This window comes from Pipistrellus hanaki (assembly GCF_964339955.1).
Source record: "Pipistrellus hanaki genome assembly, chromosome: 14".
NCBI classification, from domain to species: Eukaryota; Metazoa; Chordata; class Mammalia; order Chiroptera; family Vespertilionidae; genus Pipistrellus; species Pipistrellus hanaki.
Window position 1 is genome coordinate 32,061,054 of NC_140516.1, and position 144,179 is coordinate 32,205,232.

At 41.8% G+C, this 144,179-nt stretch overlaps 3 protein-coding genes across 4 annotated transcripts; 1 reads left to right on the forward strand and 2 right to left on the reverse strand.

The window, feature by feature from the left end:
* Window positions 1–5,763: 5,763 nt before the first annotated feature.
* On the reverse strand, window positions 5,764–67,102 carry HTR7 (5-hydroxytryptamine receptor 7). 2 transcript variants are annotated; one of them, XM_084904341.1, is made up of 3 exons: window positions 66,215–67,102; window positions 13,213–13,971; window positions 5,764–6,192 (listed from the first exon to the last, which is right to left on the reverse strand). In XM_084904341.1, exons 1-3 carry the CDS (start codon window positions 66,763–66,765, stop codon window positions 6,150–6,152), a joined length of 1,353 nt encoding a protein of 450 aa, XP_084760467.1. In that variant the 5' UTR covers window positions 66,766–67,102; the 3' UTR covers window positions 5,764–6,149. The 2 variants fall into 2 exon arrangements, with proteins under 2 accessions (XP_084760467.1, XP_084760468.1); XM_084904342.1 differs by having other exon boundaries at window positions 6,061–6,192; window positions 13,208–13,971.
* Window positions 67,103–73,090: 5,988 nt separating this feature from the next.
* RPP30 (ribonuclease P/MRP subunit p30) lies at window positions 73,091–97,398 on the forward strand. Its single transcript, XM_084904820.1, has 11 exons — window positions 73,091–73,210; window positions 75,942–75,997; window positions 76,627–76,683; window positions 77,088–77,162; window positions 78,572–78,643; window positions 83,026–83,115; window positions 92,105–92,221; window positions 92,776–92,805; window positions 93,215–93,252; window positions 93,647–93,726; window positions 95,821–97,398. The coding sequence occupies exons 1-11, from the start codon at window positions 73,129–73,131 to the stop codon at window positions 95,928–95,930; spliced, it is 807 nt and encodes a 268-aa protein (XP_084760946.1). The 5' UTR covers window positions 73,091–73,128; the 3' UTR covers window positions 95,931–97,398.
* Window positions 97,399–98,321: 923 nt separating this feature from the next.
* ANKRD1 (ankyrin repeat domain 1) lies at window positions 98,322–111,173 on the reverse strand. The gene is made up of 9 exons (XM_084904819.1): window positions 110,810–111,173; window positions 109,976–110,155; window positions 108,936–109,073; window positions 108,701–108,808; window positions 105,418–105,516; window positions 103,828–103,926; window positions 103,506–103,604; window positions 103,293–103,391; window positions 98,322–100,909 (listed from the first exon to the last, which is right to left on the reverse strand). Exons 1-9 carry the CDS (start codon window positions 110,834–110,836, stop codon window positions 100,799–100,801), a joined length of 960 nt encoding a protein of 319 aa, XP_084760945.1. The 5' UTR covers window positions 110,837–111,173; the 3' UTR covers window positions 98,322–100,798.
* Window positions 111,174–144,179: the final 33,006 nt, after the last annotated feature.

A 144,179-nucleotide genomic window follows, 5' to 3' on the forward strand; every position in this document is an offset into this window, starting at 1 on the left:
TCCTGGATAGAATATCACAACCTTTCATCTTCAAACTCTGACATTTTGTCAAAACTTAGTCTCATTGCCTTAAGGAGGATTTAGTTAATACAGTCATTCCAACAGTGAAGTACCTTTCAGTGCCTTTGGGTCAGCAGTCTGGACTCCATTGTAGATCATTGAAAAGCAGAGACATGGGGTAAAGCCCACTGGTTTAAAAGCTCTGCTCCATGACTTGGGGTTCAGAACTATGCGGCACCATTACTATTCCACGTGTACCCGTAGCTCTCAGAGACAAGCTGTTCCTTCCAGTCCTCATCCTCCCTAGTACTACCCGCCCCACACCCTGCTCCCCACAGCACGGGCCTTGCACACTTAGTGCCCTGCACATGTAATGATTATGTCAAAGTCCCTTCTCAGTGGGGAACTGCAAGGTTAGCCCTAATTAAGTCACAGTGCTCTTTCGCTAGACAATGATCATGCTTCTCTCCTTTTTCTACACGTTCGTGGTCAGAATGTGGTCAGAATGTGGTCAATTCCATGTACTGAAATGCAATTTTGAACCGAATAAGAAAACAAAAACAAAAACTGGGCTTATATTTGTATAGTTTACACTTTTCCTGTAATTCGTTTGTTTTATTTTATTTTTCAAATACATAGCTACGGGACAGACTTTTAAAAATTCTTCGCCAAAGGTAGTTTGCAAAGGGCTGCTTGCTACCATTCTCCTATAAACAAATTCAAGCAGAACGTGGTTCTAATTTAGCCTCTTTTTCACCTGCTAAATAAAGGGGGTTGTATTACTAGGTCACCTATGAGATGCTCTAGCTCTGTACTTCTCCATGGATACAGTTATAACTCACTTTTTTACAGGTGGATTGTTTGCTTTGTAAATTATCCAGGACAAGATTTTATATTTATAGCTGACTTTCTGCTGCCTCTCACTGTTGCTCTGTATCATCTCTCCCACTGTGAGACTGTGTGAGCTTGAAGAATAACGAGCATTTTAATAATAGCCTAATCAAGATGTAATTAAGGAAAGTAATTTGGCACCAAAATATTACATAACACACATCAAAGATTATACTCTTGATATTTCTTGCCATGTGCTATTTTGGATTATCACTCTCTCCTCCACTGCTATTTAAATATTTATGTTCATATCAGTATACTGAAGTATGCATTTCTTTATGAATCTCCTTGTGCCTGCCTTAGCATAATGCACGTGGCATTTTATTATAATAATTTGTGCAATATTCAGATTCCTTGCTAAACTTTTAGCTTCATGAGAATGGAGATCATTCCTGTCTTAACGCTGGATTCTAGTGTTTTACAGTCTCTGGTATATTAATAGATATCTGTTTGAACGCATGAGTGAATGGAGAATCAAAGGAATTCTTAGAGGAAGAATCATGTCACCTGATACTCCAGTCTCAAGGCTTTCATTTCTTTACAGTGTTTTAAATATTTCTTGCTCCATGATCTCTGAGCATAAATTCTATAGTTTGAACAGAATCTAAGATTTCATGTGTCTCTGGCCCGGGCGCCCTAGTTACAAAATATCTCTTTTGTTAACCTTTATTGTTGAAAATATTACATAGGTCCCCTTTTTCCACCCATTGACCCCTTCTAGCCTGCCCCCACTTCCCACCCCAGGCCTTCGCCACCCTATTGTCTGTGTCCATGGGTTATGCACATATGCACAGAAGTTCTTTGGTTGATCTCACTCACCCATCCCTGCCTTCCCTCTGAGATTTAACATCTGTTCCACGTTTCTGTATTTCTGGAACAATTTTCTTCAACAGTTTATTTTGTTCATTATATTCTACATATGAGTGAGATCATGTGATACTTGCCACAAGATGTCTTAATTCCTGCAACTTGGCTTCTTCTAAAAATGCCAAATATCCAACATAACTTTTACCTGCAAGTCTGTTTCTGATCATTTTCAGCCTCTCTCCTCTTCTGCCTCCCTGAGGCAGTAAATATCGCTTTTACATTTTTACTGATGATCACATCGTAGCTCTGCTGCTTGCTCTGCCTAAGCAGGGCTCTTTTTTGATTTTCATTTAGCCAGCAGGAGCTTGAGACACAAAGGACTTACATTAAGAAATTACTTTTCCTTCTCCAGAGAAAGTGCAGACAAGCAAGTTTCAAGAAAGATCCAATTAAAGAAGCCTCTGTCTCAGGAACTAGATCCCGCGAGTTGGCGCCCAAGGTCTGCATGCTTCACACATGTTCCCTAGCAAGGTCTCCCTTTCTGGATTACAGCGTTTGCCATAAGTAAGGGATGACATCACAATCTGCATCACTCCCGGGGCTTTCAAAACGCACTGACCCTCTGAACGTTTCCAAATGGCTTGTGTGTGTGTGCTGCTAGGGACCATCTGGCTAGCTCTAGATAAACAAGTTTCAACATATGGGCCATAACGCATCCATGGCTCTGCTCCACTAGTGCAGGAAATTACGAAGGGGCTGCTCTCTTGATATGAGAAACTCATGCAAAAGCAGCAGCACCGCGGAGGGGAAGGCCTGTCCCCTGTGCACACAGGAGAGCGTAAGCCCATCAGCTCCTCTCTCCCGCTCACTGCGCAGGTCTCCGGATCACTCCAGGCTCAAGTTCCTCACCTGAAATTTTAAAAAGGGTGCCAAGTCATGCCGAAGCTGGTTTGGCTCAGCGGTAGAGCGTCGGTCTGCGGACTGAAGGGTCCCAGGTCAGGGGCATGTACAATGGTTGCGGGCACATCCCCGGTAGGGGGTGTGCAAGAGGCAGCTGGTCGATGTTTCTCTCTCATCGATGTTTCTAGCTCTCTATCTCTTTCCCTTCCTCTCTGTAAAAAAAAAAAATCAATAAAATATATTTTTAAAAAAAAAAGGGTGCCAAGTCAACTCTGACTTCCCTCCTTCCCTGTCCTTCCTTCCTCCCCTTCCTTTTTTTCTTCCTCCCTTTCTGTTAAAAAAGTAGTTATTATATGCCTTCTATACATGTTCCAAGCATGGTGCTAGGTGCTGGGCATATTGGTGAGGAGACAGACATGGTCCCTGCCCCTGAAGAATTACTAATCGGAGATGAAGACAAGCATTACATACATAACTGAGAATAGGAAGGGAAAGCATGTGTGAAGGTCCTGAGATGGGAAGGGGCGTGGACTGTTTAAAATGCGGGACTTGTAAACATTTATATCCATTAAATTGTGAACTCACTTGACAATCAAAATCCCCACCATCTACAGATGGCAATTCAGACAATTATTATGCTAGCATAAACAATTTGAAAAGCTGCCTGCATTGCCTATTCTGATGGTTGGTCTCGTGCCTGCAAACAATGAAGCTTAATAAAATTGCATGAAAATATCAAAAACATGTACAGGCATCTCAAGCACGTGACACCGCGGTAAATGCTTTAAGGATTACAAGAGTTTCAGGAAGCCTAGAAACTCTGTGAGCTCTTCCTGTTTAATGTTTACAAACATTAGTAAGGCCACCGTCAGGAAGTTATCTCTTACAGTCCCAAGCATGGTTTCCCAATACTCCCTTTCCAGAAGATGGCAGCTGATACCCTAGAGTAGGGGTGTCGAACTCAATCAGAGAAGGGGCCAAAATCTAAAATCCAGCCTAAATCGCGGGCCGAATGGTTTACTGAACAGTCATAAACTGACAATGTCATAAACTGACAGCGGAGTGCAGTGATGACAGCGCGGTGCGGGCCACATTGCAAGGCCTGGCGGGCTAGATTTGGCCCGCGGGCCTTGTGTTTGACACATGTGCCCTAGAGTGAGACCGACATTTGTCGCAACAGTCATTCTTGCCAAACAGTCGTAACATATATGTAACATGTTTATTTCAATGATTCCCCCACCCTCCAATGTTTAGTGAAAACAAAAGCAGGACCTTTAGCAAAACCTAGGCCTTGGGTGAAATAGTATAAACCGTTCGATATTTTTCTCATTCTCTCTTTCTACCTTTCCTGTGGCGGCCACCCACAGAAAGCAGAGCGGACAGTGCCAGCCCCCGTCACCAGAACGAGGCAGAGTTCCATAATCAGGTTTTCAAGTCAGGCGGGATAAAGAGCCCTGTTTCATAACTAATTAAACACATCAAGCAAAAGCACTTGAAAACCTAAATCAATCCAATTAACCATAATGCTGTCTCATGGACAGGAAAAACACGTCAGTCTCTGCAGCCTGCTACGGAGCTTACCATACAACATGTGACAACCTGAGAAAGGCCTGCCTTCTCTCTGCTCACGCCTCTCTGTGCCCTCCCTGCCCACAGTGCAGAGGGTAGCAAAAGCCCAATAAACGCTCATTAATCAAATCTACAAATGAACAATCTCACACACACACACACACACACACACACAAAAAAAAAAAAAAAAAAAACCCACAACTTACGACATGGATGAATCCTCACAGTGAAATGCAATTAACTACAGAACTGCCTTCATTACCTGAGAGGATTTAGCAAGTATCAGAAGCTTGCCCTTCTGCTGTTTGATACAGAGCGACATTTATGACATCAGACCTTCCATTAAAAATCATTACTTACATGGCTTTATTACAGCTACAAATAAACTTTATTGGATGTAACGTAATAAAACATCTTCAAAGGTAACATTTACCTGACCGGAATTAATCGTTTAAATTACGAATATAAGTATATACAGTCACGTGAGCGAATGTGCAGTTCGGGGATTTGTACAGCTGGGTCTGCAAGGGAAGGCAGGCCGCCCCTGTGCCTGGCAAGAAGCAATGTCAATGACAGTTGGAAGAAATCCATAATCCACGCTGGAATTCCCCATTATTCTGGAAGGAAACAGCTACATTTATGGTAGGAAAATAATATTTCTCTTGCAGTTCTCTTTTTACCAAACAAAGGTCTATATTTATTTCTTCTCCTTCGAGGGACGCTTCTATATCCCTACCGTCTTCCTATCTCCTCCGCTCCCAATACGGCAGTCCCGTTACAAAAACACGCTACCGCAAACGGACCTTTTCTGTTCCGAGGTCTGCCCATCATGCTTAGCACGGTAGGGAGGGAAACAGAACCGGCCAGGCACACATTCGATTTAAGATACAGAGAACACAAAACAAACAGGAGCGTGTGCCCATAGGGAGTGTCCCGGGTGACCCGACTCACACCGTTCAGTTTTAACACAAGGCCGCTCGACGAGAATGAACATGTGGACAGTCCATTTCCAGGTGCATCACAACTTTTCATGGAAGCCCCATTCTTCCCTCACGTCCGCCCCAGAAGCACAGCTATGGGCCCGCCTTGGGCTCATGGCACCAGTGTGTTAATGCGAGTCCAAAGTCCAGGTTCAGTGCCAACACCCACGTTAACATCCAGTGCGGATAGGTAACAAGTCCTCACGGAAGGAGTCCCCTCACCCCTCAGGACCCCTCGGAGGAAGGGTGAGCACAAGAAGAAGCTTTATTCGGGTTTGCCGACGCCCTCCATCCTGAGATCAGTTCCTGAGTTATACCGTAACAGTAAGCCAGTTAACAAAGAAAGTGCATTGTGGGCAAGTCACGGGGACCCTGCAGAAAAGCCAAACGGGTTGACAGAAGCTTAAAACAGACACTGCTGCTCTGGGAAATCATTTGTATGAGCTGATGACGGGATTCTGTTGTCTAACATGGGACATGCAACATAGTCAACACTATGCTTACTGCAGTTAGCTTGGAAAAACACCCATCTGTCCTACAACAAAATTAACTCTCTCTCTCTCTCTCTCTCTCTCTCTCTCTCTCTCTCTCTCTCTCTCTCTCTCTCTCTCTCTCTCTCTCGTGAACGGATTCCTGAATATCCTCCGCAGTGCCTAGGCTCGGACTTGCATGGACTGGGACAACTAGTAAAGCACCAGAAACGTGTTTCCTTTCTGGAGCTCAGCTCAGCTCAGCTCGGGAGCTTATGGCTGAGCTGGTCTGGCCGTCTTAAACGGAGAACTATTTTCATGTGCACACAGCAGCACTGATCCGCAGGGGAAAAACAAGGAGAGGTCACCAGCTCCCTCATAATACACATGTACAACAGATCGCCCTGCTGGTCACGTGTGAACCATCCCGAGAAAAACCGGAAGCAGCATTTCAGAGTCTCAGCACAGGATTTCGTTCTGTTTCCACCTCTGTCTGGCCTTGTTTTGTTCGTCTCCATGATTTTGCTTTTGATCATGCGTCATGGCTTTTTTTTCTACAGTAGTCAGACTTTTGTCTATAAGGGAAGATAGAGAGAGAGAGAGAGAAGACAAGAAAATGATTTAGCAGAACCATAAATGTTTTCCTCTTGCGGTGGGTGGATTTAATTTTCACAGCACTCAGTAATTGGAAGCATTTGTGGCTTCTAAGGGGTGCTGAGCGTCTCGAAAGGGAAGATGTGCTGTGGCTCTTTTAATAAATTTCATTACTGTTATAAGTTGAAGGGGCTTAATATAGTTGCAAAACAGCCCCAGATAACCCATTTAGAAATCCACTTTATAGTACAGCCGTAGCCAAAAATGGCTCTACTCGAAAAAGTCCTTGCAAAATATGACTGCACTTGCCCAACTTGAAAGGAATAATGATGACTACTAAGAAGTACTCACGACAGGAGGGTGGGGTATAGTAAGCCATACCTGCAGAGACCAGGGAACCCCACCTCGCCTCCCTCATTGCCTTCCCCCCAGATTCACAGACGTGGATTGAGTCGTGGCCAAGGAAAAGTCCAGGGCCAAGGCCAAGTCTCCTCCTTGGTGTAGTGCCACCTTCCATCGAGATCCACACCCACCTCAGTCTGCACCTTCACAGGACTCGCTTTACCAAGCTATGTCCTTGTACTTGAGAGCCGGGTCTATGAGCTTGCAGGCAGCAGTGTGCTCCCAGCCTCTGCCTCCCTATCCCATTGAAAGTGCCCCCTCCCTTGGCTCCCAGGATTCCAAATGGGTTTTCCCAGGGACAGGATCCATTTCTCCACCAGACACCATTCCTCGCTTTGCCCCTCACTTCACACAGCGGCGCCTGAGGACAAGAGTGAGGCCACACTTCCGCTCAGACCCTGGCTCTGGGCTCCTGAGTACCTTGGAGCAGGCACAGGGCACAGGCCGTGTCCCTGCTGGTCCTCCACAGGTATGGGGAGCTGCCTCTTCTCAGCAGGAAGGGAGACTGCACTTCCTCTGCAGCTCTCAGCCCCTCAGGAACTGTCCCTCGGGGCCTCCAGCCGCAGGGCCACCTCGGAATCTCCTCTCCCACCCACCTGCTAGTCAACGTCCAACTGTCCACACATCCTTGGCCTCTTTCTAGTCTCAAGACCACCTTCTCTTCACCCTTTGTCCTGACAAAGACCTCCTTCTCCCACTGTGAACTGTTTACACCACAGTCCTGCTCTCACTACTACCAAAAACCTCCATCCACCCTCCCATCCTGCCCATCTGGCCCTCCATGCTGACCCAGTCTACCCAGCTTCCAGGTACCACTGAAGACATGCCCCACCCACATCTGTGCACCTCAGCCCATGATCTCCCCTCTGCTTCCAACAGCCCCGACCCACCTCTACCTCCACCTCCACCCCTGCCGTCACTTCTTGTTAAAATCTTACTCTCTATTCAAAACCCACCTTTACAATTCCCACCATGGGTATTTTCGTCTAAGACATTCCGGCCTCCCCCAAGGCTTATTTCTCTTCTATACCCACAGCCTGATTTTACTTGGTGCTATGGGTATACACTATCTATTAAAAAGTCATTGTAGAAAAAGCAAGAGAAGTCAATTGCTTGCCTTTCCTACTTCAAAGAGTTAAAATGTAGGCAACTGCAAAGCGTGAGGCAAAGAAGCTATTATTACTACTAACTGATGATTTCATAAAAATAAAGTGCTGAATTCCAGCTAGTTAATGGCAAGGAAAACACTATTGGGGGGGGGGGGGATTTTCAGGAAATAGCAACCTTTTTGGTTTGGTTTGTCCTTAAAGTAGTGTCCCACTACAGATATCCAGGGTGTCTGGGTCCTTGGTGCTTCTTCCCAGTTTCCACTGGGCCCCATTTCACTTTACATTTCTAATCACGGGTGGGGTCACCCTGAGCTCAAAAGCTTGAGCACAACCCCTGGCACAGTGCAGTGAACTCACTGCAGGATCCCAGGGTCACTCCACTATGACCAGCCACTGCCATTGACAGGGACTAGAAGGGTCTCTGGAGAGAAAGACAATAATTATATCACCAAGCAGAAGAAGGGAGACAGAAAGGAAGAGCTACTTCAAAAACAACCTCATTAAATTCTTTTCTATGGAAGTACTTTAGAAACTGCTTTTCAGTATCACTCACGATAACAGTGTCAAAGAACGAAAGCCATCAAGAGGTGATATTTATAGGAATTCAAAAAAATCCAGTCAACAAATTAAAGCGGGGGGGAAAAAATTCTCTCCTTATATCACATTTGATTCTATAGTACCAGGATTGGAATACCTGTGAAAAGGGCACAGAATGATAGAAGAGCAAATGAAAATGACCAGGGAAGTGTCCATGCCTTTTCCCTCTCTTCCCTCCCTACCCCTAGGAAGATTCCCGAGTGTCTCATGGACTCCTGAGCCTCTTCATATGCTGATTGAGAAAATGTGGAAGAATGGGTAAACATTTGAAAGTAATAATACACAGGCTAGTGGACTGTTTACAAAGGAAAAGAAAATTATTGTGTAGGAGGAAAAATAGAGCCAAGAAGGAAAAATTAGGGGGAAAAGTAAAAGAGCCTTAGAACCCAATCAGCCAGAGAGAGAGAAAAGGCTGGAGAGACCAGCAGGAGGAGCTCTGAGTCTCTAGGCTGGCCCGAGAAGTGTGAGCGCCAATGAGATTGGTAGGAAAACAAAGGGTCCTAACAAAGGTTTGCTGTGAGCTATGAATTGTACACCTCTTTGTCCTTCCAGAGACTCAAGTAGAGTTAGTTACTAGTTATCTGCCTGGCGTTTACTTGAATGCAATGGTGCAGACCATGGATTGTGTGGGGTATTCTGGTCACCAGTCTTTGAATCTACCACCACACCATATCCCACTCACTGAACCATGGCATTCTAGAGGCAAGAACTGTCACTTATTCATCTTTCCATCCCCTGCCATGCCTGGCACCGGGCCTTGTACATGGTAGGCCCTCAGATATTTCTAGAGAAAACAAGCCATTGAAAAGACTCTTTCCTGCCAGCTTCTACCCTCTGATTCATCCCATATGGTGTCACCGAATTGGTCTTCACTGCTTTGATGATTCTGGTCTCCTGCGTGCCGAGATCCCGTCAATGGATGACTACTGTCCACACTAAGACTTCTCAACTTCAGCACTGCAGACATTTGGGACTGAGTAAGTCTTTGTAGGAGGGCTGCCTTCATATTACAGGATGATGAGCAGCATCGTTGGCATCTTCCCACTAGACAGATGTCAGTAGGTACTCCCCTTATCTCCGGAAATTTTCAAACATCCCCTGGGGGCAAAATTACCCCTGGTTGAGAATCACTTGTCAATAATAAAATCCAAAGTTCTTCAGACCGGAATGGAAGACACTTCAGGATTTAATTTTATTCTAAGCTTTCCATTGTGATCTCCACATCTTTCCCTACACTAATACTTAACTTCAGCCAGACCATCCTTTGCATAAGGTCCCATACTGGTGCCTCTAGACTAAATGTCCCCTTTACCTGGAAAGCCATTTCTACTCTCCTTGAGTTATCAATGCTTTGACACCTGCACAGACATACTCCAGGCCATAGCCTTCATCAAGTCTTCCCAGATAAGGGTTGGGTCAACTCTGAGTTATTATCTTCTTCTTTGAATCCTGTAGCTTTTCCTGTCTCCATCATTCCTTTGTTCTTATTACAAAAACATGTGTGTGTGTGTGTGTGTGTGTGTGTGTGTGTTTATGTACAGTCTGTCCAAGAGAAATATATGTACTAAGACAGGAACAACAGCATAGATTTCCCGTGTCCTCAGTGCATGGCACGATTATAAATAAGAATTTAAAAAGGAGCATGCTCCCATGGGGACAGATGAAAAAGCTGCCTGCTATCGAAATTTTAACATACTTTTTTTTAAAAAAAAAAGTTTTTATTTATTTTAGATGAAGCAGAAGGAAGAGGAAGAGAGAAATAGAAACATTTATAAGAGAAATTGACATGGTTTTGTCATCTGCAGAACAGAGATGAAGAAAACCAACCTCATAAAGTTTTAAGGATTAAGTTTTATAATTCACATAGTCTTAGCATCATGCCTGAGAGTGAGTTTTCAATAAATGTGGGTTACTGTTATTTTAAACTGGAAAACCTATTGTGTGACATTTGAAAAATTAGCATTTTGTGGGCTGAGTTATGTGGGAATCATTAGCTAAAATCATCGCTATTCCCAAGTTCTTTGGCTGTGTAGGAGGCATACAAACACAGTGGTGTTTTCTAGTTTAGGACTGCCTTTATTTTTTTTCCTAGTTTCTACACCAGCTGCTTACCTGGACCCTCTGCCACCAGCCTTTTGCACTGCTGCCATAGACTTTCCTCAAACACACGTCTCAGCATTTACTCCTGAGAACGGAAATCAACAGCCTTCCCTATACCTGTGATAAACAACCCTGGGGGGAGCAAAACACCCAGCTACTTGTCCCAGAAAGGAGTTGCTTCCAAAAGATAAGGCTTCCTATTAATCTATACAGCTTACTGATCAAAACCAACAGTTTGCTCATTAGTACTGGCTTCAAGGCCTTGGCTTAGCTGCACCCACCAATCCAAAGCTATTATGTCATAAGCTCTGTCCAGTCCTCACCAGTTCCCCACCTTAACTTCCCCTAGCCCAAGCCCTAAGACTCTATCCTATCCTTACTTTCTCCATCTGAGAAACTACAAAAACTCTGTTAAGAAAGTATCCTTCCAACTTGGCTTACTTTTATTAACAGGTTTTCCCAACGGTCTTCTTAGAGAGGTGATGGCTACAATCCCCAGCTCAAAAATACTCAGCAGCTCTTCACTGACTGCAGACTGAAATCATTTGTCAAATAGTGTTGCATAATAGCTAACAGCACATGCACTGGGCTGATTCAGACCATATCTACCATTTAGGAGGTATGTGACCTTTGGTGAGAGTTACTTTGTGTCTTTGAGCCTCAGTTATTCTTCTAAAAATTGGGGGTGCTAGAAGCACCTACTTTACAGGTAGAATGGCGGATAGCATGTGATAGATGTTCAATAATTGTTAGCCATTATTACTTTTATTGATTATGTATTATGTGTCAGGTGCTATACTAGATCTGACTATGGCATAGCTTCTTCCCTGAAGGAATTTGGAATCTGGTGAGCAGACATTTGTGGTCAATTTGGCAAGAATCTTAGAGTCCTAGAGAGATTCCTGGGGATATAGGTTTCTCATATTCTAGAAAATTGCTTTCTTTAAAAAAAAAAAAAAGTGTTTAATTTTTTTTATTGTGAACAATTTCAGAAGTACAAAGAAATATATATAATAGATGTGAAAATAAATACCTGTGAAGCTATACCCAGGTTCAAGAATTAGCATATTTGTAGGCTTATACCTTTTAGTTCCTAGGACAAGAAATTATGATATCTGGTTTCCCTCATCTCTATTAGGGGATTTTCTGTCTGCTGCATTCTAGTGAAGATAACAGGATGACTTCCTAGATAGAAGTTTTCAGTCATCTGGGAGAGCATCTCAGGTTTGGAGTCTCTGGTTTCTATTGTAATCAGTGAGGGCACCTCGAGCAGGCTGCTCCCCTGAGATAAACACCCTTATTGCACATAAAAGAGTCTAATACATGAAAAGTAGATAGAAGTAAGATTCAGATGATGTGGGTTACACCTGGTGGAGCTACAAGCTCACTGTGGGGCATCCGTCACCTGTTCTGTCATGAACAAGATGACTGGGAAGGTCCCTCTTAGCTCCAGTGGCCCATAGTTCTCTGGTCTATTCCTTCTTCCCAGTTAGTGAGGAACAACACTTCCTCCTCTCACAGGATCAACAAATCCCCTTTCTCTGTCACCAATATCTTCCATCTCCTCACTCCAGTGTCTTCCCCCTCAATTCTCCAACATGAATATGTCTCCTCTACCTCTAATTTAAAGCAAAATCTTCATTGGGCCTGCTGACAACTTTCATTACAACACTGTCTCCTACCTTCTTTACAGTGACAAATTCATTAACATGTGGGTTACATGGGAAAGGTCCATTTGCTTACCACCACTGGCCCTTTGCAATCCTTTTCAGATCCCAACTCCCTATGCAATTGCTTCCTGCAAAGTCACTAACGCCTCCTAGACCAGCCGTCACCAACTTGAGGTCCATGAGGTCCGAAAGGTTGGTGAGCACTGGTTTAAGGAAACTTTTGGAGCATGGTTGCCAATCGGTGATCCACAGATCACTGGTGTTCCGTGAGGTCTGAAAGGTTGGCGACCGCTGCCCTAGACAAACTCAACCACCCTCTGTCAGTTCTCAATTCTTAAGATAGGCCACGCTTCCTAAAAACAAGCTCTTAGCCTGTGTGACTCTGCTTCCTTTATTCATCAGTGAAGGATGAGGTCATCAAAAAAGTTGTACTGGATGTAAGAGTAAGAGCAAGGAAAATGATAATGTTATAATTCCTGAAGACGTAAGGACATAATTTGGATGGTATTAATGGAGACAGGAAGAGAAACAGCACCGTTCTCGTCATCAAGCATATCAATTTCAGTTCACCAGCAAATTGGTCTCATCTTCCAAGCCAACTAAGTACCTATCTTTGACTTTCAGCATTCTGTTGGTAGAGCACTGGAATTCATAGAATTCTGAATTCCAATTTGATTTGCTTAGCTTAGAAAATAAGCTAGCTACTGATTCAGGAAGCCTTCTGAGCTATGCTTCCAGAAGCTTCAGCATGGATGGATCTGGAAAATATCAGGCTAAGTGAAATAAGCTAAGCAGAGCAAGGCCAGTATCACATGATCTCACTCATCTGTGGAATCTAATGAACAAAATGAATTGACCGACAAAAATAAGACCCGGAGCATGGAGGCATGGAACAGATTGACATACCTCGATGTGGGGTTGAGGAGAGGAGAAGAGATAAACCAAAGAACTTATATACTCACATGTTTAGCAATAGGGTGGCAAAGATCTGGGTGTGGTAAATGGGGGTGGGGGAAAAGGGGAAAAAATGGGAGATATCTGTCATACTACCAACTATCTATATATAAAGAAGCTCCATCAAAGGGCTGGGGAGACAAAGGAAAGCAGTGATAAATGACCTTACAGCACAAACTCGGCTCTGTCGGGCCTCTCGGCGAGCTTCAGGGCCTCGTGCATGCCCGCGGCCGAGAGCTTGCGGTTGATGTTGCGGTACTGGCACTGGAGCAAGCTGCGGTAGGTGGTCCGCAGGTCCCGGTTGAAGAAGGCATATATAAAAGGGTTAATGAGGGAGTTCGCGTAGCCCAGCCACAGGAATGTCCTCTCCACCCACAGCGGGATGCAGCTGCAGGAGGTGCCGCAGATGAAGGGCCTGGCGGTGGAGAGGAGGAAGAAGGGCAGCCAGCACACGGTGAAGGCACCGACGATGATGCCCAGGGTGGTGGCCGCCTTCTGCTCCCTCTTGAAGATGGAGATGTTTTTCCTCTCGTGCTTGAGGAGTCTCGAGAGGTTGGCGCACTCCTCCACCTCCTTCTGCAGCTTCACCATGCCGTTGAGGGAGATGATGCTGTCGGGCTCCGGGTGGCGCGGGAAGCCAGGGAACTTGTGTTTGGCGGCGCTCTTGCGGGCCGCCTTGTAGATCTGGTAGTACATGAAGAGCATGACGGACATGGGGATGTAGAACGCCACCGCAGTGGAGTAGATGGTGTAGCCGAAGTCCTGGCTGATGAGGCACACCTTGTCGTCGTTGACGTTCTGGGCCCAGCCGAAGAGCGGGGGCAACGTGATGGAGGCGGAGAGGAGCCACACGGAGAGGATCATCTTGGCCATGCACTTCCCATTCTGCCGCACAGGGTACGTGAGCGGCCTGGTGATCCCCAGGTACCTAGGAACGAAGCGGAGAGAGAGAGAGACCGGGTGACCACAGGGACCAGGTGTCCTGGACAAGGAAGCACCACGAGCTGGATGCCAGGCTGTAGACCCTAAGCAGCTCCATTCCTCACGACAGCCCTCCTAGCTGAGCATCATTGTTCCCATTCTGCAGAAGGGTAAACTAAGGCTCTGAGAAGTCAGAGATGGTACCTAGTTTATTCCAGGCCACGCAAATTAGCAACAGGCATGGACAGTCTAAGATCCCTCTGCCTGTCATTGCTACCCCATGCTCCTTTCATCCGTCGTAGCTTCTTGTCCTCCCTGTAGTCAATGAACCGAATGTTAAACATCCCCCCTTCCCCCATGACCACTCCCACCAAAATCTGCCAGGAACAAAATGTCAAGCCTGATGTAGGATGTTGTGACACATCCTGGCGAATTAAACAAGGTCTACCACACTCTGACGTTTCACACCCACTGCTCGGCTGTCTTATTTCAGGCGAGCTTTTAACTCATTTTAACTGCTCCTTTGCACCATAGCGAAAGAAATTCTTTAAGATGACAGAGATGTGTGAGATCTTTGTAAAATCCTAAGGTTTCGGAATGCAAAGTAGCAGGTGATCACTCTTCTACCCCCAGAAAATTCTCACCTAAGAGTCATGTCGGAGGAACGATCTATAAAATAAAAACAGCCTGCCTTGTCTCTCTTCTCTTGAGAAGGCTCGTGAGAAAGAGCACAATTCTGAAAAAATATGAGGTAAACCCAACATTTTTTCTGGGCTTATGTCTACACAGAGAATAAATATATTTCTCTGTCTCTGTTATCAAGGATTTATTGGCAAACAGAAAACATATACAGTGAGACATTTGGCAAATGCTTAGTCATGTTCATCTTTCTGAATCTGTTTCCTCCGCTGTATTTAGCAGTCTCGGCTTCTATTTTGGGAAAGATGCAAAGAGCACTTAAGAAGTCAAGACAGGTGAAAGCTGGTCATTTTGCCCATTTGTTTTTTTTCGCTTCATCTATGTATGTAAAAGATCCACTCTTGAAACATGAGAACAAAAGGTACAGAGAGTCCAAAGCTTCCCAACAGGTTATTTTCGGGATGTCTGTCAGTTGGTAGGCTGAAATTTAAAAAATAATTATATTTGTGCTAGAAATATCCTCCATGTTACATAAGTTTAACTCTCTTACAAAAGTCAAAAATCATCCTCTCACAATGAAACTGAGCATCCCTGCAACACTTACAGGGAAAAATGGAAATATATAGTAAAAAGAAATGAAACCAGACTGTCTTATCCATTCCTTCAATAAGTATTCATAGAGGCTCCTTCTCTATGCCAGGTGCTGTTTTAAAGGCAGGGGGATACAGCAGTGAACAACACACACACACAAAATTTGGAAAGCAGGCCCATGGCACCTGGGAAACCCATGGAGGGTTGAACAGAGAACCGAGTCTGGTGGTGATGTGGAAGGAACCCTCATCCCTTCCAAAGATCCAGGTGTTAGTAGCACCTGTTCTTCATTTCACAACCTCTGCTTCCTGTTTCCTTGGTAAAGCTGACCCACACGCATCATCCCCAGGTTTATCATCTGTAATTAAGATTATGTTTTGGCTCTCAAATGGAATGATGGGAAAGGGAGAGGTTTTCCTGAAGTGCGAGAATAGGAGCTGAAAAGGAAGGGGAAAGGGAAAAGGGAGTAGCAGGGAGGTGGGGGAGGGAAAAGAGAGAGAAAGAGAAGGAAGATGTGAAGTAGACTGTGCCTCCTGTGGAATTATCTGATATTACTTGAGTTTTAAACAATGGAGATATTTTTAAGAAAACAGTAATTTTTTAAAAAAGAGTAAATGAGGAAAGCCCTAAAGAAAAGTGTTAGAAATGACTGGAAATCCACAATTAAGCTGATCTCTGCCCAAAGACTGAATGCAGATAATCCATTAAAGGAGAGATGGAAAAAATAAAAGGTTCCCTTTCTTTGCTTTGGTTCTGGAGCTCTCTCTCTCCAGTGGGAAATCCTTTGCAGATGTCTCTCTTTGGACCTGGTCCTCGCTGCCTATCAGCTGCTGGGAACACAGTCTTTCTAGCTCCTTCCTCATTTCCCAGCTTCCGCAGGTAGCCTTTGCCAGGACTTAGACTCCTGCTATCTTCTCGCTTTGCCTGTTGCTTCAGGCAGAAACTGCTTGTTCCCAAGCCTGGATCTGGCTTCCTGGATACCAATCCCCACTGGAGGTTCACCAGATTAATTTATACAGTTCCCCAGGTAGCCACAAGATGGCATTGTCCGACCAGACCGTCTATAGGGGATTAGGATGGTGGTAAATTAGAGCAATAGGCGCATTTTAGAAAGAGGAAGTATGATTAAGCACAAGGAGAAAATAAGTTAGATTTCATTTGTGAGGTTATACAAAATAAATAAATAAATAAATAATGAGCAAGCCCAGAAATCACAACCTGGTAACTAGTTTTCCTTTCCATCCTCCACTTACTCAAAACAGGAACCAGTATCTACAGATTTAATTAAATCCAGCCTTTCTGCAGTCACATAAATTATACAGAATTCATAGAGATTAATTCTGAGAGATTGAGTACCCAAGACATCTAAGAATACTAAATAACCTAACAAGGACAGCAAACTTATTCATTCCAATATGTTTAGTCTGACATATTATTTCAATGATATAAATTGGCCCATGTTTGGTCTTTCCTAAATGTACAAATTATATTCTATAAACTCTCCTATTTTATGCCCACTCTCTAGTGGTCTCAGGTCATGCCCTATAGGAAAGAAGTTATATTTACTTCATTTGCTTCCTGGGTACCACTTGAGGAGAGTTTTGAAAGCTAAAATCAACCAAAAGATGATTGGAGAGAGAAAAGTGCTCATTAAATTATCTGGAAATAAAGTCAGTAGTTTTTCTAACTAACAATTTACAAATATTATAGAAGGAAATCATTCCATTCACATCAAAATGGCCATGGCCTAAATAAGCGAATAGAAAATGCTACCAAAAAACCTGATAGAATGATTGAATCTGGGGGAGAGGAGGAGATGGGGGGGAGTGGGAGGGTGACTTTTTTAAAATAAGAAAACCCAGTATTATAAAAGGTGCTAATTTCTCCTCAATTAATCTAATAATATTATACAACTTGGTTGAAAAGCCTAACAGGGCTTTTGTTACTTGGCCAAATTATTTTTAAGATCATCAAATATGCAAAAATAGAAAATATAAAAATGAATTGAAGTGAAAGAACATTTATTCTATAAATAGTATATAACCACAGAAATAAAATCTCAAAAATTACTCAAAAACAGACAGATAGATCAGTGGAACAGAATAGATTCCAGAAAAAGATTCAAATATCTAAAGAAATTTATTATAAGTAGACTAGAGGCCCAATTCATGGCATTCATGCACTGGGGAAGTGGAGGGGGGGGGTCTCTCTCAGCCCAGCCTGCACTCTTTTGCAACGGAGTGGGCCTAAGCCAGCAAGTGGACATCCCCCAAGGGGTCCTTAGTGCTGCCACCCCAACCCAACTTCTGGCTGAGGGATACTCCCCCTGTGGAAACTCACTGACCACCAGGAGGCAGCTCCTGAGTTGAGTGTCTGCCCCTGGTGGTCAATGTGCAAAACAACAACCAGTCATTCTGCCATTTGGTCAATTTGCATATTAGCCTTTTATTATATAGGATGAGTCATTGAATTAGTAGTAAAAGACTGTATATTCATGAAATCTCATAACTCTATGTATACACACACACACATATATATGCACATACAGACATATATATGTATATTTATACATACATAACTTGGTTATTGCAAGCAATGCTTAGATGAACATAGGAGAGCATATGTCTTTTCAAATTATTTTTTTGTGTGTGTGTGTGTATATTTTTTCAGATGAATACCCAGAAGTGAAATTCTTGCTTCATATGGTAGTTCTATTTTTTATTTTTTGAAGAATCACCATACTGTTTCCTGTAGTGGCTACACTAGTTTATAATCCCACCAAAAGTGCATGAGGGTTCATTTTTCTTTACTTCCTTGCCAATGCTTATTATTTATTGTCTTTTTGATAATAGCCATTTTGACTATTGTGAGATAATATCTCATTGTGGTTTGGATTTGCATTTTTCTGATGATTACTAATGTTGAGCATCTTTTCATTTGTCTGTTGGCCATCTGTATGTCTTCTTTGGAGAAATGTCTATTCAGCTCTTCTGCCTATTTGTTAATGGTTTTTTTTTTAATTTTTATTATTTTTTATTGAATTCAGAAAGGAAGGGAGAGAGAGAGAAGCATCAGTGATGAGAGAGAATCATTGACTACGACTGCCTCCTGCACACCCCACACTGGGGATTGAGTCTGCAACCCAGGCATGTGGCCTGACTGGGAATCAAACCCAGGACTCTTCATTCCACAGGCTGAGTTCTATTCACTGAGCCAAACCAGCTAGGGCAATGGGATTATTTTTTTATGTTAAGTTGTATGAGTTCTTTATTATTTTTTATATGAGTTCTTTATATTTTATAGATATTAACCTCTGATTAGATATCATTTGCAAAAATCTTCTGCCTTCATACTGTTGCCTTTTTGTCTTATTAATGGTTTCCTTCAGTGTGCAAAATTTTTTTAGTTTGATTTAGTCCCATTTGTTTATTTTTTATTTTGTTGCCTTTTCTTAAGGAGATATAGCCAAAAAATATTGCTAAGACTAATATCAAAGAGTTTACTGCCTATGTTTTCTTTTAGGTGTTTTATGGTTTTGGGTCTTATATTTAAGTCTTTAATCCATTTTGAGTTTATTTTTGTATCTGTTGAAAGAAAGTAGTCTAGATTTTTTTTTTTTTTTGCATGTATCTGTCCAGTTTTCCCAACACCATTTACTGAAGAGACTGTCTTTTCCCCATTGTATATTTTTGCCTTCTTTGTCATGATTAATTGACCATATAAGTGTGTGCTTATTTCTGGGCTCACTATTGTGTTTCTGTGTGTCTGTTTCTGTGCCAGTACCATGTTGTTTTGATTACTGCCACTTTGTAGTATAGTTTGAAATCAGAGAGCATGATTCCTCCAACTTGATTCCTCTTTTTAAGATTGCTGTGGCTATTTGGGGTCTTTGTAGTTTCATTCAATTTTGGAATTATCTGCCCTAGTTCTGTGAAAAATGCCGTTAATATTTTAATAGGGATTGCATTAAATCTGTAGATTGCTTTGGGTAGTATAGACATTTTAACAATCTTAAATCTTCCAATCCACTTATTCATCTCTTCTTTAATTTCTTTAATCAATATCTTATAGTTTTTACAGTGCAAGTATTTCATTTCCTTGGTTAAATTTAGTTATAGGTATTTTATTCCTTTTGATGAAATTTTAAATGAGATTGTTTTATTAATCTATCTGATAGTTTGGGATTTATATTTGAATAAGGAGAAAAATAAGCCAGTTTTATTTTTACCTCAATTGCTACCCAGTTGTGAGATTTCATAAATATATGGCATGTAATCTATGGCCTACATATCTACTTACTGATGTGAAAACAACAAAAAAGTGGATAGGAAACAATGTCTAGCACAAGAATACAAATAATAGTTTCATATATTCATCTTTTTATGCAATTGTCTGACGGGGGGGCAGTATCATGAGATGTCTAGAAAAATATCTAGCAAAATATTAATAGCTGCCAAAACCAGTTTGGTTCAGTGGATAGAGCATCGGCCTGTGGACTGAAAGGTCCCAGGTTCGATTCCGGTCAAGGGCATGTACCTTGGTTGTGGGCACATCCCCGGTAGGGGTGTAAAAGAGGCAGCTGATCTATGATTCTCTTCATCAATGTTTCTAACTCTCTACCCCTCTCTCTTTCTCTCTGTAAAAAAAAATCAATAAAAATATATTTTTTAAAAATATATATTAATAGCAATTTTATCTGAGCTGTAGAGATTTGAATACTTCTAAATTTTTTCTTTTTACTTTATTTAATAGTTTATTTTCTTTACAATGAGCATGTAAAGTGTAAAAATAATAATAGTAACACCACTTTCATTCTAAAAGCAAAATAAAAGATTTAATAGGATTCTGTGATTCCTAAGTCACTTAAGGGTTTTTAGTAACGGAGATGATCTGGTTCATAAAATCTATAAAAAGCTGATAATTAAAAAGTAGATTGTTGCCGGGACCAGTTTGGTTCAATGGATAGAGAGTCGGCTTGGGGACTGAAGGGTCCCGGGTTCGATTCCGGTCAAGGGCATGTACTTTGGTTGCGGGCATATCCCCAGTAGGGGGTGTGCAAGAGGCAGCTGATGGATGACTCTCTCTCATCGATGTTTCTAACTCTCTATCTCTCTCCCTTACTCTCTGTATAAAAATCAATAAAATATATATTTTTTTAAAGTAGATTGTTTTATTTGATTAGCTTTCTGAAAGTGTTTTATTACATGCATAAATTCACACAAAGGAAACAGAACTCACTGGCATTTAAAATCCCATAATTACTACTCTAGTATAAAGTAATACTGGTATTCAGGGAAGTGATGTCCAAATTATACATTCATTCTCCCAAGTCTTGTACAGCATAAATCTTACCTTTAAGGGAGAGGTAGGGGAAGAAACCTACATTGAATATGAATATCCCCTGTTATGCATGGTTAATATTTGTCACATTAACATTTTATGTTCCCTGTTAATTAAAAAGTGGGGTGTCTATCAAGCCTTAAGCGTTTAACTTTAAAAAATGCATACAAATGCTAAATTACAGTAAATCTCACAGACAAAGGTATTATATACTAAAGTATTATATAATTGAGGAATGTATGTAACTCACAATAGGAGTTCCATTAAAGTAGGGGTTTGGAGGGGGGGGAAAAAGAGTAAAAAGGGAGTTATAATCTATAGAGAGAGGGATTAGAGAGCAATTACTCTGCTGCCTGTCTTCCTTTCTAACTGCATAGAAATGACAGGAAGTGGTTCTTAATTAAATGACTTCTCTTGAATTTTGTTGCTATGTAATAATCATTTAGGGGGTAAAAAAAAGGGGGGGGTAGAATTGTTCTGAAATACAATGGTGTTTAAAGTGTTAGGTTTCAAAAATGTTTTGCACATTAAAATATCTCCCCCAGGAGATCTCCTCCCTCACGGTAGGTGAATCTCCAGCCTCTACCGGTGCCTCCCTGAGCTGTCAGATTATAGGAATTACGAAGAAGCTTGGGAAACGTACAGAGTCCTGGGCCACCATCCATAATTTTCTTTTGAGGAAGTTTGGAGACCTACGGCTTTGGATTTAGGATGGATTGTTTAGTTCTGTATCCCACATACTGCCGTCAGAGCAGCCCTCCTCATCCAGTTACAAAGACTTTACACTTTTTGTACAAGGACTTGACTTATACTCGATATATTTCATCTTCATAATGTGCTTCCAGTTTTGCCTAAATAAAATCATCACGGCTGAGACCGGTTTGGCTCAATGGATAGAGCGTTGGCTTGGGGACTGAAGGGTCCCGGGTTCGATTCCAGTCAAGGGCATGTACCTTGGTTGCGGGCATATCCCCAGTAGGGGGTGTGCAAGAGGCAGCTGATCGATGACTCTCTCTCATCGATGTTTCTAACTCTCTATCTCTCTCCCTTCCTCTCTGTACAAAACCAATAAAATATATTTTAAAATCATCATGATTTATGTTTACATTATCTCAGATATCAGTTCTGTCTCCCAGGACTGTGCTAAATACAAATGAAATGAGCATGGTTTTCATGTCTTAATCAAGCTGAAGATTTTTTTTTAGATGCATAAAATACAACAGGGCTTTACAAACCTTTCTGACAATAAGAATAAATATTTCTCGTTATAAAAAATATATTTCCATAGTTACTCAGTACAAATAGTTGTATGCATGTATATAAAGAAATGAAGGCATACATATATGTGTGTACATATATGTAGGTATAAGAATATAGATATGCATATATTTATATATGAGATTGAAACAAAAGTTCCACAATGCCATCCTATCTGAGCTGTCAGATTATAGGAATTATAATTAATAAAAGAGCAATATGCAGATTGACCATCACTCCAACACACAATATGGCTGCCCCCATGCGGTCAAAGATCCTGCCCCTATGTAGACACAAGATGGCCAGCAGGAAAGGGCAGTTAGGAGGGACCAGGCCTGCAAGGGAGGGCAGTTGTGGGCAATCAGGCAATCAGGGGAAGGTAGTTGGGAGGCACCAGACCTGCAAGGGATGGCAGTTGAGAGGGACCAGACCTGCAAGGGAGGGCAGTTGGGGGAGATCAAGCCTTCAGGGGAAGGCAGTTAGGGGTGACCAGGCCGGCAGGTGAGGGAAGTTGGAGGCAAACAGGCTGACAGGGGAGCAGTTAGATATCAATCAGGCTGGCATGGGAGTGGTTAGGGGGTGATCAGGCTAGCAGGAAGAAGTGGTTAGGGGCAATAAGGAAGGCAGACAGGCGAGCAGTTGGGAGCCAGCAGTCCTGGATTGTGAGAGGGATATCTGACTGCCCATATAGGCCTGATCCTGGTGGGCAGTCAGACATCCCTTGAGGGGTCCCAGATTGGAGAGGGTGCAGGCTGGGCTGAGAGACACACACACTCCCATGCCCTCGTGCACAAATTTTGTGCACTGGGCTTCTAGTACCATTATAACTTGCAATTTACACTCTTCTATTGTATGCTATTATACTTCAGATTTTTAAAAATATTTTATTAATTTGAGAGAGAGAGAAAGGGAGAAGGAGAGAAACATTAATGTGAGAGTGAAGCATCTATACACTGTCTCCTGCATGCCCTGTATCATGGATTGAACTGGCAATCTGGCAACCTGGCAACTCGGGCATGTGCCCTGATCTGGAATTGAACCAGCAACCTCTTGATGCATTGACCTGATTGATATCTGACTGCTCCCCTCTTGTGTGTTGGAGCGATGGTCAATTTGCATATTACCTCTTTATTATATAGGATACAAATGTGCCTTTTTGTATATTCCTTTCCACTAACCTGTGACAACTATTTACACTGACATTTATGATCATTTCACATCTTCCATTCAATTAGGTAGTTTCCACCGGAGATGACACATGCCTGAGCTCCAACAAGAGTAAGCAAAAGGCAAATGTAATATTATGTGAATAAAAAAATTGAGGTTATGCTTCAGGAATGCTTTGATCCAGGGGCTCAAATGATGTCAGCAGAATCTAGGTTCCCTCCAACTCTCATCTCTATATTCATCCACATGGCTTCATTATCAAGTTCTGTGTATGGCAATAAGGCTGCCTACAGCTCCAGAGATATTTTGCAAAGTTCAATCTGATTCAAACATGTTTGCTCTCTCTCAACAGACCCAGAAAAAATTCTTATTGAATTTTATTGGCTCTGATTGGCTCACACACCCATCCTGAACCAATCATATAGATCAGGGGGGAAATGACCTTTCTACCTGATACCCCAGACTAGGGCGGGTAGCATCCTCTCCACCCAAAACAAATGGCATAGGAATAGGGGTAGAGACAGTTTCCCAGATGAAAATCAGGTCACCAGACAATTATGGGCAGCAAAAAAATAATAATTGCTCCAGGAATCTTCCCTGTTTTCAATAGAATCTATGGGTAATCTTATAACGTGACTACGGAATTGAATTCAGGACTACAAATTTGTCTGAATCAGCACAGACTACGTGAAAAGGGAAGTAGTTTTTCTACTTTTCTGTGTTACACTTATAATTCAAGTTTATATAATTACATTGATAAATCAAGGGTATTTCTTCTTTTTTGGGGTTGTTCTTCCCGTAAGCACCAAGCACTCATTTTGTGCTAATTGTGTCCCTGGTCTATTCCTTTGGGAAATACTATTCTATAATAGTATCGCTTTTTATGACTTCTGTACTTTTGTCCAATGGGTTTATAATTTGGAAGCTGTTTCACCTGAATTTTGTTATAACATAGTACCAGTTACATGTTATGTGTGTGGGTGGGTGGGGGGGGGGGGGGAGGAGGGATCAGAAAGCCCAGCTCAAAATGGCCTTAGCGATGAGAATGATTTATCATCTCCCCAAACAGGAAGTCACAAAGTAGGACAGCTTGGAGAGAGTTCATCTGTCAGCCCAACAACATCATTGGGGACTGGTCTCCTTCCATTTTTATTTCTCTCTGCCATCCTCAATGTTCAGACTTAGCAGCTCCGTGGACATTTCAAGCATCTCACATAAACTACATCCAGCAGAGCTCTGACAAACTGTTTCTTTATCAGCGTCTCTTTTTAAGCAATAAAGCCTTTCCCAGCTGGCCCTCTTGGCAACCTCCGTTCACTGCTCACCAGCAAGAAATACATCACATACCGACTCCTAAGCCACTCACAGAAATATGAGGCATCCGTGAGGGAGTTAGTGAAACATGACCGTGTGGAGCAGAGGGAGTGCCTGAATGAAGTCAGGTTCTGTTAACAAGGAAGAAGAGGGGATCGCGTGGGCAGGTAGCAGAAATCAATTAAAATCACTCCTACTCTCTCACCGCTCCGGGATATATATCTTATTAATGTTTTGGTGTTTTTCCTCCCAAATTCTTTTTTTTTTCCTATCTTGGTTGTTTCACTTAAATATTTTCATTCATTCTTATGTTTTATAAATATTTACTGAGGACCTCCTATGTTCTACTACTTTTCTAAACAATGAAGCTATAATGGTGATGAACGCAAGGAAACAAATTATACGTGAGTTTGCAGGCAGCCGTGGAAGGGACAAGGATAGAGTAAGGAGGGCAAGATGAGGCCCATCTGAAGAGAGACCAGAGAGAAGTGAGAGAGTGAGCCACAGGAGGGTCCAGAGAAAGCGAGTCCTACATGCAAAGCCCTTAAAGCAGCACATGGGCACGTTCAAACCAGCCGAAGGGCCAGCGTGGCTGGCCTGCGGATGAGCGAGGAGAAATGCTGGGGACAGATTTGCAAAGCGGTCAGGAACCAAACCTTGGGGCGCCTGGCAGGCCGTTGTGCAGCCTGGGGTTTTACTCCAGGTGAGAGGAGAAGCCTTGGAGGGCAGAGCAGGGAAGAGACAGGGCCTGACTTCCGTTTGGTAATTCTCTCCGGGGTAGCAGCATTCTAGGAGCAGATTTCTCAAGAATCCTTTTTCCTCTTTTACAAGAGCAATGGTTTCTTTTTTTAAAATATATTTTATTGATTTTTTTACAGAAAGGAAGAGAGAGGGATGGAGAGTTAGAAACATCAATGAGAGAGAAACATCCATCAGCTGCCTCTTGCACACCCCCTACTGGGGATGTGCACGCAACCAAGGTACATGCCCTTGACCAGAATTGAACCTGGGACCCTTCAGTCCGCAGGCTGACGCTCTATCCACTGAGCCAAACCAATTTTGGTTGAAATTCTTTCTTAAAATTTTCAAGAGGCACGCACATTTCCTCGGGGAATACAAGTGGAGGCTATGCAAGAAAACAGCAGCATGCAGTGACGAATTTAAATCCTCCCCGCACTGGTGCTCCACCAGTGTTCGCAGCCAGAATCAGGGCAGCACGCTGTGTAGAAAGCTAGGGGTGCCTGATCTCCTCTCTGCAGGCAGGATGACGCCTGCAGAGAGGTCACCAGCAACAAGGCCTTAGTCAGAGCCTGAGGCTTGAGGGAGAATGTTTTGAAGACTGGTCGGATATTGGAATCAAAACTTGAGTTTGAAAATCAAGTTCAGAATTGAGTCAGGAGAGGCAGGTACAAAATGACTGCACAGACAATGGGTGTCCAGGTGTGGAGCCGCATTTGGATCCTGGAGGAAACAGGAAGCCCAATGCCAGGGGCAGTGGGTGTGGACAGGTGGGAATGGCCTGGGTTAAGTGCAGAGGCCGAGGGCGAGTATCCAGGGTATGCTGCTGTGTGAGACTCCAGTTAAAGGAGCAGTGTCTGAGCAGCGAAACAATGAGGACTTTTTTTCCAGTTTATTACAGTCTCTGTTTTAGGGTTATAAAGAGCCTCAGCATGTCCAGTGGCTGGCATGGGGAGAATCATTGTCATCCTTTGGGATTTATGCTTCAGCTGGGTAGAGTCAAGTTCAGGGGAAATGCAGGAGGAAACGAGTAGGGAGTTGTACCCTTGGGAATGTCCATAAAGGAATTTTCAACCTTGATTGAAGAGCAAGAGGTGAAAAGGCATGCATGTGTGATTTGAAGTGGCGTGTGGGGAGGTGACATTATTACTTGTTGACACCAATTGCATTCTCTAGTACTGATTCTATCAGCACCTCACTTCCCATAAGACATAGGGATCCAGGAGCCAGCTCCTGTTTCTCACAATTGTGGTATAACTCCCCGTGCACAACCACTGGTTGCCTCACCAAACCCATTCTTTCATTTTTCCTTCTCAACAAGGCTCTGGGTTTGTTGAGGATGGCAAAGCTCCCAGTGGAAATGCTGGCCTCCCCGCCTCTCTCGGTCCGGTGGTGGTCAGATTACCTTGTCCTGGTGAAGGAGACTCAGGTGAAAGTTCTTTCCGGGCAGCTCCTGGAAAAGTCCTTAAAATCGACAGATTTGGTTGGCTTTCTCTTTTGCCTTTTGGCCTATCCTCCTGTCTTCTGGCCTGGAGCATGCGTGGCGTGCCGCCTTTGGTAAGAACCATCATGAGGCCACTGAAGGTCTGTTAAGAATGGCGATGTCGAAGGGGAGGGCTGCCTGATGGCACTGCAGAGGCACCGTGCCTGTGGGGGAATCCTGACCTCCAGAGGAAAATGAATTTGGTTCAGTCACTTTGGTGAGGCCATTTATATTCTGCCAGAAGCATTCCTATTGGGTACACCCTCACTTACTCTATAAAATAATAATTGTTCTTATTTGGCAGGCCATGGGGAATTCTGGCCAGACCTCAGCGAAACGGCGACCTTAAATAATTAGATTTTCTTTCCTTTACGTCTCTTACATGATGGCTGTTATTCAGATAAATAACACCAACGCTGTGCAACTTCTGAAATCATCAAAGAAGATTCTATTATAGTCAGTAGACTTTTCTTGTGTAAATTAAAATCTACCTCGTATATTTTAGAAAGATTTTTTTCCACAATAAAAAACAAGCAATAACTTTAGATTTCAATTTCCCCAAAAAAATCTTATCCCCTAAATATTCTGGTTAATCAGCATCTTTTTAACCATAAAATTTAACTTAATTCTGCTTATGTGTTGATTTTAAAATTAAAACACAAAGTTATTTTCTTTGAGCCAATATAAAATGTAAGGTGTGAAGTTTATAACATTACTTATACGATTAAATAAATAAAGATCATCAATTTAAGAGAAAGAAAAAATAGTTAAGCTTTACACCATTTCTAAGGTTAATAGAATTTATCCAGTTAATTAAAGGATATAAAGATTTTCAATTTTCTGCTCTTTCAGGTAAATATCCTGAACCAGAGCTGACCAGCTTATATATGTGTGAGTGTGTATTTGAATAAGAGCATTTAAAAATAAATGTTAATGTAAAGAGAAAGTAGAATGAGCAACATCTACCCACCAGATCTGAGTAATAAGTTAGCCAGACCTTTATAATTAAAACACTCATCAACTTAAGTTCCCAAAGATTTTCAAGGCATGAATTAACCAAAGGAACACATGAGAAGGAATTAAGAGCAGGTAGAAGCTATTGTCCCAAGTTTTCAGGTCCAGTGTGGTAGACAGTGGCCACAGGTGACTGCTGTGCACTTGAAATGCCGTTAGTGAGAATTGTGCTGCATGTGTAAAATATACATTAGATTTCCAGGACGTTATACAGGAAAAAGACTATAAACTATCTCATTAAAATTCTTATATTGGTTATATATGGAAATTATAATATTTAGGATATATGAGTTACCGTAATGTATTATTACAATTAAGTTCACCTGTTTATGTTTACCTTTTTTAAGATTACGAACTTTAAGTTACATATGTGCTTCACATTATATTCCTTTTGGATGGTGCTGGTCTAAAACAAGTAATTGAAACAGACTCAGACATCAAGGAGAAAGCTAGTGAATAGAAACCATTGTTCTTGCTGAAACTGGTTTGGCTCAGTGGATAGAGCATCGGCCTGTGGACTGAAAGGTCCCAGGTTCAATTCCAGTCAAGGGCATGTACCTGGGTATATATTTTTAAAAAAGAATTTCAGCACAGGTAAGCCCTCTCCCTCCTTCCAACCTTTGGAGCAGAATGCTAGAAGAGAGAAGAGTCAGGGAGACAGAGGAAGAGGGATCAACATCATCAGTGTAAGACCTTCTGCACCAAAAACAAGTTTTAGGTGGGAAAAGCCCTCTCTCTGCTGTTCTTTGACCATCATGTTGTTCCCGGCATAACTATGTCTCTGGCTTTGGTGAGTGCAGGCAGCAGTCAAGCAGTAATCTGAACCTTACTCAAACACTACTCTCCCAGCCCTGCTCCTTGCTCTGGATACTATCTCCTTTTGCTTTCTCACTCCTTCTTCTTGGGTTGGATCAGGCTGTCCTCCAGGCCAGGCATAGACCTTGGCTGTGCCCTTGCTCCCCTTTGGGATGCTGATTCCTGTCATTCATGGGACATCACAAATACAGGCAAGCATGCTCCATCCCTCATCCTGGCGGGGAGGGCAGGGCTCCTGCCCTAGCTGCGTCCATAGCACCTCCAATTCCACGGCCATGGATAAGAAACAATGCACCCGATGCCCAGTCCCCTCAGGAAACCACACTGGCTGCGATGCTTCTCCAAGAGGACACTGAGCAACTTCCAGAGCCACCAAAGTTCATGAAGGTGAGCTCGCAAGTCAGGCTGACTGGGTTCGCTCCCAATTGCTACTGGTAGCGTGAGTAAGCCATCTAACCTCCCCAGGAATTCATTATCTCATTTGTGACAAAGGGTAAATGATAGCACATAGAAGGAGAAAGTTGAACAAAGTAAAATCTTGTTTAATAAGATTAAATAATCCATACTATGTGCTCACGGCAATGCATGAAGCATAGTATGTCCTAATGGAGATGATGATGATGGCGGTGGTGGTGTTGTGGTGGCAATGATGAAGCTGTATCTCTCGAAAAGTCTTTTTAGCCTAGCAGGTGTGACTCAGTGGTTGAGCATCGACCTATGAACGAGGAGGTCATGGCTCAATTCCTGGTCAGGGCATATGCCCGGGTTTGTGGCCTTGATCCCCAGTGGGAGGCATGCAGGAGGCAGCTGATTAATGATTCTCTCCCATCACTAATGTTTCTTTTTTTTTTTTAAATATATTTCATTGATTTTGTACAGAGAGGAAGGGAGAGAGATAGAGAGCTAGAAACATCGATGAGAGAGAGTCATCGATCAGCCGCCTCTTGCACACCCCCTACCGGGGATATGCCTGCAACCAAGGTACATGCCCTTGACCGGAATCGAACCAGGGACCTTTCAGTCCCCAAGCTGACGCTCTATCCATTGAGCCAAACCGGTCTCGGCCATCATTGATGTTTCTATCTCTTTCTCCCTCTCCCTTCCTCTCTGAAATCAATAAAAATATTTTTAATTAAAAAAAAAAAAAGTCTTTGGAATTCCTGACTTCCTTGCACAATGAGTCCCTAGAGCCATGCCCCTCACCTTTCCTGTGTCTCAGAGAAAGAGGTGGCCTGTATCTTTCCAAAGAAAAGGCACTCTGAAGAAGCAATGACAATGCCCTTAAAGGGCCAATTAGACTCAACCAGGATCCTCTAAAACAAGACCCCCCTGGCCTCAAGCCATGTCCCTAAAGCTCCCCAAGACTTCATATGAGGTGTTTACTATCATCTAACCCCCATCCCAAAACCCTTTTAGATCCTTCCCACAAATCTGCCTGGTTATTTTTGAATATTATTGTTCCTTGCTCCTACTTTTGATTCCATCTTTTATTTCTTAAACACAGTCAACATGGGCATCTTATGTTCAGTATTTCATCATTATAGCTAAAGCCTTGTGATCTGTCGGGCTGTGTGTAGTTTTTGCTAGTAGTCCCTGGTTTCCTGAACAGTTGTATGATTCGGTGATTGTGAACCCAGGCTTACCAGAATTTTAACTGTGGATCTTCTCAAGGGCGTGTTTCTCCACAGACCATTTGCATCAGCTTCCAAGGCCGGGCAGCATTGCCCATCTAGGCTCATTTTTAAACCACATTGTGGTTTGGTTTGTTTTTCCTGGGTCTCAGGAGTAATATGAACCCAACCTCAAAACCCCCTGAATGCCTGCTTATGGTTAAATACTCTCAAGGGATACTTCCCACTCCCCATTGTCAGGGTGAAGAAAGCAGATTTCCCTGCTAACTCATCTGCAAGTCCCCTCACCCCTATCAAGGGTCCTAGATTTGGGTGACAGTTTCTACTTTATGCCCCAAATAGAAAACCCTTGATTTGCTTGTCCCCCGTGCCCCAAACACAGCCTTTGTAGCCAGGACGCTAGGTCACCAGAAATCAGCAGCTAGCCTCTAGAGAGGCCACCAGCTCCCCCATGGGTTTACCTCTCTGGCTGCTTGCTTTCTCGCCGGTTTAAGTAAGCAGATTCCTCTTACTCTCTTGCCTGATAAGTCATGCAATTAAGATGATATATAGTGTTTACATTTTATACAGCATCTCTATGATTTTACATTCGATGAGTTTTTAGACTATATATTCCCCCATAATACTATGGGAAACAGCCTGGATTTTAATTGGACGTTAACATTTCATCAGAATTTTCTCGACCCCATCATTTGAGTGGAACATGTTTTGCCTCTCCTTGTCATCTGCTGCACTAACCATGACTCTGGAGCACCCCCTCACTCACCTCATCCTGAGTTTTGTCTTATTTCCCCCCTCACTTTCCATTATGCCATGATGCTTCATCGTGAATTTTTCCAACCAGGTCAGCCCTCAGAAGAAAGGTCATTGTATAATAATTGTTTTTATTCTGTAACTTCAAGGAAGATTTGAGAAAATGTAGTTCCTGACAGGTGCAATCCAATTCCACAAAGAAAGATGGAGATTAATTACATTCTCGCCAAGACAAGTCCTATTAACTGGATGATGTAAAACAGTATAGAACTTTAGACATTATCTGTCATACGAAACTATCTCATTATGTTGCCAACCATCTCAGGAAATATAAAACCATCTACCCCCTGAAATTCATTATCTTAAAATTCATCACAAAGCACTTTGAAAAGATCTATGAACAGCCCTGTGTCACATACTAAATACATTGTTTTTTCTCTCTGATGCTCAAGATCTCAGGATCTCTTGGAGCCTCTGGTGCTCATTTGCATCACAAGATAACAAACCCACCAGTACAGGACCTTGTCAGTGTTTAAATCAGAGAGTTTGTAAAAAACCTTGTACAGTGTCTCACACACACACACACACACACACACACACACACACACACACACACACACATTCCCTCCCCTCTATATAGTACCTGATACGTAGGCACTAAGTAAGTCTGAACAATCCGTTTCCCTCCCTGCTCCCCTACTTCCCATCCGTGGCCAATAGCCACTTCAGCCAAGAACTGGCATTGGTTCCAGCCATCCACTTCCAGCCTCCATTGTGGGATAGACATATTTTAAATGACACCATGAGTCTTATTTGTATTCTTTACTTAGTCCTTAAAATTGTATTGATTTCCCTCCAACGTTTCTGGCTGCTCCCCAATCTGCACCATTATGCCTGGTGTCAAAGACTGAGCACAGAACACAGCGACCCACCAAGCCCTCCAGCCCCGTGGCCCCACTCCCCGGAGAGCCCATGAGCAGTCTGAGCAGCCCAGGAATGTACCTGCCCCTGGAGTGTCCTCTCTCACCTAAACTCTTGCGACCACATGGATGGGGCCATTCTGCAAGGTGCTTTCACACCACCTGGGCTCCATCTTAACTACTGCACATTCCAGGCCTTTCTGGGGAGCAAACTTCCCCAGCACATTATGCCCAGGTTTGTCTCTAAGCTGAATAGCCTGTGTTTTCATTTAAAAAAAAAAAAAAAAGGAGTATGTAATTTAGAAGAGCAGATGGGTGAACACCTGACCTTTGCCCAGCATTTGCCCGCACATTCCATGGGTAGGATAACCAGCAGGGGGGCATTAAGGATGGTTCTCCCACTCCATCAGCAGGAAAGCACTTGTGGTACCTGCCTGCTCCCAGATACCTGAGCTGTTTGTCTCTGCAGGTCACATGTTCTCCTGGGGACTTTGAAGCTAATGAGGCATCTGTCTGTTCCTGACATCTGGCTACATAACACAGAAATAGGCTAAGAAATGCTTAAGCAGATGGAAAAGTGATGAGACAAGGCAAGAGTGAGAAACCCTGATAGAGTTTAACTTCTCTGATTCTTGGTCATTACCTGAACTTTATTCTTAAACTACAAAGCCTTGGAATTCATGAATAATACAGGAAATCTGTAAAATGCCACTTTTCTGGAATAAGCAGGACATTAAAATGCAAATTGCAGTTCCACACACAGCTGTACTCAGATGTGACAAATTAAGCTCTTCTTATTCCTAGTCTTGACATTTGCCTTCAAGATGTTGTTCAATGTAGACAGGAAGAGCAAGGGAAAAGCAGGCAAGAGGAGTGGCTATAACAATCCCCCCTGAGGTCCCCCATTAGGTGCCCCCAAGGGGTGAAAGGTCACCACAGGAGCTCTCCTTCCTCTCCAGCAGAACCCCCGGGAAAACCATCTTCTGCATTATTGCATTTTCTCAGGAAGATCTTATAAGAATGGCATTATTTCTTTTTAATTTAATTACTTTCCATCACCATTTATCTCCCCTATACCCTCTTTCACCTCCACCCACCCACCTCCGCTAAAAAATGGCATTCTTTAATGAAAAATCTGCGTCTTTAGAATGAGCAGGACAGAAATCTAAAAGAAACTGATTAAATTAGAAAGCTTATGAGTCCCTGTTAGTAGCTCCACACTTTACACACTCGGCTAGATACACAAAGTCCATCCTCAAACCTACATATATGAGTCAAAATATTTATTCAGGAGGAGTGCCTACTATGCGCCTGGCACACTTAGGATCCACCAGTAAGTAATGCAGGTGAAGCGCCCCACCTTCACTGCCTTCACTGGGCATCTGTGCCAGCAATTGGGAGTAGGGATACAAAGCCAATATATATACACCAGCTGCAGAGCTAAGTGCTTTGCATAATTAGCTCACATAATCCCCTCTGAGGGAGATACTTTTATGCCTCACATTTTCCAGCACAGAGAAGTTAAGTAATGTAGCTGGTACACTGGCAGTGGACAAGCTGGGATTACCCAGTCCTCTGGCTCCAGCATCAGCATGCTCACCACTGCATTAGATTGCCTCTCTCATAAGGCCTCTTCCACTTGGTACAGCAATAAGGGTACCCTCCCAAGGGCAGGGACTACACTCTGGTTCTCTTCCAAACCCACCACTCACAACCCCTGGGGAGTTTAGTTCACGGGTACTTCATAATATTTATTGAATAAATAATTCACCTTTTTAAAATATATATATATATATATATATATATATATATATATATATATATATATATATATTTTATTGCTTTCAGAGAGGCAGGGAGAGGGAGTAAGAGAGATAGAAATATCGATGAGAGTCATTGATTGGCTGCCTCCTGCATGCCCCCTACCAGGGCCCTAGCCAGCAATCCAGGCGTGTGCCCTTGACTGGAATTGAACCTGGGACCCTTCAGTCCACAGGACGATACTCTATCCACTGAGCCAAACCAGCTAGGGCAAATAATTCATTTTTTATTGCAAAATTACCCTGAGCTGGATCTGGCAACGGCAAATATTAGCACCATCTAGTGGATAGAGGCCTGGCACAGGAAAGACTACCATCAGCCAGTGGTTGACAGCACACAGGCAGCCTGAGATTACAGCAATTACCTGAGTAATACAGGTGCATGTCTCTACATACGTGCTTTGTCATCATTCTACAGACCTCTGACACTTGATCTCATAACTGAAGCTAGTCACCTAGTATATAAAGTTTGCAATATTACAAACCTCAAACAGATCAAGCTCCTAGATATTCTTAACAACAAAGCAAAATGTTTCAAGCAGAACACTTCCGGAAAGTCCACAATCATGGCCACAACAGGAAAGAGGTCACATTCGTACAGGAAAGATCTACATATATGTATCTATAAGTAACTGCACCAGTCTTATGAAAGCAGATCACCTGGACATCAAGAATTAGATTGGGTCCAGACATAAAGCCTAATGGAAAATGATTGCTCGTCATCTCCACTTCCACATTCTATTACTAAATATTAGCTCACTGTGATATCAGCATATTAGTATGAGATAAAAATAAGAGCTGTATCTATACTTGTTTAAAGCAACACAAACTGAATTAACTTTTTTTAAAAGACCTTATCAAAAACTAACAGAACAAATAAGAGTCGATTATTCCAGCTCGTCATTGTCGGTTGCTTTTCTCCTTTGACATAACATAAAGGGGTAGATGAAAAGTGCAAGGAAACTCAGTAATGGGCCAGAAAGAGTCTGCACTTCTAGTCCTTAACACCCTAACCCGGCAAACTCCCATCCATTCTTCAAGACCTTGCTCAGGTGTTGCTGCAACTGTGAAATGCTTCATCTCTGTGCCCCAGCTACCTACTCCCACTATTGAGAGTCTGTAGCACTTGCTAAGTAACTCACTCTATTCTATAATGTCATTTTACAATTAGGCACTGACTAGTCCTGCTCCTCCAGAGACACGGGTCTTCCTTACGAAGTTCCTCGGCATAGCTGCCGGCGAAATGGCTACTGCAACCAGAAGTAAATAATGGTCATTGAAACAAATATCATTTCCTTCATCCGAAGCTGTCCTTGGTATTGCTAAACAACAGAAAGCTCTTAAAAAGTAGATAAAGACCCAGCAATTCTTAGAGGCACTGCTTTGCCTCTTCCTTTTGTGATTTATTTTTCTTACGTGGCCTTCCAAAACTAGTCCTCCCAGCTATAAAATCAACAATTGTTGAAATGTAATGTAGAAAGAAAGAAAAATAACCGAGGGCTTTGGTTTTCGATGCTATTTCCGTCTGTTCTGCCCACGGAAAAAACTGTCAGGAGGGATGCCCCACATACATCAGTACATCCGCCCGAACTAAAAAACCAACATGCAGAAAGGCTCGCTGGGAACATCAAGCCCACTTTATAAATCCAAGTGCCCAGACAGGATCTGTTTCTTTAAATGCTGTTGGCAAATGTACTGGATGTACTGCTGAAGGTCAATAGACAATTAAGAATCATTGTCGTTCCATGAAAATGATAAACCAGACAGAAAGATCAGCCTTGCATGGCTGCATAAGATCAGCTACCCTCCCCAGCGAAAATGAATCACGAGAGAAAGCACCATCCTTGTGAAACGCAACTGTTGTCATAGTGTAATGGTCGCAGGGCCAAAATTCAAATTTATGCCAAGTAAAAACTGAACAACCTTAAACATGTAACTTCATCTCTTTAGATCTCAGTTTTCTTGTCTTTAAAATGGGAATAATAACAGGACAGGCTTGGGTTTGTTATGAGCACTTACAGAGCATCTGGCATATAGTAAATATTTAGTAACTATTAACAGTTACTATTCTTTCTCTTTATGTAGTCATTTTGTCCAAGAAAAAATATTTAGTACACACACTAGATATTGTGCTGGAAACGTTCACACACATCACCACAGTTCCCATTCAGAAAACAAAAGAGTCCGACACAATGAACATTTCTCTCTCTCTCTCTCTCTCTCTCTCTCTCTCACACACATTTTTAATTGATTTTTTAGAGAAAGAGGAAGGGAGAGGAACAGAAAAAGAGAAGCACTGATGTGAGAGCGCAACATCAATCAGCTGTCCTCCCCACAAGGAATCGAGCTGCAACCCAGGCACGTGCCCTGACCAGGAACCAAACTGGCAACCTCTCAGTACACAGCACGACACCCAACCAACTGAGCCACACCAGCCAGGGCCACAGTGAGCATTGCTGATGTCAACGATCCTTTCATCCTAGTTTAGGGTAGTCAACTGTGCTTCCAGGGCTCTGCAAACATTTGACTCCAATGTCATTGTTAAAATGTAGGAATCGCTTTTAAAACCGTAATGTAAAGCATCACCCACACTCATTTGTATTCTCTATCAAATTTAACAGAAAGGAGACAACCTCCAAAAAAATTTTTAAAAAATTGTGCTGCCTGCTTCACTCTGTTTCTTTCTGAAGCCCTCAAAATAAAGCTTCTTTGAGAACATGTGTGAATTTCTTGGGACTGTAACACTGATTACGAAGATTGGAGGCTTCTTTGGTCTGCTTTAAATTCAGACCTCCATGAGTTTACTCACATAAAATCGTTCAATCAAATACAATGCTACAACATATGTGTGTTTTCCACTCAATTAAATGACAAGATACACTCATGTGGCATATTCTGCCAAATGGTGACAAATTAAAATGGCTCAAGAACCTATTAATTGATTCTTTAAAATGAAACTTAATAAGTAATAACTGCATACACTTGTTACTTGCTGCAATGTTCATTTGAAACAGGTATTTTCTACTCTTTTCAGCAACTGTATCAGCTAAATTGGAGAGAAAGCTATTTAAAAACACTGGCATTTGCAACTACTGATCCATGTGAATCTAGATTTTCTTGATACCATGAAAAGACAGAGTGTGTGTGTGTGTGTGTGTGTGTATGAAAGAGAGAGAAAGAAAGTGAAAGAGGCAGTAAATTAAATTAGATGCTTAGGTTGATGAGACTGGAACTATCTTCCATAAACAAAAATTTCATTAGAAGTTTATTAAATCAGCTCATTGTTCTTTTGGATGACCTTATAATAATCAAATGTCAAATTTGAGCTAATAAATTTATACTAATAAAATACCTCCTTTAATCTAGTCTACATATTTTAATGTTTTTAATATATTTTATTGATTTTTCACAGAGAGGAAGAGAGAAGGATAGAGAGTTAGAAACATCGATGAGAGAGAAACATCGACCAGCTGCTTCTTGCACACCCACTACTGGGGATGTGCCCGCAACCCAGGCACATGCCCTTGACCGGAATCGAACCTAGGACCCTTCAGTCCACAGGCTGACGCTCTATCCATTGAGCCAAACTGATTTCAGCTAGTCTATATATTTTAATCCTACATGATATTTCACTTAAAAGTGGCAAAAAACTTTCTTAAAAGCCATTCTCTTTAATGAACAATTACCACCGGCCAGAAACTATTATGGTTCCAGGTATAATACAAAGAAAAATATCACCAAGAACTTGTCCATAAAAAAAAGGTTTAAGTCTAGAGAAGACAGACATTTGCATATCCTATCTAATAAAGAGAGAATATGCTAATTGACCCTCAGATCATCGCAAAGATGGCAGCACCCATAGCCAATAAGGAGGGAATATGCTAATTGACTGCCCTGCCCTCAAAGCTAGTGGCACCCACAGCCAATGAGGAGGGAATATGCTAATTACCCACCACACCTTCAAATATGGCTGCTCCCACAGCCACAAGATGGTGGTGCCCAATCCCCTTAGCCCTGCCGGAATGGCAATCTCGTGGCAACAGGCTCGGCAGCTCCATGCCTGCCTCCAGAGTCCCCCAGTTCTCTCAGCCCCCCAGCCACCCAGGGCCAGCCCAAGGCACAGGCAAGCCTCAGATTGTGGCTGCCCAGCCACCCAGGGCCGCCTGAGGCTCAGGTAATCAGGGTTGGATGAGGCTTGTGCTGCTGGCAGTGGCAGCAGCAGAGGTGTGATGGGGCGTCACCTTCCCTTGATCGCCGGGTCACCTCCTGCCCCTGAGGGTTCCCAGACTGTGAGAGGGGGCAGGCCGGGCTAAGGGATTTACCCCTCATCCCCGTCTAGTGCATGAATTTTCATGCACCAGGCCTCTAGTTTAGAATAGTGTGTGTGTGTGTGTGTGTGTGTGTGTGTGTGAATGCGCATGTGAGTACTATATACATAATACCTAAAAGTGAAGAGTTAGACTAGGGGATAATGAAAATTTCAACTAGGAAGTTAAAAGCGGGCTATATAAATAATAGGTATTTAAGTCTGAGTACTCAATAGAATTCAACAGAAGCATTAAATTTAAAATGCCAAGGAGAAATTCAGAGGTAGGAGATTCAGGAAATACTCAAGAAAGATGAGTTATCTGAGTGTATGTGTATACATTTTTGTTCACATGCACTGAAGAGGGAAGAGGAAAAAGGAGTACAATGTGAGATAAGGCCAGACTAAATTAGAGTATGTCATAACCCCTAAAATTATAGAACAAAGATGTACATTTTGTATTTATTCTATGTCTAAGGAGCCCAAAGATAAAAATGTTTCAAGTTAACTGTTGATATTCCCTTCCAGGTTCTTCTTTCATTCCAGATATCATTATAATTTCCATAAGTTGAAGCTTGATAATCCTCCTGGTTCTTGAACTTCCCTAACAATTTCTCACAAACGTAAAATTTATTCTAGTATTTGACAGGAGTTTTGGTTCTTCAAATTTTTTTTATTGATTTGAGAGAGGAGAGAGGGGGGGGGAGAGAGAGAGAGAGAGAGAGAGAGAGAGAGAGAGAGAGAGAGAGACATCAACTTGTTGCTTCACTTATTGATGCTTCTTGTATGACCAGAGATAGAACAAGCAACCATGGTGTATCAGGATGACCCTTTAACCAACTGAGCTACCTGACCAGAATAGTTCTTCAAATTTGAAACATCTGGTCACAGCTGCTTTCTCTACTTCTTTAGTGTCTACCTGAGGAACCTCCAAATCCATTTTCAGCATAGGTTACAGATACCATGGAATTAAACTCAAACTCATTTTCTGAGGCATCTATGACCCATAAAGTCATGGATGACTCTGTTGAAAGGAAGAAATGAAACAGAATATGAAACCATTTTTTAAATCAAAAACCACAACAAATTTTGTTCTTAAGCATCATGCTGGGTACAATGGGGGATTAATAATAAGACAACACCAAGTTCCTGGTTCTAGGACTTCAATGTCTAATGGAGGAGATAAAGAGATCAAGTCTGTAAACAGAAGGATATATATATATATATATATATATATATATATATATATAGGCTATTGCCATACCATATATATATATTGGCTATTGCCATTACCATACCAAATAATGATAATTATTGGTTTATAACACATTATCAACATTGCTTCATGCATAGCCCTCTATTTTATTTATCTTTAAAAATAATACAATGAATGCTATGAACATACTATCCATGCTAATAACCAGAATGCTGACAAGCATATCTAGCCATGGATGCCTTCCTCATCCTTTTCCCTGCCTTCCCTCACACAGGAAGAAAAACCCACGTCTATGATATAAGGGAAGGTTCACTGGAGTTGATCAGAGTTGAGCCAAAGATGATTAGTAGCATTTAAGTAGGTGGAAAAGAATATCCAAAGGGGAATAAAAATGGAACAAAATTCAAACATAAAAAACTATAAGGCACTTGAAATATCAAGGTACCAGTTTATACAGTATATGATTGTCTAACCATTACACTGTATACCTGAAACTAACATAAAATAACAGTGCATGTAAACTATAATCTAAAAACAACAAAAAATAACTTCAAGGCAGGTTTGGGGATGGAGCAGAGGGAATAAAAAGATCAATTCAGCTGGAATCATAATTTGTGTAAGGGCTTAGTGAGAGAAAACAGAAGAAACAACTATGGGTAGAGAACTCTAAATGCCGCCAAATGTGTCTTAAGCTTATTCTGAAAACAATAAGGAGACTTTCAACAGGGAAATGAGTGATCAAGATGGTGCTTGGGGAAAATCAGCCGGATAGAAATAGATAAAATAGATCAAAGAGAAGGAAAACAAAATCAGAAAGTTCAGTTTAAAGTAGTAAAAGAAAAATGTCACTGAAAATGACACGTGGCCAAGATTTCAGTAGCAGCCACTCACTGCTTTCCACAAAAATACCCACCTCTCATGAATAACAAAGACAAAATCTTATAAAGTCTCTTAGGTGAATAATCTACTTACAAGGACCCTCATATTATCTTTAAAAATATTCAACAAGATATAGCTTAAAATAGTCTGCTAAAAATCACAGAGAGTTGAAACTAACATAAAATAACAGTGCATGTAAACTATAATCTAAAAGCAACAACAAATAATAACTTCAAACAGATTCATTGGGCAAACACTAATTTTTTATTAAAGTACAGATAGTCATATTAATTTCAGGTAGTGTGTATAAGTCAGCTGCCTTGAAATGTCTATGGGAAAATAAAAATTTCCAAAACTGACTCCAAAATAAATGGACAATGTAAACAAACAAATAATAAAGAAGGAAATTAGAAAGTTTTTTTTTTTTTTTTTTTTTTGGGGGGGGGGGTAGGGGAATGGGTTCCAGAATCAGATGTTCTAATATAGTCAAAAAGATTATTTGAATATCCACCATTATAATGGCACTTATCTCTACATGATAAAATTAAGAATTTTAGCCGAAACCGAATTGGCTCAGTGGTAGAGTTTCGGCCTGCGGACTGAAAGGTCCCAGGTTCGATTCCGGTCAAGGGCATGTACCTGGGTTGCAGACACATCCCCAGTCGGGGGTGTGCAAGAGGCAGCTGGTCAATGTTTCTCTCTCATCGACGTTTCTAGCTCTCTATCTCTCTCTTTTCCTCTCTATAAAAAAAAATCAATAAAATATATTTTAAAATAAAAATTAAGAATTTTAATTTTTAATATTTTTAATACATCTCAAATTGAGTGTAGTATTCTTACAATTAAATAAAAGTTATTTCTAACTCAGTAGAATGAAGATGAATACAAAAGACAATTCATAAAAGAAGGAATATAAGACCAGTCAAAATGCAGTTGGACATCTCTAATAAAAAATACACACCAAAATGGGATGCTACTATTGTTTCTTAAATTGTCAAAGTTTTAAAAAAAATTTAATGTTACTATCCCATGTTGGCAAGAATGCAATAAAACAGATACTCTCACATACATTTGGTATAGGAACATAAATCTATATAAACTTCCTGAAGAAAGTGGCAATATGTGCCATAAATATTAAAATACCCAAACTTATAATTTCCACATATAAGAAATTATCCTGAGAAAATAATCAGAGCAGCAAATAAGTATTTTCATCATATTCTTAATAACAGTCAAAAACTAGAAACAACCTGAATATCAAAATCTAGAGAAATTACTAAATAAATTATGGTAGATGATTATGCTGAAAGTCACCAAAGTCACATAATTTTGAAAAATGATTTAATGGTGTGGCAATTGCTCCCAACATAATTTTAAATGAAAAACAGAAATTCTATCTACATTGGGAATATAAAATGATACAGCTGCTGTGGAAAGGAATATGGTGGTTTCTCAAAAAACTAGAAACAGAATTAGCTTATGATCCAGCAATTCCATTTCTGGATATATTCACAAAAGGACAGAAAGCAAAGTCTCAAAGAGAAATATATACACCCATGCTCACTGCAGCATCATTCACAACAGGCAAGTATCTATACAATGGAATACAATGGAAGTTCTGATATCTGGATGAACTTTAAGGACCTTGTGATAAGTGGGCAAAGGGGAAAAAATGATGTATAATCTCCATTTATACAAGTTACCTAGAGTGGTCTAATTCATAGACAGAAAAAAAATAAAATGATGGTCATCAGAGGCTGTGGGGAGACGAGACTGGGGAATTGTTTCATGGGTATAGAGTACCAATTTTGCAAGATAAAAAGTGTTCTGGAGATTGGTTACACAACAATGTGAATATATTTAACACTGCTGAACTGTACTTGAAAATAGTTATAATTGTAAATATGTGTAATTCACCACAATTTTTAAATCTGGGGGGAAAAAATAACACTAAGTATAAACCACTTTTGAAAGACATGTATATGTAAGAGAAAAAAATGATCACCTCCTTCTACCATCTCCACTACCTCTGTCTTCTAAGGCAGTGGTCGGCAAACTCATTAGTCAACAGAGACAAATGTCAACAGTACAACAATTGAAATTTCTTTTGAGAGCCAAAATTTTTAAACTTAAACTTCTTCTAATGCCACTTCTTCAAAATAGACTCCCCCAGGTCGTGGTATTTTGTGGAAGAACCACAATCAAGGGGCCAAAGAGCTGCAGGTGGCTCTCGAGCCGCAGTTTGCCGACCACAGTTCTAAGGAGAACAATGATGTAAGCACAAAGGTTTAAGTAATAAAAGCCCTCGATATCAGAAGACTAGGAAAGAACTAGGAGGAAGACTACGAGAACTAACAAGATGGGACACCGCCAAAGGGAGAGGAAGATTAAAAAAGAAACCTCAAACTCCGTTACCAAACAAAATTTGCAATATTTTTTAAGTTGCTTATAAATACTTACATGTAAATCTATTCTTCTATTTACATATAAGCTCAGAGAAGAGGGTGAGTGGCAGCTGAGATCTGGGTTATATAAGAAATGTCTCAGAAAAAAGACTGGAAGGATATACTCCATAATGTCAATGTTGGTTATTTCTAGTTAGTGGTGATCTTTTTCCCCCCTTTTTATGTGTACTGTATTCACTTACGTATTTTCTAAATTTTCTACCAGCATATGACAATTTATTTGTCAGTGGTGGTTTTGGAGATGGGTGAACAGAGTAGTGGTGATGGGAATGAAAAGGAAGGTAACGAAGAGGCACTGCCTTATCAAAGACGAATCTACAGGATTTAGAAGCAAGGGCCAGTGAAGGACTTTATACTTTTGTAGTTTATTCATTCGCTGATTCACTGATGTAACACACATGTACAGAGACTAAAAGGAACCGAATGAAGAAGACCCAGTCCTTGCCCACAAGAAGCCATCAGTCTAACAGCCATATTAATAGCTCACCATGATGCCGAAACCGGTTTGACTCAGTGGACAGAGTGTTGGTCTGCGAACTGAAAGGTCCCAGGTTCAATCCTGGTCAAGAGCATATACATTGGTTGCAGGCACATCCCCAGTGAGGGTGTGCAGGAGGCAGCTGGTTGATGTTTCTCTCTCATCAATGTTTCTAGCTCTCTATCCCTATCTCTTCCTCTCCGTAAAAAATCAATTTAAAAATATAGCTCACCATGAAACCATGTGAGAAGCACAAGAAGACTGCATACTGAAGATACATTATAAAAAGAATTAGAAATCTTGTCAAAGTACTCACTGGGAACTGAGATGGGAAAAGATGTTTTGAATTAATATAAAGAGAAAGATAGATGCAAGACTCTGTAACAGCCTGGCTAGTCTGACTCAGTGGCTGTGTGTGAATCTATGAACCAAGAGGTCAAGGTTTGAGCTTGATCCCCAATAGAAGGCATACAGGAGGCGGTCAATCAATGATTCTCTCTGTCATTGATGTGTCTATCTCGCTCTGTCTCCCTCTCCCTTACTCTCTGGAATCAACAAAAATATATACTTTTTAAAAAGATACTGTCACAACTATCAGAATTATTCTGTCAAGGAAACAAAAACCCCATAAAACAATGAATATATCTGGGAAGATGTCCACTAACCAAATTTTCCAAACAGTGCATGTGTAAGCAGCAAGCATTTTGAAAGGGGTTTTTGAATGAAATCTTTCAAAAGTAATTTATGTGCTTTTTGCATTCTACAACAAAATTCAATGTTTTCTTGATGACTCAATGTTATTATCAAAAGCTTTCAGTATTGCACCGTGTATGAGCTACAAATTCTCTAGGATTACTTCCCTAATGCTGGGTCCAGATTTCTAGGGTTTTCATTTTTGTTTTTTTTCCTGGAGCTTTTGTCTTAAACACATCACATTTTAGAGCTGGCAGGGCCTTCAGAGATTAACCAGATCAACCCACTCATCTCACAGAGAAGGAAACTATTTTCCCCTCCTGTGAGGCTCTGGCTCCAACATTTTGCCATGTTAATGCCCCTACCCTGAGCAACTCTTTCTTCTCCCTGTGCTAATTTTCTGCTTCTAATCTGACAACTGGGAAGCTAGATAAGCAACCTCATTAGAGTTATACCCAAAATAACCATAATCTAAATGAAAGACTATTCTGAGAACACAAAGTACGAATTTTAATGTGGTTCCCTTGGGCCATAGATTGTGGGGACTTGCAGGTCTCTTTTTCATTCTTCAGGTCTGGGGAATGTGTTTACTATAGTACAATAGAATCCTAAAGCTTCCCAGGACTGTCGGTATAAAGAACCCTAATCCTTTCGGAAGGAGGAACTCTTCCCCTATGAACTGTGCGATCCTGTGTAAACTGGGAAGGGGCTCAGAACAAGCAACCCAAGATGTGCACCTTTGGCTTGTAAATTATTTTGAGCAGAAGGCTCATGGGAAACCTTTACCTCTCCCTTAAAGAATTGACAGTAGGGGCCTTGCCCATAATAAGTGTTCTCACCAGAAATAGCTTTCCATGACCCACCTAGAGGGCAGAGCAAATTTCTAAATACTGAACATCTACTCTGATCATCCTGCAAATGACCTTCCTGTTCTTTGAAGCCCTAAGGTGTCTTCGTCCTTAGCTCTGAAGCCTCATCCTTAGCTCACAATGTCACATATGCCTCATTTCAACTTTCTGTCTCTGAAACTCTCATGTCCGTGAATTCTCTGGCTCTGTGTTATGTGGGGTTCCCATATGTATGTGTGCAATCAAATTTGGTGGTTTCCTCTTATTAATCTGTTGAACGTTGACTTGACTATTAGACCAACTGAAAGAACCAAGAAGGGTAGAGGCAATTTGCTCCACCACACAGTAGGTGCTGTGAGCAACACACCTCACCATTCGGTCACTGCTCACCCTTACGCTGCTGTAGTAGAAAGATCCTTGGACCTCTAACATGAGTCAGCAAAGGTAAAAATGCTTGCCAAAACAGACTCCTGCAGAGGTCAGTGGAAGCAGAGTTGCAAGAGTCCCCTTCTTCCCCTGCCCCCCATTTTCTAAATTTAGATTAGTAGGAGAGAATATTTGTGGAAGGACCTTCTTGGGTTTAGTGACTCTTGGTGATTTTGTATGGGTTTCTGTAATTCTGTTTTTCTCTACCTCCTTTCACTTTTTATATGTCCTGAGAGCTTGGCTTTGTGGCCATGAGACTATTTTCTCTCTGGCTTCCACCATCCCGGAAGGTGCACTGACCAGGTGCACCTTGGTAGCCAGTCAAATAGACTGGGAATTCTGTGCCACGGTATCCAGTAGGAGAGAAACATGGAAAGTCACTTGGGCCTTGAAACTGGGGCGGCTTCAGCTGTTGCCAAGAGGTTAGAACTACAGGATTTTACCTGGACCTGGTGACTGGCATCTTTGTCTTTTTGTCCGACTGTGCCCAGCTGTCAAGGAGCTTTTAACTTTATCTTGCGAGGGTTGCATCTTTCTGCCCTCTCCTTTGGGGATGCCTCTTGAATCCATAGCTAAGCCAAAAGAAGCCATATTGGTTTGAGTTGCTATTAAGATCCTACTCATCAAGGCCAGATGATGGATCCTCTGAACTGGAAAAACTTCTAAATTGAAAGGAAAGAAAAAATACTTTCAGAGAGAGAGAGCTCACATTGCTTTGATGGCTAGCCATTAAGAGTCCGTTAATAAAATGGGAGGACAGAAATGATAATAAAGAGTAAAGTCTAATTAGACTCCTTCCGATTTGTCTTCAGTTGCAGAAAATGTAAAAAAATAAAAATAAAAAAAGGATATTGGAAGTAGAACTGGTCCTAGACCTGGGCTGTAACTGTCAGGTTGGAAGCTCCACCTTATGGACAGACAGAAATGGGGCCTTAAGCTCCAGCCATGGCTAGGGTCCTACCAAACTGCCACCAGCCCTTAATGAAATTATAACCTGAAACTGCAATGTCTATTAGGAGGAACATTTCATTAACCAGGTCATTTAAAAATGTACTTAAAAGCAATGGCCTCTGAATCAAATGAACAGAATGAGATACCTATTTTTAATTAGTATGCAAGAGCCTCCATTAGGTTTCAAAAACTCTAAAATAGTGCCATTGAAAAGATTTGTTGCAAAAGGCTAATAAAAGATTAAAGAGATAAAAAAAAAAAAGTACCTAAAATAAGAGACATTAAGACTGGCATTACCCCTTACAGGCAATCCTCTTCAGATATCGTTCCACTGCTTGGTCTAAAGCCAATCTAAGAGCCATAGGACGTTCTTAAATCCACACAGGATCTACGTTTTTGTAAATGGATCGCCTCCTGAGCCCAGTGAGAGAGGGAATCCCTTCCTTCCCAAATCCAGACCAATTGGTTACTGATCCTTTTTCCCCCAAGGTTAGCTATTGCCTATCTCAAGGACATGGCCTGGCTTTCTCTTGGTTATGAGAGGCAATGACTGGAAGTTAACTTTTGTACCCTCTTGAATCCATGGACTTCTTTAACACTGCCAGAAATATTCACTCTTTGTCCTGGCTGAAACTTGAAAAGACATTAGAAAGGATTTAATAACTATGATCAGAAATTTGGACAACTTGGAACCTGAGATTTAAAGCCTGGTATATATTTTATTTATTTGAGAAAGAGGAAAAGAGATGGATAGATAGAAACATCCATGGGAGAGAAACATAGACCAGCTGCCTCCTTCACTTCCCCTACTGGGGATTGAGCCCACATCCCAGGCATGTGCCCTGACTGAGAATCAAACTGTGACCTCCTGGTTATGGGCTGACCTGACGCTCAGTGACTGAGCCGCACCAATTGAGCCTGTTAGGAATTTTTTTAAAGCCTCCTCCCCTAAACTAAAATAAAATTATGTGTCCAGAAGGAAAGAAACAAATTATAAATAATGTAGTTGGATAGGTAAATCAGCCTATGATGTCACTTAAATTATAATGCAATTTTTTAGTAATCAAGGATAATTGTCTTTATCTTACCAATCTGTGAATGAAACCAGAACTGCACCTCTGGAAGCAGTTTAAAGCCCACCTATCTTTACCATCTCCAATTACTAAGACTAAAAACAGGAGAAGATTTTTACAAAATAAAAATGGTAATAAAAACATCCATGCTGCCTTAAGATTAAATTATTTCTCCACAAATATTGATAAGGAAAAGCCTTAAGCATCTGAATGTATAAACTTAACTTATAACCCATCTCATGGCAGTAATTTTAAAACCTCAGAGGGAAGGCAGGTGAGGGTGGGTGGAAAGAGATTAACCAATGAACTTGTATGTATATATGTATGACTTGTGGACACAGACAATGGGGTAGTAAGGGCCTGGGGCGAGGGGTTTTAAAAGAAGATTTTTTTAGAAAAGGAAGAAAACTACTTAGAAAGTTGAAACTGAAAAAAATACATATAATAATAATATTAAAATAAAACAAAGGCTAGGAGTTCTCTGTGTGCCCATGTGTGTTGTGTGGTAGTTTCTACCTTTACACAGTACTTCTAATTTGCAAGAGCTCTACTTAATTGGCTTAAACAAGCATGCACTTATATGAAATTTTTCAAAAATATAACAAAAGCATGTGATCTGGGAAATATTATACATTAAAGCCAGATTGAGTTAAATAAAATAAATAAATAAATAAATAAATAAATAAATAAAAAGTTAAAGCCAGATTTGGTTAAATAAACATGTCTTCAGTTATCAGAAATTTTGCCTGGCTTTCCTGGTCCATGTTATCAAGAGAAAACAATGTAAGGTAATGGCTAACTGCTTTAATGTCTAAGAAATTTTTCAAGAGTGGTCTAAGTATGGCTTTTCTACAGAGAAACCTCTTCTTAAATGCCTGCCTGCTTGCATCATAGGACTAACTTTAGAAGCCCATTCATGTCACCGCCTGCTGAAATGCGACACAGCTGTTCAGTTGAACTGACCCATGCTCAAGACTGAAACTGGCCTGGCCGGTGTTGCTCACTGGTTGAACAGCGACGCATGAACCAAGAGGTCACTGGTTCGATTCCCGGTCTGGGCACATGCCTGGGTGGTGGGTTTGATCCCCAGTGGGGAGCATGCAGGAGGCAGCCTATCGATGATATTTCTCTCTCACTGATGCTTCTATCTCACTATCCCTCTCATTTCCTCTCTCTCTAAAGAGCAATAGAAATGTGTGTTTTTTTTAAAAAGAGTGAAATTGGTTTAGTCCAGTGGTCGGCAAACTCATTAGTCAACAGAGCCAAATATCAACAGTACAATGATTGAAATTTCTTTTGAGAGCCAAATTTTTTCAACTTAAACTTCTTCTAACGCCACTTCTTCAAAACAGTCTTGCCCAGGCAGTGGTATTTTGTGGAAGAGCCACACTCAAGGGGCCAAAGAGCCGCAGTTTGACCACCACGGGGTTAGTCTATTAATCCTCCTTCTGGAATGTGAAACTTCCCGAGAAGATAGGAAGGACTGAAAGGGTTCTGCACATGTCTCCCCAAGACATGCCACTTAGGCATGAGAATGATTTTGAACTGAAGGCAATGAGATCCTGTGGGATCATGAGAAACTTTTGCCTCTCCCTTAAAGAATTTAAATCTGGGGTCTTGTCCATAACAAGAGTTACTACCAGAAATAACATTTAATGACCTATCTATAGGGCAGGGCAATCTTCTAATCGCTACACATCTGCTCCTGTCATCCTGCCAATGACCTTCTTGCCCTCTGAAGCCCCAAGGTCTTCTTACCTCATCTTTAGCTCATAACACCGCATAGACTTCGTTTTTAACTTCCTGTCTGATGTATGTAGGGTCTCCGGCCTGCTCACATCTGTGGTTTCCCATACATACATGTCATTAAATTTTGTTATCTCCTTGTTACTCTGTCTCACGTAGACTTAATTATTGAGACCACCCTGAAGAACATGGAAGATGGGTTGAGGAAAACTTTCTTTCTCCCCCACAATTGTAATCATTCTGAACCTCAGTTTTCTCAGGTGTAAAAAGGCAGTGAAGTCTACCTTCGGGACAGCAAATGAGGGATTGAATAAGGTCACACGCTTTAAAGAGTGCTCAAAAATTGGAGCTGACAGTGCTGTTTCTCACCACTTTTCCTCCAGCAGCACCAGAGGCATGTTTGCAAAATCTAACACAGTGTCTTCATTTTATGTAGCTCCTTCAGGACTGGGTACAATCCTGCCCAAAGCAATATTGGGTTCTCAAATGCAGATGTCATTAGAATTACCTGGAGGCTTTTAAAACTCTAGCTGCAGATATTCCAATTTAATTGACCTGGACTGCAGCCAAATAAACAGTAGGTACTTTTTTTAAGAGATCCTCAGGTTATTCTCATAGGAGCCCAAGTTGCGAGCTAATGTTCTAGACTCTAGAGCAGTGGTCGGCAAACTCGTTAGTCAACAGAGCCAAATATCAACAGTGCAATGATTGAAATTTATTTTGAGAGCCAAAGGTTTTCAACTTAAACTTCTTCTAATGCCACTTCTTGAAAATAGACTCGCCCAGGCTGTGGTATTTTGTGGAAGAGCCACACTCAAGGGGCCAAAGTGCCACATGTGGCTCACGAGCTGCAGTTTGATGACCACGGACCTAGACAATAGCTTTCATTCAGCCTTATTCCTCGATACATAAACGTGAAACAAAAACCCTAAACTCCATCCCAGACCCCCGGCCAAGAACCACATTCAGACGGGCACCTGCTAGCTTCCCACTAGTTCTGGGGAAGGGTGGAGTTCAGGTAGCATCCCCTAAGCTAAAAGGTATACCCCAGGGATTCTCATGCTTCTTTAAAAATGAGGACCCCTTTTAAATGTCAAAACATTTCCAAACCCACACCTAGTAGTAATTGTACTTTTAGTATCAGTTGATTGAAGAAATACAGAATGACAGAAAAGCTACTATGATGGCTTAAATAGTTCTTTTGCATTTGATTAATCATAATCACATCTATATTTATCAGGAAGGAAAATCTGCTCTTTTAGAAAAGGGGAGAGGTATTCCAGCTGCTTCTACATTCTGGGAAAGTGCAGAATGCACTTCAGGGGGAAGAAGTCATCCTTTGGCTCAGGATGACTCTGGTCTGAAAGGAAAGGCTCTAGGCCAATCTGATAAAAGAAACAGGAGGCTGAAGGGAAATAAATTGTTCTGCATAATCAGATTATAAATATCTTTTTAAATTGCTCCAGGGCATCTTAAAAGAGTAACAGCTTTTAGATTTTGTTTCCCTGCTGTGGGGGAGTGGGGTAGGCAAAGTGGGGGAGGAATGACCCTACTATATCGCAAGAGCTTTTTTGGGGGGGGGGGGAGAGGGGTTGATGGGAAGAGGAGCTGAATGTAAATTCAGAACCCCATTACTGCTTGGAGCAAGGCCGTAGAACAAGCATGTCAAACTGAAAGGCTAACACAGGCCAAATAAATGGGGCATGCAGCCCACAGGTTGTGAGGTTGGTCACGAGTTTGACATGCTTGCCGTAGAGGCTGCCAAACCCCTAACCCACAAGATGAGGATATCCCCTATAAGAAATGGGGCTCTTGGGAATTTTCTTGAGCTCTATCTTTAGAATCATAAGAAATACAAGTGAGTTTTGTAGATAGTGGGAGAAGAGCCCACACATCTGAACTAATATAGACCCCATAGGACAAGTCTGTTAATTCAAGGGACAGCTGTAACATCTTAACCCAACAGTAAAGGAGATCATCTCTACAATTTGCAGAAAAAGCACTTTTTCATATACTTTTTATTTTTTATTTATTTTTTAAAAATATATTTTATTGATTTTTTTTACAGAGAGGAAGAGAGAAAGATAGAGTTAGAAACATCGATGAGAGAGAATTATAGATCAGCTGCCTCTTGCACACCCCCACTGGTGATGTGCCCACAACCAAGGTACATGCCCTTGACCAGAATCGAACCTGGGACCTTTCAGTCCGCAGGCCGATGTTCTATCCACTGAGCCAAACAGGTTTCGGCTTTATTTTTTATTTAACCACTAAAATGACCCATGAGGAATGTATTATCAACCCAACCTGACAATGCGGACACTGAGGCTCCAAGAGAGTGAAATGATGTCTCATAGGTGTTAACCTAAAAATAGAAGCCAAAGTGAGAGGCAACAAGCAATTCAGGAGGCACTGATTCAAGCAGAAACTCTAACAGCGTTCCCATTAGGAGGTGAAGGTAAGGATATTATGAGAATGGGAGAAGGATGATAACATGAACAGAGGATGGGAGGGGGGAAGGAGGGAGTTACAGGACCCAAAAGGAAGGAGTCATGTACGCAGCAAGGGCCACTTTGGGAGGAGCAGTGACAGGGGCAGAGTGGGGGCAAGATGGCCCTACAGGAAATGCATCTATAGTTAACAGCAAATCCCACAAGTTTTTTAAAAATAGGATCATATAGTCATAAAAAGATGCAAGCCAAAAGAAAGCTTTTTTGAGAAGAGTCCAAGTTTCCTTTTTCCAAATTATATTTTTCAAATGGCATTGTGTGATGATTGATTTTTATTTTGTTTAGATTTTATTTTATTTTCAACGCGTAAGAGCCCTGTTTTCAAAAATAACAATACTTCCACTGAAAGCTATTAATTTCCTCTTGTCTAAGGTGATAATTCCTCAAATTCATTTCATGTGTAACCTCAGTAAAAACCCGATTAATGGTTGGCATTTTGGGAACCCAAGAAAGTCGTGCGAAGGAGACTTTCAGAGTCAGACAAGATAGGTAATGCAGGTGAAAATTACTGACAACTCCCCAAGAAATTTTTGATAACTAAATACCGAGCTAAGGATTAAATGTTACCTTGTATCCGTTAGACCGTGAGCTACAGGCTGGCCACCTCATGAATCCCAACAGCCCCATGCAAAACGTCTATTATCCCCATATGAGGAAAGGCTTAGAGAGTTTGGTCAGCAAACTTGGATGTGTCTGATTTCAGAGCTGGTGTCTTAACTCTTACACTTCACAGAGAAAGGAATGGAAAATATGGTCAAGTCCTGGTAGAACATGTATCTTCTTGTAGAGATGAAAATCAAATAACATATATAGACCTGAGAGGTCCACCTAGGGGCATGATATCAGCACCTTGAAATATTCTGTACAGCAATAGGTAGGGGCTGACCTTGGTATGCAAGCACATTGGTCTATATCCATTCCTAATTGCCTAGACGTTCCAGGTGATGTCAAGCATGCCAGATGTCAAGTGAGGTCAAGTTGTCCCCTCCACAAATTACCAACCAGAATCAGAGAATGCTAAAACTGGAAGGACCCTGAACTTGTTCACAGGTCTATTCTCTATCCTTCTCCATTCTCTTTCCTGGGAAACACCCTCTGGCTTCTGCTATGTCCTTGGCCAACTGCCAGTCCAGTGAAGAATATCAAAGGGAGATCCTGCCCTTCCCAAGTTGACCAGACTCACTTATTCATTCAGGAGTGTTTTTGCATCCCTGCTAGTGAACAGGATCCTGTAGAAGGTTAATCAGATATGGTCTCAAGCCTGAAGTGCTTCCTACTCTAGTAAAATATCCATTCATTCATCCACCCATTCATTCCAGTAATGGTTAGAACCTATCTACAAAGTGTGCAAGGAACTTTGTAAGTGCTAGAAAGTAGAAGTGAAAAATGAAGTCAAAGTTTTTGTCCATTCTAATGGAATTTGAGACACACTCAAATTATCATTAGGTTCCAATGCAGCAGATACAGGGCTAGAATCTAGGTTTCCTGAAGCCTCAGGAGGGTAGCCATCAGCAAAACTTGAAAGAGCTGTTTCTAGTCACTGTCTCTACTTCTTTCCTCCCTTTCTCTCTTTACTTCACTCCACCTGGGCTTCCATTCCATTGCTTCTTCTCAAGAACACCAGCGACTTCAAGGTCACCAAGTTTATTGGTTATTTTAATAGCCCTTTCTTACAACAGCATTTGACACAGTTGATTTTATCTTTGTCAAAACACATTTCTTTATTTCCATGATAGCATACTCTCCAGTTTTCCTCGTTATTTCATTGATCATCCCTTTTTAAACTTGGTTATCTCCTCCTCTTCTCCTGACCCATAAATATTTTTTCTCCAACCAGCCTGTGTGACTCAGCAGTTGAATGTTGACCCAGGAACCAAGAGTTTGCTAGTTCGATTCCTAGTCAGGGCACATGCCCAGGTTGCAGGCTCTATCCCTAGTGGGAGGCATGCAGGAGGCAGCCAACTAATGGTGTTCCTCTCTCATCAATGTTTCTATCTCTCTATTCCTCTCCCTTCCTCTCTCTAAATATCAATAAAACACATTTAAAGTAATAAATAAATATTTTATCTCCATAAGGATTGATATCCAGACCCCTTTTCCTATCTCTTATCTTCCATGCTATGGCTTTAAATATCATATACAATGACACCCAAATTTGTACCTCTAATCTTTTTTTTTTTTAATCCTCACCCAAGGATATTTTTCCATTGATTTTTAGAGAGTGGAAGAGTGGTGGGAAAGACAGAGAGAAATATCAACGTGAAAAAAACACATCTATTGGTTACCTCCTGCACTCAGCCGACCATGGCCTGGGCCAGGGAGAAGTCTGCAACGGAGGTACAGGAACGTGCTCTAAACCAGAACCGAATCCTTTGGTCCCAGTCCAAAGGTCAATGTGCAATCCACTGAGCCAAACCAGGGAGGACTGTATCTTTAATTTTGACTTCTTTCTGGAACTCTATTCTTCTATCAAACTTACCATTCAAAACAGAACTCTTCATTTTACTAATTCTACTACTCCCCATTCATTAAACAGCATCACCATCTACTAGGTTGTTTAAACCATAAGCATAAGTCATTCTTTATCCTTCTCTATGTCTTAATCCACACATCCAACCCATAAGTTAGTCCTGCCAATGCACCTCCAAGACCTAACTCAAATCCTTCTACTTTTTTCCATCTTCACTACTCCCAAATACCTCTCACCTTGACTATTTCAGAAGCCTTCCATTAGTCTCCCAGCTTTCACTCTCATCCCTCTCCATTTCATTTCACTAAGTAATCACAAGGAACTATTAAAACCACAAATCAGATCATGTCACCCTAAACTTCAAACTCTCCAATGGTCCCACTGCACTTGGAATAAAAACCAAACTCTTGACCTGGCCTGAAGCCCAGTATGATCTGTGATCAATGCTCTACTCCCATCTCCTTCGAGGCTTTCTTTTGATACTTCCACTCCAATCACATTGGCGCGAGGCCTTTACATCAGCTTATGACTTTTTCCTATAATGTTCTTCCTCCTAATCTTCACATTGCCAGCTCCATCATTTCATTTGAATCTTGATGTATATGTCACCTCCTCAGAAAGGCCTTCCATTGTCTCCCACTCTAACAGATTGCTCCATTTTAATTCTCCTTGTGGCATTTATTACTAATGAATTTGTGTATGTGTTTGTGTCTGCGTGTGTGTGTGTGTGTGTGTGTGTGTGTTTTGATTTCTCTGTTTCTTGCTTGTTTATTCTTACTAGAATGTAAGATTCAAGAGAGAAAAGACCTCATTTATCTTGTTTAGGATATGAAGAGTAACTAATGAAGTCTAAATAATCAATAGATGTTGAAGAAGTGAATAGATGAATCCCTTAGACTCCCATAATAAGAAAAGCCAATTTTGATGGGTTAAGAAGTTGCTAAGAAAGAACTATCACCTTTGTTACCCAGAAAAGAAGCCAGAATGGTAGATGCCTGCAGTATCCAGAAAACTATCAAGTATGAAATTATTTATCACAATGGAAGAATTTTTGAAGATGTTTACTGATATTATCAGAGATTTTTCAAACCAAACATACAAAATGTACATTTCCCTATAATAAAATTCTGAATATTCAAGGCAGCTGAACCAGATTGATTATAAATGGATTAGAGTATGTCATTAAGTCTGCCCATGTTTAACCACAAACACTGATAGCCCCCATTTTGAAGGAAGAGAGCTGTCCAGCTGTATCTCTGAATGAGAGAAAAATATCAGAATACCCAGACATATAAAATGCTTAGGAATTTGAGCCATGATGAAAGTGAGATTATATTTGTATAAAGCTCTCCAAATAGATGCACCAGAGATGTTCTCCCAAAGGGTCCCAGCTGCTCAGCCCCCAGGGGCTGGCATCCTGCACTTCAACACACAACATCAGAAGAGTGGGCACTTAGGTCTGACCTGGGAGCCACCATTTTGCAGCAGCCCTTAACAAGAATTCTTCAAGAAGGTTGTTAAAAAACAGACCACAGAATACCCGGGTTTTTATGATGGAAGTGCTCAAGTAATCCAACTGCGCCAAAAGCTAAATGACTCATAAATTCCTTCAAGAAAGGTCATATCACACAGGGATTGATTGCAGAGCAATTTGTAAAACCTAACTTTTTAAAGATCCAAATTTTCTGACATAGGAATAAAGTAATTTATGCTCAATAGATTAGCTCTAGAAGACAAGTCTGTCTTTATTCACTCTTTGTATCGCCACAGTACAATTTGCTAATTAAATAAATCTCATCTCTCTCTCTCTCTCACATACACACACACACACACACACACACACACAGCCATGGCCTCTCTGTTAGGGCCCGATGCTCAGATCCTATTTTAAATATGTGAAGGAAAGGATCCTGTTATTCCATAATGAGTTCACCTTAACTCTAACCCAAAAGCTAACAGATGGATTGGGGCCGGGGCGAGGGGGGGGAGGGGGGTATGGTAGGCTCCTAGGTAGGTAAGTAGATAATTTCATGGATTCAAATCTTGGGCAGAAGTTGGCCAATTCCAGCAGGTCAAATCTGGCCCTTGCCTAATTTTGTATAGCCCATCCCATCCCCAACTAAGAATGGATTTGATGTACTGGTCTGGTGGCTCAGTTGGTTGGAATATCATCCCGTCCACCAGAGAGACTGCAGGTTTGATCCCTGGTCAGGGTGCTTATGAAAGGCAACTGATCAATGTTTCTCTCTCCTCTCTTTCTCCCTTCTTCTCTAAGATATTTTTAAAAATATATTTTATTGTTTTTGTACAGAGAGGAAGGGAGAGAGATAGAGAGCTAGAAACATCGATGAGAGAAAGTCATCGATCAGCTGCCTCTTGCACACCCCCCACTGGGGATATGCCCGCAACCAAGGTACATGCCCTTGACCGGAATCAAACCTGGGTCTCTTCAGTCCCCAAGCCGACGCTCTATCCGTTGAGCCAAACCGGTTTTGGCAGATTAATAAAAATATATCCTCAGGTGAGGATTGAAAAAAAAAAAAAGAATGGATTTTATATTTATAAATATAAAAAAGAATGGATTTTTATATTTTAAAATATTTCAAAAAGTCAAAAATAATAATTAATGATGTGAAAATTATATGAAATTCAAATTTCAGCACTCACAAACAAATTTTTATTAGAACACAACCATACCCATCCTGTCACATGTTGTCTAGGTTGCTTCCAGCCTGCAGCGGCAAAGTTAAGTAGCTGTAACAGATACCAAGGATCACAAAAGCCTAAAACACAATCTATCCCAACCTCAATCTGATGAAATAGGCAAAGTCAGATTATACAATCCTGTGGTTCAATAAAAAATGAAGGACCTTATCCCAAGAGCAGAGGAATGTATTAACCCATTAAAAAGTGTGACTGGGCTTTGAATACAGGTTCCACGCATATAAACTGTGTCCTTGGATAAGTCACTTCCTGCTCCAGTTCCCCCCACAAAAGTGAGGATAATAATGCCCACCTCACAAGGTGGAAGGGAGGGTCAAGAGATATTTAAATGCCCGGAAAGTGGTCTGCGAACAACAAAGCACTAAACATCTATCAGCGACTAGCATTTCTACCCTAGGTGTTTCTTCTTGTTAATGAACACAAGAAGAAAAAGAAGTTTGTGGGAAACGTTACCTCACCACAGGACAGAGCAGAAGACCTGTTTCTTGTCCTCCCTCTGGGCCTTCCCATTGCAGGGTTAGAAGAGGATTCTTTCAACTCTTAAAGTGCATCGACAAGCTGGAAATTAATTTTAGAGATGAGCAAGGATGAGTTCCTCCAGAGCCAAAGGAGACCCGGAGAAGCCAGAATGCCCCTGCACTGCTGATCACAGCGGAATTCAAGCCAAGAGCAGAGCTCAGATCATCGAAGCCAATGAGTCATAGTACCTGGCCAGGAAGCAAGGCTTCGGCCAGACACCAGTCAGAACTAAAGATTACATACAGCTCTTGCAAATGAGCCAGATGAGTTCCGGTAACCGTGAGGAACACAGCGATGACCCCTGTCCTCACACATGAACCCGAAAACGAATGGCTGCTGAGAGCATTAAAACAGAAACGGCATCTGCTCAGATTAATCCTACCTCTGATACACATCCAAATATACTTCACAAGATGTCTTCCAATAAATACTTCTGTCCCTTTTATTATCAAACAGATACATAGGCAGGAAAGTGCCTAAATATACATGGATACTTCAAAAATGAGCACTCGTGCGACTACCACTACAATCAAGAGGTGAAACATTCGACCCACTCAGCACACCTCTCAGATCGCAACCCTCTCCTTCCCACCCAGAGGTAATCACTGTTTCATGCTATGTATTTCTTTCCTTTTCTTTGTATCAAGAGTGTCTCTAAACAATGTTGTCTGTTTTAAATTTTTGCATTATGCGTTCCTTTGTACTTTTTGCTTCTTCTGCTCAGCATTACGTTTGTGACCTGAAAGTATTTATGGGTGAAATGGCATGATGTTTGACATTTGATTTAAAATATTGCAAAGATGGAGGAGTTGCAAAGTACACATGGAATAAATGGGCCGCAAATTAATCACAGTTAAAGCTAGGTTAAGAACTGTGGGCTTTTTTTTTTTTTTTTTTTAAAGAGGCTTTTTTTTTTTTTTTATTGATTTTTTACAGAGTGGGAGAGGGATAGAGAGTTAGAAACATCAATGAAAGAGAAACATTGATCAGCTGCCTCTTGCACGCCCCCTACTGGGGATATATGCCTGCAACCAAGGTGCATGCCCTTTACCAGAATCAAACATGACACCCTTCAGTCCACAGGCCAACGCTCTATCCACTGGGCCAAACTGATTAGGTCTAAAACAGTAGTCTTGTTATACTATGCTCTTGACTTTTTTCCCCCTTTTTCTTTAATCCTCACTCCAAGGACATATTTTTATTGATTTGAGAGGGAGATGGAGAGAGAGAGAACATCTATCAGTTGCCTTCCATATGGACAGGATCAAGCCTTCAATCTATATGCCCTGACCAGGAATTGAACCTGCTACCTTTTGGTGTACAGGACATTCAAACTGTGGAGAGTGGCTACAGTGTTTGGACAGGTGCAAGCCTTGGACTGATGAGAGGGTACAGTCCTCTCATTGCCACGTGCAAGTCCCAGCTTGGAGGGCAGAGCCCTCTCAGCACAATTATAGCCAACAGCTATAGTGTAAGCTTGAACCTATGGTCCAAATACATGGCCCCACGTGCCTGAGTGATGTGGGCTTGATAGAGTTCAGGTGCATGTAATTGAGTAGAATTGAAACCCATGAGAATGTTGTAAACATCTTGACCACGCCCTTACTTTGCCTCCTGGAATCTGCTATAAAATACACAGCTTGTAATACATGACACTGTCACTAGCTCTCCATCAAAGAGGCTCTCCATCAGAGAGGATAGCATCCCACCCAGACCCAGTTTTCATTCTCTTGTCTGTCTTTTCCCAATCCTTCACCGCCCCCTCTCAGGGTCACCGAACCTGGCTGAGCTGGCGAGGCACATAAGGTGCCCAATCTGGGACTGAATATGCCATGCTGTGCCGGCTCGCCACATCCAACCAACTGAGCTATCTGGCCAGGGCTTTACTCTTGACTTTTAAATGTGTTTCAAAATTTTTATAATAAAAAATTATTTAAATTACTGTGTGAGATTCATTTTAGCTATAATTTGTTCATTTTTACTGCTTTATAGTAACAATTCTCTAAGTAAGGTCTCCAAACCAGAAGCGTCAGAATCATCTGGGAATTTGTTTGAAATGAAAACTATTAGGCTCCACCCCAAAGTTACTAAATTGGTAACTCTTGGGGTGGCACCCAATAATCTGTGTTTTAATAAGCTCTCTGGATAATTCTTATGCACACTCAAGTTTGAACCACTACTGAATAGTTTACTATTGTGTGACTGTACCGCAATATATTTACCCATTCTACTACTGATACACAGGTGTGTTTTCAAGTTTGAAGGTTTCAAAGTTCTTGATATTATAAATATTCTTGTACAAGACTCTTGGAAACAAGATTCTCTCTGATATATATTTAGTGGTAAAATAACAGAATCACAGGATGTATCTTCAACATGACATGATAATGCAAACTGCTTTCACAGTGGTTTACCAATTCACAATTCCACTAGCAATGTATGAAAATTCCCTTTGCTCTCCACCCTTCCCAATATTTGGTATTTTTTAGACATTTTAATTATTACTATTCTAGAAAGTTAAACACTTTAAGCTTTACGACTTGGTATCAAAAAAAAAATATTAGGGAATAGAACTCCAGACATAAAACCATAGTTTTGCAAACATCTTAGTTGGTGGGTTTGCCTAGAATGGACCTAATGTAGGAAAGCACTTGATATAATGCGAAAACTAAAAAAATAATAATAATAAATAAATAAATATGATTATATTATGGAAAGCAAGATGGAATATGATACAAAATGTTGGGGAGCCAAGACTGGTTTGGCTCAGTGGATAGAGCGTCAGACTGAAAGGTCCCAGGTTCGATTCCGGTCAAGGGCATGTACCTTGGTTGCAGGCACATCCCCAGTAGGGGGTGTGCAAGAGGCAGCTGATCGATGATTCTCTCTCATCGATGTTTCTAACTCTCTGTCCCTCTCTCTTCCTCTCTGTGAAAAATCAACAAAATATATATTTTTTTTTAAATGTTGGGGAGTAAGGATGGAACAAATCAGGGAACCTGGAGATGTGTTAAATAGTTTGAATTTTATTCCAAGGGAAATGAAAAGCCAATGAACAGTTTTAAGCAGGAAATTTAGGTGATTATATTTCTATATTTGGACATATTTAAAACATTTCAGGCACATAGCCACTCCTAGCTTTGCTTGATGCTTCAGACCAATGCTTCTGATGGAAACAACTAGAAAATCTGGGTAAAGCACACACACACACACACACACACATATATACATACACACACCTATTTAAAGGCATGATAGAGTTGTTGAGACAACCAGGAGTTGAGAGAACAAAATCCTAGAAAAGAGAGAACCACAGAGAGGCAAGCCAAAATTCTGCAGTCACTCTTTCCCACAGGACATGTTCCAAAACTAGGTGAGGGGTTAAAGGGCTGAAGATCCAGGGAAAGAGCCTCCACAGAGTTGCTATTAAGAGGCAAAACACCAAAAGAAATTCTAGTAGTTTCTTGAGGCCAGAAAGACAAAAATTGTAGACCTAAGTGGCCAAAATCCCAGTAAGAAGCAGAAAACTAAGCGCAACACTTGGCTGGTCTTCCCTTAAACACATCGGCTGAATTCTGAAGATGTATAGGGCTGGGGGCTAAGAAGCCAAGAGAGAGCTCTCAAAAAGCTTTAGTGGGAGTGCAGAGGAGAGAAAAATTAGGGTTCTGAACTAACCAGGGGAAGAAGTCATCAAGAACACCCATGCTGCCCTAGCTGGTTTGGCTCAGTGGATAGAGCATCAATCTGATCACTAAAGGGTCCCAGGTTTGATTCCAGTCAAGAGCATGTACCTTGGTTGCAGGCTCCCGGCCCTGATCCAGGGCATGCAGGAGGCAATCCATCGGTTTATCTCTCTCACATCAGTGTTTCTTTCTGTCTCCCCCACTTCCTTCCATTCTCTCTAAAAATTAATGTAAAAAAATATCCTCGGGTGAGGATTTAAAAAAAAAGAAAAGAAAAGAAAAGAACCCATACTCTTAGCTAAAATCCCAAGAAGACTATACCCTAAAAAGAGGTATCAGCTGGTGGCAGACAGAGCTTTATCAAAATTAAAACATAGTAGCAGGCTCAGTTTCTAATTGAATTATAATAATCAGTCCCCCAATATGCCTGCCTAGCAGCTATTTTCTCTGTAGGAAAAAACATTATCTACAACATCTACAATTTTTCATACAAAATGTTGAATATATAATAAAAATTTACTAGGTATGCCAAGATACAGACCCAAAACCCTGCCAGGGAGGGAGGGAGATCACACACAAAGTGATTCAGATATTGGAGTTAGTAGAAAAAGAGTTTAACTAGGATTATATACCCAAAAATATGGTAAATGGTTGGAGAAATTCCATAAAAAGGCAGAGAATTTTATCAAAGAATAAGAATCAATAAATGGGATCGAATGAAAAAAAAAAAAAAAAGGACAAATGATATTTCTAAGACTGTGAAATTAAGAACTCAACACTGAAAAACATATTCAATATAGCAGAAGAGATCATAAATTGGAAGGCAGGTCAAAAATTTTTCAAAACTGAAGGCCAGCCCTAACAAGTTTGGCTCAGTGGATAGAGCGTCGGCCTGCGGACTGAAGGGTCCCAGGTTCGATTCCGGTCAAGAGCATGTAGCTTGGTTGCGGGAATATCCCCAGTCGGGGTGTTCAGGAGGCAGCTGATCAATGTTTCTCTCTCATCGATGGTTCTAACTTCCTAACCCTCTCCCTTCCTCTCTGTAAAAAAATCAATAAATATATATTTTTTAAATTAAGCCCAAAGAAAATGCTAAATGAAAAATAAGAATGTAAGAGATGTGCAATCAAATAAAAAGGTTTACATTATGTAAATTTGAGGACAGAATAAGAATGATTGGAACAGAATAAGAATGAATGGAACAGTAAAAGTATTTAAAGAGATAATAGCAAGTCATTAGCAATATCAATACACAAATACAAAAATTACTAAGAATCCCTGCAGAACTGACAGCAAAACAACAACAACAAAACATCAATAATGACAAACCTAGGAACATCTCAGAAAAACTGATAAAAACTAAAGATGAAGAAAGAATCCTAAAAGCAGCTGGAGGAAAAAAGACACATTCTCTTCAAAGGAGTAATAATAATAATAATAATAATGTTGACTAATGGCTGACTTTGCAACAGAAATAATGGAAGCTTAAAGACAGTGGAACTTTTTAAAGTGCTGAAAAAGCATCAGTCAAAAATAATGGTAAAAATAAGACATTTTCAGATAAGTAAAAATTGAGATTTGTCACCAGCACTCACTTTTTTTAAATGCTAATGAAAGTCCCATTGGGCAGAAGAAAATAATCCCAGATAAAAGCATGGTAATATAGGAAAATATAAAGAGCAATGGAAAAATCCTATATAATAAAAGGCTAATATGCAAATTGTCCCCTTGACCAGGAGGTTGGCCAATTGCCCATGCCCCTCCCCCTGGCCAGGCTGGCCAGACCCACCCATGCACGAATTCATGCACTGAGCCTCTAACACACACACTGAGTGGCCAGATTATTATGCATTCAGAGATCATAAAAATCTGGCCACTCAGTGTAGTTGATATGTATGCTACTCCTTAACTGCACCTCTACCCACTCCACGAGTGATAGACCACTCTCCCAAACTTGGTGTTCACCATTCTTTTGCACTTTCACTCTTATATAAGCTCAACTAAACAATATATAGAACTGTTTTTGCATGTTTTTAAGCTGTTCCTTATAAGGTAATTTGATTTCTATTTCTAAAAGCATCCTAAAAGGGGAACTGCTGAACTATAGAACTGTTGAGTGTCAAACTCATCTATCTGAGGAGTAAGGAAATAAAGAGAGGTTGTGGGCACAGTTTAACTGTGAAGTGGACCAAAGAAAGAGTTGTGACAAGTGAGGCCAAAAAAAGAGTTCTTAAAAATGGTAGATCAAGCTTGATCTACTTGAGAGAAAACAATGAAGACAAAGAAGAGATGAGAAATCAAGGAAAGAACAAGGTCCTTGAGAAGGTGAGAGGGGATGGGATGTGATGTGCTGGCCGTTTGTTCTTTGCTGGGACAGAATGTCTTCTTGCTTTTTAACTAGAACGAAATAAAAGGGCAACAGTTGGTTGGCTGGTGGTGGAAAGATAAGGGAGTTCCCCATCCCATGGTTGCTACTTTTTTCAATGATCATGAGTCATTATCTGAAAAGGGTGGATACGGGAAGTGTTGAAACCCGTGGAGAAACATGGCATGAAATTGCATTGGAAAAGCATCCCAGTACGGTAGGGAGTGGTTAAGAAAAATCAAAGATTCCAATAACCAAAGGTTAAATGCCCAACAGAAATCCAAACTCTCACAATGTAGTGTCGATACCATTGTAATTAACCTAGTTATTCATAACAGGAAAGGAGCAATGGGAAGGCCAAATACTATTGGCATGTCATCGGAGCAGCTTCACCAAGAAAAGCTAAAGCTTTACGCTCCCCCAAGGAGCCACCGGTCAGTCTGTTGCCTGCAGGTCCCTGGGGGAAGGGACTGGACAGGAAGAAGGATGGGTGCATGTGCAATAACAATAAGTCAGGGTGACCTTGGAAAAATACTTGTCTGTCAGTCACACCTGGGAGCAGGTCATTGGTCAAAATGGACATGGCCACTGCAAGGGTGTGAAATTTGGGATATTTAATCCCTTATACAAAGGAACTCAGTCTCTGATGCTCTTGATTCCTCTTATGCTCCTGGCACTCTTATTGTTCACAGCACTCTTCTGTATTTGCCCATATGGCCCACTGCCATGTGGACCCCACACACAATGGACTGATAGGTTGCTGCTAGCCTGATGCTGAACTGGGCCTGGTTTCCACATGGAAAGAAAACTCTGGACACTGGCTTTGCTTCTAGCTCTACTGAAACCCCAGCTACACTTCTTCTCTGATTGAACTAAAGGAATTGGAACTTTAGAGACAGAAATATAATTCCACACAAATAAAAATCCCCCATCCTCCCATGTGAGTCTCAGAAAATTCTTTTTCTCAAGATATTATAAGGACCCCCACCCCCAGCACCCAGTGGGGAACAAGACACCCCAATTTCTCTGACAACAGTATGAGCCCAAAAGCAGAAATATTATTATTCATCTCTGATATGCTGCATAAAACACAGCATACCCCATAGTAGATACTCAAAAGAGAATGAATACATAAATGAAGATTAATTTTTTTTCTATTTTCTTAGCATATTTTAATGTATCAGTCATATTCTACAATGGAACTGAAGGAAAAAAAAACACAGTATTTTCAAAAATAATTCACCTTAGATGCAATTGTATTTTCCTTTTTCTCATTTTTAGTTCTGTGTGTTCTTAGAAGAAAAGCAATCTGTGTCTCCCATGTAATCAATTCTTCATATTATGTAAAGAAATGACAAGTTCATCTTCTAAAATAGTAAAAATCATCAATGGCACAATTCCTATGGGAAATGAAGAGACAGAATCTATATCCCTTTATTACCACAATTTGTGGCATCATAAGGACATAACAGATTAGAATCTCTTGACAAGGATTAACCTCTTCTCTGTATTCAAGATGTTCCTGTTGCCAGTAAATCACACTGCACACTGAGTGAAGAAAACCTTAGTCAGGGTGGTCCCACTCAAACCTAAATGTGCCCAGAACAGAAGCACTGGATGTCTTAGGAGATGGTTAGTGCACTGTGTTAATTATCATTTATCAATTACGAAATGACAAAAGATTATAAATGCATTACTTGCAGTATGAATTATCTGCTTTACTCCACTAAGTTCCTTTTAAAAGGGCTCCATTCATGCAAGAAGCACAGCTTTGGCGGGCCGAGCAGTCAGATTGTTGCGCTTATAATTCATGTTTATACTTACTATATATGTTGAGTGCGCTTTCCTAGTCCCTGTTGCCACAACCAGACTGTAAATGCATATGTTTTTTCCAGGCTGAACTACAGTCATTCAGAACTTCAGCTGTCAAGTTTGGAGCTAATATTCTCATATATGCATTTCATCTTCTACTACCAAAAATAATTATTTGCTGTCAGAAGCTCCTGACATATAAAATGGCAAGATCCATTAAAAAATAATAATATTCTGGCCGTTTAACTAAATGCAGCTACACTATATGTGGTTTTTTTCCTTGAAAACACCCCCTTTCCAATCATTCTCTTTATTAAGTTATTATAAACCCTGGCCAAGCAGTAAAATAGCAGAACATGTTAAATACCAGCAAACCACAAACAGCAGTGTTTACAGGGAGGAAAAGGAGGAAAAATCTGTTTCAGGCTAGACCATCCTTTGAGGTACTGTCAATTTTAAGTGTGGCGGCATCAATTATTTCTCCTACGCCGAGAGGTCTACATATTTAAAGGTTCTGTAGGTCCCCAAAGAAAATAAGCAACCATTTCTCTGTATCGTTAAACACAACCGAATACCAGTTCTGTGCTGGTTTTAAAATACCAGCAGACTTCTGAGTGTGAATATTCAGGTTTAAAATTTCCATTTCTAGGGAAGCAAAGAGTTGTTCTCTGGCCAAAAAGTATCGGGATCACACGTCACGTTGTTGGTTGCACAGTATTTCTAGGGCCAGAGACTAGCTCCATGGCAGAATCCTGTTTTAACCCTGGAGTCTGAAGAAACCCTGGGATCTCCTAGTCCAATCTGATACGATAGGCAGAAATGTTCCCCCCAGCACCCCCTGACAGATGGCCAGCCTATGTTTCAATGACTCCTCCGGTGGGGGAGTTCTCAAGAGAAGATTCCCAAGGGGTATGATGAAAAGGCTAGAACCAACCACTCAGACGGGAAGTAAGGCTCCAGTCAGTAAGCCTACAATAGAAGATGCAGACAGCGTTGCCAAACACAGAAAGCAGACTTCCAAAAGAATAATATTCAGGATCAGCGATCATAGGGGGTGTAACGCCGAGGTGTAACACCCACCCCCCTCCCCCCCCCGCTCCTCCCCCCTAATTCTGGGACCATCCTAGATCTTTTCATTGGCCTGGAGAGTAGCAAGGTGACTTCTCAGACTGATTTCTTAAAGTAAGCATTGACTCTTTAGGGCTCGCAGCAAGGGGTTTGCCAAGTTCAGAAAGGATCACATTCCTTCTGAAAACCAAGACAAGGGACCCCCTGGTGGAACTGCTAATGCTTGAAATACTCTTAACTTGGGTCTTAAAAATCTTCCCTAGAGTAAATCGGTGAACGTGTCCAGCTCTTTAAAAAAAAAAAGTGAACAAAGGCTTTGCTCTCACTGATGGGGCTGATGTGTGTGGTGGGGTTGATGTGTTAAGCGCACCCCCTTCATCCCACCGTGACATCTGGCTTCCCAGGAAAGGGGAGCTACCTGCAAGCACATCCCCCCAGTCAGCCGGACCCCGGGACCGGGACCGGGACCAGGACCGGGACCGGGACCGGGACCAGGACCGGGACCGGGACCGGGACGGGGCGGTCCGGCCCTTACCTGTCGATGCTGATCACGCACAGGGTCATGATCGAGGCCGTGCAGCACATGACGTCCATGGCGATGAAGACGTTGCAGAAGAAGTGGCCGAAGATCCACTTGCCCCCGATGAGGTCGGTGACGCTGACGAAGGGCATGACCGCCACGGCCACCGAGAGGTCGGCCAGCGCCAGGGACACGATCAGGTAGTTGGAGGGCTGGCGGAGCTTCTTGACGAAGCACACGGAGATCACCACCAGGCAGTTGCCGGCGATCGTCAGCAGCGTGATGAGCGTCAGGATGGAGCCGATGACAACTTTCTCGGCTCTGCCGTAGTTGATCTGCTCCCCGCAGCCGGCGGAGGACGCATTGTCCGGGGGCACGTCCCAGGTGGGCACGGGGCTGGCGGTCCCCGCGGGGGCCCCGCGCAGCAGGTGCGGCGCCCAGGAGGAGCTCGCCAGCCGGCCGGCGGCGCCGTCGGGGCTCAGGTCCGGCAGCCCCACCTCGGGCAGCAGGACGGAGCGGAGGTGCCCGTACAGGTCCGGGCGGCCGCTGCTGTTAACGTCCATCATCGTGCCGCCGTGCGCCGCCGCCGCTGCCCATGGAGCCGGCGCCCCGCCGCCACGCGCTCCCGGCTCCCGGTGCAGGGGCTTCACCTCCGCGCCGGTTCCGCTCCGCCCGGCCCCGCCATGGGGGCCCCGCGCCCGCCGCTGGGGGGCGCCCGGCTCGGCCTCGCGGCCCCGCACGTCCCGGGCCCCCCAGCCGCTGCTGCGGACCAGGCGGGAGCGCGGGGGCGCGGGGACTCCCTGCGGGGAGGCGCGGGGGGCGCCCCACGGACGCCCGGGGCTCGCGGGGGCTCGTGCGGGCGGACCGCGATCGGCTGGCCGCTCCGCCCGCAGCCCGCAGCCCGCAGCCGCCGCGCGGCTCGGCGGAGAGCGCCGGGGAGGCAGCCGCACAAGTTGCGGAGGGCGCCCCGCCCCTCGCGCCCGCCGCCGCCGCTCCCCTGCGGCAGCCGCGCCGCGTCCCCGCCGCCGCCGAGCTAGCTGCCCTCGCCCCTCGGACCCCGGACCGGGCTTCCCCCCGCACCGGGCAGGGGCCGCCGCGCCGCCGCCGCGCCTCCGCACTGGGCGGGGGTGGCGCCTCCCGCGCCAGCCGGGATCCCTAGCGGGCCAGCCCGCGGGTCCTGGCCGAGGGAGGCTCGGACCCCCGGGACGCACCTGCACCTGCTCCGGGCTGTAAACGACCCGCCTGTGCAGCCCGCGGGCATGCGGACTCATACAAAATTAAGAATCTGGAGAGGAATCTTCTCTTCTCCCCCCCTCCCCCCCACCTCCACCCTTTAATTAAAAAAGCATTTTCAAGCACTACACCAAGCAACAAATAGATACTTCCGTTTCCTATTTTTGACCACTTATGGGAGAGAGCAGTGATGCAAAAGAAGGGAGCCCCGAATGGGGTGGTGGTGGTGGAATCTCAGAAAAAGAAGGGGGGAAAAAGGAGGCGAGGGAAAGATGCCTTCAGGTCACAGCACCGTCCGAGTGTCTAGAAAGCAGGCCTTTTAGTCGTGAAAATAGACCCTGCTATTTTTTAGCTTCAGACTTCAAAGCCTCATCTGTTGAAAGGAGGGTTCATTTTCCCAGGACATCCTGGAAATGTGGCACAGAGACGCAGACATGGCCTGTTACAATGTTCTTCAGAAGAATCCTGGAGGAGTATGTTGATTTAGTGCCTATGGCCGAAAATCCCCTTGGGACTCAACCCCTGTCAAGAGTGGCTGATTTTTATTATTCCTGAGACTTACGTCATTTTGTTTCAAGGTTGTATTGGAAGCCAGCGGTGATTTCTTTAGTTTAAGACTCTTAAAATAATTAAATCTTTCTTTTCTAGTTAGGCCCTAGCGGATCGTAAATGAAAAGAACAAACCTCAAAATGTATTGATCTGAATGCTGAATAATACGCTCATTCTTCAAGGTAGATATTAGCCCTATCCATCCAGATAAGGAAACGCATTTGCTATTGCCATCAAATGGTAATACATTTTTTAAAAAAACAAATTTACGTAGGAAAAATCCTTAAAAGGTGGACAATGTCCACAGCTCTCTCGATATTAATGAAAATGTCAGGGGCTCTCCTCTGCCTGGGATAAGGAGATCAATATATTGAGTCAGAGGAAGACTAGATGATAATATGTAAGCCACAAAGCAATACTATTGAATATTTAAGAAGATGGATGAGGAAATTTCTTCAACCTTGGTTATGTTAATATTAAACATCCTTTCAGACAAAAGAAAACTAGTTTGTAGTCAAAAGCCATTTAAGAAACCATTTGTTGCTGAAACCGGTTTGGCTCAGTGGATAGAGCTTCGGCCTGCGGACTGAAAGGTCCCAGGTTTGATTACAGTCAAGGGCATGTACCTTGGTTGCTGGCATATACCCAGTAGGGGGTGTGCAAGAGGCAGCTAATGGATGTTTCTCTCTCATCAATGTTTCTAACTCTCTATCCCTCTCTCTTCCTCTCTGTAAAAACTCAATAAATATATATTAAATAAATAAATAAAATAATAAAGATATTTTTTTAAAAAAAAGAAACCATTTGCTGACTGTCCAATACAGAGAGGGAAATAGAGACCTATTTCCAGCAGAAGTTTAATGACTTGTCCTTGATCGTTCATGCCTGCATTGAAAAGTCTTCATTTTTTGGTTTTGAGGTTTGGAATTGTCTCAAGGCCTCTTAAAATTCCCACGGTAATAAATTTTACAAAATACTTTTGACTTTTCTCATTTTTTCCCCCTGGAATAATCAGGTCAGTTTGTCTCTTTTAAATAATATTCCAGCCAGGCCGACGTGGCTCAGTGGTTGAGCACTGACCTATGCACCAGGAGGTCACGGTTCAATTCTGGGTCAAGGCACATGCTAGAGTTTGGAGCGTGCTGGAAGCAGCCAATTAATGATTCTCCCTCATTGATGTTTCTCTTTCTCTTTTTCTTCCCCTTTCTCTCTGAAATCAATGAAAACATATTTTAAATAAATAAATAAATAAATAAATAAATAAATAATGTCCCACATTAATTAATTATACAAAGAACTTAAAAAGCAATAGATGCATTTTTAATTGAATCTACATTCTATATAATTTTTCACTCTTATCAGCATTTACCCAACCCACTTATATTTCAAAGCAACTTCTGATGTTGTTTTGCTTTTGTATTCTGATTGCAGGACATACAAACTCACCAAATATGCAGAAAAATTCTACTTTCACATTTACTTCCTTTTCCATTTCCATATAGCATCAGGTTCAAACTCCCCTTTTTATAGAGCAATCACCTCTATTCTATTATTCCTGGTGATGGCTGGGTGTATTTCCTAAGAGTTCTAGGATTTAATTTATAAGCTGTCACAATGTGTATAAACATAGTTATTGAAAATCTCAGCATCTGCAGCATTACCTTGCTCATGCTGAGTTTAAATTTCATCTATCATTGTATTATTCCAAAATCCTGACAGAACAATCTGGAATTCTTTACATTTCCCTCTCAACTTTGACTAACAAATAGTCCTATCTTCATAAAAATGCTAAAATCTTGTGTATGCTTTTCCACAATTTTCTCTGGAAATAAAAAGCTAAAAATAACAGCTTCACAAAAAGTACTTCATAAAATACCTAAACATTCATCTGAATTTTTTATTTGTTCTGCCCTTGGCTTCCTGGTGTTTTAAAATCCATATAAAGGTGTTGCTTCCTTCACCATCACCCCCTACCTGCAGCCCCCACCCACATACCCCCTCTTTGGCACTTACCCTGGAGATAGAGACGTATTGGCATCTAAATCAAACCATGTTTTTAGATTTTCTCCCTTTTGTTTGTTTCATTTAAAAAATAGCTGATGCTTTTAAAAGTACCAAACCTTGTCTAGACTCGCATTGCGTATAACCCACATTCTCATTAAATTGTCAGTGAGGGCACCTGAGAATTACAGTTTTGTGATGTAATCTCCCAACAGGCAATCCTCCTCTCATAACTGCTCTGGGGGAGTACAGGATAGCATAACCTACAACAGGAACTGCTTTCTATAAGCTCTTCTTTATCCCAAGTACTCATCTAGCCCATCCAAATGCATGTGCTTAATCATGTCTATAGAAAACCACACATTTCTATCTATAGGACATACGCATAAGAGAGTTTCTTTTCCCATACACCAGCATACTCTGACAATCTAGATTTACTTAAAAAGCACAGGTAAAATAAAGCTTTTTATGCCATAGGAATCAATAACTCACTAGTCAGTTAAGCAAACTAATGTCATGCTGACTGGGGTTCCAATAATTTCCAATGACGATGTAGCTGACTTCCTATAGGACTAGTTTTTACTTCTCAAAAATGTTTAGATGCTCACTTTTTAACCCTCCCATTGCCTCACTCAACTAAACTAATTGTGTGGGTGAGAAAAGACCCCAGAATTGGATGAGAAAAGTCTAGGAAAACTAGCGCTAAGATTATTGTGTCTAAACACCCGAACATGACCCTGTGGCTGCCAGTCGGGCTACAGAGCAGTAGCATAGAAACAGAACACACATCTTAGGACTGAGATCCGTCAACAGAAATTCTGGGGTGGCCTACTTCGGATAAAACAGTCCAACAAACAGGAAGTATCTCCTCTGTGACAATTCTTCTCACCATAGTTAATACAATCGTTTCCAGACTCTTAAAGCACATTTTTTCAAATCTTTATTATAGCACCTAGTGTTGCATTATGCTTTCCATTTACATGACTGTCTTCCCTATTAGGCTATGAACTTCCCAAAGGAGGTATGTTTTCTTATTCCTGCTACATACTAGGAGTTTTGTTAACATTTGTTGGCGGGGGCAGGGGGGGGGGAGTAGTGTAGAATAATGGCCTATAACCAAGAGTCATTCATGATTTTAAACAATTACTCAGCTTAAAGTGAATTGTGAGTTTTAATTTAGATACATGTGCCTTTTAATTATGCTACTTTTATTTGCATTATCCCTAACTATTAAATGTGCCTTTTTCCTTTGGTTTCTTCCATTTAGAAAAATTTCGTTCCCTTTACAAAATAAATATAACCTTTAAATGTAAGTTTTTAAAAAGATGAACAGAGAACAGATAGATCCAAGAACATATATTTATTTTATAACTCAGTCTTTTGTACTACCCATTCTGGAATATAAGTGGTACATGCACGCCCCCTAGAGGGCATTCCTCAATACAAATTTCACAGAGAGAACTCCATGGAAAGCTTAGTAAAAGAGTATTCTTGGCAGTTCAAAATTCCCTCAGCATCCACTACTGGAATATGAACTGCGTGTGAGGCATGCTTAATTACCATGGCTATTATTTATATAGTTTTTAGGTTTTGAGCTCAAAGTCATTTCTAGTTAATAGTACAATAAATTGGCCAAAGTCTTGCCACATCGTGTTTATGTTGTATTCTACTGGGATCAATATTAACTGATGCAGTTAACATTGATCCCAGTAGAATTGGCCATGATTACTAATTCTGACAAGACAACTTTAAAATTCTTAAAATTATTCATACACAAAAATAAGTCACTTCCTAATGATGTTCCATTTTTAAGCAGCATTTCCAAAAAATTTAGTCAAGTCAAAATTCTCAACAATACAGCTTTTATATATTATTTGCTTATCAGCTGCAATAGAAAATTCTAGAGATACTTCAGTTTTTTAAATATAATTTATCCTTTGAGTTCTTAGCTATATTCTCAAGGTATGACTGAACAATAAAATTTATAGTTATTATGTTTGAAAATGCTAGTTTTTGTGTTTAGGACCTGTTCTTTCTCTTGCCTTCAATATGTATTCCTTATAAATTTCCTTCAGTGAAAAGTTTTAGTTGCCTGAGCAATTTTTCTTCACTTAATATGCAGATATAAAATGCATTTGTTGAAGGAGAAAAAAAAACATACAAAAAAAGCACTTAGCTCACTCGCTTTGAAAATTAAATGAAATACGTAAGGAAAGTACTTAGCAAATTGGCTGGCCTTCTGTACAATACTCAATGACTGTTTTCCAATTTCGCACCCTTTCTCTTTCTCTTCCTCTTCACCTAGGCCCACCCCTGCCATCTTGTGGTTGGAAATAGAAAGCCCCGCGCTATGTCACAGCCAGTTGGGTTTGGGGGAAAAAGAAAAGAAAAGAAAGACCCTTTGCTTCCCTAGGGCAATCTTTTTCGAGGTTTTCAGGTCAGCTTCCCCCTCTTCCCGATGAGCCTATTTTATTTTTTTATTTTTTTAAATATATATATATATTTTATTGATTTTGTACAGAGAGGAAGGGAGAGAGATAGAAAGCTAGAAACATCGATGAGAGAGAGTCATTGATCAGCTGACTCTTGCACACCCATTACTGGGGATATGCCCGCAACCAAGGTACATGCCCTTGACCAGAATCGAACCCGGGTCCCTTCAGTCCCCAAGCCGACGCTCTATCCATTGAGCCAAACCGGTCTCCGCCGATGAGCCTATTTTAAACAATAGCATGGTCTTTACAGGTAGGAAAGAAAACGGGTTATTTATGTCTTTTTTTTTTTTTTTTTTTTTAAGCATTTCCAGCTCTTAGCAAGAGTTTCTGGTTTATTGCAGGCGCTCAATAAATGCTATTTAGTTGTATTGCCTAAGAATTACTTTCTACCCTTTAATAGGAGGAATGGTAGGAGTTGTGAACACCTCTTGGGGAAAGCAAACTTTCTCATTTAGAATAACACAAAGGAGTGAAGTGAGGCTTTTGGTTTCGACACACTGATTTTTACATTTGGTACTTGAAAGCGAAGCAAATGCCTGGGAAACTTCGGGAGGGACCAAATGCTTGAGTAAACTACAAATCCCAGCATGCCTCGGGGAGCGGGGGCCCGCGCCTGCGCAGATCCCGCGGGGCGGTCACGTGACTCAAGCATGGCGGTGTTTGCAGATTTGGACCTGCGAGCGGGCTCGGACCTGAAGGCGCTGCGCGGGCTCGTGGAGAACGCCGCTCACCGTGAGTCGCGTGGCCTCGCGGGCCGCGATGCCCGCCCCGCCTCGCCGCCCCCCCAGACTGTCCGGCCACGTTCTGGGAGGACTCGGCAAGGCCGTGCCCCCGTGTCTCTGGGATGTCCCTGGAAGCCGATGCCCACCACGGGTGGTTTGGATCCTGCACGCGGGAAATTCGAAGGCCCTGGGGAGCTGTTACCCACTAGCTCTTCCTTTCGTGCAAATGGAGAAAGCTGAGGCCACGAGGAGGTGGAGGGTTTGTGTAGGGCCCCGTAGCTGATGGGATGTAGAAGCCAGGGCTTCCACGTGTCACCTACACCCGTGCTTTTACTGTCACGCCCCTTGTCTGCCTTGCACGACTGGGTCGGAGCAAAGGCGTGAGCAGTGCCTAGACCGAGAGTGCTGGGGGGCCCGGGAAAGCGGGGAGGAACGGGGGGCTGCGAGCGTTGGGATATTTATAGGAAGGGTAGGTAGGAGAGGATATATTTGGGGGTGGGGGCAAGCAGCATGGACAGAACGCTGGATTCCTATTTGACTCCAAGGAAGCGGAAGCCCTGAGAGATAAGACCCCGTTTGAATTATTGGAACTAATCTGGCTGCGGTTTTCTTCTTAGATGTGGGGCTAGAAGGATTTACAAATGAAGAGGTTTCTGCAGGGTTCCTCAGTTCTCAGCACTGTGAGAGCTGGTAATGATGCTTGTCAGAGGGTAGTGCCGGCTGCAGCCAGCCTTTGGCGAAGTGGGTTACACCATTTCTTCTTGTAGTTTTGTAGCCACTAATTAGCGTTTTCTCTCTGAGAATACTTTCCTCACCAGTGATGATCTGGGCCGTTTAATGCTACTATTTGGTGGTTCCTTTAAAATCAAGTTTTCTGGGTGTAGTTTATGTTACTAATTCAGTTAAGCTTTTCCGGATGCTTTTCCCTTAATGACTGAATCATGATATGTAGAGAGCGGCCAAGTCTTTCTATTCGTTCTTTTTATTTCTTGTGCTCAGCACAGTCACTCAGCAGCCCTCGCAGAGAGTGATTGGCTCACTCGCTGCTTATGGAATAAATTAAAAAGCTGTACACCTTTTTAAAAAGACAGAAAATGATGACTTATTTAGAAAATTGCCTCAATTTCAAATATTCTTGAAGGAGATGTGGTCAAGTGTCTATACATTGTTACCCAATGTGTATAATTAAAATTAAGTGAAAAGTCATAACAGGACAGAAAGTCATCGCGATTTTAGTTAAAGATAAAAGAGTGTTATTTGTGCTTGGCAATTTTCAAAGAATAAAGAAGACAGATCCCTGGTTCTTGGTTTGTGATGTGATGTAAGAAACCAATAAGCTTCAGAAACAAGTTATATAAATAGAAATTACACCAGAGACATTGGGAAAGTAATCCTAAAATGCCAAATGAGTAATCTAGGAAAAGTTTGTGGAGAAATTGAATCTAGTTGACATTTCTGAAGGACAGTAGAGACATTGTTTAGTAGCCAAAAGGTTTCTAGAGTGGGTATAACAAGAAAACTTACAGCAGACTTTGGAGTATGGTCAAGAAGAATGGTGGTGCCGAAATCGGTTTGGCTCAGTGGATAGAGCGTTGGCCTGCGGACTGAAAGGTCCCAGGTTTGATTCTGGTCAAGGGCATGTACCTTGGTTGCGGGCACATCCCCAGTAGGGGGTGTGCACGAGGCAGCTGATCGATGATTCTCTCTCATCGATGTTTCTAACTCTCTATCCCTCTCTCTACCTCTCTGTAAAAAATCAGCAAAATATATATTAAGAAGAAGGAGGAGGAGGAGGAGGAGGAGGAGGAGGAGGAGGATAATGGTGGTGGGGTGTGTTGGTGGGGCTTGGTTGATTTGAACAAGTGAAAGGTGAAGCACAAAGTACTGGAAGTTTCTTTTATCTTCTGGTTTTCCTGTATTCTCAACACGTAGCAAACGGCCTCTTGTGGAATGGATATTCAATTTTTGAGTGAGGAAGGAAAGAAGGAAGTTGGACAAATTGATGAAGGGGGCCCACTATTTTGGCATTAACATGCATTATATTTTCATATACTGTTATTACCACCACCCCCATTAGTGTTAAAATAAGTTGAAAATATGATTTAGACATAATTTTGGTAGTCAAATGCCCAGAATGGTGCTCTGTGTTGAGGCTGATAGAGCAAGGCCCTGGCCTCAAAGAGTTCCCAATCTTGATGGTGGAGAGCTCCAAAGAGAAGTGGATGCTGGTGTGAGGGCATCATTACTCCATTTCTCCTTGGGAAAAGGGCCTGAAGAGGAAGTAATAGGCTAAAAAGCAAAAGAAATGAGTGAGAATAAAGGTGAGGCTGACTAGTACAAAGTTAGTGGGATGAAAATGAAAAAGGAATATGAAAGAGAATGATAGATGGAAAGGAGACACCCAAAGTTAAGGGTGTTTAGTATCATGCTACCAAGTCACAGAGGTCAAATAAAACCTTACCTAAGTGCCAGGCACGGTTCTAAAACACTCTGCAAGTACTCATTTAATCCCCACTACCTGTATGTTAAGTTCTTTTATTATCACCATTTTGACAGACGAAGAATCTGAAACTTGTACTTGGTAATGCTTAGATCTGAAAGCAGGCGGTCTGACACCAGAGCCCAAACCCATACCACTCTGCAAACCTCCTCCTAGTCTTGACATCTAGAAGTGGGATGGGACTATGGGTGAAGGAAAGAGGTTGTTATATTTAAGAAGAATGTTCCATTTTTCTTTTCAGTTGGCTATTCAGTGGTTGCCATCAATCACGTGGTTGAATTTAAAGAAAAGAAACAGGTAAAATATAATTTCTGAAGTTAATAATAACAAACAGTTTTTATAATTATTTATATTGGTAATATGGAACCTACAGATAAGCATATTTTTTTTTGCAATTAAAAAAATGCATTCTCTGTGCACTATTCGTATTTTATATTAGTTGAGTTGATGCATATTTGTGCAAATGATAGCTTTTTTGTAACAATAATAGACAAGCTTTGAGGATTCTTAAAGTTAATTTGATGTTAATTAAGTCACTTAGTAAGTCATTTTTTTTAAAAAGTGCATTGTTATTGACTGACTATAATCCACAGTATTTGATTTTTTAACTCTTTAACAAAAACATACTGGTAAATGTGTATATTTCTCTTTAGGCCAACAACTGTACCTTACAGATTATTTCAGTCTAAAAACTACTTTTCATCCTTCCTATCCATTAATATTTATAGTTGTTTCTCTTCTCTTCAGCTTCCTTTAATTTTTTAAGAAAAAAATAAAAAGCTAATTTAGTGTTTCGGAATACCACAAATTAGTTTTCTTATTTCTTTTCTTAAATTATCTTTTCTGCAAGCCCTTAGTAAGTTTTCCATTATGCTTTTTCCCATTAACATGTATAATCTAGGATAACTGTTTATTATTTGTTGTAGGAAATTGAAAAACCAATAGCTGTCTCAGAACTCTTTACAACTTTGCCAATTGTACAGGTAGGTGTTTTGTTGTTTAAGAAGCCTAATACCTATTCTTTCACTGCAGACACGCCCCTGACATGTATGGTTCTCTACCCTGCGATGCCCCTTCCTCTGCTTACCAGTCTTACTTTTCCAGCGGGACCCAGCTCTCTGTGAAACATTCTCTTACTATCAATTCCATACTTCTTCAGGGGTCTTCTTTCCTGAAGTCCCACAGCCTTCAACTTATCTTATTATGTGGTTTAATATACACCTTTTTTCTCTAGCTGTAATATAAATTCCTGGAGAATGAAGCCTGAATTTTACTGATCTTTACTGCCCTATTGCTGGCATCTTTTTAATGAATGCTTCCACTGGTAAAGAGGAACATCAGTCATTCGTATTCTGTGCTTTTTTTGATGGTATGTTTTTGATTATAGGGAAAATCAAGACCAATAAAAATTTTAACTCGACTGACAATTATTGTTTCGGACCCATCTCACTGCAATGTTTTGGTAAGTTAATTACCTTTCTTCTCTCGTTTTGGACTTTTAAGTAGATGGAGTAATGTTTTCAACTTAACCCATTCTTACACCCCCACCCCTGTGCATGACACATGCCTGCTTTCCTCATCCTCAGAATTCACATAATATAACAGAATCTCTTCCACTCATGGCACATGTACAGGAATACCACAATACATGAGTCCTTGGGCAACTGTTAGTCATTGAGACATACAGTGGTGCTAGGGATATTGCTATGAATAATACAGACACAGTCCTTTTAAATCTGTGAGAAATAGCTAAAAAAAAAAAAAAAGGTGGAGGTAGTAAATAAAGGATGCTCTGGAGGCCAGTTTGAGAAAGTTGATGTTCAAATTGGGGCCAGAAAAATCAGTGAGTGTTATATAGATGTTGAGTGGGGGAGAGAGTGTTCTCAGAGACAGGAGGGATTATGCAAAGGCCCTGAAGCCAAAGAAAACATGGTGTGTTCTGGGTGTGTTCTTAGCTGGCTAACCTGAGATGAGGTTAGGGAGGTTGGTCTGGGTGAGCAGACAATTGGATTTAGGATGATAGTGCCTTAGTGTGGCCTGAGCAGCCAGTTAGTAGCTGGTGGTACCATTTGCTGAGACGGGACTTACAAAGAAAAGCAGCTTTGAGGGCATGGCATTTGGGACTTGGTGGGTTATTGTAAAAGTTCCAATGGAGCCTATCAAATGGCAGTTGGAAAGGCATGGCCCTTCGAAGAGTGATCCTAATAACAGATAATGGCTTGGAAGTGGTCACCCTATAGAGAATAATTTAATTCATGGGACTCTCATGGATGAGACTCGCTGGTCCAAGTGTGAGGTGGGAAGAGAAGGTTTAGGACAGTCCTGAGGAATTTCAGCATTTAATGGGAGGAAGATAAGCCAGGATAAGCTGTCTTATTTTTCTCTCATTCTGTCCTTGGTTTCTCAGGTGTTTTCCTGCACATCTAGCAGTTTAATTTGTATTTAACATTCTAATTGCCTCACACTTAGTCAAGTGTATTTTTTGTCTCCCAACAAAATTGTGAATTGCCTGAAGGGCAGACATATGCCTTAAGTTATCCTGTACTCCTAGTGTAGTGTCTGACAAACTCCTCCACTAGTTTGTAAAAGCAAGGGCTATCTAATTTGATTTTTGTATCGCAAACACAATGTTTGATACAAGTGTAATTGTAGGAAGGAAGGTAGAAGGTTGGTGGAATGGATGTTGATATCTAAGTTCTCATGTGCTTAGAAAGTCTTTTCTGCCAACATACAAAGCAAAGCAAAACTGTCAGTGGTATGTTAGGTGTGCAGCCAAACCAGAGGCAGAATCCTATGGGTACTGTTTTTGTTACTATATGGCAACATTTTTTATAACTAGAGAGTAACTTAACATTCTTTTGTTATTATTAGAGAGCAACTTCTTCGAGGGTCCGGCTGTATGATATTGTTGCAGTTTTTCCAAAGACAGAAAAACTTTTTCATGTAAGTAACAGTTAAATAAAAGAAATAGTGTTTATTATTTTTTTAAAAGAAGTCTTGATTATTATGCCTTTGTAGATTATCTGTTTTGCCCTGTCTGGAAACTGAATTTTTCTTTTATGGTTCTGAAATTTCACAAGAGTGTATTTAGGAAGATTTTGCCTAAGTTTATCCAGTAGATGGAGCTGTTGACAAAGAAGACTTAATGTGGTAAATTTACTTTTCCAGGCTTACTAACAATATTTTTTATTAATTCTTACTATTACTATAGAGGAATGGCACAACTTATCTATGAATAACTTTGTTTTTGATGACTCCTTTCATAAAATGTTCAATTATAGTAGTTTTCAGTTTTGTTTCAGAAAAAGAGGTCAGTAAAGGGGAGTGGTACATATTCATCAGCAATCCCTGTGGAACTTTTTAAAATCAGGGGCGTTCAGCCCTCACCACTGAAGATTCTGACCCAATAGGTTAGGGATTGAGTCTGGTATCTGTTTCAAGTTCCACAGGAGATTCTGATTCATTGATGCAACCATGATAGTATAAGGACTGTGGGTAGTTACCAGATTTGTTAAATATATGTGTTTATTTTATTATAAATTATTTGCATACTTCATTATAACTGTGCTTTAAAAGGTAGTTTACACACAAAACAGAACAAGTTTTAAGAGAGTAATTTAAAAAAAATAAATGGAAATAAAAGTTCTATTTGCTTCCAAAATCCATGCCTATTTCCCTTTAAAAACTGCTGTTGTAGAGTATGCTGCCCGTACCTCCAGCTCTTGAACAGGGTATTTTTCAAGACAGTGCTTATGGCTCCCCGAGCTTCAAATTGCTGGGGATATTTGTTAAAATGAGGATGCTTTATCCCTGCTTCTGAATTTATCACTGGGAGTGGACCTGGTACAATCTTTTTAAAAATATATATATATATTATTGATTTAGAGGAGAAGGGAGATGAATAGAAACATCAATAATGATAATCATTGATCCGCTATCTCCTGCGCACCCCCTCCTGGGGATCAAGCCCACAACCCAGACATGTGCCCTGACTGGGAATCCAACTTTGATCTCTTGGTCATAGGTTGACGCTCAACCACTGAGCCACATCAGAGACTCAGATCCATTCTTTAGAAAACTGCACCTTGGTGTGGGGCGTTCAGGAGGCACCTCAGACTTAAAATGCCTCAAACTGAATTTTTTTGCTGTTTAGCTTTCTATTAATCCAAATGTTCAATTGATACATTTAGATAACTATAAAAATAAAAGCATTGTTCACATTAAAGTACTTCTAAATCATTAAAGAAGATTAAAGTATTTACAAATAATATTTATGGTTTAAAGTCTTAGTGGTTTTGGCAGGTTGTATATGAATTCATATCAGTTCTTTTTCTTTGGCCAAGGTCTCCTATGAGGACTTAAGGAAAGTATATTCTTAAAAATGCACATATTTTATAAAACAAGGAGGACAGAAGGATAGGGCTTCACAGTCCTCCCCAAACCCCTTTTATGAATGTCAGGTTAGTACATCTTGGATTAATAGAATGCTAAATAGCAAAAGAATTCAGTTTGAGACATTTTAAGTTTGAGGTATCAGAGGAAACCAAGTAGAGCTGGCCTTTGTTCCTGAAAGTGTATTAAAATGCATGTACTTAAACCAACAAGGGGTATTTTTTAATTAGCCAGTTATATAGGAGGAGGAGAAAATGACCAATACATAATAAGTAGCCTAATTTAGCTTTGGTCTGGGGAATAATATTTAGCAGACTTAAAAAAAAAAAGAATTCGCGCTTTTTTTTAATGAAAAATAATTTCTGTTCATGATAATAACTTCAAACAGTACAAATAGATAAGCGTTGGAAAGTATACTCTTCTCCTACCTAAAATGTCTTCTCCCTTTTCTCCTGAGGCAACCACTGCTAACAGTTCTGTGTCTTCTCAGGAATATTATTTTCCTAATCCTTCCTTCACTCCTCTTCCCTACTTCCTTTCTTCTTACGTAACACCATGCTTTGTTCACCTACCAGTATATCTTGGAGTTGGTCCCTGATGTCAGTTAGAGATATACATCATTTCTTTTTAGGAGTCAGCATATTCCATTGTAATATGTAATTCCAATAAATTATATATTGAAGTGAAACTGATACATGTTAATTACATCTAGTCTTTTGTGATTGGTGTTTCCAGTGACTATCGTTGTTCTAATATCCCTGAGCATTTGTAGAGTATATTGCTATAGGATATATTTCTAGAACCTATAGGATACATTCCTGTAAGTGAGGTTGTTGGTGTATGCACTTAAAATTTTGATACCTATTGCTAAAGTACTTTTTAAGGTTCTATAGTATAGAGTCTATACTGACATAAGGATCGTGTGAGTACCTGTTTATTTCTTCTTGTGTTAGCAGAGTATTCTTGAACATTCTTTGCCATTGTGATAGTTAAAAAATGGTGGACAGAAGTTGAACTTGTATTATCTACTATTCAGAGCTTTTCTTCATTCTTATTAAATTTTCAATGACTTTTATGAGTTGGGCAGCTGTAGCAGTTGGGATGGGACAGATTCTTAATGAGCCAAGTGTTTTTGCCAAAACAGCATTACTTCCCAGGCTTACTGAGTTACTAGGGCTGTCTTAAAGCCAGGGAGTCGGGGGCGGGGGGGGGGGGGGGGTAGGAGTGACCGAAGTGGGAATTCTGAAGAACTCCCCATTATTACCCCCTCTTTACTCCTCTTCCTTACTCTGTCCTTTCCCTTGGTCTGTGCCCCTGACATTGGTTTGTCAGCATAGCCACCTGGCAGTGTGAATTTGTTCATGGATTCTGTATATACCAACACGGTCAGTGTGTCTTATGTTTAATACAGTTCAAAACAGCCAATTCTTTTTATCACTGTAAATCCAATAATGGAAAATCAAAGCCAGATATTCATCTTCTAGCAGCGTCTTTGGCCAACCTTTCCTCAAATTTATTTTCCTTCTGTCCTGATTTTCTTACCTGTTTCATCTTGCAAGCAGCTTTTGTAAGCAGTTTCAAATCTCTTTTGGATATAAATGCAATGTGTTGATCTATAAATGATAGCAAAAATTAGAAGAAAGGAAAGAGAAATTAAATCTGAAAAATGCATTCAGTATGATTTGATTTGTAACAGCTCTGTGTTGACCATTTATTTAGATTGTTTTCATTGGTATTTGAACAAAATGCCATTGGTAGTGTCATGTTCATGTTTCTTCAGCCGTTCAATAGTCTGGTAGGAACCACAGGCCTGGAACAATCCCTAGCACAAAAATAAATGATTTACGGGAAAAGTGGAGCATTTGGCCTATTTTTTTTTTTTCTTGGATTTCAGTTAGTTTTCCCTTTCTAGAACAATCCACACTTCCACAAGCGGAGCCTCTCTCAGCAGCCCATCCTCATTAGCAGACCGTGAGTCAGAGGGTCTCTAGGCCCTGTCTGTTAAAGGTCAGTGGACATACCACACTGCTTCAGCCAGATTACACTTGAACCGTTCAAGCCAAACTTGCAGGAATGGCTGACCACGGGCTTTGTATTTCAACGCAGAGCCATCATAACACCTTTAGCATGAGCAATGTCTATTTATGTTTCTTTATATCCGAATTGACCTCATTCCCATTCTTAATGTGCCAGGTTTTCTTTTGCCTTTTTCTTTGGTCTCCTTCATTCTCTTAGTTTAGTTAAACGTTTAGCATATTTTGCAGCCTCTTATTTATTTACTTTTTTACTACATTGTTTCTTCAGAGCAATACATGACGTTTGTGTTGCAGGATGCTTAGAATAGCAAGACACTGAATGTTGGGTGTTTTGGTCCGAGGTTTCTTACCTTCGTTATGTAGGGGCTTTCTCACACATTTATGCAGATAGCTCCATCTTTTGAGAAATTTTGTAGTTTGTGGATTCTGCTATTCTTTTGGTCCCCAGATGACAAGGCACAGTATCAGTGAGACCGGGGATATCTTTTTTTTTTTTTTTTTTTTTTTTTTTTTTTTACAATGACCTTGTTGAGATTGGCATCCACAATGCAGCCCCAAACAGATTTGTGCTTTCTCTCTCCAAACCTCCTTGGTGTATAACAGTAGCAGGTGGATACAGCAATGGATCAAGATACCCTGCTTCATGTGGAAACCTTGTTTGTTCTCAACCACTGATTCAAACCACATAACTCCTCCTTCCATTTTTTCATCCTGAGCATCAGCAAAAACTTCTGTGCCATAAACGTCTCACAAAAGGTAGACGTTTGCATTTATCGTCCGCTTCAGTGAGTCCCTGGCAGGCAGTGGCTGGGAAAGAGGTGTTCAGCTTCATCCTGAAGCAGCCGCCCCCCTCCAAGGAGCCACAGAAAGAGCTCACCTGCTTTTTCTTCCTGACAGGTTGCTTGTACACATCTGGATGTGGATTTAGTCTGCATAACTGTAACAGAGAAGCTACCATTTTACTTCAGAAGACCCCCTATTAATGTGGTAAGTGTTATCCTTCCCTTTCTATGCTTGAATCTGTAGAAACTTAGATTAACAAACTGGACAAGGGGCAGAAGAAACCAGTGCTCTTAGATGAAGAAAAACAAAGGGTAGGTGATAAATAAGCATTTTTGTTGTTGTTGTTAATCCTCACCCAAAGATATTTTGCCATTGATTTTTGGAGAGAGTGGAAGGGAGGGGGAGAGACAGAGAGAAACATTGATGTGAGAGAGACACATTGATTGGTTGCTTCCCACACACGCACCCGATCAAGGGTGGGTATTGAGCCTACAACCAAGGTTCCTGCTATTGACTGGAATCGAATCTGGGACCCTTCAGTCCACAGGCCAATGCCTCTATCCACTGAGCCAAATCGATTAGAGTTAAATAAGCTTTTTTTTTAAAAAATACCTACCTAGTAAAATAGTAACATGCTAATTGACTGCACCTTCGTGGCACCCATCAGCCAATCAGCTGTAGGTATGCAAATTAACCTGACAAAGATGGCAGGTTAATTTGCATACACCGGTGGGAGCGGCCAAGGGCAGGGCATTTGTGTTGTTGCCATGGCGATGACACAGGCATTCTGCACCACCCCAGCTGCTCCAGGCCTCTGGGAAGTGTGGGAAGGCAGAATGGATGCTCCGGCCAGAGTGAAAGTGGTGCTGGCAGCCAGGGGAAGGAAGGCCCATTCTTGCACGAATCTTCATGAATTGGGTTATGTATATAACTTATTTTTACTGATTTCAGAGAGGAAGGGGCAGAGAGAGAGAGAGGAAGAGAGAGAAAGAGACATCAATGATGATAGAGAATCATTGATTGACTGCTTCCTGTATGCCCCCTACTGGAGATAGAGCCTGTAACCCGAGCATATGTCCTTGACCAGAATCAAACCTGGGACCCTTTAATCCACAGGCTGACACTCTATCCACTGAGCCAAACCGGCTAGGGCTAAATAAGGATTTTTAAAAACAGGATTTTTATTGTTGTAAATTGACTAAAGGAGGAAAGAAAGCTTAAAATAAAGAAATTCAGTAAATTATGGAGATGTTTTTGAAAGTCCTTAAAAATCAAAATCTATGAAGGATATTTCTTGGAAGGAAAGCTAACAGTGTTGGACACTTTCTTGCCTGAATAGTGAACACTAGGGACAGAGCAGTCAAGAAAGAAGGGGAAGGGAAATAATGCTGGGGATCCCTGAGGCACCAGTGTGCGGGGGGAGGGCATGGAAAGCATAGCGGGCATGGTCCATGAGCAATGAAAAGCTGCACTGACGCATGCTGGGTTAACACAAAAGCCCGGCTACCTTTGTAATTATCTAAGAGGGGAGCCGTGCATTCTGGGGACGTTTTGTTCCTCTCTCTGCCTTAGAAATTTCTTCAGTACTTTTCTACAGGGTACCTTTCTACATAATTCTCTTGTTTTCCCTACCCTTCCTATCCCATCTGTCATGCCGTCTTGTGGGTCTTATTCCATCATAAAGGTGATATTTCACATCACTAACAACTGCTTGCGTTAGCAGCCAGATCCTAGGGAGAGGAAGGATGCTATTTTAGAAGAGTGGCTTCCAAAGCTTAGTCTCCCATTCTCAGAGAGTATTATGGAAGGAGCAAGAGAGTTTAATAAACAATCCAGATATATACCTAATCCTGTCAGAGTTGGAAAATTAAAAATTTTAATCTGTTTTTTCCAAGGTAGAGAACTGTCCTGTTCTTTTGTCTCTGTAGAATCAGAGCCTCCTCAAGTTGTTTTCCTGTCTTTGCTGCTAGGGAATTGGCTCGATCCAAGAATAGGGGGAGACAATGAGGAGAAAATTGGTCTGTGTGGTGCCGAAAAATTGAATTCAGTGTGTAAAAATTTTAGTTGGCTTATGTTCTGCCCCTAAAAATATGCTTCTAAAACTATACTTGAAAAGTACCCAAAATGTCATATCAGCTTTTTTTCTGATAAATATTGAGAGGAGAACTGAACATATAACAATATTGCTTAAGCACAAATCATCATTTCCCCACATTCTTGCCAGTGCTTATAAATAAATAAGTAAATACTAAAACAAAACAGGACGCCCGACTCATCACAGTTAAGAGCTGGAGATCTGTGTTCACAGCCCACTTAGCAGACGTGGAGAAATGAAGACCGGCCAGGAGCAGCCGTTGAGCTCTTCAGTCACAGCGTCCAGACCGTTCCATTGGTTCTCTGACATGTGAGCCCCCCGCCAGGCCCCAGCTCCTGTGATAAAAGGCACAGCCCCCTCCAGCACCCAGGGCCACTGCAGCCTTTTGGACTCGCATGCGGCTCCTCTCCAGAAGTGGCCGCAATCTCTGGCTCTAGAAGTCTGCCAGAGCCTCACGCTGCCAACCCCATTGCGTTGGGAATGGCACCCCCTGGAGTTAGCCAGTGCAGCCATTAAATTTAAAGTCCTTTCTCCTTCACTTTAATCAGCTAGGAAGGCTATTTTCTAGATGGCTTTGCCTGAGTCAGCCCACATACAGTACTGTGTCCTTGTTGGGAGAAAATAGGAGCCCATGATGCTGAGGCCAGATCCATAGAACGGACAGCAGTGCAACACGATTCCTTATGATCCACACAGGGTGAGCTTGCCAGTGGCTGCTTGGTGGGGGCTTTCTTACGAAAGTCCCCTTTGTCCAGCCCAGACTGTGAGCTTCCAGAGAGCACCCGGTGTGTCACGGGCATCCTCTTTAAATTATCCCAATATCGTGCCCGGGTCCTCCCTGAAACTTCTCAGTTGGGTGAATATGTGTCTAGCCTAGCGTATCAGAGTGCAGCTTGGGGAACCTGGCCAAATCCTGCTCGTTCGAGTCATTAGCCGGTAGTCAGTGTTGGCAGGTGAGGGAAGTGGGGCACTGGGCTGCCATGAGGAGGCAGCAGCAGTAGGACAACCTGCCCCCCAGTTCATTTGTAAGTTCAGGAAGGCTGCTGCTGTTTGATGGTATTTTTGTCTTAATTCCCACACTTTTCAAGTTAAGAATTCTGAAAAGTGAAAATTTGACAAGTGAGAGGGATATGCAGTATTTAACACAGTGTCTGCTTTTTTAAAAATCTGGTGTGAACATTTTACATATGTTGTTTAATAAAAACTAGATGATGGGAGTGGAGAGAAGGACTGCGCGAGATTATTTCTAGTCTACCTAATGAAGAAGCAGGCTGCAGTGTGAACTGGTCAGGAAGAAGAGTCCCTGTTAATTTATTCACCTAGTTCCCATTTAAGAGAGAGGAAGCTGGAAACATATGGTGAGAGGTGTCCAGCTGCTTGTTCAGGGTAACTAATAGCTGTATAGCTGTGTATGTATTGTTTGTATCTGATTGTATCTAATCTGGATATGGAGCTATGTGTGTAGGAGAGTATGTTCACCATGAAAACACAGAACATAGAGTGAATGTGGTTAACAATTCAGCCTTAAGTCTTGGTCCTTGCCTGCTCCTTTGGCCTTCAAGATGAACTTGTCTTTGGCCATGAAAAGATGATGGGCTGGCTTTACAAGGATCCCTTTATTATGCACATGTATCTTAATTTGGATTGGGTTTGTGCTCTTTGCTTCTATGGTGGTGGTAAGTGGGAGATTTAAACAGGGAATTCATTAGTCTTTTTACCTAGAGCCTAGAAGCCACGAATTGTCAACTTAGAAGTTTGAGATTATGAAGGGGGCTCAGGTACACAAAAGCACTTCACTTGTGTATTAATTCATAGCTCTTGTCCCTTTTGTAATCTTTCATGCTTGGGGCACCATAGTTTCAATGCTGTAATTCCCTCTGAAGATCCTACAAACCTCTTCTGGAGTCTGGAGCAGTGGTCACCAACCTTTCAGACCTCGTGGACCATCAGTTGGTGACCACGGGTCTAGAGAGTATGGGAGTCACATACATTTATTATGTGATAATTGGGTTTCTAAAAAATGGAAATTAGCTCCTCAGGTAATCAAATGACTTCTAATAATTAGAGTTTAACCACTTTTACACTTACTCTAGCCCAGCAGCTTTAGGGTCAGGTAGATTTGAATTATTCTACTAATGGAATTGAAACTTTAGGTAGTGTGTGACTCACACAGATAGACTTCTCTCCCAAAGTCTTGCCTTGGTGATTGTACTCAAGCTTTTATTTTACCTCCTGTCATTTTCCACTACTGGGAAATGCTATGGAAATTACTTTATAACAGAGCTCTTTAAGCACACAATAATTTCATATTTTAAGACAATCTTTGTGAATTCAGGTTTTGAGAATGTTTCTTAAGCAGCACATACCTTTACTTTCCCTTTGATGTTTTTTCATTGTTATTGCCATTCAACAATGACTTCAAGTATATTACACTGAGTGGCCAGATTATTATGACCATCTGACGTTGGTAGGCAAATTAGCCGTGCACTGCATCGTATGGGATATGGAAGCCGGAGACCTGTTCAAACACTGCTGTCTGCAGTTACAAAGATAAAATGTCTCCGATTCACACAGGAACATAAGAATTGGACAGTTGACCATTGGAAAAAAGCCATATGGTCCGATGAATCATGTTTCCAGTTGCATCATGCAGATGGCAGAGTGAGAATTTCACGGAAACAGCATGAAAGCCTGAACCCCACATGCATAAGTACAACCCTTCAAGCTGGTGGGGGCAGTGTTATGGGGCCATGTTTTCCTGACATGATTTGGGCCCTTTAATTCGTGTGGAACAACATCTGAATAGCACAACACACCTAAGTATCGTTGCTGATCAAGTTCATCCTATCATGTTGATGGCGAATCCCAGTGGAAATGGCTTCTTCCAACCAGACAGTGCGCCATGCCATGGTGCTCGTATTGTGCAGGAGTTGTTTCAAGAACATGAGGGAGACTTTACCTTGCTTAGGTGGCCCCCACAATCACCAGATCTCAATCCAATTGAGCATTTGTGGGATGAAGTTAAAAGAGCCATCAGGCAGCTGGTTCCACAACCATCAAATCTCACAGAACTGGACAGTGCTATTCATCAGGCATGGTGTCAGATTCCTTGCATCACCTTTCAACATCTCGTGGAGTCAATGCCAAGAAGAATCACTGCAGTATTGAAGGCAAAAGATGGACCAATGAAGTACTGATGGGGTGGTCATAATAATCTGGCCACTCAGTGTATTTTTGGTGTTTGTATGTTTTATGCTCTCTTTCTGATGTTTTCCCCTCAACACTTCCTTTAACCCTAATCGATTTTTATCTTCATGATCCAATTAGTCCCCACTGAGAGATGTCCTGTAAATAGTGTCTGATGCAGTGAGGTTGTTCCAGTCCTCATGCCATATATACTTGATTGGCTCTATAAACTTTATTTTTTATCACACATATATTGGGAACTGAAATGTGTTAAGTACTTCATTGATCTAATGCTTGGGCCAGTGCCAGCAAACTTGCCAGCATCAAAATTTTGCATAGCAAAAAACCCCCACAGAAATAAAGTTAAAAGACTAATGATAGCCCTCACCATTTTGGCTCAGTGGTTAGTTAGCACATTACCTCCTGCATGCACCCCCACCAGGGCCAGGGACCCTTTAGTCTGCAGACTAACACTATAGCCACTGAGCCAAATTGACTAGGGCACAAATTACCTGTTTTAAAGAGTGATACACCAAGGGTGTCATCCTTTGAATTCAATAAATAACTAATTTTTATGAAATTAACAGGGAATTCAGGAAATGACCCAGTAATCAACTCCCTATTTTCTTCCTTCCTTCATTCTGTTAAGTTTAGTTCTTGGAATTCTACCATCAATATATCTTTTTTGTCTTTTTATTTTTTACCATCAATATCTCTTGATTCAAGTATCACACATCTGCCCTTGGTTTGCAAAGTCATTACCACATTATTTCTCATTAGTAAAGAAATCTCCCTCTTTTAGAACCTTTGGTCAGAGAAGTGAACAAAAGCCAATCATGCAGGCACTGTCATTCTTTATGAAAGGCTGTTATGAACAATCATTTGATGAGCTTAAGGCAATTTTCATTAAAATGGTCTTAGAAGCAAGACACCTGGTAATGAGTCTATACTATACCTAACAATTTATAAAGTGTTATGAAAGGAATGTTCACAACCTTCAGTATCACATTATCTTTCATTTCTCTGTCTCAGTTTTGTTAGCAACTTTAAAGTAAGCTTGATTGATGTACTGAGATCAAACTCAGAACTTTGTTATTAAAAAATAATTAAGCTGATAATTATATTCCTTTTTCTCTCCTCTCCCCCCTCAAAAATAAAAGTTTAATTTTGATCTGGTCCCCATGGTGTGAGGTGGGGCGGGGAGGGGGGATTTCAGGTACAATGAAGAAAGCTTAGGCACCTGGCCATCTAGTTCTGTGTCATCCACATCCTTTGTTTCCCCTCTTCTCCACCCCACTGCCTTGTGTTTTAGTTCAGCAACTACCGTGTTTCCCCGAAAATAAGACATCCTCCGAAAATAAGACCTACTTACAGGTTTCCTTCTGAGTGAAATCTAAGGCATCCCCCCAAAAATAAGCCCCCCCCCCCCCCTAGGCTAAACATGAGAGATTTGGTCCACTGATTCTGAAATAAATGGAGTCAGAAGAAATTCACCAGGAAATTCAGGAATTGGATTGTTATGATGATGTTCCAGAAGATGATGACATGATTGTCATTGAATAAATGAGTAAATTCTTGATACTGTAGGATTCACAGTTTGTCTGGTTTGTGTTGACAACTACCGTACTACCATACCGTATACAGGTAATAAATTTCCTTCATTTTTATTTAACAATAAATGTGTACCGTGTTCTTCTTCATGGAAAAATAAGACATCCCCTGAAAATAAGACTTAGCGCATCTTTGGGAGCAAAAATTAATATAAGACATTGTCTTATTTGCGAGAAAACAGGGTAGAAGGATGAGAAAAAAAAAATATGGCATCCTCTGGCTAATTAGTACTTTTGTTAAGAGAAATAGCTAGGGGAATAATTGAGAATATGGCTAAAGGAAGTTTCTTTGATTTGTCTGAATTTCAATTTGCCAAGTTCATCCTGGTTTCTTTTATGATGGATTATCAGCATTATCACATGGCCTCTTTTTCATAAACTACGATTTATTTTCTTAGACTGTAAATATATTAAACACTTGTATAAAGGGCAGTTGTGAGTTACAAAGATGTACAAGCTGGGCAGGAAAAATGGGGTGGACAGTTAACTGTGGCACAAAGTGTATCCTAACACATATCATTCCCAGAAACAACACACGCCAACGAATTAGAGGTGGGGAAAAGTTGCCAGAAAAGGAAAGAAGGGAAGATTACAGTGTGGAAAATAGCATGTAAAATCTAACTAATATCAAATATGTAGGAAAATTCAAAATAAAATCTGGGAGCCTTAAGACAGCAAGAAGATTAAGGACAGGGCAGATTGTGGGGTGTTAAAAAGGAAATCTGTGTTCAGGAAGGCTAAGGAGCCTGCCAGGTACAGCTGAATTAACTCCAGGTGGCTGCCAGTTCTGGAAGAAGACAGCTTTTTCCATTTCCTGCACACACTCAGGAGTACACCTCTAGCAGTTTCCTGTGGACCAGTCCCAGCTCGTCCTCTGGGTAACACAAGCTCATTTGCCAGACGGAGACTTGGGCCATACTACTTGGTTTGGGCCTGATTTCCTTCCTTGGTTCGTCCAAAAGACCACTGTACTTAGTGACTGCCATTGCAAGTCTGATTATTGCTTTCATACTGAAGACCTTAGATACTTCTCATTATTCTTAGAAGATTATCTTGTCACCAGCTCTAAAGACCTGCACCATTGGCCTTTCCATCTCTTTAGCCTTCACCTTCACCATAAGGCTCCCCCTTAATTCTCTTCCCTGGCCTATGACCTTTATGTGCTACCATGCTCTCTCCAGCCCAGGGCCGTTCCAGGTACTCCTCCCTCCCTCTGCGAATGCTCCTTCCTCTACTATTTACTTAATTCCTTCCTCACCCAACCCCAGACTTCTCTCGTGGTAGCACTTATCACAGTTAAAGTTTTGTATTTGTGTGTGATTATCTGATCACACTAAAGTGTAAGCTCCTAGAGAGAGGAACCATGTCATCTTTTTCTCAACAGTCCCATGCATAGTTGGCTTAAAACATGTCTATTGTGAATGGGTAAAGAAAAGAGCTAAATAGTATAGTGGTGAATTTCAATCTCATCTCCACCACTGCCAGGCTATTCTCTTACCTGGAGATGCCTACCTCTTCACAGCGCCTTAAATAAGAAAGGAGTTCTTTTTCTTCTCATGTGAAAGGCCAAGCTCCTGGAGAGCGAGGCAAGATCAAGGGCCCAGCCTTCTTCTTTCTTTTTTGCTGGACATCCATGAACGCAGCTTAAAATTAGGGACTCAATTAGTAAAGAAAAAGGGAAGGACATATATCAGGGGCAATTAGCAATCCCTGCCATAATGCCTTATAGAGGTTATTATAAGGGTTAAATATATATATAAGACTCTTAGCATAGTGCCTGACACATAACACTCAACCATGGCTATCTTGCCCTCCTTCATTCAACAGATATCTAATAAGTGACTACCCAAGAAGCCTTCCATCCCTGTTCTTTGGAAATTTTTCAGCTCTTCATTTCTTTGTTTTTTCATTTGAGGTCAAATTACTTGGTTTACTGTGTTTGCAAATAGTTTTCCCTCAGTATAGGGAGCACATCTTTTCTTTCGGTTGTTCATGGAATAACAGCCTTTGTGCCACCCCACTGGGACTTTGCTCACCATAGCCTCTTCATGGTTCCTGTTTATATAACATCATCCTCTGCACGGCTAAGATAAACTCTGTTGATCAGATAGAGACAAATCTGTTTTCTTCTGTGGATGATGCTATTTGGGCATAAATCTGCTTTTGTTTAAAGCTATACTTCAATAAGCAGGAGGTGGGCAGTAGAGGGCATAGAGGGAGGCGAGAGGGAACTTCAGTGAAAATAGAGAAAAACAGTGTGTATTTATCCTTGACTGTATATTTTTCTTTATTTCCTGTGAAGGCAATTGACCGAGGTGTGGGCTTTGAACTTGTCTACAGCCCAGCTATCAAAGACTCCACAATGAGAAGGTACACCATTTCCAATGCCCTCAACTTGATGCAAGTCTGCAAAGGAAAGGTATGGCTTCCTAATTTTAGGATGGTTTTCAAATCCAGCAGTTTATTATTAATCCACTAGATTATCAAAGCAATTTCTTTTCCTTAAAGCAGAAAGTTATCATAGCACAGGAATAAATTCTCCTGTTTCAATGAGCTCTTGTAAGTGTTAAGGGGAAGAAAGTAATGAGAAAAGATTCATTGAGAAAGGGAAAGATATGTTGAAAGTCTTTATCTTTCCAAAAGAAATTTGCAATTTAGCCACTGAAAAGAATAGTCTAGATAATAAATTTTTGTCATCAGTGAGTTGAATTTAGGTTATATGACCTTCTCAACTAGTTTTTTAAGACGAATTCATCTTTTCTAAGATCTGTTGGGAAGACTTATTATATTCTGCCTTTAATTTGACATGAGGGTTTCTTATTCTTTCACTTTAATTATTTACCTTGTCTTAAAAAACAGTTGGTGTTCATAGAGCCTTAAATGTTAAAATGTGAATACTGATTATTTATATTATAAGACTCTTCAATTTTTTTGAACCTCTAAGATTAATATTGATCACTTTCTGTTTTGTAGAATGTAATTATATCTAGTGCTGCAGAAAGGGTAAGTCTACCTCTACATATTTTATTTTTGCTTTTCAGGCTACAAAACTTGAAACAGTTTCTAGGGGAGAAATTAAAATAGTAATATAACAAACGTTTATTGCATGTTTTCATTTTAACTGTATTTGCTCATTGTAATTGCTGAGGAGTAAAATCTATTCCCATTTCTTTTGGGCTTCAAGTTTTGTTTATATAAATAGTTTTTTCTTTATACTATTATAGAATGCTTTTTAAGGTTCTTTTATATGTTTAGAAACTTAAAACAATAAAAATTATAACAACTTAAATTTATGCAATTGACTTCCTTATTTTTGGATACTTAATCATCCTATTAATTTACTGTAGATGAAGTCATTGAAACGTTATGGATAGCAGCACTCGTGTCTGTTTTTTTGTTTGTTTTATTTTAGCCTTTAGAAATAAGAGGTCCATATGACGTGGCAAACTTGTATCCTTTTCTGAGTCAGAAGTTATTGAAATTTTCTCTTATGAAATTTGGAATTTGAAATGATACACTTTAACAAGATATTTCTCTTAACTTTTTACTATAAGTTTACCAATTAATAATTTCGAAAACAAATTACATCAGGTTCTAGATGTTTTTACCCTTTTGTTTTCTGGACTAAGGGTGAGATAGAAAAAGGAGAACAAGAATGAGGAACTATATTTTAAAAGCTTAGTTAAATAAGCCTCTTTTCAAATGCATGTTCCCTTTGGGCTAAAAACTGCCATAGGATTAACGTCTCTCTTGCAGTATGACCAGGTGAGCTGGCATTGCCAGTTATGTCTGTGTTAGTTGCCTGTCCTTGGCTGACTGGGTTAAAATCCTTAATGACCCCCAGAGGGCTGCTCTTTGGGCTCTCTGAGAGTGATGCCAAGGCTGCAGTTTCTACCAACTGCCGAGCGGCGCTTCTCCATGGAGGTGAGTGAGCAAGTTCTTCCAACAAAAACATCCAGTGGTCATGTGAGGCGCCAGGCATCTTTATCAGACAATTGCGCCATATCCACTTGTATTATCTTTCCCTGCAGAGGTCCTTTGGGGTCATCTTTCCCAGCCTGCTTTAACCATAACCAGCAGTGCTTTTCTTCTTTCGCTTCAGGCTTTACTTTCTGAAGTTTGTGGAATGAATAGTTTGTATTACAGAAATGAGTATTGAGTGCATCCTTTCAGGCTCTGTGTGGGTGTCCCTGGCTATATTTTGATAGGCTTCTACTCTTCCTTTCTCCTCCCTCCTCTTCATATCATCACACTTTCCCTCCTGAAAATCATTGTTTTATGTTGTCATTTTAATAACCTCAAGAGCAGTTTTCTCCTTTTTAGATATTAAAATGCTTTTAAATAACTGACAAAAATATAATAGACTTCTCAAGTTAATACTTACAAATGGAAAGGTAACACTTAGCTCTTTAAAACTGACTTTACTTTTATTACTTGAAATAAATAATTTTTAACTAAATTTATGTTTATTGAGTTCTTTAGGTTTTACCTCCTTTGTAGTAAATGGATCTTTCCTAGATCCTCTCATTTCCTAAGGACTAAGTTTGAATCTCTTTACATGGTATTATATAGCTCTTCCCAAGCTATTCTCCCAGCCTCATTTCTCCCTAATTTTTTTCACATTCTTCCTTCTCACCAGCCATGTTGACCCCTAACCATCCTAGGTTCTTCTTACCCCACGCTCTCTCCGTGGCTTTGCAAAGGAATACTTCCTTCTCCATTTGCCACCTCTTTCCTTCCTAGAGTCACCTCTTTTATCTTTTTATATGTGTATTTTTACGGATTTCAGAGAGAGAGAGAAACAACTATGATGAAAATCATTGATCAGCTGTCTCCAGCATGTCTCCTTCTGGGGATAGAGCCTTTGACCTGAACATGTGCCCTTAACCATAATTGAACCTGGAACTCTTCGGTCCACAGGCCAGTGCTCTATCCACGGAGCCAAACCAGCTAGAGCGAGTCACCTCTTTTATGATACCTTCCTTGATTTATCCAGGCAGGGTTAATTCTTGTGGGTACCTCCATTCCTATTATATTTGCCCCTTGTGCATTTATCTCAGTGTGTTGTAGGAAGAAGCACTACCAGGCGTTTTTATACCCTCTATAGATGACACAGTGCCTGCCCCCCTAGTAGATTTTTAGCACAAGTTGCCTAATTTAAGTTGAACTCTGCTGCCAATCTCACCTAAACATCTAATAATCATATTTTTCTTTGTCTATCATCACCAGTCTGTGAGATCGATAAACTTGTGAGTTTAATTTTCTTCATTAACTCAAGTATTTATTGAACACCTATTACATAACCAGGCCGTAAACATGATGGAATCTTCAGAGGTGCATTGATGATCTAGCAGAGATGACAGCTGTGCTACATGCTGTCAAATGAAGTGAGCACACACTGGAGGAAGTACAATTGTGATGGTTGTACTTGCTGTGGTGATTCATCCATCTTTCTCCCACATGTAAAGCATCTGGTGCACTAGGGTCTGTGACTTGTGTTCTGGCTGTATAAAATGCCATAGACAAACCATTAGAGATAACCTGCATGCAGTTTTACCCTTGAAGTAATCCGTAGGAATGAATTAGATGTTGGTGATATATTGATGTTAGTATATAGGACAGGGGAGGGGTAATAACACTAAATGCCATCAGCAGTCACTACTTTGTGATGGTTTAATCATTTACTAGTGCTTTCAGTCAAAGCAACATGGTGCCGAAACCGGTTTGGCTCAGTGGATAGAGCATCAGCCTGCAAACTGAAAGGTCCCAGGTTCGATTCCGGTCAAGGGCATGTACCTTGGTTGCAGGCACATCCCCAGTAGGGGGCGTGCAAGAGGCAGCTGATCAATGACTCTCTATCATCGATGTTTCTAGCTATCTCTTTCCCTTCCTCGATGTAAAAAAATCAATAAAATATATATTTTTTTAAAAAGTAACATGGTGATACTTGTTCAACTATATATACCTCTTTAAATCATATCTGAACTTCAAGCACTGATTTTCTTCTTTGTTTTGTAGAAACTAGGAAAACTGCTTTTGGAATTATTTCCACAGTGAAGAAACCACGGCCATCAGAAGGAAATGATGATTCTCTTCCAGCTTCCAAAAAAGCCAAGTGTGAGGACTGAAAACTCCTAGGCTCTGTCGACACGCCCGTCTTCCCTTTCATAGTCCACCAGCCACAACAGAAATCAAACCTCTGCACGATTTGCTGTTTTCACGTGGAGCTAGTAATCGGTAGTCTCTAAAAACAATGTTATATTCAGGCCTTTAAACTAACAAAAGAAACCTGGTGAAGCACTTAAGAAAAGACTGAGCTAAATGAATTTTGAGATAGTGTAAGAGAAAACAGAGTTTAGCTTAAATTCTTTGTGTAACTGATAAAATGGCAGGTATAATTAAATTAGATGTTTTGATATTTCAAGAGACACTTGTTCATTTAAAAACTCATGCTTTGCTGCTTTTCTCGATATACATTATTTTTTATCCTTACTACTCAAAACGTGATTAGTTTTGAGGACTATTAAAATTTATATTAAGGGATTGGCTTTTCGTTGAACTATCTTTGTTTTAAGCCTCTCTTTTATTGCATTCATCAGATCGAAGTTCTTTCTAAAGGACTAGTTACCACGGAATAGAACTTAATTCATTCTGAAAGGCTATGTGAAAACCAAATCTTTTTTTTTCCCATTAAAAATAATGTAAATTGAATTAATCCATTCTAGATCCCCAAATGATTCCCTGTTTTAACCTTTCTTATATACAGTACATGTCTAGTGTACTATTTAACCTATAAATAAACACTTTAAAAACAAAGATGATATAAATGTAAATTTAACAAAAAAATGAAATGGAGGGTAAGAAAATGAAAATTTAATAATGAGCAGCAACAGAAGCAAAAAACTCAATAATATTCACAGCACAATTTTCTGAAATATTGACAATGTGAAGGTTAGCAGTAAACTGATTCATACTAGCATGTGCTTATCACCAGAGAGACACATAAATGCTTATACAAGCCATCAAGTAGCATCTGATAGTATGAAAGGATTGTCTGGGATTAAGAAGAGAATTGTTCAAGATGAAAGATGTTTAAGAACCAAGATTTGACTGCATTTGGTGAAGGTAGCCTTTTTGCAAATATCTGCGCTTTTGCCATATTGATATAAATAATTCTATAAGTCGGATAAAAGGACAGAGTCGGATAAAAGATTATTTCAGAAAGAGAAAGCTTTATATCAACCTCATTTATGAATATAGATACTTATAAAATATTGGTAAAGGGAAACCATCAAAATAGAGTATACCATGATAAGATGAGATTCTAGGAATCTAAGAATATTTCAGTTCTTTTACATGTACTGTACTACATAATATCAATAGGTCAAATGAGAAAAGTCAGGATCATCTTAATAGATGCTAGCAAGACATTTGATAAAATTTTAACTCCAGATTTTAAAATTAAGTAACAATAAACCTTGGGCAAATAGAAGTAAACGACTATTTTGCGCACACATATGTATGTATATGTTGATATGTATTTATATATTGTATATATTAATCGTGGTGGTTCTAAAATAAAGCATTTTGACTGACTTCCGCTTGTGCAGTTTGGTGGATTAGCCTACTCCACAGAGCTGGTGGCCACTGCTACTGAACGCCCTCACCAGGAGTCTGCCACCCGAGTGACAGCTCGCTTCTGCCCACACCCCTCCTGGATTCACCAAAAGTTAGGTGTGTGTTTATTCACGAGTCCTTGTGTCATTGTCGTTAGCATTGTAAAATTATATAACTTGGTTAAAAATTATGATGAACTATGAGGGGGCAAAAAAAAGAAAAAAAAATTTCCAGGAACATGAAAGTTGATGCTTTTGAAAGGTTTGAAGAGGAGAAGTGCTGTCAAAAAAAAAGGTGTGAATGGGATAGCTAAGATTTGGGGGAGATCCAGTGAAAAATCTGCACTTGGCCTGCTTTACTGGAGTCTTAAGTTCTCCTTCTTCTTTAAAGAGACTGGAACTCAAAGGGCAGCTGTGGATCTCTCATCAGTGCATCCATACTCCCAAGAACAGGCTTTGACCTTTCTTTAAAAGATTGGCGCACGTGAGTGTAGATCTCTACAATTTACACTGACGTGAAATGTTGAATGGGATGTATAGTCAACCTTTTTTTTTTTATGCCATGCTTAATCTGCTTTTCAGCTCACGTGTGTGTGTGTGTGTGTGTGTGTGTGTCAATTGATACAGTAATGAGGACTTTAATGGGTAAAGCTATTGCAGATGTGACTGCCTTTGAAAAACGAGAGAAGCAACTGGGAAAAGATTAGAAATACACGTCCCTTTTAGTTTACAAATCTGTTATATGTTTACAGTTGTGCCGCTTTCTATTTAGGAATATGTGCTTATCTCGTTCAAATTACTAGGGCATGATGGTTGGTCACCAGTGAATAGCAGCCAGTGGGTTTCCTTCTGATGTGTGCTTTTGTTAGAACATGAACCACTACTGATTCAGTTGAAACAGAATGACCCATACTACCTTTAATAAAAGTTCAGCAAAGAGGTCAGTTATAAAATAAATATACAGAAGCTAATAGTTTTAATTAACAATAGTCTTATATAATAAAAGCCTAATATGCTAAGTGTCTGGTTGACTGGTTGGCTGTTCAACCAATCAAAGCATAATATGCTAATGATATGCTAAGGCCACTCAACTGCTCCCCATGATGTGCACTGACCACCAGGGGGCAGACACTCCAACTAGTAGGTTAGCTTGCTGCTGGGGTCCAGCCAATTGGGACTGAGGGAGATGGGCTGGACACGCCCTGGAGGCCTCCTGTAGTCCCTCCCTGGCTGGCCAACTTCCCATGCCCCTCCCTGGCCCCGATGGTGCACCAGTGGGATCCCTCAGCCTGATCTGCATCCTCTCGCAATCTGGGATCCCTCAAGGGATGTCAGAGAACCGTTTTTGGCCGTATTTTGCAGGCCAGGCCAAGGTACCCCACTAGTGCATGAATTCATGCACTGGCCATCTAGTGCTTTATAAAATACTATTTTAAAAGATGATCCTATTCATAGAGACATAAATTACTAAGAAATGTGTAGGATGTCTATGAAGAAAACTGTTAAGTGAAAATAAGGGAAATTAAAGAAGACTGAAATACATGATTGGAAACATTCTTTTTTTTCTTGGATAAGGAGATAGTATGCATCAAATTCTCCCCTAAACTTAATGAATTTAACAAACAAAGTGTCTTATGTGTTTTTGTTTGCTTGTGTATGTGCTTGGTTTTTAGACTTGGTGTTTTGAAAAAATAAATATGAGAATAGCGTGTACCCTGGGTTGCAGATTCAATACCCTGTCCCTGTCAGGATGTGTGGAAGAGGCAAACAATCGATGTTTCTCACATTGATGTTTCTCTCTCTCCCTACCCCTTAATCCCTCCCTTCCACTCGCTAAAAAAAAAAAAAAAAAAAATCAATGGGAATAATTTGATTCTGTGATTATTTCTTAGTATTCATCGAATTTTCTCATCACAGGTCTTAGCACCTGGTCCAACACCTTGCAACAAAACCCTTGTATGCAGGAAGTTATTCAACAGGTGTGTGTTTTTTTGTTGAAGGCCTTTGACACTGCCAGAGCTGTCCACAATAATGGTTAAACCTCAGTCCATTCCTGATGGAACTTCTTAAGGAGCATTGGTTAGCATGCAGTAAACATTCTGCCCACCAGGGGTCTCTTTTCCCCATCATTGGGGCCAAAAGAAAGTGCGTGTGTGTGTGTGTGTGTGTGTGTGTGTGTGTGTGTGTGTGTGTGTATTCATTTCAGAGAGGGAGAGAGAGATAGAAACATCCATGATGAGAGAGAATCATTGATCGGTGCCTCCTGCACGCTCAACACCAGGGATCAAGCCTGCAACCGGGCGTAAGCCCTGATCAGGAATCCAGGTTTATCAATGTTCAACCACTGAGCCACCACAGCCAGGCAAGAACTTACGCCTTTGTATCAGTGGTTTTCAAGCCTTGCAGGCCAAGGTGTGGTTGTGGCATACCACCACCTCTAGAACCTCAGGTCCAGTCTGAGCCTGGCAAAATCAGAATCTGAATTCTAAGATCCTCGTGGGATCCACATACATGTTAACTACTGAGGAATACTGTTCTACAGGGCAGTCCTACTCTGATGAACTTGGAGGAACAACACCACCCCATCTAAATCGCCTTTTTCACGTATAGAAGTACTTAGAAAGAGGTTTAGATGTGTTTGCTTTTATTATGAATATAAAATATACATACGACGTATGATACATTTACACATTTACAATTTGCTTTGCTTTCATCTTTTTGAGCAAATCCCATTCTGCATGGCCCCACTGTCCACTCCTTCCACTGCACTCCGCTCTCCCTCACAACATCCGCTTCACCTTAGCACAGTGCGCGACTTGGTCAGGAATACCGGGCCCAGCCTGGAAATGGCTGGCTTTCCTGTCCTCTTCCATGTACTGTTTCCTTCACTCTATGCTTTTCCATCGCCTCAGACTTCATCAGTAAAAATTCAGGAGAAAAGAGGGCGGCAATAATCACCTTTGTCTCTTAAAAACACCTTGAAATACCCTACGTGAGTGAGGTGACACCTAGGCAGCCACCGAGCACTGCTCATTGCCGTGGGTTATGGGCTATCTACGGGAAGGCTCTGGAGCATTGTGTATGAATCAAGCTCTGCCCACCAAGCAGATGAGCGTAAAGAATCTGAGTGTCGGTGATAGTGGAGTTCACTTAAGAATAAATAAATAAGTACACAGGAATAGGTACAAATAAATAAAGTGGGTCGCTTCTAAGGGAAATTTCAATGCCTATGTCCCCGTGCTTTCTCAAAACTTCCTAAGGTGCAGCCTGACCGTAGGTTGATGAGAAGCAGGGTTTTATAACAGTTGCTCTTCTCTGGGCCCCTGCCTTCCCAACGCCACCGGTGAGGAGCAGCTGAAGAAAGCCCGCAGTCGTGTCTCTTAGAAGGCGGCGATGCGAGAGGTCTTGTAGGAGTTCTCTTTGAGGCTGTCAAATATCGCTTTGGTCCCATTCTGCCAGCGTAACACCAAGTCCATCGGGGTCTTCCCAGCCTAATCAAAACAGATGAGGCAATTTGACTTCCAGATGGGAGGCATCTATACATTCACATCCTCTCTCAAGGAACGTTTAACGAGGTAATGGATGAGTGTGTGCTACTGGAGTGTGTTATGCTTTCTTCTGTGAGTGATTTGCCATTTTTATTCAAACCAGTCTTTCACTGTTTCTCATGGGAATGCCTTTGGCATTTCAGATTAGCATTTTCCCGTTCCCTCCTCCCCCCACGGGACCATTTCAGGTATTAATAAAAATCTCCAGTTCCTATCAATTTGTAAAATAACTCCTTGATTGATAAGAACTGGTGGGAACCCAGCTGCTTCAACGCCTTGGCTTAAATACTCAGGAAATGCTCAGAACTATTACTGCTCCAGGGGGTAGATTTTTCACAACCAGTGACACTAAGCTCTCTCCCAGCAAAGTTTTCTTTTCTGGAGGTGACATCAGTGACATGTGCGAATAAATAATTTTTGATGCCAAAATTCTTTTTCTTTTGAATGACTCAAGATATCACAGAAAATTAAAATTATGTCATCTCTCAATTCTTGTCTTTAAATATGAGACGTTCGAAAACTTTCTGCTTCCATTCAGAAGTCTCTCTCTAACAGGGAGATTGCGAATTGGAAGCTTTGAGATGCAAATCCGTCTAGAGACCTGTTTTGTGTTGGCCCAAATAGCTTAGGTTGTGTGTGTGTGTGTGTGTGTGTGTGTGTGTGTGTGTGTGTGTTGTACATTGGAATTAATTGTCAACAGTTGGAAAATTAGAGATTATTCCCAACTGAATTTGTGATCTCTGAGGAAAAAAAAATCAGAAGAGCTGGCAGCATGAGGTTGGTTCTGCAGAGCCACAACGGGCTGGATTTGGGAAGGGCCTCCACCTTGCAAAGCGTTGTGCACAGATTCCTGCAGCCACCGCTTATGTTATTTATATGATTCGCCTGCCCCTGTGCAGATTGAGTTAGTGGCCCTGTAGCCTTCACTCTGGAACCTCTCACGCATCTCTCTTGAGAAACACTTATCAGCAGACATGAAGACAGTTTGGACAACAATACAATAACATGTTGTGCATTGTTTCCAACCCCTTCCAAGATGGTTTCCAATAGCTTATTGGTCTTTTGTGGTGACATGAATAGTTTGAGAACCCACATGCCTGGGTCTCACTGATATACAGAACTCCTAGCCCTATTTGTATTTTTTTTGGCTATTCCATAAATTCTTGGCACTCCTCTCTATTGAAATCTATCTCCTGATTTTCTGCCTAGTTACACAGTCTCCCCAATCTGTATGCTATTTATCTCTGCGGGTAGTGTCTCACTGTCTGGGGGGGGAAAATGTATTTTCTGCAGCTTTGGAGATTTGTTTGAATCAACTCTTTTTCTGATATTTTAAATTATTAGATAAAACCAATCCCAAAATCAGGGGTGAGGGAATTCTTTCTTTTAAGTTTTCCCACCCCAGGCAGCAGTCTCTATTTCTTGCATTTATTCTTTGTTCCAATCATCAAGCCAATTGTTTTCATGATAATATATTCCTCTCAGTCTCATAGTAATACAATAAGGAGAAGAAATAATTCACATTATATGATCACTGGGATTTTCTTTTCCTTTTTTTTTTTAAGCAATTCTCCAAAAGCTTTCAAGTTATTTTTTTCAGTAATTTACACCCCTTCCTCTGGGTGATATTTTTAAAGCTTATATTAGATGATGTTTGCCTGGGAATTGGGACCGTGAGAAGTTGGTTTCAATCCCTGCTTACAGATGAAGCTAAATTAATACATACTTGTCAAGGGGACTTATACAAGCATTTTCAAGGCCTAAATATAGGAAATTATTTTTGAGGGATGTGCAGATAAGCCAAAGCGGAAAATAGATGGAGATTATCTCAAAAATATAGGCAGCAGTACAGCGGCCCCTGGAAGAAAGTGGTAGCATGCAATGCTGTTGTCAGGAGGGAGGAATTCCTGGGATTGGATATTGATTGATTTGAGCTCATGGGCTCTGGCTGCCTTGACCACTGTGGAATCAGACCACTTCAGGAAGGTGGTGGCTATTCCTGTCAACCCCAGGCCTTGCTCAGCCAGGATGATCACAGCAGATTGCACTTGTGTCCGTGGAGGCGAGCAATTGGACCATCTTGTATTTTCAAGACCACATTCTAAAAGAATTACTAGATACCACAGTAGACACTGAAGTCATAGCTCTCCCCAACTCTGACCAGGTGACCCGAGTCTGCCAAGGTTAGCAGGGATGGAATGGACCAACGGGGGCACTGAAATCATCAGAGACGACCCTTGACATGCTAGGCATTGTGGGACAATTTCCAAGATGGTTTTATCCATGGGAAATCCTGCAGGCAGGGTCCCTTGCTTGGAGCACTTACACAGTTCTTGACGTTGAGGTCAGCGCCGTACATAATCAGGAGTCGGATCATCTTGTAACGGTTCAGCCTCACGGCGTCGTGCAGCGGGGTATCTCCTTCCTAGAGAAGCAGAGTGACCACGCTGAAGGGGGTCCTGGGGACAGGGGTGGGTGCCGTGGGTATCGGCTTGGGGAGTAATCCCAAATCAGCAAGGAGTAAACTCTGACTACTCACTCGGTCTTTGGCGTTGAGGTCCGCCTCGCAGGCGATGAGGTGCTCGGCGCATTCGTAGTGGCCGGTCCTCACGGCCACATGCAGCGCTGTGCTGAGCAGCTGGGAGAGTGAAGAACGAGGGTGATTTGCTGGGCGAGAGGACCCGGCTGTCCCAGACCCCCAGGCGTGTGGGGAGGCGGGGGAGTGGCCACTATGGTACCCCACAGCCTGCATGGGCTCCCAGCAGATGGCAAAGGTGGGAGGAAGGGGGAAAGGAGAAATGGAAAGGAGAGGGGGAGAGAGAGAAGGGGGAGGGGGCGCAGGGCTGCAAGAGGAGAAATACCTTATCCCGGGCACTGATTTTCGCTCCTTTATTCAGCAACAATTTTAAGACATCCACATTTCCTCCACGGCTTGCCCAGTGGATGGCTGTAGATTCCAGCTATACCCGGGAGGTAAAAGGACATGACTTAGGGCAAAGAAGGGTCTGGTCAGAGGAATCAGTGCAAACTTGGTGGCTAAGGCCCAGGCACACCTGCTTTTACATCTGGTGGCAGTGGTTGTCCCCGTCTAGATCCCCAGTTCCAACTGTTGCAGTTGAAGGCCCTTTGCCAAATGTTTTACCTAAACTCCATGTGTGGGAACGGGAGCATAGGCATGCCTATGTGTGCATCTGTCGTGTGCATCGTTAGCTCTTAGTCTAGTAAATATGTATTAAGAAGAATAAGAACTACAGTTTGTTGAGGATTTCCTCGTGCCAGCCACCCTCTCCTTGGTCATCCTCTCGGCAACATTATGAATGAGGTAGGTGGCACTGTGATGAGAAAATCAAGGCTCCACAGTAGTCATGTTTGTTCCCCAAGGACACACAGCCAGTGAATGGCAGGATAGATACACAAACCCACTTTTAATCACTTTTGCCAAATACAAATGCCCAAAAGGTCTAGAAAAAAGTGTACCTCAAAATTCTGGCAGAATAAAAGGGGTCCCTTCCAAAAGATTTTAACTTGGATCTGACACCTCTTCCTGAGCCCCTGTTGTTTCTTATCTCCTTCCCGTTGTGGTCTCTCCTTTGTGCGAGCAGAGTCTCTGCACCTCACCGTCATCCCTTGTGGTCCCTGCATGCTGCACACTCAGAGAGGGCCCCTCCGCTGCTCTGTGTGGTTTGTCTCTGGCCTGTCACATCCCACCCTCACGGATTTTAGTGTCTTAACATGCTAACTTCATTTTTTCTTTCTTTAATTGTTTTCCTGTGTGTCTTTTGGGTTCAGTTGTGGCCAAATCCTTTGTACTCTTCGTGTACCTTTCCAGCTTTGCTCTCAAGTCAAATTGAGCTGCATTTAAATAAATAAAGCATTTTCCAGCTCAATTTCAGTTCATAAAATCCTCTGTATACTGGTCTTTGTAGAAATCACAGTGTTGAATTATTGAGGTCTGAAAAGCAGCTGCTTTCCATAGATGCAATTCATTTAGTATGCAGCCTAGCCCCAAATCACGTCTACGGCAGTCGGCATCTATCATATAAGGCATGCAGCGAGAGAATTCTGATTCATTGCCGGCAGCCCGGGGGCCGCACGCAGACTGCCGTGTATAATGGGAGGGCGGGGATGTTGAAAGGCGAGTGTGGACTGTATTACTTCTCAGTAATGCTACTGACTTGATAATGACCCAGCTCTCTGATGAGGATATTGAATTCTGCCCAACAGCTTTCACTTCCTCCTTTCCTCTGGAACACTTCTCTCCTTTTCAGTATGTATAGAAAATACTTTCCACATGACCTAGTCCCATCTCTTGTGTGGAGAAATAAGCTTTTGGCCCTAGCTCTCTCAGATCAATTTCCAATCCAGTCAGCCCAGTGTTTCATTTTAGCTTTTCTCAAGCTTCCTATAGTTTATACATTTTGGCTTATTTCCAAGCGAAGAAATATATTCACCATATCACGGAATTCGATCTGTGCTCCAGCTTCCAGTAACTTCTCCACAATTGCAAGGTGTCCTTCCAAGCATGCTCTGTGCAGAGCTGTCCGTTTATACTGTCAGGATAGAGATTCAAAGGGAGAAATGCATATAAAAAATGTGCATAAATCCTTTCTAGTGGGTATGAATCTCGGGACTCGGATGACCTAATTGATAGAAACTGGAGTGCTTCTTTATGAATTAGAAATGTTAAATTCAGGAGAGAATCCAAGATGGCTGCTCGGGTAGGCAACTAGCCGCAGCCGCACACAACAATTTTAATAAAATACAACTAAAATATAAAATGGACATTACCCAGAACTACAGGAAAGTCGACTGACTGGAAATCCTACAACAAGAAGCAAGGAGAAAACCAGAAGGAAGCACGGAGGAGCTGTAAAAGCCCAAGGTACGGAGACACGCGGCGCGGGAGAGGACGGAGCTGGAGAGGAGGGAGGCCGAGTGCCTGGCGGGCGTTCCCTAGCGGAAAGGAGATAAAACTCCGACTGTGCTGGGCCCCCGACTGCTCTGAACCCCAGATCTGGGCCAGACCCCGGGGACTCAGGCTCAGCCATAGGGAGCTGGGCTGTAAGTCGGAACCCCGGGGTAGCGGAGAAAGGAGGTCCCGGAGGCGCGCACACTGCCCCCAGAGAAGGGACGGTCGGCTGTGCCGCGGGATTGCCCTGACGGGAAGGAGACTGGGGCTCCAGACTGCTCTGAACGCCACCTCCAACTCCACTTCCAACTGAACTGAACCCCAATACCGGGCTCATTGTGGGAGAGCATAGACTGTTTGGCAGCAGGCGAAAATCGAGGGCACCTTTCTCTCAGAGGCGCCGGCAGCGAGCACTGAAGGACCCGCATAGGGCGGGGCTGACGGAAGCCAAAGCTGCAGGCTCCACCCTGAAACCCCGTCCCATCTGTAACTGCGAAATGCGACAACAAAATAGATCAGAAACGAAAGAAATGGAGGACAAAAAGCGTCTGGATATAGAGTTCAAATCTACACTTATAAGGTTTTTCAAGAATTTCCTAGAAAAGATGGATAAGGCCTATGAGGATATGAAAAGAGATCAACTAGAATTAATAAGGAGTCAACAAGAAATGATAAGGGATCAACAAGAAATAAAGAATACATTGTCTGAAATAAAAAATATTCTACAGAGTCCTAAAAACAGAAGAGAAGATCGCAAGAATCAAGTCAAAGATTTGGAACATAAAGAGCCAGAAGACACTCCTCCACAGAAGCTAGAAGGCAAGAGAATCCAGAAAATTGAAGATAATATAAGAAACCTCTGGGACAACTTCAAGCGAACCAACATCAGAATTATGGGGGTTCCAGAAGATGAGAGAGAGCAAGATATCGAAAACATACTGAAAGAAATAGTGACAGAAAACTTCCCCCACCTAGTGAAAGAATTTGACTTACAAGTCCAGGAAGCGCACAGAACTCCAAACAAAAGGAATCCAAAGAGGACCACACCGAGACACATCATTATTAAAATTCCAAGAGCAAAAGATAAAGAGAGAATATTAAAAGAAGCAAGAGCAAAGAAGGTAGTAACTTATAAAGGAGCACCTATACGATTGTCAGCTGACTTCTCAACAGAAACCATGCAGGCCAGAAGGGAATGGCAAGAAATATTCAAGGTGATGAATAGCAAGAACCTACAGCCAAAAATAAGCTACCCAGCAAAGCTATCACTCAGAATCGAAGGCCAGATAAAGAGCTTCACTAATAAAAAAAAGCTAAAGAAGTTCATCACCACCAAACCAGAATTATATGAATTGCTGAAGGGGGTTCTTTCAGAAGAGAAAGTAAACAAAGATAAAAATTATGAACAACAAATACGTAATTATCAACAAGTGAATCTAAAAACCAAGGAAATTAAAAAAATCTGATGAACAATATTAACTGTTGAATATAATAGAATCAGAGGTATGGAAGGGGAGTGAACTGACGATTCTTGGGGAAAAGGGGAGAGGGGGGGCGTGGGAAGAGACTGAACATAAACTGTGCACCTATGGATGAGGACAATGGGGAGAGGGGAAAGGGCAGAGGGTGGGGTGGGAACCTGGTGGAGGAGAGCAATGGTGGGGGGGGGGGGGGGGAAGGAACATTTGTAATAATATGAAAAATAAAAACTTATTAAAAAAAAAAAAAAAAAAAAAAAAAAGAAATGTTAAATTCACTAAAATTGCAGAACTAGAGCAATTATCCTGCAACTGAGATTTGTGCTTCCTACAAAGTACATTTCTAAATGCCTAGAGGGCTACATACTGGGATGTGAACTTGAAGGTTCAAGTTGACCTAAATGGTGATTTTTCCCTCTATTGTGTTTTGCACCTTCATTGTTTGTGTGCTATTTATCATGCAGATGAGACAGTTTTCTTTCATCTGGGACTGTTGGTAAATTAAATATCAAAAAGTATTCAATTCATTTTAAGAAAATGGGAGCACTCATTTTTAATTCTACTTCAGAAATGATTCCCCACTTACATTTCTGAATACAAAAATGTTAGTGATTTTCTGGAAAACTGGCTTCATACAAATAGGTGAATTAGACTTATTAAAGCTGCAACAACTTTAGGCATTATTTCACTCCAGTGCCCTCTTTACAGATAAGGAAACAGAGATTGGGAAGTGCAGATTAGCTGCCAGAAATCAAGTAGCGAAGCAGAGATAGAACTGGCACGTGAACACTAGTCTCTGAACGTCCCACCTAGAGCTGATGTGTTGGGGTCCAATCAGAGATGATGCTAAGTATATACAGGGTGTCCCCCAAAATGCATAGACACTTTGAATAATTATTAACTCCAGTGGGTTAAATCTGAAAAGAAAGAAACATCCATGGAGCTATCAGAAAAAAGGGTATATACATTTTTGGAGGGGCACTCTATTTCTGCGAAGGTAGTTTGTTGGCCTGGCCTTATTAAAAGCCTACCTCAAGGATCTAAGAAGTTAAAGGCTAGTTTGTGAAAAATCAGCCAGAAATATATGCGTGCAAAAATGTATTCAGTCAGTAGCACTAATCCAGGTTTGTGTGTATGTGTGTGGTGTGTGTGTGTGGGGGGGGGGGGGGGCGGGGGGGAGGGAGGTTAGACCACTGTACTCTTCTGTTATGCAGCTGACATATGTGGCAACAGCTGGGGAAGCTGTTTCAGGTGGATTGATTTTTGGCACCATATTAGCAAGGCTTCAGTACAGAAGACACACAAAATTAATGAGCTGGGTTTTGCAGTGCTTTGTGCACGCCTTACCTCATCACAAGCATCTGGATTGTTCTTGTCTGACAAGAATTTTTCTACTACTGGCAGTTTGTTCTCCAGGGCAGCCTTCAGAAACCGGGGCACATCCACAGGTTCTGTCTAAAGCCAAAATAGGGTGAGAGTTACCCAGGAGCGGCCCAGCATTCAATCAAACCCTCCACGGGTTGATTCCCCTGTAGCACACACGCCAGGTATGTAAGACTGTACAAAGCCTAAAAGCCCTTACAATGATTTCAGGTTCAGGGTCCTTTACAACCGGAACTTTAGTTTTCCTGTATTTCTTCTTTTTCTTCAGTTGAATGATAACTTCAAGGTCTTCTAAATTTTCAAGCTTTGATCTTTGTTCTAGTTTTTTCTTCTTGAGCTAAAAAAGAAATCTGTGTTTCAAAATATGTTGAGTTCTACTGACAAGCATTCTGATGGTGTCTAAACAAAACCTGCAAGTTCTGAGATAAGTATGCGTATAGCTTGAGCAAAAGAATAGAAAAAAGAAATAAATCTTTGATTTCAGTTTAGTCATTTCTTATTCGAGGATGTGGGGGCCTGATTTTTTAATTAATTGCCTTCAGCTTCACTTATCTTGCAAGTAGGATCAGCTTTTGACTAATTGGAGATAGGATCTAGTCTCGAAGTGATGATTTTGTAATTACTGCCATAAACAAGCCGCAGATTTCTGTCGAATGTTTTCATTATACTCAAGAATTTTTTTTTTAACCCAAAATAATCTAATAATGAGTGCTAAGCTTTGAAATATCAATGCCAATCTCTTTCAGGTGGCCCAGTAAGCAGGGACCATGAAACAGACTGTCCAAGGGCTACAGCTAACTAATGCATGTATTATCTGTGGTTATTAAGTAATGAAAATTCACTAAGGAACACAGATCTTAGCAACACAGATAGTAGACACAGTCAAACAATGATCCTTATACCACAAACCACGTTATTGAGAGAAAGAAGGATTAACTAGATGCATGTGAGATCAGAAATTCACTGGACACCTTTCTCTTTCCGAGTCTTTCCATCAGAAGATGGTCAAAGAACCTTCCATCACCGATTCAGAATCTGGAAGACATAGTCTCACCAAATAATTCTTTCCCACAACATATCCCATAGAAGTTGTCTCTATGGGGACTCATATTTGATCTGAAACATCTTTGGGTTGGTGGCATTTATTTTGTTTCCCTCCTTGCTTCTTCCTCCTTGGCACCTCCTTTTCCCTACGCTATCCTCAACCTCCCACTAATGGATCCCATGGAAAGTTCTTACCTCTGCCTCTCGCTGTTTCTCAATTTTCCACTGCTGCTCTGCAAGGCTCACTGAGTGGGCTGGAAGTGTTTTCAGGTCCTCGTGCTTCTCCAGAGTAACAGCAGCTTCATACTCTCCATCAGTGAAGTCCTCGGGGAGGAACTCCCCAGCGTCCCCACTGCCATTCTTCTTCCCGGTGACCTAGGAGAGAAGAGGATGGCCGGTCAGAGCAGCAGGGCGTGTCCTGGCGTCTCCTCTGCGGAGGAATGCTGCAGGAGGCCCTGGTCCTCCCTGGCAACAGCCGTCCCTGTGCAACTGTCAGATCTCAGGGGTGACCCATCGCTGCGATGTTCCAGGACTACCTCCAGGTTCTTGTCCTGCTGTCATAGTTAAATCAAGGGTTAGGTTAGATTGATATGCTGAATTCCACTTCATCCACTGAGTCACATGTCTCCTGGGAAAAATCAAAACCACCCCCTCTGAAAACTTAAAAAAATTCTTTCATCTTATTGCTTTTGATAACTCTTGGCCTTGAGTTGAAAAGTTTTCTGACACGTGTTCTTGCCCTAGAGCTTCTTCCCTAAGGCATATTGATAATGACTTGTGAGTGTACACTTTCGTAATAAAACCAAAAAGGAGAAGGTAATAAATAAGTAACGTGTAGAAAATTCATTGCTCCCAGCTCCATTTTCCCAGTGTCACTCATTTTTATCACATAACCCAACCGTTTTTCCATATATGACATTTTCACTGTGCATCATATACCTGTGCATTATGCCTGAAAGAAAAAAGGATATTTTCATTTTTCAAATTAAAACCAGTTTTCACTGCATCAAAATAACATCTCTTACGTACCAGCTCTTCCACTTTCAGCATCATCATGCTGGCCTGAAGTGTGTCTGTATGTTTTTCTCCTGCGGAATGAATCCCTTCCGTCGGCCCTGCTTATATAGCCAGGACCCGGTGAGATAATCTTCCAACCTGGGAGCCCAAGTAACACCCCGCCCCCACCCGCGGCCAGCCCAGAGGCAGGTGAATTTTCGTTCCAGACTCAGTGTCTGGGAAGCAGAAGAGGGAGGAGATGACAGGCAACCCCGCCGAATATGTGAATCAAGAGGAAATGTGAGAGGGCCATTCCTTTGGCAGTGACCGCACCGCTCAGCAATGCCAGTCATCCTATCTATCGGGAAGCCGGGGGACAGCTGCTTGCTGATATTGCACCACAACACTGCTCTTTCGCCTTCTTTGTCAGCGTTCATATGACTAACTCTATCAGGAAAATGTAAAAACCCTGCACATCACACTCCCGGTAATATCTTTCTGATAAGCGGACTTATCGGCACTTCACTGGGGGAAGTGTTACTTCAGGACACCCTAGTCCTGTGGGTAAACAGCCTGAGAGGAAAGGTCCCGAGTCCTCATGGCCCCTGTCTATATCTGTTGGAATTCTCTGGAGTGATGTCTGGGGCTAAAAAGGCCCCATGACATGCCTTCTTGCCATCATTATAAGAAATTGAAAGCATTCAGTAATGCACTTTTGTTTCGCGGCGTCATTGGCCATAATTAGCATATGACAGACACACTTACTGTCTTCTGAAACAGCGTACTTACTGGAGCAATTTTTATTCAAAAAGGATCCAATGGCCCAGGGATAGATTCTATGAGACCAGTTATTTGCCACGGTATGACCTTGATTAGGTCACAGAGCCAAAGTTCTCAGAGGCTGTGGGTAAAGGACACCTATGGGAGCTTGTAAAAAATGCAGACCCCTGGGCTCCTCTTCAGAGCATCTGAGCCCATTTATGGTGACCCTAGGAATCTGTATTTTCAAAGCACTCAGATCATTGGGCTGCATCAGAGTTTGAGATGCATTGCCAGAGAAGCAAAGAGCTATGCTTTGGGCAGGCATGTTTCAGGTTTCTTGTCTCTGAGGTGCCACGTTATGTGAAAAATTTTAGGTCTCATCTTGACCGGCGTGACTCAGTGATTGGAGAGTCAGTCCTCACACTGAAGGATCTCGGGTTTGATTCCAGGTCAAGGGCATGTATCTGGGTTGCAGACTCCATCCCTAGCCCTAGTTGGGGCATGGGCAGGAGGTAACCAGTCATTTTTTGAAAGATGTGTCTCTCTCACATTGATGTTTCTCTTTCTCCTCTCTCTCTCTCTCTCTCTCTCTCTCTCTCTCTCTCTCTCTCTCTCTCTCTCCCTTCTTCCCTTCCACTCTCTCTTTCTCTCTTTCCACCCTCTTCCCTTCCACTCTCTTTCTCTGAAAATCTATAGAAAAAATATCCTTGGGAGAGGATTAAAATATATATAGGCCTCTTAATAGTTAAAGGAGAAATGGGTTACTATCTCAAAGCCATTTAACCCCCCCCCCTTTTTTTTTTTTTTTTTTTTTTAGCAAAAGAAACAAAGGAAGAGGAAAGAGTATTAATGAGGGGAGTGCTAATTAGGATGTTATAGTGACCTCTCTGTGTCTATACGCCTTCAGACTTACCCAGTCCACAAACCTGGCTGCCACTCTCTCCTGCCCCTTCTACTAATTAGCCCACGGATGGTTTCTCTGGAACTTTCTGATTGAGACATTGACTCCCCAAACTAAACACTGGCAGAGAAGGACCCTCCCCGTAACCCCTATGTCTGCTTTGATCTCCTAATGTTCTCTCCTAAAGGAGTTTTATCTAAAGAAAATTTCCTGGTGTTTTCTTTGAGGTGGCAATAGCTGTTACCATGTTCATTGGTCTCTTTATGTAAGAAGAGGCCATTTAAACTTTTCCTACCATTTCTTATGCCTTTTTGTCCTAGGTCACACTCAACCTGAGGGGAGTGTTAGGAGTTATCTTGGGGGGAGAGTCATGGATTATTTAAGAGTTATTATTATTATTTATTTATTTATTAATTTATTTATTTTACAGAGAGGCAAAGAGAAAGAGATTTTTTTGTTCCACTTATTTCTACATTCATTAGTTGATTCTTATATGTTCTGGGACTGGGGATTGAACCCACAACCTTGGTGTATTAGGACAACACTCTCACCAACTGAGCTACCTGGCCAGGGCCTGTTTATGAGTCTTGAAGATGGAATCCCAGAGCTATTGGTGCCCTCAAAGTTCAAGTATGACCAATGCTTTCGTTTTACAGAAAGGAAGCCAAGGAACAGGCACATTAAGTAACTTGCTGTAGATACACAGCTCATTGGTAGATGCAGGCTTAAGAGTTTTCTAGGCCATTTCATACCTAGACCCACTCGGGGCCCAACCAAAGACTCTTCAGTGTTCAGATCACCTGAGAGAATGCAAGTAAAAGTGGGTAGGATGGCTCACCAGGCCCATTCCCACCGCTAGTCACTTAATCATCCCCTCAGTCCTGGCTGGTTCTGTACAGACGGCTCCAGGAAGTCCTAAAGAAAACTTTCAGAGGATGGCACTTGAGGAAGGGTTGATGGAACGGGCTGAACTTAAAAAAGGGAACAAGCTGGGCAGATTCTCAGATACCCTCAGGGCTGGCAAAATCACCACCTGGCCTCTTCTTCCCCCATGTTGGTACCATTTGTCACAAAATTCGAGAGGACTTAGGTACAGTTAGACATTTAGCTCCCAAGCAACACATAAGACAAAAGTATTTTCAAATTATTATTCATAGAAATTGCAAACAAACCTTCTCAGTGAACTAAGACAGTTCACTGTCTCTTGTTTTTAAGGAGCTTCTATCCATAAACTTCCCCTAGGGGGGTAAATCCCAAAATGTGTAGACTTGGCTTTATGCTAGCCTCAGAGTAGGCATAACCTTTTCTTATCAAGATGAACTGAGACAACAAAGCCACACGTTGGTTCTACAATCACTGAGCAGCCAGGACTAACAATCTGTGACCAGAATGAGCAGGGGTGTGGCCCCTGAGCTTTGCCAATTCCCTCTTGAGCCTTTCCCCACTGCCTGCAGGATTTGTGCATTTCAGGGGGACCAGAATATAACCTGTTTACAGCTTATAAAGGAGAAACTGAGAGGCAGAGAAGCAGGGCCTAAAGCACTTCTTGCTGCCACCTGGGGTTTGAAAGACAAGCCCAGATTCCTCCCGTGCTCATGGGCAATGGCTCGGCTCCAAGGACGATTTCATCTTTCCAAATTTTAAGATACCTCTACTCAGACATTTTCTTTTTCTTATATATTTCCTTAACTGTGTAAGGAAATATGTAAGTATAGATAGATATAGATATAGATATTTGATTTTGTTAAAAATTAAAACATGGCTCAATGGTAAAATATGTACACATATAATACCTTAATAAAAAATGAAAACAAAACAAAACATGGCTCAGTTGGAGCATCATACTGTACACCAAAAGGTTGCAGGTTTGATTCCCTGTCAGGACACATACCTAGGTTTCGGGTTCAATATCTAGTCAGGGTGTGTATGGGAGGCGTGTATCGATATTTCTCTCTCATCTCTCTCTCTCTCTCTCTCTCTCTCTCTCTCTCTCTCTCTCTCTCTATTTCTATCTCTATCTCTATCTCTATCTCTATCTCTATCTCTATCTCTATCTCTATCTCTCTCCCTTTCTCCAAAGTCAATGAACATATCCTTAGGTGAGGATTACAAACAAAACTTTTAAATATCAGAAGGTTGCTTAATTACAACCTTACTGAGTATTGATTTGGTACCCCTCAATGATATGTTTTAGAGATTGTCTTTCTATCTCATTATTTTAAACAACCTCATAGGTTTACTTCCATGTATGGATATACCATTGCCTATTTAGCCACTCTTATATTTAGGGCATATAGGCTATTTTTCCCAAAAGGTCACTTTCCTGTGCTACAATCAAAGGCACCTGATAGCTCATAAAATGTTATTGTTATTAAGACTCCTTGTCCTTAGAACACCTGCCTAGACACTGAAAGGAAGGCCTCCGAGGCCCGGAGCCAGACTCTCACTTAGGAGACACCTTGTTCCGCTGTTGTACTTCAAATTGCTCATTTTGCCATCCCTCTGGATAGCCTTCCCAGGCCCAGCTGCTACTCACCTTCCTTGGCTCAGAGAAGTAGCTGACTTAGCCTGACTAGGAATGCAAGTATCCTACGGCCAAGCCCTGGTTCGGTTACACGCTCGAAAGTGCCAAAGGGAGAAGCAAACAAGGTTCAAGGTTGTTCCCCCTCCCCCGCCAGCCAGAATGGAATCACCTGTACTAGCGGAAAGGCCAAAAGTACTGAGCCATCTGAGCAGGACTGCGGTGCCTGCTTTCATCCCTTCTTAAGTTACAGAGTCAAGATGGAAGTCCTCTTCTCGCACGCACACAGGTGTGAGCTACGCGGGACAAGTTCTTTCCGCGGTTATCAGAGGCCTCCCACATGAGAGATCGGCAAAGGCTGTGTAAGGCTTGCCCCCCAGACCTTTCAGCAGGTGCCTTGTTCCAGGAACTAATGTGTTTCCACTCCGACTCTGTCACACATGCAAACCCCTGTCAGCCAACACGACCACGTGGCTGTTCCGTAAACTCAGCTGAGACAGCCTCTATTTATGTAGGCCCTCGGGCAGTGTTCGGGATACAAGGTTCATTTCAAGATAAAGGAAACCATGTTCTAGCAGCAGATTTCAGCCTTTTTCTAGTCTATTATGTGTCAGGCATTTTCTAACACCAAGAGACAAACTCCCCTGCTAGAGAAGGTGGCAGTTGTATACGTATGAAGTTGTGAAGAATCAAGGGCAGGGGATTTGAATCCTGGCTCTGCCCTGTATCTAGTTGAGCAAACCTCTTTACCTCTTGGAGTCTCAGATCCTCGTGTTACCAAGGACAGCTCTGAACAAAATGATTTCTGGGGCCCTACAGTTTTATTGAGGTCTCAAAAACCACTGAATCCAAAGATAGAAATAGACAGTAATGGCTGCAGCAGACAGCAGAGTGGATTCTCCAAAGCCTCTAAAATAGCAAGTGATCCAGAAAACCTTCACCAGACCAGTGTATTTCAACCATTTTTAAGGCATGCCCCCATTCGATAACTGAAAAATCTCAGTTCTGGCCAGTGTGGCTAAGTGGATTGGGTGCTGTCCTGTGCACTGAAAGGTTACCAGACAGGGTACATGCTGAGGTTGCAGGCTCCATCCTGGTAGGGGGCAAGCAGGAGGCAGCCAGTCGATGTTTTGCTCTCACTCTGGTGTTTCTCTTCCTCTCCCTTTCTCTCTCTCTTTCTCAAAATTAAAAAAATAAATAAATAATAAACCCCACACCCTCTGTTAACATGCATAGAAATGTCAAGTTCAACTTGAGGTCCAAACCAAATCAAAGCAATGGCAATTTTGAATATGTTCTTCTAAACTTCCCTGGGCCTTAGAGATTTTGATAAGGCTTCTCTCCTCCTTCCCCTCTGAGAATCTCTGCCCAAATTCTTGCCTTCGCTGGAGTCTGTGTCAGAAAAGTAGTTTATTACCTTATAAAAGGTCAGGAAGGGCTGTCAGTGACTTTATATTAAAATTCTTACTTCTCCAAACAATGGATTCTTTTTGAGGCCCTTACATTAATTCTTATAGTCTTAGTAAGGCAGAGCCTTTACCAATCAACTTTCTGAGACCCTGATAAGGATGAGTGGACTGTCTGTTACAGCTTGAAGAAGAATGGGTGTGTTGGAGAATGAGCTAATGTGAATGCAGAATGATCCCCCCTCCTGCCCCCAAACTTTCTGAAAAGCTGAACTTCCTTCATGAGATGAAATTTCACTGAATGGACAGTAGGATGATAGAGAGTTTGCACGGAGGCATTTTTTTAAAAAGGAAGTCTGATTGTCATAGTAACGCTCTGAAAAGGCTTTGATGCAACCCTGGAATTACTTCACATCCAATTACACAGGACATCCACTTGGGGTGAGAGATAAGTGCTTCTGTGGCTGCAAACACAGAAAGAAAATTCCATTTACCCTTTTTAGCCAATTTATTAAAGCAGGGGAGAATTATTTTTAAAATGCAATTTCTGACTTCAAATAAGGAGGAGTATTAGAAAAAGATTTCTTGGTGTAGTTTAGAGCTTCCTACTAAAAGAGAAAACACTGCAAGAAATCGCAAGTATGGGTCCTTTGGGAAGCAGGGAGATTTAGGGCTGGTAAAAGCACTGAGTAGTCATTGAGTCCGGTCCTTGGTCATCAGCAAGGGCCAGTCTCAGGCAGGCAGGACTTCTTACCTTAAGGACTAAAACCTCCCTGTGTAAACATCCTGATGCTGGAAGTCTCACTGCCACAGTTTCTTACGTTTTTTTTGAAAGCTTAGCACCTTAGTCTGTTTGTCTCATTCTAGCCTCAGGAAAGACCATCGCTGTCAGAGACATTTGCTGAGCACTTTTGTACCATGAGTCTTGCTAGGTCAATGGAGAAAAGCTGAAAGATGAAGTTCCTGCCATTGAAATCTTACAGGAACTGCCTCGTGCCATCAGCTCAAAACCATTCTTATAACTAGGTATTGTTAGACTCTTCAGAACATCACATTTTTGGAACATAGAAAGAGCTTCAATATGTCTTGCCCATCCCCTAAATAAACACAGGGGAACAAGGTAAGTGGTTTGTCCCAAATCACATGCGGAGTCAGGATACAAATCTAGGTCTCCCTACATCCAGGCCAGATGAAAAGCATCTCAGCATTTTTCTTCGCAAAGATATGCTAGCTGATATCCTACTGCTCACCTCCCTTCTATGTCAATACTCATACAGTATATGTATTTTTTCATGTTTTCTGTCTCCCTCCTTCCTATACAGAGATTTATAGCTCTGTCACTTTAAAAAGTATGTATAGGCTCGCATTCCTTGGAGAAATAGCTGATTCCAGGTCTGGAGCAGGGAAGGTACAAGATGAACTTAGAACTGTCCCTGCTGAAAAGCAGGCAGATACTTATGGCCTGGTGGGGGCTTGCCAAAAGGAGCAGCTGTAAGGGGCTCATGCTATCTAAATCTGGGGTATGTTGAGTGTTGAAAAGAATAATGATGGTAATTTATGAATGTAGCAAGTAACCTATTGAGTCCATAGTGATACTCAATACATACATGATGCAAATATAAAAAAAAAAAAAAAAAAGTAAATAGGCAGAGAAAGGGGAAAGGAAAAGCTTTTCTTTACAGAAGAATGCCAGATAATCAATGGAGAGAAAAGGACATTAGAAAGTTCACTATTTTACCACCCTTGGTGAAATAGCTAACTTGGGCCAGGATCATCAAGGAACACTAAAACCATTTTGTGAAATGTCATTGGGTGTCAGGACATTCTCACTGTGTTAAAGGATCACACAGATTATTTATTAAATATGAAGGGGCAAAGGCACCTTTACAATGGGGAGACCCGGCCAACACCCCCTTCACAACTGAGCGAACTTATGATCAGGAGAAGTGCCAGGGCCCAGGTATCAGTATTTTTTAAATCTTTCCAGCTGGTTCTTATTTCCAGCCAGAACTGAGAATACCATCCTAGTGCTTCGATTTACACGAATATATTTGTAAGCTTACATACATATTTCCTTAAAGTTGTAGGAAACAAGCCACCCTTAAGCACAGTCTCAGCATTGAGATGGTTAAAGGCTCTGCCTTACTAAGACTATGGGGGGAAAAAATACATGCATCATAAATATAATTGATTCCTTCAACAAATGTGTATCTAGCTGGTCCTGTGGGACAACTTGACATTACGCGTCTCCTGAAGTGTTGCAGTAAGAAGCCCACGCCGTTACTTATGTACCATGCTAACCAAATGTGCTGAGCCTGAATCCAGTCATGGACAGCACTCAGACAAATCCACAATGTTGGCTATTCAACAAGACAACTAGTTGGACTCTTCAAAGAGGTCAATGACTTGAACAAAGGAGAAGTAGGTGATTGTTCTAGAAACTAATGAGATATAACAATCAAACAAAATGAACATTGCTTAGATCTTGTAAAAAAAAAATTTTAATGCCATAAAATACATTTTTGGGACAATTAAATTTGAATATAGACTTATTTTAGACACTTATTAATAGACAGTTTTCTTGTGTATAATAATGGGTTGAGGGTAATATGGGAGAGTGTCCTGACTCTAAGGAGATACAGTCTAAAGTATTTAGGGATGAGGTGTCATGATAACTGATTTCAAAAGGTTAAGCAAGAAAAGTAAGTGTGTGTGTGTGCGTGCGTGTGTGTGTGTGTGTGTGTGTGTGTAGAAGGTGGCTCAGCTTGGCATGGAAGAGGATGGAAGCCAGGGAGCCAGGTGTCTGCGGGCACACGGCCCTGCCAGGCAGTGTCCAGAGCTCCAGGAATGCCAGGGGTGAGGCTCCTGTGGGCAGTGCTCTCAGCTGCATCCGCTTCCCGTGCTGCCAGCTGGGCAGAAGGCTGGGGAAAGAACAACGGCTTGCCCGTGACCTGCTTTCTCGCCACCCACCACGATCTAACTGGAAATGGCAAGATGTTTCTTGGAGGGTACAAAAACGCAGGCGTCCATCAGCACACACCGGATCGGGCACCCGAAGGATCCAGGGGCGGACTCGAACGTTGGTTAAGCCTTCGCAGTCCGGAGACCCCACGCCATGGTGACCCTGGGAGCCACACAGCAAGGCAACAGCAGACCTTTCTTCATTGTACCTCCTTTAATGCCACCAAAGCAATACATTATTACCAAAAGTGTTCTAAGGTGCTACCAGTTGATGACTTATTACTCCATTTCCAAATTCTGGGGTTGAAGAAACATATATGAAGAAAGGGCTGGCGGCCAAAACCGGTTTGGCTCAGTGGATAGAGCGTCGGCCTGTGGACTGAAAGGTCCCGGGTTCGATTACGGTCAAGGGCATGTACCTTGGTTACGGGCACATCCCCAGTAGGGGGTGTGCAAGAGGCAGCTGATCAATGATTCTCTCTCATCGATGTTTCTAACTCTCTATCCCTCTCTCTTCCTCTCTGTGAAAAATCAATAAAATATATTAGAAAGGAAGGAAGGAAGGAAGGAAGGGAGGGAGGGAGGGAGGGAGGGAGGGAGGGAGGGAGGGAGAGAGAGAGAGAGAGAGAGAGAGAGAGAGAGAGAGAGAGAGAGAGAAAGGAAGGAATGAAGGAAGAAAGAAAGATAGAAAGAGAAAGAAAGAAAGCTGGCATATGAATAATTATAATTAAAAAATCCCCAGGAGCCTAAAGGAGGAGGAGAGCACCAGGGCAGTGGTGGGGGATTCTGTGGTGAGGGACAGACCCTGGGGGCTCGGCTGAAGGCCAACCAGATAAAGGTATTCTTTCCCCCTCTTTCTCTTTCTGCTCTTTCTTTTTCTTTTGAATATATTTTTATTGATTTCAGAGAGGAAGGGAAGAGGGATAGAGAGACAGAAACATCAATGTTGAGAAAGAATCATTGATCAGCTGCCTCCTGCACACCCCCTATTAGGGATGGAGCACACAACCTGAACATGTGCCCTGATCTGGCATCAAACTGCGACCTCCTGGTTCATAGGTCAGCACTCAACTACCGAGCCACATCAGCCGGACTCATTTGCCATCTCTTTAATTTCTTTCTTCCCTTAATCCTCTCCCTCTCCCTCTCCCTCTCCCTCTCCCTCTCCCTCTCCCTCTCCCTCTCCCTCTCCCTCTCCCTCCCTCTACCTGCCTCCACCTCCCCCCAACCAGTAAATGAAACTACAATGAAGCTCAGATTGTCCTCAGCCTCCACCCCCGGCCACCTGGTGTGTGGAGCCATGGCAATCGTCATAGTGGCTGAGAAGGAGGCTCAGACCCTTTCCACTAGAAGAGCCCCCCAGGCATGTCATCTCTTTCCTGCGTAGACCTGCAAGGGAGGTAAGTGGCCTTACCTCCCCCGCTTGGAAGGAGCCTGGCAGTTCTTTCTGAACTGAGTTCACAAGAAAGGGAAGAGCCAGTGTGGAAAGACACACTCCTCGGCTGCCAAGACAAGCAGATCTTGTAGGGTGGAGGGAAACTGTAACTCCTCCAGGATCTTTGCTCTCCTTGGGAGCCCAGGCTCTCGGGTTTCACAAAGGAATTTACAGAGCAGACTGACGCCTCTGGGGTTGGAATCAGCTCAGGACCAAGTGGGGAGCTTGAGGAGGGACAGGCATCCTTCTGGGCTTTGAGCGGGCTGGGGATTGTTTACCGGGGGATGAAAATGTCCTCTCACTGAAAAGGAATGTTTGGCAAGGAAACGACTTCTGGAGGCACAGCCCAGTCGCTCCCTCGGGGACTCAGACAGGGTTGGTAACAGATCAGAACCACCGACCTGGACAGAGCGTACTGGGCAGGGCCTGGGAGGGGGCGAGGATCTCGGGAGCTTTGTGCTGTTTAAAGGAACCCCTGCCTTCAGAGGGCAGCTGTCCTCTTTTCCAGGTAAATTAGGCACAGCCAAAGAAGGAAAAGGAAAATCATCCTATATAATAAAGAGGTAAAATGCAAATAGACTGTCACACCCTCGCACAAGATGGCCATCCCCCTGTAATTACAAGATGGCCGGCAGGGGAGAGCAGTTGGGGGTGACTGGGCCTGAATGGGAGGGAGGACAGTTGTGTGTGTGTGTGTGGGGGGGGGGACACCAGACTTGCAGGGGAGTGCAGTTAGCGGCAACTAAGCTGGCAGGAGAGGGCAGTTAGGGGCGACCAGGCCAACAGGTGAGGGCAGTTGTGGGGGACCAGGCCTGCAAGGAAGGGCAGTTGGGGGTGACCAGGCCGGTAGGAGCGGGCAGTGGGGGTGACTGGGCTGGCAGGGAAGGACTGGTGGGGGCGATTGGGCTGGCAGGGGAGCAGTTAGGCATCAATCAGGCTGGCAGGGGAGTGGTTAGGGGGTGATCAGGCTGGCAGGCAAAAGTGGTTAGGGGCAGTCAGGCAGGCAGGTGAGAGGTTGGGAACCAGCAGTCCCAGATTGTGAGAGGGATGTCCGACTGCCAGTCGGATATCCCCTGATGGGTCAAATATTGGAGAGGGTGCAGGCTGCCTGAGTGACCCCAACACCACCAGTGCACAAATTTCGTGCACTGGGCCTTTAGTATAAAAAAATAAATAAAAGGAATGCTTAATCTGTTCATGTAAGCATTTTCTACTGTACCACTTGACTCAGAGCTTGTCCCAGGTCCTTTTAAAACCATGGTTAGGCCCAGTTGGTATGACTCAATGGTTGAGCGTCAACCTATGAACCAGGAAATCACAATTCAATTCCCAGTCAGAGCACATGCCTGGGTTGTAGGCTTGATCCCCAGTGTAGGGCATGCAATATGCAGCCAATCAATGACTCTCCCTCATCATTGATGTTTCTACCTCTCTCTCCCTCTCCCTTCCTCTCTGAATCAATAATTAAACAAAACAAAACATGGTTACAAGATACTGTGATGGTGTGGTGTGAGTTCCCCTGGTTGCTGACATGTACACTTGGATGCAGGGGAGAGAGAGGATGTCCTTCCTTATTTGGTGGCTCTGGAAGCCACATTCCCTCCTCATCTCTCTTCTCATAAGAGCCTGACCCCAGTGAGCAGAATCCCAAACCATTCAGCAGCCCCCACCCTTGACACTTCCTTATCTCGGAGTCTTCACTGTGGAATTCCAAGGCCCAGCCGTGCTCCGGATGTGCTTCAACCCATGGCTGCCACTTGGCTCCTCTTGTCATGACAAGCAGATAACATAGCTCACATGCCTTCTCCTTTTCCTGCATAGCAACCAGACCCCAGCTCTGAAAAAGAAACGCACTGCAAACGTGAGAGGCGGGTTTTATTTTTAAATAGACAACATTAGGACTGAAATAAGCCTAGAATTGTGGAGAATGCTTTCCCATATTGCTTCAGTTAATTCTCTCAATCACCCCGGGATTTCAACAGATGAGAAAATTAGCAGGTGCAAAGGTTAATTAAATATCCGCAGTCATGTAGCGTGTGTGTGTGTGTGTGTGTGTGTGTGTGTGTGTGTGTGTTGGGGGGAAAGGGGTACGAATTCAAACCCTAACCATTTCTGTCAATAAATCCCATCACAGCTAAGCATGAACCTGATAGCAATCATTGTCAAGAAGATTTACCAAGTTCAAACATCATTAACTACAAGGCATGGTATCAAAAGGTACACTTTCTTGATTCATCACCATAGTTACAACCACAGCTCAAATGCAATGTACAGAAACTATATATCTGAGAAGCAACAAGAAAGTAGAGAAAATCTTTGCGGAGCATAGTAGTAGAGCAAATGAATTGGTAGAAATATGAAACAACTTGGCAGGAATATCCATATCAATAAACATGAATAAGTTAAATGGCTCCTTTAAAAGATACCCTTATATGGGCTAAAACAATGCAAACCCTGCCGTATGCTGTGTAAGAGACACACTTACACCAGCATGACATTGAGAGGTTGAAAATAAGGGATGGCCAAAGAGATACCATGTGAATGTTATCAAAATATTCAGAAGGAGTAATATTATTACCAGATGAAATAAATCAGAGAAAGAAAAGCATTAAATGGGACAGAGAGGGATTAAAAACCCAATCCAACAAAAATACCAGTAATTAATTTTTATGCATTCAACAGCAGCATCAAAATAACGAGAGGCCACGTCTGAGTTCTCAGGCATGCCAAGAATGGCACGCATGGCCAAAAGGACTATTTGGGCCCAATAGAAACTTGCTGTCTCTTCCGGTGGAGACTTTGTCTGCAGTGTATTTAAAGCAGGAAGCATCGACTCAGACTTCCAGAATTGGAAGTTCCAAAGTATTTCAGGGAGAGGTTATTTATGCCGCATGAGGGTTTTGCGTCAGGGAAGCATTATAACAAGTAGACCATGAAAATCACACCACATCCGAAGGAAAAACAAAAAGCCACAGAAGGCTCTTGGAGTGTCTCTTCAGGAAATCCTCAAGCATTCAAGGCTCCTGCCAGTTAGCCTAATGTGTTCATAAATTTCCCCCCAACAAACTCATTCCAGCACCAGAAAATGGCACATCCATCAAACTTCAGAGGATTGATAGCTAAACTCTTCCAGGACTATGGGCATGATGCCAGGAAGGGGATGTATGCCAGAAAAGTAAGCCCCTTCTTGCCAGAAATGGAAATAAGGACCGGCGAGAACACAACAGGTTTTTTTTCAACTCCTATCTACCATGTTTTAGGCAAAAGAGTGACGATACAGTTCAGAGCTCCTCGCCGAGGAGATGAAATTTCTCACAAAATGAAGGAACACGTCATCTTCTCTGGCCGAGCTTGGACCATCTTCTCCGGCCGAGCTTGGACCTGTGGAGGAAAAGGGCCAAGAAGCTAACAAGGGGGGAAGTTGTCTCTACACTGGGCACCTCGGTTTCTAAATGACATCCTTCGAGGGGACACAATCTGAGTTTACGTTAAAGAAAAACTTAAAACTGGTAAATGCTTATTTAGAGTTTATTCTGATGAGTATGAGTTAGACCATGCATTGGTTGGAACAGCTGAATGAATAGGTTTTTAGGAGAAGAGCGCTTTCCCCCCCTGATCCTTTGTTGGGTTACACGAATTGAGTTGAGCTCATTAGTACCTTACGTTCTACATCCAAACCAAATAAATGCCTCCAAACTCAGTGGGAACATGGAAAGTAGACCCCGGTAGGTCATTGACCAGCAAGGGTTAAACATGCCCACACATATATACATATATATTTATATAGATGATGATAGATAGATGATAGATAGATAGATAGATATTAATTTTGGGTCTCCTATCTCTCCCTTTCTACTCTTTGTGTTCTCTTTTCCCTTTCTCTTCTCTCTGGTAGGTCTGACTCTGCCTCTGTTTCATTCCTGTGTCTGCCAGTGGGTAGGTGTTGTCTCTGTTGTCTTTCCCTGGAGCTCAGCATATTTCTCCCAGTCACTGGCTCTCTGCCCTTCTCTCTTTGTCTCCCTCCCTTTCTTACTCCTGCCTTTTGCTCTGGCTGGGGCTGCTGCTGCTATGATGCATTTTCTATTGATGGAGCGAGCTTTGAGGATGCCCAAATAAGGAATTGGGTTTCAGTCAGGGGTGAGATCATGGTAGCCAGGCAATGCTTGCACTCTGCACCATGCTCAGGACTGTCACAAACACTGCCCACCTTATGCTCAGGCACTTATGATGGGGAAGAGACAGTGAGGCAGCCAGACCAGTGTACAAAAGGCAGCCCAGGCTCTCTGTTGGCAGCTGCCACTTATTACAATTCAGTCCATTTTCCATCTCACAGCGATATGCATTCATGTCTGTTAGGATCACTTAGCTGTGCTCTTACTGGAGGGAAACCATCTTCCTTAGAACTATTTAGATAATTAGAGTAAATCACTGGATAAGGGAAGCTCTGGCACAACAATGAAACTATTGTGTGAGGGTTTTTTTTTTTTTTTTTTTAACCCAACCTCCTTTTAAAGGAATATTCAAAGAGATTGCCACATCGGAGTTCTGAAATGTTAAGAATTCCTCTCATTTCTTTCTGTGGCTAAAACCAGGAACTTTCGAGAATACTGCAATTGCTTGTCACTTAGAGTGAAGGATAAAGGATACTTTTGTTTGCCTGAGATTTAACCCACCTGAGTAGTTTCCCAAGGTGTTCCTTGAGCAAAAGGCTGGCTAAAAAACTTCCAACCAACTAATGGGGGGATAACTTTCCTAATTAAACAGCTTTGCTTAATCAAGCATTCTTTCATGGCATCTTAAAAAATTCATTTTTACTGAGTCCTTCTGGAACTTACAGAAAACCTTCAAAATGGACAGCATCAATTTCAGGCACAGTGAGGGGCAGGGAGACAGGCTATAATGCAGGTCAAGGGTATAGCTCCATTTTACTAGGTGTGTGTGTGTGTGTGTGTGTGTGTGTGTGTGTGTGTAGGGAGAGTTAAAGTCAGAAAGGCAGGGAAGCTTATATTTTTAAATTCATGGCTCATGAAATTGATTTTAAAAGGTTTTTAAAGCCTTTTTGGAAGAGCTATCTAAGGTGTGAAATTTTCCACCTAGGACAAATTCTAAACCGGAATGAGACTTTCCCCTCAACCCAACCTGCTTATGACCATTCATTGAGCATTCACCATAGGCCACGCCCCTGGGATAAATGTTTAATCAGCTCACTGAAATTTCATAGAAACCCTCCAATACAGATACAGTTGTTTTCACAATGTTGCAAATGTAAAAACTGAACTGGGTGGGTTAAAGCAGTTTGTTCACACAGGTAGGAAGGAAGAGATCTGGGGTTCAAACCCAGGACTATTGACCTTACAGTCTGTGCTTTCAAATAAATATCTCTCTTCTGGGCATACTTGCCACCCAAGAGTCCAGCTACAGAAAGAAAAAGGGCTCTAGCCTCAGTGGCAACAAATGTCCCAGGTTAGGAGCCTGCTTACCTTCTGTGGGCTCATCCAGTCAATCCCAGAACGCTGTGGAGGCCATCATAGTAAGAACTATTTTGGTTTGTCAAACCCAACACCATTTGCAAAGCCTGATGTCTGTTATCTTGGATGATCTTTTCTTATTCCACTTTTGACAGAAAAAGAGACGAAGATCCAATGAGCTAAAGTGATTTGCTCAAAGTTATATACCCAATATCTGACCATCAAGAGTTGGGCCAAGACTCTTTGTCCAGTGCCCTTTGAGCTACTTCTCCTGGGACAACTACAGTGAATTAATTATGACTAATCTGAAGTGTTGTTTTGAAAAATAGTCTCAGGGTAGATCAAGACATAGTAAGGAAAAAATATCCTAATTGTGTGGCAGCATGCTCACACCATTATATCACCTCTGACATCAATTTAGTGTGAAAACTCATAATTTCACAAAAGAGGAAATTGAGGCCTACCTCAGAAATTCTGAGACTTCTCAAAATTTGAATTATGCTGATTTCAAATGAACTGAAACTGAATTGAATGAATTGAAGTGAAGGAAAATGAGGTGAATTGATTTGAACTGAATCGAATAAATGCACCTGGGCCAAATTAAGTAATGTTAGGCATAATGACCAGTATATTACACAGTGAAATATTGAAACAAAATAGGAATAGAGCTAGAATAGTGTGAGAAGAAAGATAAAGAACATTTTCCTATTCCACATTCTCAATATCCAGAAATTGCTCATAAGTCACTAACAGTAAATATTATTAATATATCCCTTTTACAAGATGTTGAGTGGTACTTTTCTTCTTGCCCTAGATTTGTTATCTAGGGCCTATGGTTAAAAAACAAGGAGGACAGCCACACACAATAAGAATAGGGCCAAAACCTTGACACAGGGAAGAGCTAGTAGAACTAGCCCTGCGGGAGCCCCCTTACCATCACTCTCATCCTACCTCCTCAGTCTGTGTGGATGACTATCAACTCTATCCCACTGCATGCCTCCTTTTAACTACAAATGTTGTTCAATGCTAATTTGCTGTCATAAAATATATTTGATACATACTATAACATATATGCATATAATCCCCCCCAACCCGTGGTCAGCAAATTGCGGCTCTCGAGCCACATACAACTTTTTGGCCCCTTGAGTGTGGCTCTTCCATAAAATACCACGGCTTGGGTGAGTCTATTTTGAAGAAATGGCGTTAGAAGAAGCTTAAGTTTAAAAAATTTGGCTTTCAAAAGAAATTTCAATCATTGTATTGTTGATATTCGGCTCTGTTGACTAATGAGTTTGCCAACCACTGCCCCAAACCAATATAATTCCCTAACTTGATAGAAATAATATAAAAGGGTGTAATTTATAACTAAAATAACGTGTGTTTTAGTAGGTGTTATCTAGGGCACAACAACATTAGAAGATATAATGAAGTCTATGATTATTTGGGCCTGTTTAAAATGAATAAGCTTGGATTCTCTTTTATTTATTATTTATTTTTTTATTAAATTATTATCTGTGTACATATTTTAACATTGCCCCCCCCCCCCATACATACCCTCACTCCCCAGATTTTGTGATGGTTGTAATGTGTCAATTTAACTGGCCTCAGAGTGCCCAGATATTTTGTTAAACACCAGTCTGGATGTGTCTTTGAGGATGTTTCTGGATGAGATTAAGATTTGAATCATTAGACTGAATAAAGCAGATTACCCTCCCCAATGTGGGTGGGCCTCATCCTATCTGTTGAAGGTCTGAATAGAATAAAAGACTCATTGAGAGAGAATTTGATCTCTCTGTCTGATTGTCTGTGAGCTGGGACATGTATCTTCTCCTGCCTGGAACTGGCTTTCTTGGTTCTTAGGCCTTCAGACATGGACTGGAACTGTCACTTTGGCCCTCCTTGGTTTCCTGCTTTCCAAATGCAGATCTTGGGACTTCTCTGTCACAATCATGAATCAATTATTTATAATGAATCTATAGATAGATATAATATGCTATTGGTTGTTTCTTGGAGAACTCTGACTAATACACCACCCAACACAGTGAAGGAGCCAGAGCCCAGACAAGTGGAGAGGAAAGATACAGAGCTTTGAACCTCATAGGATTGAAGTTTTATACTGTAGTAGACAACATTTTAACAATTGAAAGTGAAAAGGATGTTATGAAATATACCTAAGATGCTGTTTCAAAGCATAAAGAAAGAACTGATTGAGTATAATTGGGACTTGGGAGTAGCATTTTAAATAAATCAAAACATTTCATGTTTATACTCCAAGTTGAAACACCTCAATAACCTAGTTACACACCTGACTTTGTCCCACGAAAAACTTAAAGTGATTTATAAGAAGCCATTTAATACAATAAAAAATAAAAATGAGGATGAGAAAAAGTATAAAGTGAATAGAGTGATAATCAAGAAAAAGGAAGAGTTAGGTCAAAGATCCACAGGACTTCTAGTCCTACATTCTCACTAGGGTTAAGTCACAAATTTGGCTCTGATCTTCCAAGCAGTCAAAGCAGAAAGGGAAACATGATTCATTAAAGGGTAACAGAGATAAAATACGCTAACAATTTCCAAAATAAAAATTCTCCAGGATATGCACACTGTGATGAAGGAATGAACACCAACACCTATCACTGTCCAATGCCCTGTCCTCTATCACTTAAATGGTTTAAGCATGCCTTCCAATTAGTGATTTGCTATAGATTAAATGAGACTGATGACTAAAATGGAAAGAACCACTCTGCTCTGTCAGTGACAGTATTTCTAGTTGTCTCATTATAGATGGGGACCCTGAGGCTCATAGAGATGAGGTAACTAGACATTGACTCAGCAAGTGGCAGAGCCAGAGTCTGAAGTCAGGTCTGCTGTTCCTGAGCCCACACTCTTCCCTAAACCAAGTCTGTCATGCTGTTTTTGAGAAATGAGAAAATGCTGACAAAATGCCGTTGTAGCCCCAGTGCTCAAGGATGGGAGTGCCCTGCTTAACTGAGGAGTGGACACACTGCTGACATCTCTTAGTTTAGAAAAGGCAAGAATATGATAAAGGTTGATAATGTTTGAAAACTCCGTCCCATAAGGGGTATGCTTCATGCTTCTGGGTCTTTTATGCCATAAATGAGAATCCATACCCTCTCACCATATTTAGGGCAGAATTTTGAGAAATTATATAGAAAAGAAAGTAGAATGTTGGTTTTACAACTTAAGGGAAAATCTGAGTGCCCTAATTCTGTGGTCCAGTTGGCTTTGAATTTTGAGATGCCCTTGTTTTGTATTGGGATTGGGATAGGGTAGCTGAAGTATTGTAGAAAGTGTTTGGAATCTGAAGACTTGGGTTCAAGTTCTGTCCACTTAAATTGTTTATCTTGAGAGATCTTGAGTTCCTATTTTCTTATCTCTAAAACTGAGATATAAATCCTACCCTTCAGGACAAAGATGAAGATATATGTGTATAAACCCTAAATTGAATTATGCAGTATGACATTTCTGGGATAAAAGAAGGAAAGGAGCCAGCTGGCTGGCTGAAAGAGCACTTGGTTAAGAATAAAGAGATGTAAGCTGACATTCCATTTCATATTTCACTGTGATTACTTCTTTACATTTAAAAAGTCATTTTAAGTGTTTTTGCTTAATTATAAAGTAGTACATTTACACTGCAAGAAAATTCGAATAGTACAAAGGGGTTATACATTTAAAAAGTGAGAAAAGAAAAAAAAGAACAAAGAGCTATAGTACTTACACAATCTGTGTCCCAGTAAGTGACTAGCACTCTGATTTCCTGGAGTTAGAAAAATCAGACATTTCTTAAACTTGGTTTTCCTCAGCTATTAAGTGAAGTTAGACTAGATGTTATCAAATGTCCCTTTTATCCCTAAATATTTTTTAATATATTTTATTGATTTTTTTTGCCCCCCACCCTCCCTCCCATACATACCCTCCCTCCCCAGAGTTTTATGTCCATTGGTTGTACTTATATGCATGTATGCAAGTCCTTCAGTTGATCTATTATCTCCCCCCGATCTTCCTCCCCTCCCCACTGAAATTTGACAGTCTGCCTGTTGCTTTACTTTCCCTAAATATTTTATTTTTGACTGTAGGTTTGCTTCAATTTGTTTTCATATTTGTATAGGAATATAAATTAGGATTGAGAACAGTATTGCTTGGATTTCTATTTTTTAAAAAGTGTGAAATGTGAACATTTCCAACCCTTGGTATTTGTAACTAACACATGTAAAATCATTCAACGTGACTTTTGGAATACTTTTATCTGTCAACAGATTTAAATAGAGGCATCTGAGTGGTGAGCTTCACATCTTCAATGAGTTGTAATTTCTTCTTGGTTTCCAGTTGCATTTTCAGATCTTGAGAAAAGTGCCTTTTACTTATGATTACTGTATTAGTTACCTAGGGCTTCCACGACCAAGTCCCACAGGCAGGGTGTCTTAAACAACAGACATTTATTTTCTCCCAGTTCTGGAGGCTAGAATCCCAAGACCAGGATGTCGATGGGGTTGTTTCCTCCTGAGGGCTTTGAGGGAGTCTGTCCCATGCCTCTCTCCTAGCTTCTGGTGGTTTACTGGCTGTCTTCGGTTGAATTATGTTCCCCCAAAATTCATATGTTGAAATCTTCACCCCAGTATCTCAGAATGAGATAGGATCCAACTGATAGAGAGACACAATTCAACCCATAAGTGTACTTATCATGGTAGATTGAAAATCACAGCCCCAATACTTTGCAGCTTCTCCCATCAAGAGATGAAGTCTATTCTCTCATTCCTTGAGCTTTGGCGGGACTTGTGGCTTACTCTGACTAAGGAAACATAACACTCTTGATGCAGTGTGGCCCAGAGTGTAGGCCTCGAGAGTCCTTGCAGTTTCTGCTTTCCCTTCACTTGGAATGCTACCCTAAACTGCCATGAATGGAAGATGGTCCAGCCTCCTAGAGAATTTGAGGCCTCACTGCCATGAATGGAAGGTGGTCCAGCCTCCTAGAGCAGTGCCCAGCAAACTGTGGCTCATGAATTTGTCACTCTGTTGACTAATGTGTTTGCTGACCACTGTCCTAGAGAATTGGAGAGAGGAACCAAGATGCCTAAGACAGCAGCCAGCAAAGACTGCCAGACATATGGGTGAGAACATCCTGGACTATGTACAGCAAGCATGTCAAACTCAAAGGCTAACACGGGCCAAATAAACAAGGTTGAAGTTAATGTGGACTGCAAAAAACCCGAAATTTTCATAGAAACATAGGTTTATTTTGATAGAGATGTGCTGAATACAAAGGGGTGAAATAAAGGAGTAATTGTTAACCTAAAATAATGGAACATTTTAATAAAAATTAATCTTTTTTTTATACATTAACTTATCAGACACTGAATAACTGTGCAAATTAATAAGCGTAACACAAATAAACCTATTTTTCTTGTTCTCTGAAAGTGAAATATTTTCTGTTAGACACACTAAACAAGGCAGTAGAAGACTAATGCTATGGCTATCGGCTGTTAAAATACTCTCTGCTATTATTAATGGAGAGAAATGGTGCGCCTGCGTGTAAGGCACATAAGGAAAAATTCATGAATGCAACACGATTATAGTCATCAGTCATTAACTAACTTTGTAGTTTGTTATTAATAATTATGTGTAACAGGATATTGTAAAAATTAAGTCACAAGTTTTTTTTATTAAAATGTTTCTTACATACTGCATTATTGGCTGGGCTGCAAAAATACTCGTTGTGGGCCATAGGCAGCCCACAGGCCTCAAGTTTGACATGCTTGGGGTTAGCAAACTACAGCCTGTGGGTCAAATTCAGCTGAGCTTATTTCATATATCCTCCAGGCTAGGAAAGTTTTAAATATTTTAATGGTTGGAAAATATTTTTAAAGAGATAATATTTAGTGACTTGTGAAAATTATATGAAATTCAAATTTTAGAGTTTGCAAACAAAGCTTTATTGGAATGTTGACTCGCTCACTTGTTTGCTTTTTGTCCATGGTTGCTTTTGTGCTTAATGGCAGACTTCAGTATTTGCCACAGAAGGCATATGACCAGTGAAGCCTAAAATACTTATTATCTGGCCCTTTATAGACAAAGTCTTCTGCCCCCTGTCATGAGTCTCCAGCTGAATACATGGCATGAGTGAGCCCAGAGGAAGCAAGCAAGGCCCTGTCCAGCCTACTCACAGGACAGGAGGACAGATCCTCATTTTAAAACACGGCATTTGAGGGTGGCTTTTATGCAACAGTAGGGAACCAAGATACTTATTTACCTGGCTTCTAGTTAAGTGGAAAACAATTTTTAATATAAAGTCAAAACCAAACATATCTATTATCATACAAAAAATAAAACCTCTTTAAACATTGATAATTTGAACCAAATTTCTCAAACCCTTTTAAATGTGCACAGTTGTAATTTTTCAGGTAGTTATTTTTAACTAACCGTTTAGAGAGCACATAATTATAAGAACCTAAACTCTCCACTCAACTGTGTTAAATTCCCTTGGTTTGCATTGGATTTCGTCCTCAGTGCTGATTGTCAGAATTTCTGCTCTCTGACCCAGAGGCTATAATTCTGACAAGAGCACCTGAAAAGAGCTGACTAGTGTTCACCCTTTCCTTTGTGTTCTCAACACTGGTAACAGAATTAAACTGCTCCGACACAAACCCAGGAAGAAATATGTTGTGTCAGTTTGCTTTCTGGGTACTGGCCATGGTTAACTGACTTCCTGTGCGGTAGACACAGTCATAGCCTAACCACAGTAACTTGCAGTTTCCGGCCTCAACAATGAAAGCTGGGACCTGTGAGAGCTGGGAAACCTGGGTCTGAATCTTCCCACTTAACTTGGAGCTCTTGCCTCGACCATAGCAGCCAAGTTCCCACAAGACATCAAGGGGATCACTGAACTGAGTTAAAAGACTCACGTTCTCATCCTGTGCCACCTTAGACATCATCTTTTCTACAAAAAAGGAGTATAATAATACCTAACATATTACCTAAAAATAAATAATAATAATAATACCACCTAACATTCATACAGTGAATATTAACAGTGTGTCAATTATTTTTTTAATATATTTTATTGATTTTTTACAGAGAGGAAGGGAGAGAGATTGAGAACTAGAAACATCGATGAGAGAGAAACATCGACCAGCTGCCTCCTGCACGCCCCCTATTGGAGATGTGCCTGCAACCAATGTACATGCCCCTGACCGGAATCGAACCTGGGACCTTTCAATCCGCAGACCGACGCTCTACCACTGAGCCAAACCGGTTTTGGCCAGTGTGTCAATTATTGTTCTAGGGATAGGCCAGTAAAGAAAACTAAGCTTCATGGAGTTCCTCATGAAGGAACTCTACAGTGGGAGAAACTAAACAATAACATATAAACGAGTAAATATGTAAACTGCACAGTGATAAATGCCATGAAGAAACATAAAACAAGGTTAGAAGTTGCCTTGTTATAGAGGGTGATCAAGAAAGGCTATACGGATAAGCTCACAGCAGCACCAGAAGTCTGGAGGAAGAGGGAGCTGTGGGGATAACTACAAGAAGTGCTTTTCAGGCAGAAGGAACAGCATGTTAAAAGTCCCTGAGGCAGAAGTATGCTTAGTGTGTTTAAGGAATAGCAAAGAGGTAGTGTGGCCGCAGCAGAGTGAGAAGGCAGAGAGGAAGTGAGGGACATAACATGTAGAACTTCGTAGATCATAATCAGTACTTTGAATTATTCTGAATAAGATGAGAAACCACAGGTGAGCTTGAGCAGAGGAGTGACGTTTTTGACAGAAGTTTTGAAAGGATTTGGCCACTATGGTGAAGATGACAAGGCTTTGGCCACTATGGTGAAGACTGATTGCAAGAGGACAAGGGCGAAAGATGGAAAACCAGTCAGAAGGCTATTATAGTAAGATAGGTGAGAACTGGTTGTAGCTTAGTAGAAGCAGAAGTGGTAAAAGGTAATCAGAGAATGGATATGTCTTGAAAGTAGAATCAACCGAGATTTTCTGATAAAAATGCGGTGAAGTGCCAGAAAAAGAAAAAAGTCAAGGATGACACTAAGGTTTATCTGAGTATTTGGGGGGATGGAGCTGCCTGGACTAAGATAGGAAGATCTAAAAGAAACATGTGTTGGGGTAGAAAGAATCAGGATTTGCTTTAAAAAAAATGTTGAACTTGAGATGTCTGTTAGACATCTAGAAGATATGTTGAAGATATTGGAGTTTGGAGTTCTGGGACATAGTCCAGGCTGGAGATATACTTGAGAGATATTAGTTTGGAGATGGTATTTAAAGCCATAACATTGGCAGCATTATTGAGCTGGTCCCCACTGTAGGCAACTGGGCCTCCATCCTTCTGGAGATATTCTGAGGATGGGCCTCAGAATTGTCTGAGACAATTCTACTATAGAGGAATAGCCACCAGCTTTCAGTTTCCATTGTCAAGGGTTACTCCTTCGAGTACTAATTCCCTCAAACTTCCAGGTGTGTGTGTGCACCTGGATGTCTGAGCAGATTCTTTTAGGCATAGCATATGGCGGTGGCTATGGTAGGTTAAATAATAGGCCACAGAGAGATCGGACTCCTAATCTCTGGAATTTGTAGATGTCACCTTGTTTAGCAAAATGTAACTTTGGAGATGTAACTAGATTGAGGATCTTGAGATGTGAGTTTATTCTGGATTGTCTGGGTGGGCACAAGCATCCTTATAAGAGGGAGAGTTGACTATAAACTGAAGAAGAAGGCCATATGATGAAAGCAGTTTCAGAGAGAAAAGGTGATATGCTACTGGTTATAAAGATGGAGGAAGGGTTCATGACCCAAAGACTGCAACGAATGTGGCTCTAGTGTTGGAAACAGATTCTCCCCTTGAGTTTCCAGAGTGGGTGTGGCCTTGCCAATATCTTGATTTATCCCTGTAAGACTTAGTTCAGATTTCCAGCCTCCAGAATTATATATGGAAAAATCTTAGGTTGTTTCTAGCCACCAGTTTTGTGCTAATTGGTAACAGCAGTCCTAGGAAACTAATAAAGTGGAAGAAAATAGTGTTTCAGATTATATTTTCAGGTTGCCATAAGATCACCCTCTAAGGGACCAGAACTCTTGGTTATTTCATCCTTGTTAGGTCATGATTCCTGCAATTACCCATTTATGCTGGGAGCACTGAGAAACACCTCCGATCAAGATGTACTTCTTCTGCCCTGACTGTCCAACAGTACCTCAGATCCTCGTAGTAATAAAAAAAAAATGAGTTAATATGGGAATTTCTGTCTCTGTCTTTTGGCACATTGACTTAAGAAGCCAAAAGTGACTTGATGATGATAGTAGCTGCAGATTCAGTGGAACTCTTACTGAGTCCCCTTGTGGAAACATTCTTTCCCCACCACTCATGAAAAGGAACTTGTAATCTAACACTAAGATTGCAGGAATAGAAAGCACAAACTACAATTGGGTCCTCAAGAATTATGGTGAGAAGGGTCAGTCCTGCTTTCACCTCATTGATTCCTGGCTACTGGGGACATACCATAGATCAGCTCCTGGTTCAGTGTATATACTGTACTGCGTCCAGAGGACATTGCCCTAATTTTGCAGGGTAATGTTCCTGAGATGATGCCATAGCTGAGTCTTTAATTGGCCATTCCATCATTCTAACAATGCTGGCTGGAGATTTGGTACCTAATAGGACAAATGAGTTCCATACTAGAAGTTATATACAAAATGTCACCTCCTCATTACCATAAAATAGCTCCATTGATCTGAGACAATGTTATTTGTGAATATTGTGTCAATAAAATGGGTATCTATAAGACTTTAGATGTGGTGCAGAAAGGGGCATCACAGGCAGGGAAGGCAAACCCATACCCAGAGGAGTAGGTCCCATTTTGGTAAGGATGAGTCATTGCTCTATCCAGAGTGGAAGGGGTTCAATGTAACTCCTTCTAATAATCTGGTGATCATATAAGATTCCACACCACTATGTGGCTAGTTGGTTTCCTCATTATATAGTCTCACATCAAGTATTCAGTGGTAGTCTCAGCAGTTATCAGGATGGGCATTTGTGAATGGCAATAACTGGAAGAGCCTTGATGATAGACTTGATCGTAGGCCCATTTATATCTTAGGCCATATGATCTTGGGCCCATTTATAGTTTTCATCCCTGCTACAGTGGTCACTCATGGACCCATTGTCCAAGTACCTGGGTGACTGAGAGGAAAAGATGGCTAACATCCATTGGACAACTTACCTGCCTGCCTGATCAGTGCCTCCACTTCAAAGAGACAATCATGTTGCATGTCTCTTTCCCAAACTTCCTTTTTCTGGCTTCCTAATCTTTCTTCTCTCAGGATCTAAACATCCAGCACTACCATTTTTCACTTCGTTGTGCATCTCCGTACCTCAAGCTATTTCTTGCTTTATAGAAATGAATGACTAAGTGCACTGTGGGAAGTCTTGCCAGCGGGGAGGACTTTCCTTCAGCACTGTCCTTCAGGGCTACCTCTGTGTAGTGGTTCTGAAATGTGATAGCACTTATCTGTGGACCAGGCTGGGGTTCTCCCACACTCTGTCAGATGGGGGCAGGAGGCTCCCCATGAAGCCATAGGTGAGACCTGAGCACACAAGGCATTGGTACAACAGAGGGAGGTGATGTGAAAGTCTGTTATCTCTTTATCTGTTTACATAAACTTGTTCTTGGATTCAATTCTGAATGTACTATTTCCATCATATGATGTATTGCCTGATCTTGTGACTTGGTGGATCTAATAACACTCACCTCTCCTGATTAGTAATTTTATGCTCAGGCACTCAACCTCTAGGAGGGTTCAGAACTATACCAGATGCTACTTTGCAAATGGTAATTGCTCTCTATCATAGATGATGTGGCCTTACTCCAAAACCATGGGTTCTGTGCTGTGACATGCTTATTGGGCCTGGTAGAGACTCTACTCAGCATTGATATCTACTGTAGCTATATCTTGCATTGCTGAGTGTGATGCATCATGGTGACCAAATGGCAGGACACTTGTATCGCAGCCTGAATCTGCTGAGCTTCTCTTGCTCTGAGTCCTACTCAAACTTGGCAGCCTTCTGAATCACTCAATACATATGTTGGAGAAGAGTTCCCAAGCGGAGTACATGTCACCTCCAGGACCCAAAGGAACTCTCTAAGTGCTGTGCCTGTCATTAGTGAGGAGGAAGGCAAAGCACACAACTTATTCTTTATCTTAAGAGTACGTCCCATCATGATCCAACCATTAGACCTCAAAAATTGACTCATATGAAGAAAATAAGATATCTGAGTCTTCACAGGGTGTAGCTCCCTCTCTCTGGCATATATATATATATATATATATATATATATATATATATATATATTCTAAACTACTTGTTGCTTTGAGCTCATCAAGTTCAATCAATGGAGTGGGTCCAGGTGATGGTCTGTGACATGCCAAGGTGATCATGGCCCTTTGGACTGTGTTGTGACAGGAGAGATTCCTGGGACATGATCCTGAAGCAAGACAATGGATGTGCATAGCTCTCCAGTCTAAATGAATGCAAATTATTTGGTATTGATGTTGGTTGAGGGAAATGATTTTTCCAGATTAATAGCAGGACCTAGGAGAAGCTATTTGATTTTATAGATGAAGAAACTGAAACTCTGCAGGGTTAAGAAACTTAAGAAAGAGTGGTTTGAAAGTTACCTAATAACATCTCCCTGACTATAAAATAGACTTAACAATAGATTCTATCTCAAAGGTATTTTTAAGGTCAAATAAGAAGATCTTTGTCAGGTGCCTCATATAGTGCTGGGAAAATGAGGGACTTTAAAAATTGGCTCTGGTTATAAAGAGAGGTGTCTGAACCATTAGCCTTTTGCTACTTGTCGCTCAGGATGCTCTATGGAGGACCCCAATGCAGCCCAAAGCTATTCTCTCCCTATTTACAGGAAGCAGTTAACTCAATTCTGACACTATCTACAGTATTTCCCCTAAAATAAGACATCCTCCGAAAATAAGACCTACTTACAGGTTTCCTTCTAAGTGAAATATAAGGCATCCCCCGAAAATAAGGCTAAACATGAGAGATTTGGTCCACTGATTCTGAAATAAATGGAGTCACAAGAAATTCACCAGGAAATTCAGGAATTGGATTGTTATGATGATGTTCCAGAAGATGATGACATGATTGTCATTGAATAAATGAGTAAATTCTTGATACTGTAGGATTCACAGTTTGTCTGGTTTGTGTTGACAACTACCGTACTACCGTACTGTATACAGGTAATAAATTTCCTTTATTTTCATTTAACAATAAATGTGTACCATATTCTTCTTCATGGAAAAATAAGTCATCCCCTGAAAATAAGACCTAGCGCATCTTTGGGAGCAAAAATTAATATAGGACACTGTCTTATTTTCAGGGAAACAGGGTACCTGGAGATAGCAATAGATCCCACAGGTTAAGGGCTCAGTCCTACAGAATGCCCTCACTTTCCCACCAAGTTGTTACCTGTGCTTCTGACTGTCTGGTTGTAGATCGGAGGTTCTAAGACCCCCTTTTTAGGTTTGATTAATTTGCTAGAGTGGTTCACAGAACTCAGAGAAACCTTTTACTTACGAGATTACTGGTTCATTATTAAAGGACTAGAGGCCTGATGCACAAATTCATGCACATTGAAAGGAAATTAATTAGAAGAAATATTTTAGAGGCTGGGAGTTACTGCGGGAGAGCTCCAGGGCGTGTCCAGCCCATCTTGCCCAGTCCTAATCTGCCGGACCCTAGCAGCAAGCTAACCTACTGGTCAGAGTATCTTTCCCCTGGTGGTCAGTGCACATTATAGCAGCTGGTCAGTGGTCAACCAGCTGGTTGACTGAACGGTCATATACTTAGCATATTATGCTTTTATATATATAGATATAACAGGAAGGTGGGAGAGATGCATAGAGTAAGGTATGTGGGAAGAAGTGTAGAGTTTCCATGCTCTCTCTGAGTGCACCCCTCTTCCTGCCTCTCTACATGTTCACCATCACTGAGGCTCTTCCAACCCTGTCCTTTGGGGTTTGCTATGGAGGCTGACTTACATAGGCACAGCTGACTAAGCGATTGGCTATTGATGACTGATGAAACCACAGTTCCTCTCTCCTCTTTGGAGGTCAGTGAGGGTGGGAATGAAAGTTCCAACCTTCTAACCACAAATTGGTTTTCCTGGCAACCAGCCCCCATCCTTAGGTGCTTTTCAGAAGTCACCTCATTAACATAATCTCAGGTACAGTTGAAAGTGGTTTGTTATGATTATGAAGACATCTTTGCCCATTGATGTGGCTCTGTGATTGAATATGGACCCATGAACCAGGACAGGAGGTCACAGTTCAAATTCTGGGCAGAGCACATGCCCAGGTTGGAGATCCAACCCCAGTAGGGGGCGTGCAGGCAGCAGCCAATCAATGATTCTCACTCACCATTCATGCTTCTGTTTCTTTCCCATTCTCCCTTCCTCTCTCTGAAATAAATAAAAATAGTTATATTTTAAAAAAGATATCTTTATCACTTAAGACATTTCAAAAATTTTAGGAGCTCTGTGCCAGGAATGAGGATGAAGATCAAATATATATATATTTCTTACTATAAATTACAATATCACTATGTTTTTCTCCCATGGATGATAATGTGGTCTGGCTGCGAGCAAGTCTAGTCCAAGAACCAGGATAATCTAATACTTGTAAACATTTTCTTAAATATAAGCATACAGGTGTAAGTGCCAGTTTTTCCAGATTAGAAACATGACCCTAGGTACAGAAAGGCAGTAGCAGAGCAAGCGGTGAGATTTTCAGATCTGATAAGACTTTGCTTTGTATGGATAACGTTGCCAGAAGCTCCAACCCCTCGTGAAGGACGCTGGAGGTCTGGAGCAAATCTTTCTCTATAATCTGCATCTGCTCTTAGCCTGTGGCGCTCAGCTCCCTGCTTCTGAACGTTTCTGGGCCCTTGGCTAAGTAAATCAGGCACGTAATAGAAGAATATAGCAGCTTTGAGACTATTTTTTCTTCACCCACCAATCCACAGCTCACTGTAACTGCTGCAGCACATGAAATACTTAGCGCAGCGCAAAGCCCAGGAAGCGCACTCGGAAAATGGCAGCTCCTTCTGTGGACCTCAAGTAGGACTATATCTGCCAAGAACTCCTTGTGGCACAAATTTATAAGTAGAGCTAGCAGCCATTGCCAACAGAGGCCTCTCAGGCACTCTGCATTCCGGGGAAAAGCCGTGGACGGACTGAGCTGCCAGCCTCCTGCACTGTGTTTCTGCCACGGAATCAACCCTTATAAAGATGTTCCTGGTATTATATTTCAACCAATGAGCTGAGACCTGCCCAGTCCAATTGGAGCTGCGTAGCTATGTCCTCATTTGCATCTTTACTGACCAATCAGAGCAGCTCCATAATAACCAATCAGGACACAGGATTCCAACCCATCAGGACAGTGTTATTTGGATCAATCAGACTGTAGAAATTTGGACTCTTCATTTGCATAAAAAGGGACCAATCAGGGACTGGGACAGAGCCATTATATTTTAAAAGCTGGCTTCTTGGTTGTCATTGTCTCGGAAGTTCGCTTTCAGTTTCCGTGGTGGCTGCTACCCGGTTTTCCAAACTGTTCACCAGAATAAAGCCTCTCCTTTCTCCGCTGAACCCCAGATGGGGGGTTCCTGTCAATATTAGATCAGTGGCAGCAAACTTTTGTTGACACTTCCAGTCCTCCTTTCCAGCCAGCCAGGTAAGAACATCCCGGTTTTAGTTATTGGTCGGCAAATTCTTTAGTCAACAACAGAGCCAAATATCAACAGTACAACGATTGAAATTTCTTTTGAGAGCCAAATTTTTTAAAACTTAAACTTCTTCTAATGCCACTTCTTCAAAATAGACTCGCCCAGGCTGTGGTATTTTGTGGAAGAGCCACACTCTAGGGGCCAAAGAGCCGCATGTGGCTCGAGAGCCATGGTTTGCCGACCACTGAGTTATTCAAACAACCTCATAGATTCTTGAAATTTAGACCTATTCATTAAAAATGTCTATCTTGTGTTCTCTTCAGCGCAGGCTACTCTAGGGGCTCTGGTGGCCTGGAATGGGGCAGGGTGGCCAGCAGAGAATTCTCTGGTATTGGAATTTGGAGCAGGGAGATGAAAGACCCCTTAAGACAACTCAGAATGGTTGGAGCAACCCTGGTCGCAGCATATACCCAGGTTGAAGGCTCGAACCCCAGTGTGGCGTGTGCAGGAGGCAACTAGTCAATGATTCTCTCATCACTGATGTTTCTCTCCCTCTCCTTTCCTCACTGAAATCATTAAAAATGTATTAATTTTTTTAAAAAGAGAGAAAATGATAGATTTCTCCAAAGACAAGCTTTTTCCAGCTTCCAGTTCGTCTCTCGGCCCGGGGAGGCCTTGCTTGCACCTGGTGGTGGGTGGTAAGTGGTAGCAGGTGAGAGGGAAGTTTGATAGCCAGAGGGTGGCTTCCATTGAATGCTGAGCAGCTGGGAGAACTTATTAACATCTCACTAGTGCTTTATCTTTGCCTTATAAAACAAAAGTCAGGAGCAGGAAAAGAACCTCAGGCAGTACTTCACAACATCCCTTTACCTGAGTATAGGTTAAGTTGTTGTAATGCAGAGACCCTGTTCCATCCAGAAAGACTTGCAACAGAGATGGAAGCCATTTGCCCAGCAAAATTGGGAAATTCCTACCAGCAGAAGAGATGTGGAAATATCTGTTTGTCACTGGAGCCAAGGCCAGGGATGGAGATTCTGGCCTAAGATAACTTTTTTTTTTCTGGGCTAAACAGCCTAATGGGACATTTAACCTCTTTGAGACTAGGTTTCCTGGTTTGCAAAATTAGAGTCGAATTTGTCTCCATGGTTTTCCCAGTTCAGATTTTTAGGAGTTAAGATGATGGAATTTGCTGATGTTGTATAAATAAAGGAAACGAGTAATTTTAGTTTAGCTTTGTGGAAATCCCCTTCACAATTTGTGACTAAAGATAGAATTCAGATTTATAACCCATGATAATCTTTTCCTATCTCAAATATCCCTGACTTACTCTTTGGCTTGCTGTTATATATTCCATGTGAGTTCGTTGGTCCTGATTAAATAAAAAGCAAACTCAGGTAACTATTTCAAACAGGTGAGTAAACCCATAAGCTAGAGAGGCACGGGGGGGGGGGGGGGGGGGGGAACGTCAAAACTCACGGAAGGTACTAAAGGACTCCAGTGAGCAAGAGTGTCTTTGTCCAGCACCACTAAAATGATCCTAAGACTAACAAGGGGTGTTTGTGCAAGGACACATGAAGCTCTCCGGGAACCCGGGGCAGGCAGTGCAGTAGGCCCCAGGGGGACTGGCTCCAGGGGCTGGAGGCCACCAGGAACCAGGGCAGCCCTTGCCAGCTCTCCGGGCACAGGGTCTTATCTCAGCTTCTTTCTGCACATTGCCTTCCCTCTTCCTGGGGAGAAGGTTGACAAACAGCTGAAAAGATCTGCTACAGAGTGCACGTATCTCAGTGAGACTTTTTCCAAATAAAACGGAGTCTTGGGTTTTAGATATTTGTGTTTCTAGTTTTAATGGCCTTTACTGCCATGGGGTGCCTAAGAAACCTAAATTTGGAGTTCCGTTGGATCACCGGGAAGAAAAAAAAAAAATAGTCAAGCCGAAACTGGTTTGGATCAGTGGATAGAGCGTCAGTATGCGGACTGAAGGGTCCTAGGTTCGATTCCTGTCAAGGGCATGTACATTGGTTGCGGGCACATCCCTGATGGGGGTTGTGCAGGAGGCAGCTGGTCAATGTTTCTCTCATCGATGTTTCTAGCTCTCTATTCCCTCTCCCTTCCTCTCTGTGAAAAATCAATAAAATATATATTTTTTAAAAATGGTCAAGCACTGAGTGGGAGAGAGTGCTGATTTGAAAACTGTTAACTTCCCGAGAAATATCTAAACAAGGTGTGAAGCCTCCCTCACCCCTAGTTCATGATTCTGGAGACAATTGACCTGTGCACTTCAAGATACCATTCAAAAGGGTTGGCTGGGAACAATGACAGTGTCAGAGCCTGTTAACCACGTGAAGATCTGAGAAAGCAAGTTAGCTTGCAATAAGAAAAAGTGAACCTTTTTTGGCCGGGGGTGGGGGTGGAAATAACTTCCAGACCTCACAATAATTTGAGCCAAAAGTTGGAGGCTCAGCTCCTAGTCCCGGCTTTGACACTAATTTTTCAGAAACCTTTTTCCTGGAGCCTGGAATTTGATGAATGGCACGGAATTCCTTTCCTCTGCCTCCGCTGGCTAAATGCTTTGATGTGTTGGGGCTAGAATGCCGATGCCATCACTTGCCAGCTATGTGCCCTTGGGAATGCATTTAACCTCTCTAAGTTCTTCTCATTGTAAAGACTTGAATTGTTGGCTGTCTTTTCCTGTCTCTCTGACTTGTCATACATACTGCCTTAACTCTTTGAAGGCACTGTTTCTCACCTACACCATTCTTGTCCTGTCCCCTCTACCACTGTTAGCATAGTGCTGAGCTAGAAGCCTGTGCTCAGTACCTGTTTATCATTTTCTTGATTTAGACAAAAATATTAATAATCGCTTATTAAAGTTTTACTCTGGGCACAACACTGAGTCTGGGGGAGGGGGAGGAAAAGGACAAATAAGGAAGAAGCTTTTCCTTCAGGAAGGTTCAATCACTCGGGACCAGAGAGGTAGATAAGCCGCTAATTTACTGGGCAGGTCTTTCCTCTTCTCTTTTACAATGGGTGATGCTAGGAAACATTGTAGGAGTAGAGATTGTTGGGGGAAGAGTCTGTCCAGAGAGAAAAAGCCAATTCTGGCCTTCTGTTGGCCCACGAAGCCAGGCAGGGAGCTGCTGATGCTCAGTAGATGTTCTGCTTTCCCCAGACAAATGCGTGCTGGGCACTGAT

Bases quoted from the DNA above. Each gene is read 5' to 3' on its own strand.
- HTR7 (XM_084904341.1), bottom strand. From the start codon at position 66,765: ATGATGGACGTTAACAGCAGCGGCCGCCCGGACCTGTACGGGCACCTC. The intron at 13,972-66,214 runs GTAAGGGCCGGA...CTTCGTTCCTAG, and splicing joins TGCGTGATCAGCATCGACAG to GTACCTGGGGATCACCAGGC. The intron at 6,193-13,212 runs GTAAGGTCATTT...CTTCCCTTATAG, and splicing joins GACAGAGCCGAGTTTGTGCT to ACAAAAGTCTGACTACTGTA.
- RPP30 (XM_084904820.1), top strand. From the start codon at position 73,129: ATGGCGGTGTTTGCAGATTTGGACCTGCGAGCGGGCTCGGACCTGAAG. The intron at 73,211-75,941 runs GTGAGTCGCGTG...TTTTCTTTTCAG, and splicing joins CGTGGAGAACGCCGCTCACC to TTGGCTATTCAGTGGTTGCC. The intron at 83,116-92,104 runs GTAAGTGTTATC...TTTCCTGTGAAG, and splicing joins GAAGACCCCCTATTAATGTG to GCAATTGACCGAGGTGTGGG.
- ANKRD1 (XM_084904819.1), bottom strand. From the start codon at position 110,836: ATGATGATGCTGAAAGTGGAAGAGCTG. The intron at 108,809-108,935 runs GTAAGGGCTTTT...TTTTGGCTTTAG, and splicing joins ACCCTGAACCTGAAATCATT to ACAGAACCTGTGGATGTGCC. The intron at 105,517-108,700 runs GTAAGGCGTGCA...CTATCCTGACAG, and splicing joins ATCCAGATGCTTGTGATGAG to TATAAACGGACAGCTCTGCA.